General features: G+C 45.2%; 1 protein-coding gene across 1 annotated transcript; it reads left to right on the top strand.

Moving 5' to 3' along the window:
• The first annotated feature begins 28,279 nt into the window (after positions 1 to 28,279).
• On the top strand, positions 28,280 to 134,426 carry ARF1 (ARF GTPase 1). Its single transcript, XM_086941115.1, has 5 exons — positions 28,280 to 28,419; positions 70,555 to 70,737; positions 107,796 to 107,906; positions 124,080 to 124,204; positions 132,790 to 134,426. The coding sequence occupies exons 2-5, from the start codon at positions 70,590 to 70,592 to the stop codon at positions 132,949 to 132,951; spliced, it is 546 nt and encodes a 181-aa protein (XP_086797241.1). The 5' UTR covers positions 28,280 to 28,419; positions 70,555 to 70,589; the 3' UTR covers positions 132,952 to 134,426.
• Positions 134,427 to 144,179: the final 9,753 nt, after the last annotated feature.

Raw genomic sequence — 144,179 nt, 5'->3', positions numbered from 1 at the left:
CACATGACCTAGCCTTACATCATTAGGAAACAAAAAATAAAATGAACCAATGAAAAGTTTTATGAACAAGTCACATGACCTGTTATGCTTACGTTACGCGTCCCGCTACGCACCCGGAGCGCTTCCGGGGTGCTGCGCTTCCCGCTTCGGTTCGCGCTCCGGAGCACTTCCGGGTGCGCTAACGCGGCGTGCCATAAGACGCATTACGCGGCAATGCGATACGTCGCGTTTACGCAACGCGTCACGATGTTGTTTTCTTGCGCGGCAGTTGCGCTAACGGAACGTTTCTCAGTTCGCAGACCGGGTCGCGGCACCAAATTGAGCTAACGAAAGCTACCCGGTGCGCGGACCGGTAGCGAAATAAAAAAAAAATATATAAAAAAATATATACATAAAAAAATTATATTACAAACATATAAAATATATTTCTCCATTAAAATAAGAATACATTTTACAGCTTTTGATATTTGCTATAAAAAAAACATTGAAATTCACTGAAAAAACCATAGGTTATAGACCATATATAGTTAGGAATTAGCATTTACAAAACCTTAAAAATTCACTGAAAAAACCATAGGTTATAGACCATATATAGTTAGGGATTAGCATTTACAAAACCTTATTTTACTCGCACAAAACCATTGAAATTCGCATATATAGTTAGTTGCACTAACTATATATCGCGCACCCGCAATCCACTGCTGATGATGTCACATATTACATCATTCATGACATGGTCAGTGACATCACTGATGACATCTCAAATGACATCACTGATGACATCATCCAGTGACTCACAACAGTTCTCTTTCCAAGTGGCCCCCGTCCTGCCACTCATTATGATAAAATTTCCCTGTTGGGTAAAATGTTCGAAGCGCCCCTGTTGCACGCCTCCAATATCTCCACGTGCGAGGCTCTGTAGGTCCCAAGGAGCGCCGGTGATTTCCTGCACTCAGGATCCGCCTTGCAGCGTCGGACCTCCCCGCGGCCGAGCGAGCCGCTTTCAACATCAAACATCAAGGTTGCCCATGTGGGGAGATACACACCTCAGATTCACACCACAGCGTGGGTGGGAGCATGAACAGCAGATGCTCCGCATTTCTCTTCGCCATACGCGTTTCGAGCAACAGCTCTTGGTCACTGGCACAGAGGGGCAGGGATCAGGTTTGGAAGAACACTTTATTTAAATGATATGAGTCCCGCCCCAGTGGGCGTTGTCAATAAGGCATGTTGGTCATTGTAGTCCATCTTTTTGCCCAGGACTCACAACAGTTCTCTTTCCAAGTGGCCCCCGTCCTGCCACTCATTATGATAAAATTTCCCTGTTGGGTAAAATGTTCGAAGCGCCCCTGTTGCACGCCTCCAATATCTCCACGTGCGAGGCTCTGTAGGTCGCAAGGAGCGCCGGTGATTTCCTGCACTCAGGATCCGCCTTGCAGCGTCGGACCTCCCCGCGGCTGAGCGAGCCGCTTTCAACATCAAACATCAAGGTTGCCCATGTGGGGAGATGCACACCTCAGATTCACACCACAGCGTGGGTGGGAGCATGAACAGCAGACGCTCCGCATTTCTCTTCGCCATATGCGTTTCGAGCAACAGCTCTTGGTCACTGGCACAGTAGGGCAGGGATCAGGTTTGGAAGAACACTTTATTTAAATGATATGAGTCCCGCCCCAGTGGGCGTTGTCAATAAGGCATGTTGGTCATTGTAGTCCATCTTTTTGCCCAGGACTCACAACAGTTCTCTTTCCAAGTGGCCCCCGTCCTGCCACTCATTATGATAAAATTTCCCTGTTGGGTAAAATGTTCGAAGCGCACCTGTTGCACGCCTCCAATATCTCCACGTGCGAGGCTCTGTAGGTCCCAAGGAGCGCCGGTGATTTCCTGCACTCAGGATCCGCCTTGCAGCGTCGGACCTCCCCGCGGCCGAGCGAGCCACTTTCAACATCAAACATCAAGGTTGCCCATGTGGGGAGATACACACCTCAGATTCACACCACAGCGTGGGTGGGAGCATGAACAGCAGACGCTCCGCATTTCTCTTCGCCATACGCGTTTCGAGCAACAGCTCTTAGTCACTGGCACAGAGGGGCAGGGATCAGGTTTGGAAGAACACTTTATTTAAATGATATGAGTCCCGCCCCAGTGGGCGTTGTCAATAAGGCATGTTGGTCATTGTAGTCCATCTTTTTGCCCAGGACTCACAACAGTTCTCTTTCCAAGTGGCCCCCGTCCTGCCACTCATTATGATAAAAATTTCCCTGTTGGGTAAAATGTTGGAAGCGCCCCTGTTGCACGCCTCCAATATCTCCATGTGCGAGGCTTAAAATTACAATAAATGTGCTTCCGCTACACGCAGCTACTTTGTATTCATTTCTGCCACTGACGAAGAGCGCAAATTGCTTGAAACGCGTATGGCTATCCTTGGCAGCTACGAGTGAAGCTGTGTTTGTTGCTGCCTGCAGCTGTGTGCGCTGATCCCTCCGTGGGCGGCTTCCTCACCAGGGCATTCCTGTTGTTTCATGTTAAGCGGCTGGCCCAGCCGCGAGGAGGCCCCGCCGCCGGACATTGCGGATCCCAAAAGCTCGCAAACGCGGGCTTTACCAGGAACGGAGGGTGCCTAGCTGAGAGGAACTATTGGCAGCAGCACAACATTCCTCTAATTGCCATAAACCCACATGGGGAGAGACATTTATTTGAATACTTCTTAAGACAGTTGCACCCAAACGGGTTTTTACGGAAGCAGAGTCCTGGCAGCCAATTCATGGACTATATCATCCAGGGTGCCTTGCGCCTAATGAGGTGGGACTTAAAATTACAATAAATGTGCTTCCGCTACACGCAGCTACTTTGTATTCATTTCTGCCACTGACGAAGAGCGCGAATTGCTTGAAACGCGTATGGCTATCCTTGGCAGCTACGAGTGAAGCTGTGTTTGTTGCTGCCTGCAGCTGTGTGCGCTGATCCCTCCGTGGGCGGCTTCCTCACCAGGGCATTCCTGTTGTTATATATATATTAGTAAGGGGTCATTAAACACCCTTGGAACCTGCTGATGTCTGGCGATTATTGAGTGCCTGAGAGCGTGGTATAATCTGTTACGAGGTGACTGACATATATATATATATATATATATATATTATTTACAAAACATATACACTATTTTTACAGTAGGATAGCGAAAGGGTATATTTACTGTAACGACTCCAGTGAGTGCAACAGTAGTGAAAGCATTGGATAGCGTAGGGGTAAAAATTACTATTCCCACTCCAGAGAGTGCAACAGTAGTGAAAGCATTGGATAGCGTAGGGATAAGAATTACTATTCCCACTCCAGAGACTGCAACAGTAGGGAAAGCGTTGGATAGCGTAAGGGTAAAAATTACTATTCCCACTCCAGAGAGTGCAACAGTAGGGAAAGCGTTGGATAGCGTAGGGGTAAAAATTACTATTCCCACCCCAGAGAGTGCAACAGTAGGTAAAGTGTTGGATAGCGTAGGTGTAAAAATTACTATTCCCCCTCCAGAGAGTGCAACAGTAGGGAAAGCGTTGGATAGCATAGGGGTTAAAATTACTATTCCAACTCCAGTGAGTGCAACAGTAGGGAAAGTGTTGGCTAGCGTAGGGGGAAAAATTACTATTCCAACTCCAGAGAGTGCAACAGTAGGGAACGTGTTGGATAGCATAGGTGTAAAAATTTGTATTACCACTCCAGAGAGTGCAACAGTAGGGAAAGCGTTGTATGGCGTAGGGGTAAAAATTACTATTCCCACTCCAGTGAGTGCAACAGTAGGGAAAGCGATGGATAGCGTAGGGGTAAAATTTACTATTCCCACTCCAGTGAGTGCAACAGTAGGGAAAGCGTTGGATAGCGTAGGGGTAAAAATTACTATTCCCACTCCAGTGAGTCCAACAGTAGGGAAAGCGTTGGACAGCGTAGGGGTAAAAATTACTATTCCCACTCCAGTGAGTGCAACTGTAGGGAAAGCGTTGGATAGTGTAGGGGTAAAAATTACTATTCCCACTCCAGTGAGTGCAACAGTAGGGAAAACGTTGGATAGCGTAGGGATAAAATTACTATTCCAACTACAGTGAGTGCAATAGTAGGGCAAGTAAATACTTCTTATTTAAATATAAATAATATAAATAGTAACAGCAATTACAATGTATTTAAAATATTTTATAATTGTGTAAAATATATTAAATAATCAATTTAAAATACAACTAAAAATTATTTAATAATAAAAATTACCTACTAATAGTAAATATTTACCTATTAAAAATAAAATAATTAACAATTTAAAAGTATTTTTAAAAATTAACTCCATAACTTTTTTATTAAAAAATGTAATTATTTGCAATTAAATTACTTCACAAGCTATTCCCCTAAAAACACACAACCCACTACAGAAATTAATTTAATAAAAGTAACATAATTATCAATGAATCAATTACAATAAATTACAAAATATATTTTAATTAATTACAAATTAATAATTAACGATTAAGTCTAAATAAATACCAATAATTAAAATAACATATTTAAATAATTATAATTAAATTACTTACCACCCTATTCCCCTATAAACCCACAACCTGCTACAGAAAAAAATTTACTAAAATTAACATATTTATAAATTAATTAAATACATTTAAATACCAATTATATTTTAATTAATGTCCAATTATTTTTTAATTAACAATTCTAAATAAATACCCAAAAATTAAATTACATATTTAATTATAATAAAATTACTTCCCACCCTATTCCCCTATAAACCCAGAACACGCTACATAAATAAAATAATAACATTAACATATTTATCAATTAAAATTAATTACCAATTATATTTTAATTAATTGCCAATTTTCAATTAATTAACAAATAATTCTAAATAAATACCAATAACTAAAATAACATATTTAATTAACTATAATTCAATTACTTCCCACCCTATTCCCCTATAAACCCACAACCCACTACAGAAAATAAATTACAAAAAATAAAATATTACTCAATTAATCAATTAAAATAAATTAGCAATTATATTTTTATTAATTACCAATTAATAATAATTTAACAATTAATTCTAACTAAATACCAATAAATAAAATAACATATTTAATTAAGTATAATTGAATTACTTCCCACCCTAGTCCCCTATAAACCCACAACCTGCTATAGAATTATATTACACAAAAATTAAACATTAATATTAACTTACCTTAAATTCGATATTTTTGTTGTCTATATTCTGTCTAGTCAATATTATGTCCATTCTATATTTTTGATTCGATATTATTGCTATTCTAGTCCATAATAATTTTTTCTAGTTGATATTTTTGTAGTCTATATTATGTCTAGTCGATATTATGTCTATTCTATATTTTCGACTCGATATTATGTCTAGTCGAAATTAAAAACTCGATATTTTGACTAGTTACCCCATAAACACCGGAAAAACACTTTTTCTGTTGTTTTTAGTGGCGCGAAAATGTGTAACCACTGATAACAACTGTTTTTTAAGATATTGAAAACACTGAAAAAACGCCACCAGAATTTAACAAAAAGAGAAACTGAAAACAGGAAAGCCTAAGTACACTGTATCTGCCCCTCTGCGCCCAGCAGATATACTATCGCTGTTTATCCCTGCCTCTGTAGTTGTTCCAGAAGGTGTGCAATGAAAATGACTGCAAGAAATGGAAAAAAGAGGGATTGTAGCCAGACGTCAGAGTGAACTATAAAAACTAAGAAATATATTGAAATACAAATATACTACAGAAGTAGCGAATTGTGTGGAAATAGTTTTGTGAAAACACACAGACCTATTTGAGTTTCAATGTAACAAAACTTCCCACCCTGTGAAAAAAACATGTATCACATCGGCCTCCCAAAGATTTATTCATTTGTGGATTTTTTGTCTTTTGAAAGCCCTATTGTATTAATATTTTACATTTTTTAGAAGCCAGCTTCTGCGCAAGTGAGGGCCAATACCTCATCTCTGTTAGCTCAATGCAAACTGTGACAGGTCTCTTTAAAGACTACATTTTAGGAGTATCCTTTTCTCCATGACGGCCCCTTCTATGTCTCACGGCAGCTGCCAAGTTGTAACTAAACTTAAAGGCTAGGGAAAGTACTTAACTGTGGCTGATTTCCACACACTGACACTATTGTAAGATCATATTCGTTTGTATTAAAATCTGAATATAAATTGTGGTAGTACTGAGCTGTTGATAGCCTTAAATAAATGTGGAAAAATACTAGCTGCAGCGTCGTCTTTTGATTACAGAAAAAATAAATGCAGATATATACAGAACAAATTCCCAAAAAATAAATACAGATAAATACTGACGAAAATGACAAAAAAATAAACACCCTAAAACTGGGAGCCCTAATTATGATTAATGACCGTTCATCTCCACAGCTCCCAGAGACTGACATCAACAACATTTGGCATTCAAATGACAACGTTCTGTAACCAAGGGAATGACATTATAATAAAGGACATCATGGTTTAAATGCGGTCTTCTACAATGTCACCTTCATTTCTATTGAAGAATAAAAACGTAGACAAAAACGTCAAGGGAGGGGTAAGAAAGAGGCATGAGAATAATGTACAAAGAAAGAAAAATAAATTGCAATGGAAAATAACTAGAAAATAATGCAAGGAACAGAAACAAAACGAATCACAAGAAGCATTACATGGGAAAAATGGTATACATAACACTGTACACAAGATGTGAGAACTACAAGTCCAAACGTGGTGGATTTACTTTCCTACCACTCCTACGTGACTTACATCGCTGAGGATAATCATTTTCCTCATCACATGTTGACATTGTATTAGTAAACCCCATCTGATGTTGTTCTGACTGTGTTGGTCCATGCTTCGCCATCTGCCTAAATTCATCCTTACCAGAACCACCTTCAAGGTTCATCTTAAGCACAACATGTCTGAGAACCTTGTAGACCCTGGATATGTTCCACCAATTTCTCCCATTGACTCTCACAGCATAGCGAGACGCAGCATCCACTTTATGAGGCAAACCAAATTTTGACTAGCCCTTTGACACTCTGTGAGGTATTTTGATCCTCAGCCAATCCCCCAGTTGGACCTTAGACTCCATCTCAGAACACTGGTTAGGATTTCCATCTATGCCTTTAGACGCCTCACTAAATCCACTCTTAGCTTCCTCCCCAGATCCAGTCTTCATTTGCAAGCCAATTTCCTCATCCAAGCCGGGCACATATCAAAAGTTGCAGCTCTCTCTCGTAACAGTTCAAAAGGACTTCTATTAAAAGCACAATTAAGTGTTGTGCGATGTGCCCCCAGCATGCTTTGCACTGCCTCCTTCACCTCTAGCCTGTTGCTTACTGCCCATTGTATGTACTCAACCAGCACACTTTTCATGCGTTCAATATTACCATTGGCTTGTGGGTGATACAAAGTCACTCAGTGATGTAGTATGCCAGATTGAATTAGAAAACTGAACATTTCCTTGGAGGTGAACTGGACACTATTATCTGACACAATTTCTTTGGGAAAACCCTCCCTAGCAAACAAGCTTTGAAAAAACTTGATGACTTCTTGAGGGTTAGGATCTAACATGAAATGGACCTCCCACTACTTACTGTAATAGTCAGCGACCACCAGGGCATACTAACATTTGTTTGTATGAATATGGAATGGCGCCACGAAATCAACAGCAAGTTTCATCCAAGGACCAATAGGAAGTTCAACCATCTGAATGGGAGCGGTAACCGTATTGATGACCTTGTCACAGGTACAGCAAGTCACACATCCCTTGACAATCTCTTAAATCTGACAATCCATTGACGGTCACCAGTAAACCCCACAAATCCTTCTTTTGTTACCCGTTTGTCCAAGATGCCCTACATGACCAGACTCAATTATACAAGCCCTCTGACTGTAAGGGGGAATACATTTCTCACCCTACATAATCATCTCACCATCTTCCACCATGAGTTGATTTGTAATCTTGACATAAGACTGCAGCTCACGATCTAGATGCTTCTCTTTTGGCCAACCTTGAACAATGTGTTCCCTTACCTTCTTGAGCACTCAGTTGGACTGAATGGGCTCCAACCATTCTTCTTCAGAAAACCCACCAGCACTACACACATCCAATGCAGCAATTAAACACTCCTCATCTTCATCACTCCCAAACTGCTCTTCCTTATCCAAAGTTAGAGGTGATCTAGAGAGGAAATCTGCCCTAGTATTCTTCCCACCAGGAAAATGTTATACTTCAAAATTGTACTGTAACAACATAGAGCTTAATCTCACAATTCTTGGGGTATGTGCTTTCACAATCCAACCATTCAATATAGGAATGAAGGGATTATGGTCTGTCAACAACTTGAAAGTCCTCCCCCACAAGAAACACTCAAACCTCTCAGCAGTCCAGCAACAGGCAAATAGTTCTCTTTCGATGACAGAATATTTTTTTTCACTCTGGCATAATGCATATCAAGCAAACCCCATGGTATGCCCCCCCAGACCACTCAGACTTGTATCCACTGAAACAATACACTTGCTAAGAGGATCTAAAGGTATGAGAATTTTACACTCAATAAGTTCCTGTTTGATGCAATCAAATTCTTTCTGACATGCCTCACTTCACACAAATGTGACTTTCCTCTTCAGCAACTCTCTCAAGTGAACTGTCTTGGCAGCGAAATTGTGAATAAACTTGGTGTAGAACTCAAACACACCTAAAAATAAAGATATCTGATCTTTGGCCTCGGGACAAGGAGCGCTCACAACACCCTCAATCAATCCCTCTCTGGGTTCAATACCTTCACCGAGCTGCAATGCCTCAAGTATTCAATGGACTCAACCCCAAATACACACATTTGCTTGTCAGTCACTATACCCTTCTCCTGAAGCCTATTCAGAACCTCCGTCAAGTGTCTGTTGTGCGACAACTTGCACTTGCCCACTATCAGAATGTCGTCTTTAAAGAGTACAGTGTCCTCTACACCCTCCAACACTGTTTCCAGAATGCATTGAAAGACTGAGGCTGTCGAGGCGAGCCCAAGTAGCATCGTCCTAAACTCCCTACCAGAGACACAAACTCTGTGATGTGCTTACAACCATTGTCTAACTCCACCTGATGGTAAGCAGAAGATAGATGTTATGTTATGTTAAGCTGATTTGTAAAGCGCACGGCGGCCCCAGCAAAGGGGCGTCCCAGCGCTGAAACCAGATTTGTGCCGCTGGTAGAAACAGAACAACTTATAACGAAGGGAACAAAAACTTTTTAATAGGTTTACGGAGGGTAAATAAAGCTGTAGACTGCGAGTGGAAATGGGTAGGGAAATTCCAGAGTCTAGAAGCTAGCACTTGATGGAGCGAGTTTCAGAAATGATTTTATTCTGGCTCGTGATGTTAAACTCCCATAACTTGATTTAATATATTAATGGGTTTTTGCATGTTTTGTATTATTAGATCAACTTAGAGTCAAATTCCATACACCATTACATGGGACTAACGTTATGTGCTTTGTGTTGCATTTGCAAGTATGTTTTATAATACATAACTAACATTGTTTTGTTTATCCTATTGTCTTTGTCAACATTAATGCGGCTGATTAATTAATGGCATGTGCTTATTTTATATGTGCTTTCGTCTATGTTGTGTCTGTTTATCTTTTTCAGATATATGAAGAATCCTGCTGGACATTATGAAGAATGGTAGATATTTTTAAAAATGCCGCTTTCTTTGTGCTTTTGCTAGGTGACATATACTAATGGGTTAACATTAGCAATGGTGAGTGGGTAACAGAATGACTTTCATAACCTGAAATTAATTATTCTTTTGTGTTTGTTTAAATACTAGCCCGAGTGAAAGGCTTGAGGCCTGTGATTTATGGAGAATGTTGGTTAGCCTGTCAGAGATGAGCCAAGCACAGCCATAATGGAAAGCTTTTCCATAAATACACTTCTTTGAATGAACTGAAGTCTAAACAAGAAGTATTGTGCAAGATGTGCTCTGAAAAGTTATTTTTCCAAGGCTAAGGAAGCGACAAGTGGCGGATCGGCCGAGCTATGTAGGAAACTGTGAACTGTTTTCAGTAAAATGTTAAAAAACCTCGGAAGCTGGTGTCGCTTCACGTGAAAGGACAGTGGCAATGGCGTTTTGGTGTTTTGAAAAAGTGGCCTCACGATGGTCTGATGACTAGCAACCAATCAGGTTGCTGAAAGACATTAAATAATAACATTTTAGTTAGATTAGTGAGCTAGAAAGGTATAAAGACTTAGCCCATTGAGGGAAGCGGGCCTGACTGTTCCTGAGGGCGAAGTGCTGTCCGATTTCTTGGGACACGTAAGATTGATTAATGCAATTAAATGTTTTTCCTTTACAGGTCAGAAAGCTTAACTTAGGGCATTAGGTTTATGTTTGCTTTAATTCATGATTTTGAGCAATTTTGAAATGCCAGACTTTTGTGTTTTAAGCTGAATAAAAAGATACTGATTTAATTAAATGTTTGCAAATAATAAAATGAGCAAATTAAGTGATTTGAAATAAAAAGCTTTAACTTTTAAAAATAAAAGACTTTAAACGTCAAGCTGGACTTGATTAATTTAGTCGTTACCATCAGTTGATTCATTGGCCAAAAGTGGCTTAATTTATTGCTTTCATTGTTACCAATGGTTAGAATGTTATACTGCAGTTGTATATTATGTACATATAAAGTTTAGACAGTTAAAATAATTAGGCCACATGATTCAGTTGCTCAATTTCTGTCTCAGTCATATGGGCCTCATGTGATATTATAGTATGGTGAGTATTAGGTAGTGAATAGTGTAGTTGAGACAGAATTTCTATAGGGGCGCTGGATCAATTTCTCTGGTAGCAGAGTTCTGTTACTATGGTAACTGACATGTTACATGTTAATTACATAGGATACATGTCTAAAACATGTTGTTAAGTTTGTTCACTTGTTGTATGTAGTCGAAAGGATTTTTCCTGCAGTGTGAAAAATTCCTGGTTATTGCCGGCAAAAGAGTAGTGTGACAGGTGAAGTTACACAGTGCATTTGATCTGTTTTAAAATTGTGGTATAGAATATATCACAAGTGTTGCGGACGTACAACACAAGTTTAGGGACCTTAGATGTGACTGGTTAAATGTATAGTGAGGATTGTCTATGAAATTGTAGCATTAAGTATAGGGACCTGGTGAGCCAGTTTTAAAACTTTCTGTGAAAAGAGTAATAGAACTATTCAAGCTTGAGCGAAGGGTAAGGAGGCGTCGTCTATTCTTACTAGCGTCTGTGGATTTCTGTGGTTGGTTAAAGTCCTGCCAAGATTTCACGTATGCGTGATTAGGTTTTCCGTTTTGAATGCGTGAATGATTTTGTGAAAATAGCGTTTTCTATTTCATGCGAGAGGAATTCTGAATGTCTGTAAAAACTATTACTTTACTTAGCGAAACAGACAAGTGGTTTGTTTATTTGTAGTTACTAACTGAAGTTCATTGAAAAGAATTGTTTAAAATGGCGCCGTGAAAAGTTTTTTGTGAAGGAGGGGTGAGTTTACAGAGTAACACACAGCGAAGCTGCAGCAGCAGTGTACGTCATTCGGTTCGCACTGTGATTGGCTAACATACGTCACAGCAAGCGTACTGATTGGTTCACGTGACAGTGACGAGCTGATAGCTGATTGGTCTGTTCTGAATACAGTATTTCTATTGGTTGAGCAAGGTGGTGACGTAGCTTAAACTGACTGGCTTGTTGGTGTCTTTCGCACAATGATTGGCTGAAGTAGCGGAACATCAAGAAAACATTACGATCTTTTAAGAATAAACAATTTTGCTTTAAAGACATGAGTTATTGGTACGATAGAGAGAAAACGAAGCCTTCGTGGTTTCAGAAAATGAAAAATTTATTTACACCTGACAAGAAAATTGAAACGCGTGGTGGAAAATTACTTCATAAGTACAAAACACCCGCAGCCTATATGGAAGGCGAATATGGTTATCATACTGTAATTTGGTTTGAAAATTGGATGCATTATACAAAAAATGACGGCGTATTAGCATGGCCTGGAAGATGGGTCATTTAATATGAACATTTTGAGAAACCTGAGAGAAAAAATTATGGCTCTTATGCCAAAACCTAGACCTACACAATTTGAAGCTTTAGTTGAATGGGAAGTTGAGATGATGGAACTCGAACGAGAAAGCAAATGTTCAGCATCTAGAAACTCAAAATATATTGTAAATAGAGAAACACATGAAGATAAAGTGAGACGCTGGAGAAAGCAGACATGTATGATGGTCTGTATCCAGTGAGAATAATGATTACTGAAGATCCAGGTCAAAAGAAAATTCAAAAGAAAAGTAGACTTGATGAGGAATAAGATGATGCAGTCTTAGAAGACATTTATTCTACTAAACGCAAACCGCCACCTTATCAGGCAGATTCTCAATCCACCCCGAGAGTTTCTACAGGAACTTCTCCAAGTGCACCTCCTAGGAAAGCTGATGAAGGTCCATCCAGATTTTTAATATTACCTGAAAGAGTAGGGTCAGTAAATAATTCTAGGACACCCAGAGAAAACAGAATTCCAGAACAGAGAAATGATTTTCCGAGAAATGCAGAAAGACTTGCTGATATGCCAGAGATTTCAAATTATAATAGAGCAAAAGAAGATTTAATTCAACAATTAACAAAAGGCATGGAAGCAGTGACAGTACCAGCAACGATTGGTCCTGTTGTACCAATTTTTGATCAAGGAGAGAATAGACATTCAGCTTTGACAATTCCATTAAATGCAGAAATTTAAAAGGTGGCTGAGAAATTTTATTCGGAACTTTCAGAAATTCATAGGGAAAAATCTATGATGCCAAATTTAACTTTTAATCAAAGCTTAACAGGTTGTCAGACACCATCTGTTGCAGAATCTGATTCAGCTCCTTCAGAAAGAAGCCTAAATAAAATAGATTTAACGTAAAATGCATTATCCCCAGAAGCTCCTGAATTTAAAAAGCTTGATGTTGCAAAATTAAAAGCTGATTTGGAGGAATTAATAATTGGCACAATTGGTGCTGACAGTTTGAGATTGTATCAGGATGATGAATTTCTTTTTATTTGCAAAAGCATTCAGTGGAAAACGAAAAACAGGTATGAACAACTGGAAGAAATGGCTGCTGAATTAGAAATTGATTTAAGCAAACAGAAACATTTGCAGAAACATTACAGAGTGGATTTTTCTGAGAAACATATTGATAACCTCAATACTTCTGGAAGAATAACCCATATTAGAGAATTGATAGCTTTTCTCAAAAGATTAGGTGAGTTAGGCAAATGGAGAATAAAATGGTCAAAGATTAAAGAACAGGACAAAAGGGTCAGAGGTGAAACAGTTTCTGAATTTCCAATGAGGGAAATAGCAGGTGGAGGATATGTGCATGTCCCTTGGTCAAGACAGGATATTCTGTTATTTACTAATGATTTTCCTTGGCTGAGAGAAAAGCCTGTGGAATGGTATCGTCAGATAGACAGATTTATTAAAGTGTCAAAAGTTCTGTGGATTGATCTGTTGGGATTCTTTGACATTGTTGTCCCATCAGATCTTTGGACAGAATGCAACATTTCTGTGAGTTGGCACAAAGAAGAACCTGCTTGAGACACAATTACAGGTGCCCCGTCAAAGGGTGTCATGGAAATATACAATAAAGTAATTTATTGGCTGAAACAAAAAATTCCCCCGAAAGAAGTAGATTGGGTTAAAATTGACAGAACAAACCAAGAGCCAAAAGAGTCAGTACATTCATTTTATGAAAGGTTACTGTTAGTCTTTAAACAATACAGTGGCTATGAAAAATTAAGTGAAAAGACATGAGCCATTTTATTTACAGATTTGTCTTTGGTTTGAGACCTGAAATAAGTGAAATGATTAAACATGGAATCGTGGGATGGCAATCACTTTCAGTTGATGATATCCTGAGAAAAGCAAAATATTGTAGTGATGAGAAATTACTGTAAAACAAGGAATAGATTTCCCGATTGTTCCTCAGTATAAAATGAAAGCTGAAACAATTGAAGGAGTCATTCCAGTGATTGAGAAATTTATAAGTCAATGTGTTCTAAAAGAGATTGAGAGCAGCCCATGTAATTCACCGATTATGGGTATCAAAAAGCCAAACGGAACTTACTGTCACGTCCCATGGAGGAGGGCAGTCTCGAACACTGCCTTAAGACGCTTCTAATGCCGTAAAGACTACATTTCCCATGATTCCAGGGACGCGTGCGACGCCTCTGCCCGATGACGTCACACGCGGAAAACCTCAAGACGGAGCCGAGAAGGAGAGACAATGCCGTTTATTCTGGTATCGGAGAGAAGACGCGGTAGGATTGTTTCATCAAGCATCCAGCATATCCTTTGTGGTGATCTTCTTTGTGTCTATTTTCCTTGTGTGTGCTCGGTTCGAGCATTACCGATCCTGGCCACGGTTCTGGTTAGAACTCAGGGAGTCCTCGGCTGAGGCTCCGTTTACTTGTCTCCACTGAGGCGTTTTGCTGAGACTGTATTCTGTTTCTGGCAGCTGCGGTGCACTCTCGTCGTGGGTGCACACTCATCTAGGTTTTGGTTCCTGCCTGGATTACATGCGGGACTTGATTTAAGCGCATGTTGTGCTGCACGTATTTCTTTGAGACTGCTGCTAACAACCTCCCATTTAGAGGGGGCTTTTGACACTATAAAACTGTTTTGGATATCGATCTCATGGTTATTGGTTTCGGAGGAACCTTGGATTAAGGGTTGCTCACAGTCTGGATTTTGGTGTCATTCCAGTTATACTGAAGAAGTATTCAGCAGTCTACTTTGTTGGGCTAAATTATTTAATACAGAAGTCGTCCTAGGGTGAAGTTCAACCTAAAGGCTACGGGTGGTTAATTAAGAATAACTATTGTTTTCTATTTCTTTTGTGACATTACAACAGGGGCTATGAGCTTCGCCTGGCTGGCTATTTACCATTTGCCCTCTGTTGAAGCCTAATCAGTAACATCTTTTGGTACGTGTATATCCTACGAATGTTTATTAAGCAAATGTGATTTTGATTCAAGAAGTTAACTTCCAGGTTCTTGTATTATAGATCAGAGATACATGTTCTACACTTTGATTGCCAGGCAAAGCCACACCTTTTCTCCGTTCCAGGTAAAAGACCAATTAGTATATAATAGACTGTTCCTTATCTACTAAGCTTGCATGTATCCTCAGTTTAGGAGTGTGCTTGACTCATAGTGCCTTGTTCTCATTTCAGCTTCCTCTCCCCGCTGCTCCCTTCCTACCCTTCCTGATATCCCACGCTTGACCTCTTCTGTGAGTCTGTTCTCATTCAGACCCAGGGGCTGTCGAGAGGTGGAACCCTTCATAGCATCGCTCGATCCTGAGGACACTGGGACCTGACACTTACAGAATTGTTCAGGATTTAAGAAAAATTAACCAGATTGTTGTTCCATGTTGCCCAATTGTTCCAAATCCTGCGGTAATTCTTTATCAGATTCCGCACGATGCAGAATGGTATACGGTCATAGACCTATGTAATGCCTTCTTTACAGTTCTTTACAGTTTCACTGCATCCAGAAAGCCAACAAATTTTTGCGTTCAGGTTCCAAAACCGCATTTTAGCATGGTGTCGTATCCCACAGGGGTATGCTGAGAGTCCATCTATCTTTAATCAGTTATTAAAGAAATCCCTGGAAGATCTGATTTTACCTGGAAATTCAACATTGGTCCAGTATATTGATGACTTACTTGTAGCTGCAAAGACACGAGAAAATTGTGTAACTGACACCATTACCCTTTTAAATCGATTGGTAGATGAAGGACATAATGTGTCACCTGCAAACAAGAGGTAAAATATCTTGGTCACATGATTGCAAAAGGAATTAGACAAGTGACTATAGAAAGAATTAAAATGATTCGAGCAATACAGCCCCCGACAACACAAAGACAGGTTAGAATGTTTCTGGGAATGGTTGGTTACTGTCGTCAGTGGATCAGTGGATTTTCGGTAATTGGAAAACCACTGCAAAGACTGACAAAGGCAGACATAAAGGATCCGATTAGATTGACAAAAACTCAATTAGAGGCTTTTGAACAGTTAAAAAGAAGTTTGTGTGAAGCTCCAGCCTTGGGTATGCCAGACTATGAAAAGGAATTTGAGTTGTACTGCAGTGAAAGGGAAGGTTGTGCACTGTCAGTTCTGATCCAGAGACATGGAAAACTGAGAAAGCCAATTGCCTATTTCTCAGCTGTTTTGGACCCTTTGCAAAAGCTTTGCCAGGTTGCTTAAAAGCAGTGGCTGCAACAAGTGTAAGCCTTGAGCAGAGTGAGGGAATCATTATGGGATTTCCTATAAAAGTATATGTACCTCATTCAGTTGAAATTCTTCTTACCAGAAGCAAAAATCAGCATTTAACTAGTAACAGACTGACTAAATACGAGAAAACAATTCTGGGATCAGATAATGTTTCTATTGCAAGATGTGTGAATTTAAATCCTTCCACATTATTGCCGGATGGTGTTATTACTGAGGTTAATAATGAAATTGACATTGATCATGAGTGCTTGGATGTTGTAGATTACTGCACCAAACCCCGGCAGGATATAAAAGATGTTCCTTTGCCTGAATCTAATTTGGTTTACTTTGTTGATGGTTCCTGTCAAAGAACAGACAAGGGCATTCCGAGGGCAGCATACTCAGTATGTACAGTCTCAGATGTTGAAGAGGGTTCACCTCTTGATGGAATTTGGTCAGCCTAAATTGCAGAATTGGTTGGTCTAATTCGAGCTTGCGAAAGAGCAAAAGGCAAAAAAGTTACCATAGTGACTGATAGTCAATATGGGTATGGCGTAGTTCATGACTATGGTCAGCTCTGGTCTCAAAGGGGTTATTTGACTTCTGCGGGAACGCCAATCAGAAATGCAAAATTGATCAAAAGATTGATCGATGGCATTCAGTTACCAGAAAAAATTGCTGTCGTGAAATGTGCAGCTCATAAAAAGGGTGAGGACTATATTACCAAAGGTAATGCTTATGCAGATGAGATTGCAAGGTATTGTGCAAAGAATAATTATTCAATCAATCGGGAAAAAGACAAAAGTCACATTTTGAATTCTCTCATGCTAATATCTGTGGTTGAAACATGGCAGGGAGTAAAATAATAACAAGATGAGGCAGATGAAGAAGAGAAAAACACATGGTTAAAAGCAGAGTGCAGACAGCGAAAGGAAGATGGAGTTTGGGTTTACAAAGATGACAGACCAGTAATGCCAAATTGCATGATTGCTGACATGGCACGGATGTACCATGGTCCAGGGCATTTAGGAAGAGATTCCATGATCAGATTATTCAAAGAGACATGGTTTAGTCCAAAATTCAGAATTATTGCAGAATCACTTTGCCAAAGATGCTTGACCTGCCAACAAATGAATCCAAACAGGAAGACGGTTGTAAGTCTGGGAACCATAGGACAGGAGGGTGGTCCTTTTACCAGGTTACAGATGGATTTCATTGACATGCCACAGCACAATAAGCTCAAGTATGTGCTTGTGTTTGTTTGTCTGTTTTCAAGATGGGTGGAAGCTTTCCCAACGCGTCACATTGACTCAGTCACTGTGGCAAAATTACTCTTGAGGGAGATCATACCTAGATATGGTTTTCCGGTAACTATTGAAAGTGATCGTGGAACGCATTTTGAAAACAGATTGTTACAATTGATTTGTGAAGCTTTAGGCATTAAGCAGAAGCTACACTGTGCATACAGACCAGAAGCATCAGGTGTTGTAGAGCAGATAAATGGAACAATCAAAAATAGAATTTCAAAAATGTGTCTAGCTACAGGAGTAAAGTGGACAGATGCTCTTCCACTTGTTTTGATGTCTTTGAGAAGTACTCCAGAGAAAAAGACAGGCCTTAGTCCCCATGAAATCTTAATGGGCAGAGTGATGAGGCAAGCATTTGTTCCAGTTGGCAAGCTTTTGAGTATTAATGATAGTGCAATTATTGAGTACTGTCAGAATCTCTCTGATGTAGTTAATTCTGTATTTCACCAGGTGGGAACAGATGTGATTACAAAAGAGAAAGAACAAGCTCATGATCTGTTACCTGGAAATTGGGTCAGAACAAAGGTGCATCGAATGAGAAACTGTTTAGTACCTAGATGGCGGAGGCAAGACAAGTAATTCTTCTTACAACAAATGCTATAAAGTGTAGGGGTTTGAAAAGGTGGGTGCATTCAAGTCACACCATTCGTGTACCACCTCCTGATAATTCTGATGAAGAAAGTGACACAACAACTGATTCAGATTCAGAAGGAGATCCTGAAGGTCCAGAAGCTGATGATCAGCAAGAAAATCGAGATCTAGAAAATTTAGATGCGAATCAGGCATTCGATGAAAAAGATCTGGAAATTGTGACTCTTGATCAAGAAAATGGTGAAAATCTGTTAGAAAAAGAATCTCAAGCAGAGAAAGAAGATTCTGAAGCGGAAAAGGATTCAGAAGCAGAAAATTCTGAGCAAGACGATAATCTAGTCCAGGAGAGTATTGAAAAGCAGAAGAGTAGCTCTGAATGTGGGAACAGGAGTTCTGAAACTGGGAAGCTAAAGGTGATCCCTGAAGAAGAGGAAGAATTACCAAGTACCAGCTATAAGGATGATGTTCCTAATGGAGTGAAGCTGCCGAGTAAAGAAGTTCCTAGGTACAGATTTGAAGACTCAGAAACAGATACAGACGGGAGTGACGAAGAGTCTGAAATAAGAAAATTCAGAAAAAGAGCTTGGAAAGCTGAATGCAACGAAACTGTGCCAAAGACGAAAATCTTGAGAAAAGGAGATGTTTGGCCGAAAGAAAATCTGAAATTCAAATTGGTAAAGAAATCAAAAGAACAAATCAACGAGATTTCTAGTCAGGGAGGTGACTCTGAAAAGAAAAACGAGAAAGGTAGGAAAATTGAAGTAATTAGTGGTAAAGCAAAAATAGTGATTAAGCCTAATCAAAAATACAAGTCCCCAGAGTGGACATACATTATCATTCCGCCAATTGTTGATGTTGGAAGTAGCAGTCAAGAAAATTTGGAAGAAGCTAGTGACAATGATTGAAGTTGTTTTCTTTTAGATTAGGGTTTTAATTCTTGGCATAAGGCTGAAGAAAATGTGTTAGGTGACACAAGGTCGAAGAAATTGTGTTAGCTGGAAAGACACGTTCATGTGACGCAAGGTCGAAGAAAAGCTGTTATAGGGTTACTTTAAAAAAAAAATTTTTTTAAAGGGGAGATAGTTTAATTACTTACATTACTTACATTATTCATAAATTTTAAATTTTTTGTTTTTGATTTTTGTTTGCTCATTTTAAAATGCCTAGTTCTGATACTTCAAGGTGTTCCATTTTGAGAAGGTGTTGCAAAATTTCTTCAATTTGTGTGGTTCTTTTAATACTGCTTTGGTTAATTTTAGCTGTTGTTTACCCTTTTTGTATTGATAAGCAGAAATTTAAGGCTAATATGACAAGTAAGGCAGAGACTAAACAGAAAAAACATGCTGGCAAATCTAACAGAGTTATTGAGCATAATCCAGAGATCCATCAAGATAGATCTGTTGGAGATTTTTCTAGCAATTCATTTTCTAGGCTTTTATCTGAGTATGTTAAAGTGATGAATGTAAAGGACTGCTATGTCTGTGTGAAGCTTCCTGCTTCTGTCTCAGAGGGGGTTACCTATAACATGTTACCCCTCACATATGGCATCACTTGCAGTGTGATTGCTAGTTTGTTTTATCAAACAGGTCGATTGGAGTATTATTACTCAGACTTTGAAGTAGTGTGAAGTAGTGTGGCTCACTGGTTAGAGGCGGCAGACCCGAGAGCCGAGGACGGCCCGGGACCAGGGTTCGATTCCTGGCGCGGCAGGTTTCTGGACCAGGGTCAGCGGACTCGATAATTCTCTCGCCTCGGTGCCCACTCTGATCAGCGATCACACTCGGCAACTCTGGGCATTAGCTTGCCTCATCTTCACTAACGGCCCCACAAGACCGCCGGGGATGCCTGGTCTCACCCTGGAGATACCCATTAAGGGACCATCTCTCAGGGAAGCCAAGAAGGGTTTCGCAGCGGTCGAAGCGCCTTGGGACCCTCCGGGTAAGTAGTGCGCTATATAAATGCCTACACATTTACATTTACAGACTTTGATGAGGTTTTTGCAAACCTCAAAGTTGTAAATAGCTTAAACAAAGTTAAGCCTGCGAAGCAGATGAGGGAATTCTTTTTGGTAACTAATGAGCTTAATTACGAATATGCTTATAGAAATAATTTAACATGCAAGATGAAAGCAAAAGAAAAGACTTTCCTGAATATGGTTGAGGAGAGAAGGGCAATTTACAAAAGAAATGAGGTGCTTAAACATGCTAAGTCAAAGTTCTGGCAAATAGAGAATGCTAAGCTTAATGGTGTTAATACAAATGCAGATATTCACATTGATTAACCAGTTAGTGGTAAATTTTGCATTAGAAGAGATAACACACTTTATGATAACTTTTTCGTTGGTGCCAGTCAATGTGAGGATACATATCGTATCATAGGGGGATGGGGATTTAAAGGTGGAAAAGATCCTATTTTTCTGAAATGTATTTTATCTGTGGTAACAAGGCGTATTTTAGCCTCCCTGACCATTGGTATGGGACGTGCTACCTTGGATTCGTTTTTCCAAAGATTTTTCATGTTGACAGAAATGAGAAGGGTACCTTTAAATTTGGTGAACACCTGAACAGGTTTAAGAGGAAAAGTTTTACAGAAGTCATGGGAGACATTTTTGATGCAATCATTCCCATGGTAGGGATAACCATGAATTCAATTAAAATTAGAAAGGTTTCCACGATTGTAGACAGATTGTCAACAGATACTGCAAGTGGTTTCCAATTAGTCAATACAGAACTTGTTGCTACTAGAAGCATGGTTATGCAGAATCGTCTTGCATTAGACATTCTGCTTGCAAAAGAGGGAGGAGTCGGTGGGGTTTTACATGTCCAGCATTGTTGTACATATATTCCTGACAAGAGTCGGAATATTGAGACACTTATTAAAGACATCACTGAATTTCATGCAGAAATAGAACCCCTGGAAGAAGAAAATTTCACCGAACGATTAGGCAAAAGGATTGAGGTAATTAAAGATTGGTTTTCAGAGATTGGTAGTTCAATCATTGGCAAAGTGCTCTGTCCAGTAATTGTCATCATTATGGTGATACTTCTGTTAAAAATTAGTTGTATGATCCACAAGAGGAAAAAGCATCAGAAGGAAAAGAGGAGGATTTATAAACTTAGAAAGGAACAAGAGAAGGAAATTGAATTGGAGGAGATGCGGAGGGTTCAATATGAAAGTAACGAACAAACTGCTGAGAGAGACTAATACTGAAAGAAGTCAAAATGTGACGTCTCTAAATTAGGCTCAAAATTTTCCACATTTTGGGTGTTGTTTGGTGATTTTGAAATCACCAGATGAGGGAGTTGATGGAGCGAGTTTCAGAAATGATTTTGTTCTGGCTCGTGATGTTAAACTCCCTTAACTTGATTTAATATATTAATGGGTTTTTGCATGTTTTGTATTATTAAATCAACTTAGAGTAACATTCCATATACCATTACATGGGACTAACGTTATGTGCTTTATGTCGCATTTGCAAGTATGTTTTATAATACATAACTAACGTTGTTTCGTTTATCCTATTGTCTTTGTCAGCATTAATGCAGCTGATTAATTAATGGCATGCGCTTATTTTATATGTGCTTTCGTCTATGTTGTGTCTGTTTATCTTTTTCAGATATATGAAGAATCCTGCTGGATATTATGAAGAATGGTAGATATTTTTAAAAATGCCGCTTTCTTTGTGCTTTTGCTAGGTGACATATACTAATGGGTTAACATTAGCAATGGTGGGTGGGTAACAGAATGACTTTCATAACCTGAAATTAATTATTCTTTTGTGTTTGTTTGAATACTAGCCCGAGTGAAAGGCGTGAGGCCTGTGATTTATGGAGAATGTTGGTTAGCCTGACAGAGATGAGCCAAGCACAGCCATAATGGAAAGCTTTTCCATAAAGACATTTCTTTGAATGAACTGAAGTCTAAACAAGAACTATTGTGCGAGATGTGCTCTGAAAAGTTATTTTTCCAAGGCTAAGGAAGTGACAAGTGGCGGATCGGTCGAGCTATGGAGGAAACTGTGAACTGTTTTCAGTAAAATGTTACAAACCTCGGAAGCTGGTGTCGCTTCATGTGAAATGACAATGGCAATGACGTTTTGGTGTTTTGAAAAAGTGGCCTCACGATGGTCTGTGGACTAGCAACCCATCAGGCTGCTGAAAGACATTAAATAATAACATTTTAGTTAGATTAGTGAGCTAGAAAGGTATAAAGACTTAGCCCATTGAGGGGAGCGGGCCTGACTGTTCCTGAGGGCGAAGTGTTGTCCGATTTCTTGGGACACGTAAGATTGATTAATGCAATTAAATGTTTTTCCTTTACAGGTCAGAAAGCTTAACTTAGGGAATTAGGTTTATGTTTGCTTTAATTCATGATTTTAAGCAATTTTGAAATGCCAGACTTTTGTGCCTTTAAGCTGAATAAAAAGATACTGATTTATTTCAAATGTTTGCAAATATTAAAATGAGCTAATAAAGTGATTTGAAATAAAAAGCTTTAACTTTTAAAAATAAAAGACTTTAAACGTCAAGCTGGACTTGATTAATTTAGTCGTTACCATCAGTTGATTCATTGGCCAAAAGTGGCTTAATTTATTGCTTTCATTGTTACCAATGGTTAGAATGTTATACTGCAGTTGTATATTATGTACATATAAAGTTTAGACAGTTAAAATAATTAGGCCACATGATTCAGTTGCTCAATTTCTGTCTCAGTCATATGGGCCTCATGTGATATTATAGTATGGTGAGTATTAGGTAGTGAATAGTGTAGTTGAGACAGAATTTCTATAGGGGCGCTGGATCACACTCAAAAAGAGCGGCCACCAGCATGAGCTCTCCTCACCTTAGGGACAACCGCCAAGTTATGTCCCATGGAGCGGAGTTGGCGGGAGAGGGTATAAAAAGAGTGCAGGTCTAACAAAATGCTGGGCGATGAGGAGTTGAGGATTTTAAAGGTGATACAGAGGGTCTTGAATTCAATACTCCTAGCAACAGGCAGTCAATGAAGGCGGTGAATAGCATTTGAGATGGAACAACGCCCCTGCAAGCCAAGGAGCGCTAGGGCTGCTGCGTTCTGGACCCTTTGAAGTCTGACAATCTAAGTCTGATTAGCCCCGATGTAAAGGGAGCTAGCATAGTCCAGTCGGGACAAAATCAAAGCCTGGACGACAACCTGCCTGACTGAGGGATCAAAGAAGCCCAGAAGGGGTTTAAGCCCCCGCAGCATTCCAAAGCACGTCCCAGCCACCTTTTTAGTTTGAGTTCTAAAGTTAAGGGCAGTGTCCAGCCAGACCCCCAGGTTCTTTACCACCTGTTTAGGGGTGGGTGCCACCCCCAATGAAGCGGGCCACCAATGTTCGCACCACAACTCTTGGTCTCAGTTTTTGCATAATACTTAGCACCCACAAATCTCAATAAAACGTCATTGATGAGTCGAAGGTGATGCAAATCCACCCATATTTCGATGCACACCGTCAAACTCCGATTTTTCTTGTGAGGAACGACAAGCAGAGATAACCATAAAGATGATTCAATGGGTTCAATGACCCCTGACTCACACATCTTCCTGAGTTCTTTAGACAGATCATCTCTAACACTGTACGACACATTGCGCAACTTGTGTTTGACTGGCAATGCCTGATCCTTCACCTTGATAAGGTGCTTGAACCCTTTGATGCACCTCAACTTATCAGAAAAAAAACCTTTGTACTTGTTGGCCCACACAGGCAGACCCTCACACTGATAGTAGTCATCCACCACCGATGCTTGTTCTTTGTTTCCTGTCCTAGGAGTCATGCCAAAAAGGCCCTGGTGATACCAGCCCAATATATTGAGTCCCTTCTTAGCTTCATAGACTTTCCCTTGTATACACCTATCCTTAAAAATCAAACTGGTCTCAAAATTCTTTTAACTCAGTCTTCCTCCCCTCATAAGATACAGGACTTCTGTCTGGCGCTTCCAATGATTTGTCAACCCAAATATAATCCAACAGTTCTTCCGTGATCATGGTCATACGTGCCCAAGAATCCACAAACAACTGAAGAGATTTCCCATCTACAACATTATCGACCATGGGGTCCAAACATTTGTCTGACTCATCCTTCACCACCAGGATCAAATCATTCATGGAACTCACCATATCAGCAGACACATCCCCGTTATCATCATCTTGTAGACCAAGTTGACTTTAACCCTGGAACCACAAACTTTGGCAAAATGCCCCCGTTTATCACACTTGCGACAGGATGCATTCCTTGCTGGACAAATGGGACTATTGGGATAATGCGATGGGAACCCACACTTTGTGCATACATTTTTTTGTTGGCTAAATCTTTTTACTGTCCTAACAGCCGTGCTCTTATTGCCTTTCTGTTCACTTTGTTGCTTTTCCCCCCGATCCCTTTGTTCATTTACCGCTCCCTCAAAAGACTTATCTGATTTCACTAACTCCCTTGATGCCTTTTTTGTCTCTACATCGTATTACAACCTGGTCTCTAATCAACTGTGTGGTGAAATGTTCAAACTCGCATTTTGACACCAAAATAAGTTGCACCGCAATATACAACACAATACTCTCATCAGCTTCATGTTCCCTTGTGAAATCTTGTATATAGCTACATCTAAACTGCCTTCCACATCAAATTGTTCTTCTAGCATTGCTACTGCCTTCTCAAATTCATCAAGAGCCTCTTGACCCTCAGTAACCTCAAGAGGCGGTAGCTGTTTTAGGACAGCCTGCCCTTCAAATCCCAAATTGTGCTCTAGAACAAATCTCTTGCGTTCTGCACTGAACCTTGTCCCCCACCCCACTGTTCCTAAATATTTAGTGAAAGCTCTAAACGATAATTTCCACCTCACTGGTGGGTCTCCTGTAAGCTGTAAAAAGGAGGAGGAGCCTTTACATTTTACATGTTGTCCATAAATATGCACCAAATTAGTGCTACCAACCAAAAGTGGTTAGTAAAAGAAAAGAAAACAAATAATGGAGTAGTGCACAATAGTAAATTGAAAGAAACCCACAGACGAACTTCCGTAGACACACAGGATGACCTATGTCCTGCAAATTTTTTCCACAGCTCAGAATATTCATGAACATGGAGTCAACCAAGCAACTGTCTGAAAAGAGAAGGCCAGAGTAAAAATTAGTCAAATACCATCCACTGTAAGGATCAAAAATCCGGCTGACCATGCTTGCTGTGGCAGAGAAGGACGCTCCTCACTTCACAAACGACACGTTGACGAACGTAGACGTTCTGATAACTCTTCACACAGATGGGCGATATGAGGTGAAAGCACAGTCGATCTGCGCATGAGCCAGGAGAGAAGCAGTACATACATGCCATGCATGTGCCAGAAGATGAACAGTAGGAACTGTATGGACCTCCGTGGTCTAAACTGCATTTGCCTCCACTTATAACACAGCAATCACTGCTCACGACCAGCACAATGCCTCACTGGGCTCTCACAGGTAATGCGCGGCTCCTTTGAGCCTCGTAATGTAAGCTGACCTCATCCTCACCAACGATATCCAGTAGCCACCATCCGCTCGTAGAGCTTGTAAAAACAAGATCTGCCCTTCAGTCTAACTCCGACTGTAAGTGTGCGAATCAGGCAAGAATAGGCAGAGCACATCAGTCCTCACGGTGACTGTAGACCCGGGATGCAGTCAATGAGGCACACTTGCCGACACACAGGGCTATGTATCAAGTGACCTGGTTCTGCAGCTGAAACGACTCATCAATGGTATACACAGAGGTAACAGTCCAGCACTCGAAATGAAGTACATTGCACATGTGAATGGAGATGCAGAACGATTAGTAAGTGTAAGAGCACTATGTTTAATGACCGTTCATCTCCAGAGCTTCCAGAGACTGACATCAACAACCCTTGGCATTCAAATGACAAAGTTCGGTAACCAGGGGAATTACTTCATAATAAAGAACATCATGGTTTACAGGCTGTCTAATACAGTAAGTGCTAGGGCATATCAGGAATTTTATTTCATTTTCCTGTACAAGTGGATCTAGCGATTACTGTCTTGGGTTTGACAACTTTTAGAAATGGAAATACTAAAACATAATTATATTTGCAGCACAGTGGCCCCCACTAATACATTCATAACATAAACTATAGAATCCTTGATTCTCACCCGCTCGGCTAAGAGTTCTCAACTATTTCAATAAGGCATATGGGAGGGTTTATAAAATAGTGAATCTTCAGCTGGCTTGCACTAAAGTTCTTGTATGATAATGACAACAGGAGGTCCCACCACATCTGCCTAATACCATGAATCCTCTATACCTTTTCTTATGGTTCACTCAGCGAATGGTTGCGTCCCAACTGTATCTCTTGAATGGGGAGGAGTGAGGGAAGGAATGGGATCATTTATTGCTTCTAAAGTTTCTGATGGGTAAATAGTTTTGGAGTGATTTTCATTTCATGTTGGATTATATAGTTAATATTAGAACCAATAAAAGGAATATATTTACCAAAAAATTAACATTTTATGTGTTTAGCAAGTTGTATTGAATAAAATGTAATCTTTAGATTTATTGAGAAGAGTGTAATAATTTAAGTCATAAAATAATTTAACATAAATCAGATCTTTATGGCCCAGGCCCAGCTCTTTCGTGCAGCTGCACTGCTCTACTTCCTCCCTGTTTTCTGAGTGCTTTGTCCTACTTTGCCTTGTTTTTTACCATTTACTGCTTTCTCCCTCCTTTGCCCCTGTTTTTTTCTGAGTGTTCTCATGCTTTTTTCTCGTATTTTACTGCTTTCTCTGCAAACCAGATACCAACTCCAACGTCTTGAGACCCTTACAAGTGATTTGCTGCACTTTATAACTCCTGACTGATTTACCTTTTGTGGCTGAAATCATGCACAATGCACAAATCATGCACAATGTGTAACAGGGAGCCTGATTCCAATTCTAGCTTCTCTGCTTGACCAAATTGTGTGATTCTGTGCAAATCACGTTACTTCATGGTGCCCTATTTTCACTAAGTGTCAACTCTGGGAGTACCTTGAGCCAGTCCAGGTTGTGCGCTATATTAGCACTTCAATTGTGTATGGTTTAATAAAGGGGTGTAATTTCACTCCACATAAAATAAAAATGCTGGGCATTTATACAGAGCCTGTGTCAAACTGACACTCATATACTGCAGTCAGAACATAGCAAACGGGAAGGAGTTTTTGTTTAAATGCAATTGTTTGTAACTGATGACATTGCAGTGGCAAGGTAGCGTACTGAAGAGAAACACGAGTGTTCACGAACTAACTCATTTATAATGTGAAATAGTTTTGTTGTATTTTACATAAGGTTAGTTAAGTTATCCACATACCAAATGAAATCTTTTGATGCCTTGGCTCATAATCTGGCTCTTAGTGTAAAGCGAAAATCCTTGGCCCAGCTCCGGCTTGGGTCACACTATAGGTTCGACAAGCTCTAGTGGCACTGAACTTCAGTTAACAGTAAAATGCTAGTGTACGTTCCATTGAGACACATGCGACTCAGGTAAATAATATCACTAGGATCAGGCTGGGGCATGCAGTGAAGTCACAGCGCAATAGAGCAATGTGGAAAACCCTGTGTAAGAGTGTTTCACTGATGAACGAGAGTTCAGAATAGAAGAGGACTGCAACGAATACGATAGCATCAATGCGGAAATAAAGCGGCCATATTTGAAATGACATCGCTACATACGGAAGTCAGCAAAATATAAACCCAGCATTCAATTTCACATTGGAACCTTAATAAATACTATTATGCACTTTTAATTTAGAACGCTTGTGGTTTTCTAAAATAAAATAGAAATTGGTATAATGTAAGCATACAATCACATTTACTCAGAAAATGTTAAAGTTAATTGAGCTTAATATTACATTTTATTTTATTTATTGATTTTAGACGTTTATTCCTTTTCCTTGAGATTTTCTGTTACTATTCCTGCTCTTAAATGTCACCCTTACAACGTGGCCGCCTCTTGCGAGGCTGCAGAGCCTGCAACTGAGCCCGCGGGGGTGGCAGTAGAGCGTTGTTTCTACCCAGAGTCCATCGCGCGAGACTGACACTGACGTGGCCGGGGGGACACCGGGATCCGCCATCTTGTTTGAAGGGAACCAACGCCTCGGAGGAGAAGCAGAGGCAACGCCGACTGCGGGCGTGGGAGAGAGCCAGGGACGGGCAGAATAGGGTGAGGAGCTTGGTCGGGCACTGCAGGCTGGGTAGGGGAGGGAGCGGAATTAAACGAACTTGGCTGAATATAATGGTAAAAGAAAGGCCCGGGAGGGTAAGGAAAGGCCTTAGTAATAGGAAAAGGGTAGGAGGAGGGTTAAGAGACGAGAAGCCCCCGTGGGGGAGGGTGAAGTCGGTTCAATGGTGTATCCCTCACTGAGTACAGCAGAGGGAGATCAGCAGAAAGGAGGGCTGCAGAAGAAATGGGCGGGTAACAATTACACGGATGGGCTGGGGGTGGCGAGAGCAGAGAGAGGTGATGGTTGCTGACTGCTCACCACTGGGAGATCGGTGGTTCCTGAGTCTTGGTCGGTCACTTGGGGTGAACTCTGGGATATAGGTGATGGGGAGTGGACCACTGGTATCTCATGAGGCATGAACGTTGGTATCTATCTGGTGTAATGTTGTAGGTGCTGACAGCAAAGCACACTTGTTATGTGGAGGGAGCTTGATCACTGGATGAGTAAGTGGGCTGACATGGTGGTGTAAAGCTGGAGCACTTGGGAGTTGGTGGAAGTAGTAGTAAAAATAGGTAATCGGATATTTAGTGCACACTGGACAAAAGCTGTTAAACGTTGGGGTGAAACACTAGCTTAGAATGAGACCAACATTCATTGTAATATCAGATGATTTAATTTCAAATGTTTTAAATCCTCCATTTCCAAAATCACACCATATCTGTCGTACATACATTTGATGTATATTGCCAGAAATTGAGTGCTTGGTTGGGTCCTTCCAATTTTTCGTAGATTAACCTTGAGAGCAGTCCTAAACGCACAATGAAGTGCAATCGTCAGTTGATCGGACAGCACAATGAAGTGCTCGTCAGTTGATCGGACCAAGTTTTGCTAAACACTGATCGTTAGTATAGCTTTACTTTTGAACAAGCCAAGGAGCTCTTATGTCTAACGTGCAGAACATTGTTGTTAAGAACAAACAGGATATAGCCTTAATTCTAAGATTGTCGGTCAAAAAATGAGAAGACCGAAAATTGAAATCATCTATGAAGTAATTAATAATAAATCGTGCGCTCTGCCGTTCCCACAATAACGTCTGTAGGCCATTCTTAAGTTTGCATCCATTTTAATCGTGGTAATTCGGCTTTAGAACTATAGCTGTTTACACCTTGGTTTGTGCGTATTTTTTCTGATACACAGTGAAATGGCATTCGCGGAACTTTTTTAATCAATGGAAGAAGAGCGTCTGAAGCCTGTAACACTAACTAGTAGGTGTTGGCAGTAACTCCAGAATACTGAAAGGTGGTGGCTAGGTCTATCACGATAGCGGTAGAAGGGAGTATAGTGTTTTCGTGAATACTGGGAGGTGGTGGCTGGTCTTTCTGACGTGGTGCCCGATGGAAGGAACACTTGGAAGTGTGTGATGGTATGAGCCAATATAATTCCCCTTGCCATGCTTTATGGCTGCCACTATTGGTGTTGCCAATTGGTGGTCCTTTATAATTAATTCACCAGCATTGGGAAAGCTAGTGACGGCCACCGGCCATACTCGAGGTACTGAAAACATTGGGGCCTGTGTACAAGCCCCTATCGCTACCTCAGTGTCACTTTTTACGACGTTGTGGTGGCAATAGGGGCAATGTCTTATTTACAAGGCAGCTTTAAGCCACTTAACGTGGCTAAATGCTGCCCTGTAAATAAGGCCCCCTTTCACACTATGCTTATCGTGAAAGGGATGGGCGTTCCACCGCAACACCCATTGATTTTTGACACTGCCCCCTATTTACAAGGGCAGCGTAAATAGCCAAATTTTGGCATCTGCAAAGTTAAGACCAGGGAAAACCTGGTCTTAATTTGGCGAATTGAGGAGAACTGCATTATTTCTCCTCATTTATGCTTTTCTATATGTGCTTCCTTGTGCAGCACACATGGAAAAAGCAAAATACCTTGGATTGTTTATGTACAGGAAGGTCCTCCTATGCATTAAGCAGCACACATAGAAGCGACAAAATGGCATTTAAATTGTTGTTTATGTAAAGGAAGGTTCCCCTTCCTGTACATAAACAATCTTTCCCCTGTGCGCACACACCCATACATTGTGGTGCAATGGTGCCTACGTTGGAGCTACACTGCTAAGTGTAGCGCCAGCGCAGGGGGAAACGCAAGTCTGCACCATATCATTGTAAATATGGTGTAGCCTTGCTTTTCTGAAGTGGCGGAGTGAGGCGTTAAGCTATGATGGCTAACGCTTAACTCCTCCACTTCCTTGAACATATGCTTAATTGTTTTCTATATTGTCTAGATGGTCGCCTCATACCATCCCATAATGTGAAGAGGCAATGCTGCTGGTCTCTGGAAAGAGTAGAAAACATTAAGACAATTATAGGTACGCCAAGCAGGGAGGGACAGGGGAGCAACGAAATAGATAGGTGGGAGGGACGGGTAGTGTCTGATATTAATATTAAAAGCTGAGCGTGATGAGCTGTGGAGGAATGGAAGTGGGGAGAGCAACTAAAATTTCTAAAGAGCACCATCAGTGAGCTATGAATTGCGAGAGAGCAACAGAAGGGATAGAGGTGTTAATAAAAGATGGATAAACAGTGGAGGAAGCAACCAATGAGCTTTTGTTGGGAGACCAACACAGTGTATGAGTCAGTATTGCGAAGCGGAAGGAGTATGCAAGGGGCAGAAGAAAGGAGTAAGAGGAAAAATGCACTCCCATGGAGTACTAAAAGCAAAAAGAAATAAGCATTGACAAAGCTAGTAGGTCTTACCTTTAGACCCTCTGGGACTTTGCCAAAGTTTTCTGGTGATGTTGTGCAGCACCAGCAAATAAAAAGCATTACAGCGTGTGTATACCACTACTGTAGCTTGCATCCTTCAGTACCATGGATATGGACCATACCAAAAGCATACAACGGGCTCTGAGCCATCCTGTTGCTTACAATTGGTTGGCTATCTTGTCACTCATTTGCTTGCTTCTTATTTGATGGCTTTCCATTCTTTATCTGGTATTTGTCCCTCTCTTGGAGCATTATTTCTATATCATTATTTTGTTTGGATGCCTTCTATCCTTCCACTGCTCGCATTCAGAGAACTACTTTTATTCTTTCTCTTTCAGCTCTGGGAGGGCTTGTGTTTTATCCCTCTCCCTCGAGTGCAGCTTCTCCCTCAAATACATGCCCGACCCCATATGCTCAGTTGCTCACATCCACTGCTTGTCCATTGCTTCCCCTCCCCACCTTTTTCTTTTTCTTTTTATTTCAAACGTTCACCCTTTCCTCACAACCCTAAGCCTCAAGCTAGTCTAGTGTTCCCCTGTGCTCATCTACCTTTGCTTCTACCACTTCGATTTCTCCTTGCACATGATTTTCCACTGCCTCCCACTCCTCGCTCTATTCTGTTGCCATACCGCTGTGCTTGTGCCGTCCTTTAAACATTTTTTTATTTTATTTACTGCTCTAAGTGGAGCGCCCCATCTTAGAGCAGTACACAAAAAAGTTTTAAAAAATGGTGGCAGCATCATCCTGCGCCATAGCATTGGGTACATGGATGTGTTCATGTCACACATCACCTCTTATTGGGGGGGATCTTTGTTGATTGGTCAAAAGGGGATTTACCTCTGCTTAGTGTTTCTTTTAACCACTTTTAGTTTTGATATTCAGCTCTCCTCAATTTTTTCATTATTCTAGGTGGTGGTTAGAGCTTTGTTGTAAAACGCTTCTACAGTCAATTTTGATGTGTGTACAAATTACCACCATTATGAAGTTCACTTTTAGTTTTGATACGTGGCTTGGGGACCATACATCAGAAATACGGCCCACAGCTATACTGTGTTGTGGCAGCTTCCACAAATGGCAGAGGAAAACTGTGTCTTGTTCGCTCTTTTGCAGTTCAGCTATGGGTCTTTGCTGTTTCTCTCTTCAATGAATTTTGAAAAACATTCTCTTTCAACATGTATCTTATCGGCAACCAAATCCGGTTAATGCCCTTTTATTAGGTCTCGCCTATGCAGCGCGCAAACGCTGCTCAGAAGGGGGGATCTTTTAGAATTGCTCGGGACTTATGTTTAAACTTGTGCATGTTTTGCACTGTTGTCTATTGGCACTTGTGCAAGTTTGGTGTTTCCCTTGTGAGAGCGAGCAGCGGTGCAATCTGTTAGTAATTATCGTGCCCGCCGCTGCTCGCTCCCGCAAGGTAAACGCTCTGCATGCACAAGTACTCTTTCCTTGTCTTTCAGCGCTTGTTCCCGTTGACTCAGTCTAACATTGGCCCACTAACACATCCGAGAACACAAACTAGCTAATCAATGGAAAAACACTTTCACGTATAAAATAAATTCCATACTTATTGTCTCCGATAGGTCTTTAGAACATGGTCATTACAATGTCACTACTTCAATTTTCCATGAAGTTCTGATGTTGTAATATGGCTGCAAGGCTCACTTGGCATGAAGGTGCATGTTGCAGTTGTCTATTTCTACATAAGTCTCATTACAAATGGATGTACTGCTGAGATGAGGGAAGAGCCCTGCACTCCCAATCAGCTTGCATCCATTGGAGGGCGAGTCTACATATGAACTTGTACTATTAGCCTATGGTAATTTTCCCCTCTCCATCATGCAGCAGCTCAGCCGTGCTTTCACCAGGCGGCTCTTCCATTGCAGAAAGCGTGCGTTTCTCTGCGGCAGGCACTCGGCTGCGCTCATGTCTACCCTATTTATGAACAAGCTGCAGTATTCCTGGCTGAAGGAATTGGGTCTGTCTGAGGAAAGGCATGGGGTGTATAACTGAGCATGGGGAGGGAGAGGTGAGTGTGCTTCAGTGAGTGGATTCTCTATATTTAGAAAAGCATGCTGTGCTACGGGTCGCTAGCTTAACTCGTCCTCTGCATGTTCAGTGAGACACACGTTCAACGCTTTCGCATTACCTGAATACAGTCTACGCCTTTCTTTAAACAATATACTGTTTGTAGTTGTGTGCTGTGCATGGAGAGAACTTTGAGAACATCTCCACGTGTCTGGCGTCAACCAGTTGTAGTATAGTTTTTTCTCGTTGTATTTGTTGTGTTGCTTTACCTTTCAAAAGCCACGAGGAGGATGAGACTGTAAATGTAGGACTAAAGGAGCTTTTGCATGTGTTAAATGTGAAAAACTAAAATTTAATACACAGGCGTTCTTTAATGACTGGCCACCTATTCCTCCTTTTTGTTACTTATGGTCCTGTGTTGTGCCTACCCTTGTGAAGGGCAATTTTGAAGCAAATGTAAATTATTTTAAACTGCTACTGTGAACCTCTTTGAAAACACACCCCTCCTCGCTCTACACACCCCTCCTCGCTCTACACACCCCTCGCTCTCAACTACACACCTCTCTGTCACATCACTCAGGGGCACCACACCATCAATCCGTGCAACCATTCAACAACTGGTTCAAATATGTTCTCTCAATGTTTTAAGCTTCATTACAAATGTCACAAAAATATGTTAATATTTCACTTCTGTACTTCTGTACTTGGATTTTCGTCACAATAAAATACACTGAACATAATCTTCACAAAAGTTATTTACAAAAGTTAATTAAAGCTATTGCCATTATAAATTACAATAACTTTTATTTAATTATTAAAAAAAATAAAAGCCATTGTTATTTGTAATATCAATACATCTACGTCACGTAAATACAACTTATATTGCATTACAAATGCTTTGTGTCACATTTGCGAAAGTTAAAACTATTGTAATTGTAAATGACAAAGCTATTAATTTAGCTATTTTCAATACCAACACATAAATACAAAATTTGTCATTTACAATACCAATAGCTCAAACTTGCCTAACGCGAGACCTATTTAATTGCAAATGCTTGTTTCCCTTTGGTACAGCATAGCAAGATGGGTGAAGGAGTTAAATGCTCTGAGTGGGGATGTAGTACGTTTTGACAACCCTCCTGATTGGCTGCACAGAGATCCCCTGTCCTATACTGGCCCCTTTGTGATTGTTACCTTCAAAGCTTTGCCGTTCAAGCCACTTTAGTATAACCGGGTAAGTGGCAAGACATTTGGGAAGGTGATTTATCATTAGAGCTTCTTGTGTTGCACTGCTGCAATATATAGGTGGATGTTCATCTACAAACATTCTTGAATGGATGGTCAAGGTGTGTGAAATCCCAGCCAATGACGAATTGGGAATTCTCTGTAAAAACAGAACTGTACAGCACCACATCAAACATCTTTGCGGTAACCTGCTTACTAGCCAGGCTATCTTGCATGCCCAAGTTCCTCCTGGACTAAAGATTGCTACCAGGATTGTTACAAAAAGTCTCCTGCAGCTTGACTTCAGTTCCAGGAACAGTATGGCTTCCTGCCTTTAACTGGAAACATACTATTCCCGTGCTGTGGAGGTCCTGAGTTACTAGTCTTTAAGCCATATGGAAGCTGAGCTCAGTGTCTCTTGAAGAGACCAGTTAGAGATCCCTAAAGGGGGGATCTATTACCTCTTAGGGCTGTGCTAAATGGTATCTTAGTATATTGACACTGTATGTGTTGATGCCAGGTGGGCAATTGCTCTGCACCGGGAAAATACATTACACATGCTAAGACACCTACCTCCCAGCAGTACCACACTCTGTTAGAACAAGCATTGGCATAGCCAATCGGTCTCACCTTTAGGACCATATAAGTGTTTAGCCATGCAACAGTTGATGTTGTTGCACCAAGGATATTGTGCTGGATAACTAAACACTTATAAGGTCTCAAAGGCGAGACCTATTGGCTAGACCAATGCTTGTGTTTGCCATTTGGAACTATTAAAATTGATTAAGGTAAACTTAGTTCTTAATATGTTCAGATGTTTCCCACGGTCTTTCAGCTGAAAGTAGTTCTATAGCTTCACTTTTTATCCCCAAGTGGCTTGAAAACTGTCTTCTATTTATGGTCATGTCGAGTTTTTATCCTGTGGGTAAGTCTGAGGTGACTAACAATGTATATTTTGCGTAGTCCGAGACATGTGATGGCAGCAATTTGAACAGTTGGGGGCACTTGAATTGAAAGTGAATTTCAGGATTTTGAAGCTGGGAACATTTTAAGAACTTTGTTTAATGAATTTCCATGCATGCTATAGTTTTCCATCACAGTTAATTTTTTTTGTAATTTGTAAAAACATTTTAGCCATAGACTACCTTGGTAATTAAATAAGTTTTCTTTTTGACAGGTGTTTTTTTTCTCTTCGGATTTATACGGGCTTTCTTACAGTGTAAGTGAAAGTTACCAGTAGAGATTATATGGTTGGCCTCTTTTCATCCATTTATTTGTTTCATTGAAATGAAACAATTCAGTTCACATAAGAATTTCTGTGCAAAGGCGTGATATGCTTTTGGGGACTGAGAAGGGGGGGCAGGATCTGTCCCTCAGTGTAGTGGGTGGTACCAGGCGAGCACCTTTGGTAGGAGACCCCTAATGATCCCCAGGACCTTTCAAACACTAACAATGCTCTGAATGCCTCTACCTCGCACCTACATTGAGAGTCTTGCTGTTGTCTCCGATAACATGTCACTATATGGTCCTTTTACAAGGCTAGTCTCTATAACGTACGTCCCATCTTTACTCAGCCTTGCTGCATGTCTGCTAGCTGGGTAGATTCTGGTGCTGGTCACTTTTGATTGCCTGCTTGTTGCATTTTGCAAGGCTTATGTCATTCTTTCTTGATTCACGTGGCTTGGTGTTTTTTAAACCTCACGAATTATAGGAGACTGCTCTCGTCTTGTAGATATAATGCACATCTTGTCACTGTTGTAGGTTATAATATTTACCCAACTGGGTCAGAGCGTTCTGTCACATCGTAGTCTCCACATAGTTGCACCGACAACATCTCAATTGACATTGCAGTTAGCATAGTCATAGGCATACATCATGACCATCTTAAGTACTCGCTCATCTCAGAGGTAAAGCTCACTCCTACCAAAGACTGATAACACTTTAAAGAAGCCAGAAACAAAAAGCATTTGCAATGCAATAGGTCTCGCAATTGCGAGATTTAAATCTATTGGCATTGTCAATGATAAAGCCTTTTATTTAAGTTTTAAAAACATAAATAAAAGTAATTGTCATTTACAATGCCAATAGCTCAAACTCGCGTAAATGCGAGACCTTTTGCATCGCAAATGCTTGTTTAATTTATCTGCTGATTTCTAGAACCAGAAGGCAATCTTTGGTGGCAGTTGACACTTCACAATGAACATAATGAAGATATTCATTAAATCACTATTTGTAGCCAATTCATCCTAAGAAATGAATTGGCAGATGTCTTGTGTACCATGCAAACTATCCATGTTATGACACCTGTAAAACAACTTTGCACGCAACTTTTAAAATCGGCTTTTGTGAATACACCGTGCAGAAAGTACACAACCACTTGTATATATTAAACAATGAATCGGAATTTCTTTAGGAGATTAAAAGCTCCTCACTGACATATTGGGGACCTCATCTTAGCCGAGGGAAGTGTGCAAGTTTTGTTTAATGATGTTATCTAGTCAGTTTCAGTTTCATCAACTTTTATTCGATTATCAGTTTGTATAATCATAAAAAGTACATACAAAAAAAGTTATCAGCACATGAATAAATTTAAAAATAAGTCAAGATAAAAAAGAATTTTAGTAAAAGATAAAGTTGCGGTTCTGTATGGTTCTAGAATAACTTGGAACATTACGACGTATTGTTAAGACTGCTTTAAGAAAAGTCACTATAAGTTTAGCTTCATGTAGCGAGTTCAAAGATTGCAAATAGAGAAATGCAGAATAGCATTGTCTATGGCCACTGGATCGAAGAAGTGGAATAATCCACTTTTTTCGTGGAAGTTTATTGTATTTGCAAAATAAAACAACATGAATCGTAGACTGTGGGGAGATTACATCGCAGGGACAGTTCATCAGGTTGCGGGACCAATTATGAGTTTCCGGAAATGAAACTAAACGGAAAAAGATGTTAAAGCGAAGTCTTGTTAGTAAAAACTTTTCATGATTTGATAAAAAGTACGTCAAATAGGCTTGTATGCCTTTGCCAGATTGTTGGGCACAGATTTTTTCATTTGATGGTTTTGTGATCTCTGCCTGGTTCCGTAGCTCCCTCAAGTGACCCAGACACATTGATTTTAACTGTTTCCTGGAAACGTCTTCTACTGAAGCAGGATCTTCAAAGTAGGACTCGTGGTCCAGGTCTTTAAAGAAGTTCCATATGTAAGTTAGCCAAGGAATTTTTCGCCAGTTTGTCAGGGCTAAACAGTCTGTGATGAGGGAGCGAGTTAAGTGACATTCAGGGTTGGTCCATATTCGATGCCACAGTAAAATTGTCTGGCAGCGGATGGTGTCAATGATATATTCCATGCCAAGCTCACAATGTGAAGCTAGTATCGGGGAACTTTGAGGGAGAGCTAAAATGTATTTTATAAAAGCGTTTTCAGTTACCTGAAGCTGATCTATACGTCCATGACCCCAAACTCCAGCTCCATAGGTAGCCACACTATGGCATTTTGCATAGTATATAGTCAGGAGTTCGGGTGGTGCTGGTTTCCCCAATTTCCTCGAAAAAGAGATCAATGCCGATGTTGCACGACGGAAGTGAAGATTTCTGGCGTCAATTGCCTTTCGCCAGTTCATTGCTTCGCCCACTAAGATTCCTAGGTATGGGTAGACTGAGGTTCTTTCCAGTTTTGTTTTGTCGACCATTATCGATTTGGGGTTTTTGACCCTGGAACCGATGTGCATTGTTAAGGTTTTCTTTATGTTTATTTTGAGGCCAAGTGAGTCCATGAATGTTGCATATTTATTGATTTGTATCTGAAGTTGGTTCAGGGTCCGTGCTAAAATGACTGAATCGTCAGGATACAGCAATGTGGGTATCGGACGATGGTTTATCTGGGGTAAGTCCTGGCTCCCTTCCAGCATAGCCTGTTCAAGCCCGTTTGTATAAAGATTGAACAGGAAGGGAGCCAGTACACATCCCTGTCTTACTCCCTTTATTTGAAATGAACGGGACAGCTCACCACTGGTACCAAATCTTACTCGCCCTACGGCGTTAGAATAGAGTTCTCGTAGGAAGGTTATTATTGGGGGGTCCACTCCAAGGTCGCTGAGTATTTGCCAGAGTTTTGCGTGTTGGACGCAGTCAAATGCCGCACTTAGGTCGACATAGACAAGGAAGATGTTACCTCTTTTAGCGTGAACATATTTCCCGGCCAGGAGGACGAGGTTGAGGGCCTGTTCCACGGTCCCAAGCCCCTTCTGGAATCCATATTGCAGGTCGGTTATGATGTTATTCTCCCGGGCCCAAGATTGTAGACGGTCCAGGAGTACTCGACCCGCGATCTTACCCATGGAGTCCAGAAGGGAGATTGGTCTGTAGCAAGCAGGATCGTTACGGTCGCCTTTTTTAAAGATGGGTAAAAGGATTGATGTTGACCATGACTGGAAAAGGCCGACCGAAGTTACAGCTGACATGACCCGGGTGATTATCTGCGACCAAAAGTCAACGTTATGGAGAAACAGGTCCATTGGAACGCCGTCAGGGCCAGGAGCCTTACCAGATTTGGATGCCCTGATTGCTTTTATGATTTCGCTGAGGTGGAAATGTATCTTTATCGGGTAGGTGTTATTTCCCGCTGGATGGTCCTCGTTTGTTACTGGGCCATTGTCTAGTACGGCATCCGGAGTTGATCCAAAGATTTTTGAAAAATGGGAGACCCAGTCTTCTTCGGTTACTGCCACATCAAGATGTTGGATTTCTGTACTATTGGCCAAGAAAGGAGATCTTAAGACTTGCCAAAATGAAGTGCTGTCTTTTCTTCGGGCGCTGTCGTGTAGTTGTGACCAAAGGTCTTGTTTGATTTGTTTTTTACGGTCTTGCCTAGCAGAGTTATATGCTTTTCTTAGGCTGGAGATTTCCTGGGCATCTCTCGTGGGTCTGTGTAGGGCTTCTTTGAGAGATGAAAGTGCCTTCCGACAAGCAGTGTCGAACCATCTCGTGGTAGGGGCGTTATTGTTCTGTTTTAATTTAACAAATAGTTCATCCCTTATTGTTTCCTGAATGCTTTGGAAACTGCTGACGATTTTATGAGGTGGTGTCTCCAAGGACATGCATTCAGATAGCCAGTGTTTGTTTTTTTCAAGGACCCTCTGCGTCGTCTCTTCTGGGTCGATCTTAGTCCATTTAACTGTGTAACCATTCAGTTTGTTCATGGAAAGTGTTTGCTGGTTAAGAGAGCTCGGTTTTACAGGGTGTCCGTTTACCATTTTGATGGTGATAATAATACTAAGTGGGTAGTGGTCACTTGTTGGGTTAGATCCAGTTTCAAAATTTCCTAGTTGCCCTTTAAGTGAGTGGGAGGCTATTATGTAGTCTATGGTTGTTGAGTAGCCTCTTCCATGAAAAGTTGGTAGGAAATCCTGCTGCGGGTCAACCAATTCGTTTACATAGTCCAAGTCTAAGGAAAATAAGATGTCATTCAGTTTGTTTCCACATGTCGAGTGCACAAAGTGGGGTATGGGGTTGCCAAGTTCGTTTTGCAATCCACAGATACCTTTTTTGTGGTTTGGGCACAGAGGGAAATTGAAATCGCCACCCCAAATTAGATGAGTTGTAATTGTATTGTTATCGCTTCGCAGTAAAGAATGTAGCAATCTCTCCTAAGTTTGTCCAACAGTCCGAGGTACCAGAGTTGTTATAGTAATTAATGAGTACGTAATTATTGTCTTTGGAAGTTATCTGCATAATTTGGAATGTTGGAGACTCCTTTAATAGTTTCACTCTGAAGGGGAGAGTATTAGCAACGTAGATCGTGAGCCCCCCTTTGGTCTGCCCATGTTTCCCTGCACTGCTGGGGTGAAGAGTTTTGTATCCCGCAAGATGTAACGGGGTTGTACACCATGTTTCTTGAAGGCAGAGTATCTGGTGTTCCCTGGTTGTGTCAAGCCATAGCTCCAGTGTTATTTTTGAGGACAGACCTGCGACGTTCCAATATGCAATGGAAAGGCTCAGGTTTGCGGATTCAGGGGAGGCGTGAAGGAGAGTTATTTCTATCGGGGTGCTCACATCCAGAGTGTCTGTCAGGAAGTTTGTCTGGGTCTGTAAAAGGTTAATAGGATCTTTAGCGATTTTGGTTTGGTGATAGTATGAATCGGGGGTAGTTCCAAGGGAGTCGGTGGAAATGGTATGGATAACGTTGGTGGAATTGCAAGAGAAAACAGTGGTGCTCTCCGAGTTTAGGTTTTTGTGAATATAGGGAGTAGGCTTCGGTGACACTCGCTGCTGGCTTTGATTTACTAGTTGGTATGTGGTATTGAGGTTTTTACTCTTAGATTCAACCCTGAATGGTCAATCGACCATCTCAAGGCAGTCGAAGCGATTTTGTGTTGGAAAGCCCTGCCAGCCTTCGTATGACTGGAAGGGTCTATCTTGCCAGTATTGCCTTGGCCAGTCTCTCGAAGCATTTCTGCTTCCGTGGTCATAGGTATACTCCATCTGTTTCCACTGATCATTTTGGGGCTGGTGCCAATTCCAGGATGGAGTGTAGTGATGTTGTCTCGTTGGGGGATAGAAGAAAGAGAGATGTCGAGCATCAATTCCCCCTTTTTTCTCCAGCGAGGGCCAAGCACAGATATAGTCCACAGTGGAGGGGTCTCTGCATGTTACTATGATGCAGTCCCCTCGGGTCGATTTTGGTGTTTTACCTACCCATACTACCCTACGGACTGTAGAGATCCCTCCCGAGTGATGGGATTCTAGTGGCCTGTTGATGCTTAGCCATTGCATGACCTTATTTTTAAGTGACCAGGCGGTTTCTGGTGTATCGTCAGTTAATTCTGGTACGCCAGTGAGTACTATTGTATATGGGGTGGCTTCTGGGGGCAAGTGGGCTGGACGTCTGGGTCCTGGTATTTTTTTAGGTATCTTTTTTGGAGATAACTGAGGGACCGTTGGTTTAGATGGAAGAGGTGTTAACTCAAACAAAACTCATCCCACAAAAAAGTTATCTGTTGCAAGCCCTGTAATGACTGGAGTTGCCGAGCCTGTGTTGGGTGTTTGTTGGTTCGACACCGCATTAATTTTACCCTGTTGCGGTCGAGGCGTGGCATTTTGTGGGTTTTGGTTCAAAACATTTTGTTTTGGATTTTTTGAGGGTAGAATAGTTAGGATTGGTTGTTTTGTTACTTTGGTTGGTTGTGGTTGGAGAGGTGTTTTGGCGGACTGAGGGAGGTTTCGCGGCCCCTTTTTCACTAGATGTGTATTGGTATCAAGAAGTGTGGCTGAAAGAATTGCCAGTTGGGCTTCAAGGTTCCTGATGCTTAATTGGATAGGTTTCAAATGCTGTACCAAAAGGTCTTTTGTTGCAATTAATACTTGTGAGGTGGCTTTGCATGTTCTACAGGGATTGTCAATAGCCTCATTTAGGATTGTAGGATGCAAGAGGTTAGTTTCTAAAGGGAATGATGAAGTTGGTTGCAGTGTTTGTGTTGTAAGATTTAACGGCTCCATGACTTGACCTGAACAAGGAGCCGTAGCTACTACATTGGCAGTGAGGTTTGTACTGCCTAGTTTTGGAATGGCTCCTTCTCTTTCTCCTCGGAGGTACATTTCTATATTGATCTGGGATCCTTCCTGTGTTTGACAGGCTGCTAAGTCGGGGGATGCCTCTAGGTTATCTGAAGTTGATGATAGATCAGACTCGAATTGCGTTACTGATAAGTCTACTATAGACGGGACTGTGTTGATGTCAGGAGCAGTCACAGTGACAGGAAGGGAACAGTTTGGGGAGGTTAGGTGAATGGGGGAAGTAGCAGTTGCTAGGGTGCCCAGGGACGATCGTTTATCGTTCATGAGGTCCAGTGACACTCTTTTTTTCGAGAAGGGAGATACTCTGGTTGATTACCTCATGTGTCCGTGAAATGAATAGATCGATTGGTCCGGTTATTTGTGCTACCTCTTGGGCGTTCTTAGATTTGATCTTTATATTACTTCTGGTTTTGGGAGGCATAATTGAGGTCTGATGGCTGTAGTACCCAGAGCCGAAAGGCGGGGTGGCCCGGTCCGGTTTCTACTGGTCACTAACGGGCAGCAACGGGCCTGCCCTTGGCCCGGGCTTCGCCCCGTGCTCCGCCCCGCGCGCGTCCCGCGTCATGGGAGGGATGATGGTGTTTATATATGTATCGGTGGTGGGCGTGGCGCCTGGGGGAAGAGGAACCAGCTGGTCAGCGTGGGGGTTGCTGGTCCTCGCAGTCCCCCGGGTTGCTGATGGAGTTTTGCCCACGCCTCTTACCCTGAGGACTCCAGCTGGGAGCGCTACACTAGGCCTGCCGACTGCAGGTCTCGCTCACACCAGCGAGTCCTCGGGGAGGCGACAGCCAGGAAACAAGTAAGGAGAGTTGCGCTGACCTTTGCTCCGTCCTGTACGCAACAGCAGGCAGCAGGGATCAGCTACGGCAAGTGAGTATATTAAACAATGAATCGGAATTTCTTTAGGAGATTAAAAGCTCCTCCCTGAAATATTGGGGACCTCATCTTAGCCGAGGGAAGTGTGCAAGTTTTGTTTAATGATGTTATCTAGTCTTCTCTCCGTGGTAGGTCCATCTTCAAAAGGTTCACCATTGCCTTAAAAATATTAATAGAAAGAAGGCTAAAGCTGCAAATCCAACAATCGGTTTACATCAGATTTGTGAGATATTGATATAGTAGCAGTGTTGAAAAACCCATTGTAAATTTGTCAATTTACAGAATCTGTAGACCTGCAAAAATACATCTAGCGAACATGCTTAATTTTTAAGCTTTTAGATCTCTGGCCATGGCCCCAAGCAAAGAATACATTTATGCGTATTTAGATGTTTGCACTGAATTGTAAATCTCTGCACCTTAAACCTGTTCTTACAGGTGATCATCAATCTGCCTAGGGTTCTACCTATTTCCAGGAAGTGAACTGACCATGTTCACTAGCCTTAATCTGCCTCTATTTAATCATCACAATTTGTTGTGTACCACAGTGTTTCTTTGTGTGGTAGGCAATTACCATTCTACAGATTGGTTTCATTACCATACTGTAGTCTTGCACTTAATCAGTATTGCTGCTCATTATGGTACTAGGAATTTTAACCAATTTCACAACACTATTAGTAATTTAATTCTGTTGTCTAGAGTGTTATGAAACCAAGCCCAGGTACTGGGATTACCAACTCCTAGAACACATTATCTGCTGTGTACACTCTGTGTTATATATCTCTAACATTAGGAGCCTCTCTAAGTCTAAAATCCAACACGTTTACTGTATGCCAGTTTGAGATTATTATTTTCCCTCTTAGTCTACTCTATTCAGCTTACGTTAATGGAAAACGTTTGTTTGTTGGGGGACTGACTGTGATGTATTTAAAAAGCCCATCTCACAATATTAGTTGGCAGACATATGTATAGTTCTTATGTTTTTATCTTTATTGGTGGTGAGCCAGTTCATAACCGATTTCATGAGAAGAGAACTGTGAAAGCGTGTTTCTTCCATAGGACTTTTTCAAATATATATAGAGCGAGGTAGTATATGTCGAAGTGTTGTAATGGGAATGTTTTGGCTCAGGAGACTGTTGTAGAAGTGTATCATGTACAGTGTATGAACTAATCTCTACTGGTTACTTCAGGCTGGTTGTTTATAGGAGTTTTGCAGATCTTCAAAACTCATAGCCCATCAAATAAACTCACTGAGGCACATTGTCTCACTTTGATAAAGTGATCTTTTTCTTTGACCTCAACTAACTCGTGGATGTGCGGCATCTGTTGGTCCATGACTTTATTTTTGAACAGGGAAGTTCTCAATATTGGTTCGAGACATTGTATTGCTCCATGAAGGACATTGTGGTTGTAATTTATTGCCCCACCTTCTTGCTTTATTTCCATACTAGCAGCCCGTCCCGACCTTGTCTGGGAGCAACAGGCTTCCCCGACCCCCACCCGCCCCGACATTGTCCAGCAGCCCGGGCCCCCTCCAGGCCCGTCCCCCGCCTGACCCGACATGGGTCCCCTTACCTCAGCCGCCACTCCTCCCGCCTGTCCGCTGCTCGCACCGTCGCTGGCCTGTCCGCTGCTCCTCACGTCACCGCTCCTCCCCCGTGCCATGTCCGCCGCTCCCTTACCTCAGCCGCTGCTCCTCCAGCCTGTCCGCTGCTCGCACCGCCGCTGGCCTGTCCGCTGCTCTTCACGTCACCGCTCCCCCCCCCCCCTATAACCATCTACACACCCTGGCGATTCCAACGGTGTATCGGGTGTGTGGATTGGCGCTGTAGTTCCCGAGTTTACACGCCTCAAAGTCTGAAAGTTCTTCCTTTATTATAGTAGTATAGATATTTAGAAGATGCAACATATCTTGGGGTTGATTATAAACGTTTCAAGTAGGCAGTGTATTTCACCCAGAGAAATTGTTACTCATTATGTTGACTGTTGAATGATCATAGACTCCAGCCGCAGATCAAATTATCTTTTTTGAAACGAGTATGACATATCCTTCCTTAAACAGTAAAATAGCAGTGCTCTGCTCCAATCTTTCATTATAAATTTGATCTGCTCTGTAAATAGAAGTAATATTCATCGTTAGTTGTTTAGACAGGGATAACGTTTTGTGGTGCACATTTACAGCTTACCCTAAAGAATCTCCACAGTTTGCCTTGTCGCTACCATGTCCTATTTGCTTTTACTTCATGCTTTATCTCTTGGAAGGTGAGGTTTTTTTCAGAAACTATTGCTTCGCATAGTTGAAGCACACATTGTGAGGATTGCTTTCCTGGTTACAGGCCAAAGAGCATTAAAAAAAATGTTCATCTGCACAGAAATTCTCTTCAATATTGAATGCATATTCAAGAAAGAGGTTTAAGGTCTGCCGGTGCCTATCGGAAGCATAGATATTTTAAGATCATTCCACTGTTCTGTCCTTGCTGGAAGCGGACAAAAAAAATATTAACCATATCATGCTCATGAAAAGCCAAAAGGTCTTGCCTATAGGACATATTGGCTTTGACTGTGCTTTTCGCACTGCTGCTGTGCAGCAGCAGTTTTTTAAAAAAAAGCACTATGACACGTACACGTCTTTCAGGAGGCATGTTCATGCTTTGTCATGTGCACATGGTAAGATTAATTTACACGCATACAGAATGATACAGGTGACATCTTTTTTTTTTTTTCTTTTACTCAATCTAAGATTGCGGACACAAACCAGTTAGATTGGTAAATGATTTAAAAAAAGACATTTTAAGTTTGCAAAAGCCCTCCAAAAACGCTATTATAAGGTTTTATGTACGTTTCATTTTTTCTTCTTAATGGACCCCCAAAGAATGGTACAGCAAGGATCGGTGGAGACGGATTAAAGTATATTAAAAAAGCCTGTGGGTTAGTAGGAAAGGCAAAGTAGCATATGGGGGAGCAAATGCGTGCTGGGGTGTAGATATTTGGTTGGGAGACGCACTTGGGGGAGAGAGGCTAGAAAACACATACTCATTGATTGCTTAATGAAAAAGAGAAAAGTTGTTATTTAAAAGTGAGCAATGGCAGGACACCTCAGCAAGCCAAAACAAGCATTTACAATTTAACGGCCTCGCCTTTGCAAAAGTTAGAGCTATTGGCATTGTAAATAACAACATTTTTATTTATGTGTTGGTTTTTTAAACAGATAAATAAATGGCATTGTCATTTACAATGCCAATAGCTTAATCTCTCGCAAATGCCACACACAAACACACAGACCCACACAGAGCTACACACACAGAGCCACACACACACATAGAGAGACACACACACACATAGCCGCACACACACACAGAGCCACACACAGAGCATAATTCCAAGAGCCAATGTAGTTAAAAAATTACTTGGGAAGAAGCATCCCGGGCACCGTGGAGGCGCTGACAGCTCATATTAATACGCTCCGCCTAGTCCAACCAGTCATGGCCAACAGCCACTTTCTATCTCAGTCTACTCCAAACAGTCATGGCCTACAGCCACTATCTATCATAAAGTTTGCGCAGACAGACTTGAACAGGGAATGTGCGATCGAGCTACAGACGGGTATTGTACATTCTTGGGTGGATCTTGTGCACTGGCACACAGGCGGGAGCAGGGACCCCGCGTAGACATGAAGAGGGAACGTGTGCTCTCCAGACAACTACTCATAGACACACCAAGTGATACAAACACACAGTAGCTAGTGACGCACAAACAGACATCTACTCACAGACACATCAAGTAACTTGACACCAATGATGTAATATACTTTTCAGTATTGTGCACTTTTCAGATGTCTTGTGCATCCCAATGGAAGCACTTTCTAGAGTGAAATGAAGCACTACACAGCCAATGGCATGTGGTGAGAAAAACACTTGTAGATGGATACAAAGCTACGTATATTTTAACAATATGGCTTTGCAGCCAGTATCACTAACAATATTTAATCAATACCACTAATTCATGCATCTTTTCCAACAGCACAGGGGAGCCATTTGCTCCCGATATGTGAAGTGCACTTATCATAGGCTCCAAGTTCAGAAACAGCAGGGCTCGACAAATCATAAAAAATGCTCTAGACCTGCAGGTCTAGTAAACTACAAAATCTCCTCGACCTAACTTAAATGAGCTTGACCTCAAACTCTGACAACTGAGCAAATGTGACAAGTTAACAAGATTTAAAAGCATTTTTATTGCTCATTTACTTTGTGTGCAATAAAAATGCATTTAAATCTTCCTATCTTGTTTTCCAACCTGCCAAAGTCAATCAGCCCAGTGAATGAAGTATCAAGAACAATGCCATGTTGGTGTGATCAGCCCCTGACTGCACTCATGCCTAGTCTTCAGAGGCACGATCGCGCAAGTGCAACTCTACAAATATACGAGCGCCTTTTCTTTTTTTAATTTACCAATCCGAAAATGGTCTTAAAATTAAAACAAAAATAAATAGTAAGCACGCGATTGGCTTGGTTACGGATACAAAAAAGTAAAACATACTTACACACACATATTTATATATAGAAATAATTATAAAATAGGACCTCGGGGCGCCGTGTAATGGATGTCATTAAGGATAGGTCACAATCGGTAGTACAGGGAGCACTGAAGCACACGCGCGAGGAGGAGCAACACGGAGCACAATGGAGAGCAACACAAGGCTCAGGGGAAAGAAGTACAAGCGACAGAGCAACAGCATGGCATGATGGGTGCACACAGATGGGAGAGCAAAATACAGAGCCCAGAGAGAGCTGCACGAGTGAGAACTAAAAAACATGCGCTATCCCGGGGTTCTTAATAAAATATATTTTTTAATGTAGCTCCCTCAAAGCTAGCAGTGAAGGACACGCAAAAGTTACGCTTGGGGGAAACTACAAGGCAAGTTATTGAATAAAAGGCAAACGAGTGTGAAAATAAAGTCAACCGGTGATAGGCAATGGGTGGGCTTCAAAGTTCTTGGTAATCTGACAATAGGTCTTTTTCAGCTGGTGCTGTTTGGTAGGCTCGACTGAAGATAATGTGCGGTGTTAAGACAGCTGCTTGCAGCTTACAATGCAGCATAGAAAATGAACTCTAGCCACAAGGTAGGGAGGACTATAGCCTTCAAGAAAATAGTATTTTAGCAAGTTGCACCCCCTATTAAAGTGCTGCATGCACTTACGCCGCTCTACATTTTAGCCAGAGATGTGGGGGAAAGCAAATTTATCTCCTGCTCTCGATTCCCACACATAGGATCACTTACCAGGAATAAGCACAACAAGCACACCATCGTGGATCACGGACCATGGGGATACAGCCTGCAGCTGTCCCACCAATCGGTAGATTATATTTCACTAGGCGGCAGGTGCTGATCTGCAGGTAGCCTGTCCAGGTACACTCCAATGATGACTATCCGTTTCGCTCTCTTGTCACTGAGGACTGGAGCTCGCTGTCCTCGTGAGGCTCCGGCCTGAAATGAATTACTAATCGCTGTACTTAATAGGCAGGCCAAACCATTTTATGTATGCCATGAAGGATTGCGAAGTTCCCCATCCAATTCTTCTGTGTTATAACAGGCAGGTCCTCAAAATATGAACAGTAAAGGTGGGGTCCGGCAGCCAGATTAGTCACAGTCCAGTAGGTCTAGGGGAGGCATTTCCCAGGTGGATCACTTACCGTTAATGAATCCTTCCTGTTAAGAGCTGTGTGGTATTTAATTAGAAAGGTGATCACTTACCATCAGATGATGTCATGCGTGGCATTTCTAGAAAGTGGGCACATTATGGGCTCACCCAGGAGTCACTCACCATCAGGTAGGTCCTCCATAGACTCGAAAGTTATCTCTCACTGGAAAGGGTTGGCGAAAGGACACGGGTTGTCCAGCACCACTATGTTTTGGATCTGTACCTTGGCCATGACCGGAAAACGAACAAGTGTTCTAGCTCGGGAAACTCCTACTGATGCCCGCGCAGCGCTAAGTAACTGAACCAAGGTCACATATATATTTTGACCCGGTATAAATCTGCCGGGAACAACACAGTATTCTGGGTGCGCTAATCTATCACCAGCAAGGCAATCAACAACTAGGATACAAGAACAGAGAAAGAATCTTCACCGCGCGCCAAAACCCCGAATACAAATAACAGAAAAACCACGCAGGCAGCTACAAAGACCACTTCCGCTCTCACCGCCCCACTGTCAACGCCAGCCAATCGCATCACCCTCTGCTCTAACGTAACCAGGCCCTTAGCGAGATGCGAGTCTTGTTATTGGGGAAGGTGGGTGTGACGTTGTGCCTCTTTCTTCTGCACGGAAGTTTCCGCCTCTTTTGGAGTAGCTTGAGTCATTGATTGAAGGCGAGGCTCGAAACGCATATAGTGAATCAAGCCTCAATGCTATCACATGGAAAACACACTTTGTCATTTTAGGCAGTGTTGAGTTTTTATTTGTACTAAAGTGCCCTCACAGGGCAGCGCAGAACCTGATTGGCTGACAGACCGCTATTTCTCATTGGTTGCTTCTGAAAATGTGACCTTCCAAAACATTTTCCTCTGCTCGCTAAACAAGCGTAACATCTGCAGAGCTCCTATAACCAGCAGCAATCGGTGAGTGTTACTGTTAGGAAGTCAGACAGGTCACTCAGTCGGAGCCAGCAGTCACTGCACCACCCTCTCCGCTCGCAGGCCAGAAATGGATCTCCAAAATGCCCCATGATTTTCAGACTGGGGGGCATGTTTCTTTCTCTCCTCTTCCCATTGGCTGGAATGTAAAATTCCAGCCAATGGGAAGAGGAGAGAAAGAACCTAAAAAACACACACCAAATCCAAAAAAGACTGGGCTTAAATGGACAGACAAACTTATTCTCCAATGGCTGGCCAGCTTTTAGGAGGCCAGCCAATGGAGAAGAGGGGCAGGTTTAAGCCCCATACTCTAGAAACATAAACTCTCGCCAGCGAGACTGCGCAAGCACAGCCTACGCAGGCCGAGACCTAAAAAGGACGGTCTCCAAGAGATGGACAAACAGAAGGGGACGGAAAAACTAAGAAGAAGCGAACAAATGATACAGTAAAGCCAGCCAATGAAAGCTGTGAGTGGGGGTCTAAGCCGATTAAAAGTTCTTGTTAAAGTCTACAAAAGGTCTTTCGCAACCAGGCAGCTGTCCCCCCTCTGAAAAATAAAAGTTAAGTGGTAAAGTTTTGATATTTATTTTTTCATTTTATTCTCCCCTCGCACTCAAACGTTTGAAAATTCCTCCCCAATAGCAAGTTAGTGTATTTGCCTTCGCAGAATTTCTGGTTTGTGCACTTTTGAAGCGTTTTCTAGGTGCGAATAGAAAGAGCCAGCAGAAGTAATTTTGACATGTAAGCTTGCAGTGGTGTATGGCCTGTTGTGAAATGGGATGTCACTGGAGTTGCAACAAAGTCATACAGTGGCTTTAAGGAAGCATTTTGACTCAGTAGTCCATGGATTACTTACGTACGTATGCCTACTACCCTTCCTCGGGTATAGGCTAATCACAAGGACTCCTCACCCATCTCGGTCCTGTACCTTCTTTCAATCTGACTCCAGGTGTAACCCATCTCCTTGCAGTCGGGTATAGGCTAATCACAAGGACTCCTCACCCATCTCGGTTCTGTACCTTCTTTCAATCCGACTCCAGGTGTAACCCATCTCCTTGCAGTCAGCCTCAAGGCCTCGATGCCAGGTGTCCATCGATTGGCAGTTTATAATTCGGCTGTCTTGCTTCTCTTTTGTTTAACTCCATGTTGCTTATGGAAGAGGAAGTGGAAGGATGGCCTGACCGTGAGTTTGAGGCCTGTGGGTAGTGAATTGAGAGCACCAGTCACTCACTCTGCTATTCTAGCTCAGCTCCCTCAAAGGCATTTTCCCCTTAATTCCTAGGCCACTCCCTAGCTTCTACAAGAGCATAGCCGGGTCTGCGCTCAACACATTTCTTCATTTATCTCCCTGCCCTTGTCAGTTATTCCAGCTACCACACCCTTCTAACCACAAAGAAGCTGTCCCATCTCAGGTTTGTACTTGCAGATTTGAAGAGGTGGGCCTAGTTCTTGAAAGTAGGTATTTTACTGCAGAAACGAGATTTGTCATCTTGAGGATTCTAGTCAAACAGATAGTTGAAGTGATCAGAAAGTCGGTTTGTTCTAGGGCAGTATTACCATTTCTGTATAGAGACTAACATCTAAGTGATGAATCTGAGAGGAACAACGACCTATAGAACTTGAAGAAATGCTTGCAAATACCTGGGTCATCCTTAAATGTGCAACCTTAGTCACTTTCCTGGATTGGAAATTATAGGATTGTCTTTTTCCTTAATTGTGCTTGCTTGCTTATCCTGGACACGCTGCAAAAATCCTTAAAAATACTGTAAAATCCACGACAAATTTGGGAAGCAGTGTATGCCTTTTGGAAGTTGGAAATTCATAGTTTTAAATACAGTTTTGGTGAGGGAACCTATACTTACCTCTGACATTTATGACAAAAAGCAACATCCAAATGCGAATAAAGAACATTACTCAAGAAACCAATCAGTTAAAAGCCCAAACGACTCACTGGACAAGCTTTGCTAATGCAAATATGTTTTGCTTTAATAGGCTTGAATGTGCAAACCAGAAATGGACAAATGTGTATTCATTCATTCCCAGTTTTTACTGTTTGCCCTAGTTTTAGGTAGGTATCGGCAAAATTCCATTATACTTGTGTAATCTGGTAATTACGTGAAATTCCTAATATTATACCAAATTTAGAACCGCAAATAATGCAAACAACCGAATGCAATAGGTTGTGTTTACTACATGGGGGGAGGGGGTATAAATACGAAATGCGTCCACTTGTCTAAAAGGGAAGCAAGGGGATACATTTGGCACTAAAATGTAGCACTAAATGCTATTTTGCATTATTCTTGTGGAATTTCACATAATTACGCAAAACTAGATTGTGTGAATTTCACACATCTCTAGTTTTTAGCACTTTAAATTAAAATTAATGCGCATTCTCACTATATAGGCCTCGCACCTGCGACGCATCGCGAAGCGATGTCGCAGCGATACCTCTAGTCGGCGAGTCTGATTTCAAGGAGTCAGGAGATGGGCTCGCGCAGCATGCCCGAATCTGATCCGGTAGCGCGCGCGTACACCATCTCCTGTCGACACCCTTGAAAGCCTCGTGCACTTCTCGCATACACACAGCCAAACCCCCCTGCTTTCGTTTCGCACGCGTGCACACACACACACACAAGCGCACACATACAGAGGCGCCCACCACAGCCTCCCCCAGTACAACTAAGCCCCACTCACCGCATCGGCGCCACTGCGGACTTCTGCAGCATCCGCGGGGCTCTCCCTTGGGCATGGGAGCCCCCGTCACCACTGCTCCTCTGGGTCAGCCACTCCGTGGGCGCGGGCTTCAAAAGACGGAAGTCCCGCCCCACGACAGGTTTCAGCAGTGCACGCTAACGTCTTGTTTTTCATGCTTGAGCTCTTTTAAAAAAACAGCAAGGCGCGTTTGATATTGGTTAAGCATTCGCTAGGGTATTCTGTACTCTACTACTTACTGTGTTGTGGGTGCTAATGCAATAGGTCTTGCATATGCACGTGATGAAGCTATTGGCAATGTAAATGACAATGCCATTTATTTATGAGTTAAAAAAAAAAATTAAATGAGCAATGCCAATAGCTCTACCTTTAATGCTGCCGAGACCATTGTATTGTAAATGCTTGTTATTTTTTGTATTTGTATTTCTTAGTACATCTTCTCTAAGTAGTACTTGTGTGCTTTGCATGGCAACCAACTGACAGCTAAACTGAAAACAGTCCGAGAAAATTGGGTATTATCATGGGCCTGAGATTATGTTTTTGTTTTAAGGGGGTTCAGTGTATTGGGCATGAAGTTCTTTAGCAACATGCATTTGTGGAGGGGAGGTAGGCTCAGCAGTTGCGTCAGTCTAGTTAAGTGTATGTTAAAAATGTGTTCTCTCTCTACTCCTGAGCACACCTGAGAAGCACGTTGATGCTTGTGCACAGAGAAAAGCAGAATGAGTGTTCCAGTCAGTTCTGCAGATGGAGGCAGTATCTTCTTGTAATTCTGTTCTTCTCCAAATAGTGCTGGCAGGCCATAGAAATAATAGTACTTCAGCAGTAGTTAGTGGAGGGCACATGCACCTACCCTACCTACACAGCCCTTCCTCTGAATTGTTTTAAAAGCATCCCAGACGGTACTATTCATCCAGACTTCCAAAATGGGAAAACCCAAAGGAGTCTGTGCAGGTTATATTCTGAGGTAATGTGTGCCAGCCTGGCTGTGGGGAAATGCACCTTCAAAGCCAAAGTCATAACAAAGCGCTGTTTATTATAAACCTACCAATTATCAGGGTCCCTGCTTGTTCTTTGTAAGTCACGTGCTCCATTATTGTTCCTTGATTACTTGAAGGGAATGTTCATGTAATTAAACTCCCCCTCCTTTCCTGACTAGTTTTCCAGGAGAGCAGTATGCTTGCAAAGATCCCTTTGTTACCCCTTGAGAGCCTCTTCACACCTCCATCAGTGCTGGGGAAATCAAATTACTTTCCAGGCTTAAGGCAGGGATGAACACCTTTTCTACAGTTCACTTTCGGCGTATTTACCATATATCCGTGTTCACGTTTGAATTTTTTGTAACGTATTAGGAGGGCGCAAAGACTATTGTTTTGGTCCTTTCTTAAGTCAGTTTATGGCATTGTGATTTATAATCTTAACCTCATGCGCGCTAGCGGAATTCCGCTCGCACGCTGAGATTTTTAAAAACGCACTTTACGTGACGAGCTGGGCTCGTCATCAGCGTGCGAGGAGGGTACGCCATGAAGAGCCCAGCTCGTCATTAGCGTGGAAGGGGTTAAAGCAGGCCTAGGTAAAATGGAATGGCCGCTTCAGCAATATCAAACATTTTAAAATCTCATTACTGCAGCAACAAACCAGTTCTATGTTGGCATGGCTGATTTGTGTACACGTAACTAGGGCTTGAAGGCACACATTTTGGATGGCTTGGCTAATGTTAGATGCAGGTTTTGTAACATGATGGAAACTGTTTATTTTGGCATGCTGATTGCAGCGTTTGGCTAAAGCTTTTGAGTGCTTCGATGCCAGTTCTCAAGCCCAGATTTTATAGTCAACTGTGGGTGGTGTAATGCCTCACTGCAGGTCTCATGTATCTTACTGTTGCAGTTTCTGAGCCAATGAACTACAGCTTAACCTAAAGGTTTGAGTTTCCAGTTGCATATAACTATTTATTCGATGAATAAGGGCGAGAGCATAAGCACTGAGAGGTGTTAGCAGACTCACAGTGCACAGAGTCCAAAAATACCAGCAAATCAAGTCCCATAAAAGCAAAATGTTTAGGGAGAGCCTAGGTACCTAGAGTATTGGTCGGGTTGGAGGGAAGCAGTTGTCTTATGATGTACAAATGATCAAAGCTGGTGCCCTGGTCGAATTTAAACTCCCTATTAATGAAACTTTTTAGAAGGTTGGCGCTCTTAGGCCCAGTTGTCCTGCAGGCTGACACGGGTTCTGGCCTACAGACAGCATACTGCCTGCCTTGGGAGGAGTGTGAACGATTCTGAGGCTTAGAATCCATAGCAAATTGTCAATAAAGTTTCCCCTATGGGTGAACTTATGAGCTAACCATAGTTAGACCATGCACATGCACACTAAATTCAGTACCACACTTTAGGAGCAGCAAATGATGTACATAATATAGTCATACAACAAATGTACATTTTATTTTGGCATATTAAAAACAATATTAAAAACAATCATAATAAATAGACAATAAGGAACATTGATACACAGTAAATTCATCACATATAATGGGACAATACACAAGGAAAATGGTTCCAATTAAAAAGGGGCGAAATACACTAGTCCGAACACAAAACTAAATCACACTCCAAACTGTACACTAGTTTCTATTTGGAGGAGTTCCTTTGTTCAATAACTTAGCGTGTTTCCACCCAGCATTGCATCGACGCGTTTCGGTATGGCAAATATTATTCAAACCCAAAACCTTCCTCCGGATTAAAATAATATCCCACTTTAACAATGTATCAATTACGTAGCAGTGTATATAGCATCCAATATAGTAACTCCCATGTTCAATCTAGCTACAACTTATCCTCGTGGTCGAAATATAAACCTCCGGCTGCTCCAACTGAATGGATCAGAAGAAATCACTGAGGAATGATGGAGGCCCGAGGAAACCTGCAGCTCTCCCTTTCATTGGAACACTTTTCCAGCTGTTGTTAGCATTCTGACCGCTGCCCCACCCAATGGCAGAGACCATTCAGTTGCCACAAGGTTGTTTGACCCACCGAGCCAAGCAGTGTAAACTGAATTCTCTTAATGTGCAAAACACGTGTATGGTGGTTCTCTTTGTTACGGATATACAGCAGTGTACTGTAGTCGGCATTTTATTGTTTGGAATATTTTGTTAACACTTAGACCTATATATGTAGTCGGGTAGTCAGGCCATTTGTATTGTGTAACTTTTGTTTTTAGAGCATAATTCTGCAGAAATTTTTTATATTAGTGCTGAGCCATCTCTTTCATTTTGGGTGGTACAGCCCTAGGCACAGCTTTTGTTTACTTATGATACAAGTGCAACAACTCGACTTTAAAGATTTTGCATGTTTAGTATTATTTTACACACTAAAATTGAAAGCAGCTCAACCATCACTTTATTGTAACAGATATGAGGATCGGTTAGTGGGGTGTAGCTCAGTGATAGAGCACATGATTCAGAGGTCTGAGGCCCCGGGTTCAATCCCCCGCATTGCCAGGCTACACCAGGTTTTAAAATTATTGTACAGCAGGAGATAGAGGTGGGGGAGTTGTATGCGCACAATAATTTTTTATTTTATTTTTAAAAAGCACGGTAGTGGTGGCAGGGAGAGAGGCGGGGGAGTTGTGTGTTTGCACCCGCGAAGCTAAAAAAAATTTGTTTAGGGCTCGCCTAGTGGTGCAGCGCATTCGCTGCTCTCTTTGCGAGGCATGCAGTATACACTATAGGTGAGGGAAGCCCTGCCCACTCCCCCACCCACTTTTTCATTGTCTTGTGGCTTTGTCCTTTCTAAATGCTGCCTTCTGATTGGTTCAAGTGCTGCTAGTCCCGCCTTATGACAGCCATGTCTCATTCCACGGCTATTCGCCCCTTTACTGAGTGTTTGTTGAGCACTACTTTGTCCCCGTGCCACCCTTCCTGCTGTCCGAGCCTTCTGTCCCGCCCCCTCATCTGTGCTTGTGACTGTGTGTTATCACTGCGGGCTGGTGTTCACGCCATTTAAACTTGCCCCGAGATCAACGCCGCGGCTACAAGCTAAAGCGATACTCTAATCGCCCATGGGATCACTGCCGCCAGCTCAGGAACCTCGGGAACCCTGTGCCTGCACCGCTGACTTTAGGGAATTGCCACGCTGGGATTTCGCCCATGGGATCACTGCCGCCAGCTCAGGAGCCACGGGAACCCTGTGCCTGCACCGCTGACTTTAGGGAATTGCCACGCTGGGATTGGTGCTCGGCAACAAGGGGCTTGTCCCGAATTGGAGCTGCGGTGAATTCCAGGAAGTCCAGGGATCGGCAGTGTGTGATCGCCTGGGGTGGGGGCAAGAGTGTGGGTGAGTCGGCTCTCTGACATTGGCCATGAGAGCCGGCTCGTAGGAGCTTGCTTTTAGAGGATTATCTTAGCTCGAGGCCGCAGTGGTGATCTCGGGGGGCATTGCCAATGCTTGTTTTTTTTAACTGCTTTTGAGAGCCACGTCTGGGTGCTCAACTTAGCCTGCTGTGACACCAGGCACCCGAAGCGCGTACAACACTGTCTACAGCAATAGCTAATGGTGCGCAATAAGGGCGGCTAGACCTCGTTTTGTGACATTGGACGTCTTCAGTCCCTTCCTCCCGTTAGCACAGTAGCCGGTGTTCTACTTCTGTGGGGCGCCGCCTTACCCCGGTAACCACACCCTTGGGCTGGCAACGCCCCTGCCATTCTTCCATGGCCGGGGACTTCTAGTCAAACTAGTGAGTGCAGCGTCTGGGATGGTGTTATGTGCTTCGCAAGAAGGTAGGGTGTTATTTTCTGTGTATATATTTGTGTGTTATGCTCCTTTCAGTAAGGTGTGAGTTGTATTTTCTCATCTCCTTGTTTTTTTCGGGAGCTTCTTTTACGATTCGAACGATGGGCCCAGATAATTCTTCTTGTTCTCACTAAATCTAAAAGTGTAATTCCCCATTGCCCTCTTGCAGCGAACTGTAAGGGAAAATTGCATATGCTGATAACAGATAACTTATCGCTATTCTTCCTGCTCATGTTTTTATTGAATACAGGAAACAGTTCATGCTGCGAATACACAATCTAATAAAGAAGTGGGGATATGAGAACTCTGATATCAAAACCGAACACTTTGCCGCTGATTAAGCAAGGCAACGCGTACAGACCTGTCCACCAATAGTATTACTGAATATCACTTTGCATGGGCCAGGTTTTCAAGTCATCTACACACCTCGCTAGGATGAGAAAAAAAAAGTGTTAAATGGATGTGTGGTGCAAGCAAATAGCAAACTTGAACATTGTACTCGGCGCCACTTCAGCCTGTACCTGTGTGTGCCCCTGCTCACGAGTTCCACATGCAAAGAACAGCTCAGAAATATACAATTTGTCACCACTTTAGCCAATACAAAATGTAATGATCCTCAAAATGTATTGTGCGACCCAAACGTGAAGGACACTGCAAATGGCCAGTGACAGAAAGGGCCTAAAACCCAGAAGGCAATGGCTAAAGGGTACTGTATGGTATGTGTTGTGCTTTCATTAGGTGTTGTCAGACACCTGAAGCTGTCTGTGGTAAACTTACAAAGGGCTTTCAACTAACGTGGCAATGGTAGAGGCAAGTTTCAGAGGGCCCAGTTAAAAGATGTATGGAGTGACCAGAACGCTGCGGAGGGTCATGTCATGTGTGCTGTAATGTTTCCATACTTCGTTGACTATGATATTACTCTAATGTAATTGACTTACTTAAATAAATAACAAGTTCACTGTTGCCACATGCTAATTTAGTGAGGACTTGGAAACAGCGTAGTTTTGTAAATAAATGAAACAACTTACACAATATTGTTTTTGAAGTTGGATTAAAATGGCATGACTAATTAAGCTAATAAGATTTGTTGACAGGTTGTTTCGCGATGAATATCGTTTGTCAACACCAATGATCGAGAGAACATCACACCACACCATTGCATCTGCTTCTATTTCAAAAACTAGCTAATGATATCAGTAAGTCAAAAGGTCTTTTTTCGGTCAATTTATGAACATTAAAGCACATAAAAAATATATACTTTCGATCAACAAATTCATTACATCCTAGTTAAAGGTACAAGGAAAAACAATTAAAAACGTAATCGAAAATATCGCCATAATGGCCACAGAATGGACATTTTGAATATTTTTTTAAAAAGCGAAAGACTACATGATTCAAGTGGCAAGATATTTCTTGACTGATAAACATAAGTGAACCTTCCAATAGAATGATAAAGATAGTATCATATTTATTGACATCTAAACATTACACCCAACTATACAGCAAATCTTAATTATAATAATCTTACATATTTCTTTCTCAGTTTCAATGCCAAAGAAATATAATTTACAACCGCAAAGCATAATGTATGTGAGATTAAACGCTGTATGGACTGCAGCCCATCTTGATGCGCACTAAAATTCACTTCTAGTAAAAAAAATATATAAAACTATGTCTTAAGGTGCGGTAGAAAGTGCAGAAAAGCATAGAGTACTTTGTCGTTTGAATGGACACTCCATAACAAGGGCAAGGGGGAGACAAGTAAACCATTTACCTGTCCGATGAAAAGCTACTGAATAATGAATTGTACTCAATCTTAACCTAGTCAGATAAAATCTAAATTCTGGATTTTCTATCCATGTCAGATATGGTTCCATGTCTGAAACAGAACACAGAGGTACATAACTGTAAATGGAAATCACGTCAGGAGATATTATAAATCTTTCTCCCCCTTCGTATAAGGAATCTACGTTTTACTAACTCTTTATCTTGGGTACTGCTATTACACGGGGAATCAAAAAGTTGGCTTAGACACAGATTACAAATAGAATGTTTAACGTATGCCAACCGCAGATTAGCTGCCATATTACTTAATTTAAAACAATCCTCCACTACTTTACTTGAGAAACTCAACTCAGGAGTGACCCATATTTTGAGCCATAATAAAATGGATGCCAAACTTGACACATCCTCTAAAAATCTTGAGACAAGTTCACTGTGAGAGATAAAACTAGGGGTTGAATTGAAAACACCAAATGTCATACTGAAATGTATTTTCTGCTACTTGTAAAGGACCTAGTCTCCAATACCTACAAACCTCTTCCCAATTTGTACCAACTGCAAGACATGTTCTCCTATATAGCATGAGCATCTCGTTAATTGGCTTATGGCCTACCTTTTTTGCAAAGCTATAAATTGGTTCACAAGAGGCCGTCATCTTCTGGGATCTTTTGATAATTTAACAACAATGGAGGAGTACCCCCTATGGGCGAGCAAAATACAAAGAAGAGAATCCTTCTGTATCAAGAGCTTAAGGCTCTGGTTAGCAAAAACTTGCCCCAACCTTTATATAGGACAGTAGTAGTCCTTAGAGAAGACCCCTCACTCACGAGTGCCCATAGGGTGTGCTGCGACACCTGGTTACAGTGGAGCGGGTTTCTCCACTGTAACCAGGTGTCGCAGCACACCCTATGGGCACTCGGCCTATGGGGTGGGACCCCAATGATGAAGCATGTCACCAACCAGGTTGGTGAGTGAGGGGTCTTCTCTAAGGACTACTACTGTCCTATATAAAGGTTGGGGCAAGTTTTTGCTAACCAGAGCCTTAAGCTCTTGATACAGAAGGATTCTCTTCTTTGTATTTTGCTCAACCATAGGGGGTACTCCTCCATTGTTGTTAAATTATACCTTAGGGGACCAGGAGTTCCCACCACACATAGACTGTGCAAACCTCCCTTACTCTCTCCTTTGTTATACACATCTTTTGATAATTAGCTGGTCTCAACTCAGATTAGTGTCAAATAGGATACTCGAATAACTGAATGTTAAAACCCCCCTAATATAAAAAAAAAATTGAACAGGTATTTTTGGGCCCACTAGTCAAAACAAAAGATTTCTTGTGGTTTACCTGCAGATTTAAGATTTGTCCTAAAAGCATTAAAACCTTTAAAAAGAGCCTGTAATAAGTGTGCTGTATATGTCAAAAGGGTCACGTCACCCACATACAAAAGTATGGGGACAAGGGCGGATGCTGTTTTTGGAACGTCTATGGGTTGAGCAGTCAAAAAATAATCTAAGGCATTGATATAAAATAAGAATAAAAAGGGTGCTGATATACAGCCCTGCTTGACCCCTCATGTAACCCTAATGGATTGAGTACCGTGGCCAGATTGGGTGTAACAAACATTCATAAATGTATCCCAAATAAGTTGTTTTAATAAGTCCAGCAGAGGAGTATCCAAACCTGTTGCCTGCATCGTCTCCCATAATTTCCTCTATCCACTAGGTCGAAGGCACAGTAGAGGTCCATAAAAGCCATATGAATGGCACCTGCCTGGCCTTGACATTTTCCTAAAATTAAAGACAAATTGAGCAATTGTTTAACCGTGCCACGATGCAGCCTGAATCCAAATTGTACCTCTGAAACAAAGGAGTTGGTCTCGGCTTACTCAGACAATTTTCCCAGAATCACTCACCCAAGTAATTTGACAGTGGAATCTCATAATGATATGGGGCGGTAATTAACTGGAAAATTTCCAACACCTTTCTTTAAAGTTGGAACTGTTATCGCCTTAATGAATCTGAGACCATTTCTAATATTGGGTCCAAAACATTAGTTAAACAAGCATTTGCAATGCAATAGGTCTCACATTATTTAAGTTTGTTATTGGCATTGCTAAATAATGCAACACCAATAGGTCAAACTTAAATAATGCGAGACATATTGCATTGCAAATGCTTGTTTTAGTTTGGTAAAATAAAATAATGTTCTGAGCAAAAATGTTAAGAGTTGAGATTGAAATTTTGGGAAAGAAAGGGTAACAGCAGATTTTTCCATAAGTTGCGATTCACTTACCATCCTCGTCCCCATTTGTATCTGAAAATGTGGCAACCCTTTGTACATCTATATGCCCACTTTATATTGACCTCTCCCCTACATTCTCAGCAAAAGCCTGTAGGCATGTGGGCGTTTTCCTTTTATTTGCAAGATACCCTGTTATTCGTTCCTGGTCGGGGAGGGCTGGCTTTACTTCACACACCTTGAACCCTTTTAACTTTGCCAATTTCGCCGCTGTTGTCATGCGGATACAGCGATTAAGCAATGAAAGGACCATGCAGGGGATTCTACTAAAGGAAAGAAAGAGGAGAAAAAGATAAACACAGAGGAAAACTGTGAACGCCAGTGCTCTAGGAAGGAAGAACCTTAATTACTGCCTGGCAGCCTCACACCATGTCACAACACCTGACTGGGGGATGGGGGGGGGGGGGGGGCTGGAGCTGGAGCTGCATCACTCTACATCCGTCACAAGAAAGCCTGCACTCTCAGTAGAACAGTGAACGAGTCGAAAAATACAGTACCAAATGGACCCCAGGCTCCTCCTGGTGGTGATTGTGACAGCAGTGTGGTGCACTAATATGTGCAGTCACTGATTTGAGAACAGCAACGCGGACTAGCGGGGTAACCTGTTCGAAGCCGGGAGTTTTAACTGTTTCACTGTTAGTGCAAGAGCGGAACACTCTCCAGGTGTGGTGCCGGTTTCAGGGCACCAGGGATCAGAATTGTTCTTTTCCGTAAAAAAAGGCTTGTGTAGTTTAGGGGCCAGGGTTTTGCTGCCCTTATATATAATACCTTCTTTTCACATTTATCAGTGATCTCCTGAACACTAATTTCACAGGGATGACGCAGTTTATAAAATTCTGAAATGGGGGGGAAAAAAGCTCACACATTCAGTAATTCTACAACTATGTTTACTTCATACAGTGTTCTACTGTCTCATTGTAATGTTTTGGGAAAATTTGTTGGTGAAGCATCCAAGACGGCTCTCTCCAATTCAACATTATTATAGGACAAAAATCTCTGCAATACACTTTTTCCCTGTTGCCAATAACGTGAAAGTGTGTGTTTGGAGGTGTTATAGGCGCAGAAGGGCAGAGTGGTATATGTTATTTATTGCTGATGATGAGTGCGGGAGGGGCCCTTACTCAGGAGCCTGGACATTTGGATAGATAAAGACACTCCTCCCCTTTATCTGGAGTGGTAATAATAGCGTATTCATTTCTGTAATAATGACATCTTCCTCTCTGTAATCATGATGTCTTACTCTTTGCGCGTCTGTATATATAGTGGAAACTTGGGTAGATAAAAACACCCCTCCCCTTTCACTGCAGTGGAAATAAGAGAGAGTGTGTGTGTGTTTGTTTTTCATAACAGAAACACGTCTTCCAAATGGGACGTAAAGCTTGTTTCTCATCGCACTCCACAGTGTTCCCCCAGAATGCCCTTTGGTTTCATTTACATGGTGTTCAAGCATACATTGAAGGGGAAGTACAATAGCCTTCATTCCGCCTTGTAAACAACTGTGAAAGTGTGGGAGAGCGCGAGAAGAGACGCGCATTTTCACAGCGTGTGTCTCCTAAAGCGCTCGCATTCACAGCGCGTGTCTCTATAAGCACGCAATCACAGCCATTGTCTGCAATGAGTTGATTAAGCTCGTGCACCTCTCCTGTCCCACTTTGCTCCCTACACAGCGACAATAAGTATTGCTGGCGACAACTCTTCTTGCTGCGACGCCAGCGAGACCTAAAAAGGGGCTGAATAACAAAGTTGTCTTTAAACAAGTCAACATGGTCTCCATCCGAGACAGGTGCCTTCCCGGCTGCAGACCTAGCTTTTGACTCATCTACCACCGAAATAGACTCAGAAATGAATATTTTTAGGTCTCGACTATTCTATCCCGTTAGGGATTGCACCCCCTCGCACCCCCTCACCCCCTCGCACCCCCTCACGCTTGCACCCCCTCACGCTCGCACCCCCTCACACCCCCTCACCCTCGCACCCCCTCACCCTCGCACCCCCTCACCCTCGCACCCCCTCACCCTCGCACCCCCTCACCCTCGCACCCCCACACCCTCGCACCCCCTCACCCTCGCACCCCCTCACCCTCGCACCTCCTCACGCACCCCCTCACCCTCGCACCCCCTCACCCTCGCACTCACCCTCGCACCCCCTCACCCCCTCGCACACACACTCACCCTCGCACCCCCTCGCACACACACTCACCCTCGCACCCACACTCACCCTCGCACCCCCTCGCACACACTCACCCTCGCACCCCCTCGCACACACACCCACTCCCTCGCACACACACCCACTCCCTCGCACCCACCCTAACCCTCGCACCCCCTCACACACACCCTCACCCTCGCACCCCCTCGCACACACCCTCACCCTCGCACCCCCTCACACCCCCTCACACACACCCTCACCCTCGCAACCCCTCACACACACCCTCACCCTCGCACCCCCTCACACACACCCTCGCACCCCCTCACACACACCCTCACCCTCGCACCCCCTCACACACCCCCTCACCCTCGCACCCCCTCACACACACCCTCACCCTCGCACCCCCTCACACACACCCACCCCCTCGCACACACCCACCCCCTCACACACCCACCCCCTCGCACCCCCTCACACACACCCTCACCCTCGCACCCCCTCGCACACACCCTCACCCTCGCACCCCCTCACACACACCCTCGCACCCCCTCACACACACCCTCACCCTCACGCACCCCCTCACCCTCACGCACCCCCCCACCCTCACGCACCCCCTCACCCTCGCACCCCCTCACCCTCGCACCCCCTCACCCTCGCACCCCCTCACCCTCGCACCCCCTCACCCTCGCACCCCCTCACCCTCGCACCTCCTCACACACCCCCTCACCCTCGCACCTCCTCACGCACCCCCTCACCCTCGCACCCCCTCAGCCCCTCACACACACCCTCACCCTCGCACCCCCTCACACTCACCCTCGCACCCTCTCACCCTCGCACCCCCTCACACCCCCTCACCCCCTCACACACACCCTCACCCTCGCACCTCCTCGCACACACCCTCACCCTCGCACACACACCCTCACACACACACCCTCACCCTCACACCCCCTCGCACACACCCTCACCCTCGCACACACACCCTCACACACACACCCTCGCACCCCCTCGCACACACCCTCACCCTCACACACACACCCTCACCCTCGCACCCCCTCGCACACACCCTCACCCCCTCACACACACCCTCACCCTCGCACCCCCTCACCCTCGCACCCCCTCACGCACACCCTCGCACCCCCTCACACACACCCTCACACCCCCTCACACACACCCTCACACCCCCTCACACACACCCTCACACACCCTCACACCCCCTCACACACACCCTCACACACACCCTCACACACACCCTCACACACACCCTCACACACCCCCTCACACACACCCTCACACCCCCTCACACACACCCTCACACCCCCTCACACACACCCTCACACCCCCTCGCACCCCCTCACCCTCGCACCCCCTCACCCTCGCACCCCCTCACCCTCGCACCCCCTCACCCTCGCACCCCCTCACCCTCGCACCCCCTCACCCTCGCACCCCCTCACCCTCGCACCCCCTCACCCTCGCACCCCCTCACCCTCGCACCCCCTCACCCTCGCACCCCCTCACCCTCGCACCCCCCTCACACGCGCACCCCCTCACACTCGCACCCCCTCACACACACCCTCGCACCCCCCTCACCTTCACCCTCGCACCCCCTCACCCTCGCACCCCCTCACCCTCGCACCCCCTCACCCTCGCACCCCCTCACCCTCGCACCCCCTCGCCCTCGCACCCCCTCGCCCTCGCACCCCCCTCACCCTCGCACCCCCCTCACCCTCGCACCACCCTCACACTCGCACCACCCTCACACTCGCACCCCCCTCACCCTCGCACCCCCCTCACCCTCGCACCCCCTCACCCTTGCACCCCCTCACCCTCGCACCCCCTCACGCCCCCCCTCACCCTCGCACCCCCTCACCCTCGCACCCCCTCACCCTCGCACCCCCTCACCCTCGCACCCCCTCACCCTCGCACCCCCTCACCCTCGCACCCCCTCACACTCACCCTCGCACACTCACCCTTACCCTCGCACCCCCTCGCACTCACCCTCGCACACTCACCCTTACCCTCGCACCCCCTCGCACACACCCTCACCCCCCCTCGCACACACCCTCACCCTCGCACCCCCTCGCACACACCCTCACCCTCGCACCCCCTCGCACACACACCCTCACCCTCGCACCCCCTCGCACACACACCCTCACCCTCGCACCCCCTCACGCACACACCCTCACCCTCGCACCCCCTCACACACACCCTCACCCTCGCACCCCCTCACACACACCCTCGCACACACCCTCACCCTCGCACCCCCTCACACACACCCTCACCCTCGCACACACCCTCACACACACCCTCACCCTCGCACACACCCTCACACACCCTCACCCTCGCACCCCCTCACCCTCGCACCCCCTCACCCTCGCACCCCCTCACCCTCGCACCCCCTCACCCTCGCACCCCCTCACCCTCGCACCCCCTCACCCTCGCACACACCCTCACCCTCGCACACACCCTCATCCTCGCACACACCCTCGCTCCCCCTCACCCTCGCAACCCCTCACCCTCGCAACCCCTCACCCTCGCAACCCCTCACCCTCGCAACCCCTCACCCTCGCAACCCCTCACCCTCGCAACCCCTCACCCTCGCACCCCCTCACCCTCGCACCCCCTCACCCTCGCACCCCCTCACCCTCGCACCCCCTCACCCTCGCACCCCCTCACCCTCGCACCCCCTCACCGTCGCACCCCCTCACCATCGCACCCCCTCACCCTCGCACCCCCCCACGCACACCCTCACCCTCGCACCCACTCACCCTCGCACCCACTCACGCACACCCTCGCACCCACTCACGCACACCCTCACCCCCCCTCACACACACCCTCACCCCCCCTCACACACACCCTCAAACCCCCCTCACACCCCCTCACACACACCCTCACACCCCCTCACACACCCCCTCACACACACCCTCACACCCCCTCACACACACCCTCACCCTCACACCCCCTCACACACACCCTCACCCTCGCGCCCCCTCACCCTCGCACCCCCTCACCCTCGCACACCCTCACCCTCGCACACCCTCACCCTCGCACACCCTCACCCTCGCACACCCTCACACACCCTCACACCCCCTCACCCTCGCACCCCCTCACACACACCCTCACCCTCGCACCCCCTCACACACACCCTCACCCTCGCACCCCCTCACACACACCCTCACCCTCGCACCCCCTCACACACACCCTCACCCTTGCACCCCCTCACACACACCCTCACCCTTGCACCCTCTCGCACACACCCTCACCCTCGCACCCCCTCGCACACACCCACACCCTCACCCTCGCACCCCCTCACACACACCCACACCCTCACCCTCGCACCCCCTCACACACACCCTCACCCACACCCTCACCCTCGCACCCCCTCACACACACCCTCACCCTCGCACCCCCTCACCCTCGCACCCCCGCACCCCCTCACCCTCGCACCCCCCTACCCTCGCACCCCCCTACCCTCGCACCCCCTCACCCTCGCACCCCCTCACCCTCGCACCCCCTCACCCTCGCACCCCCTCACCCTCGCACCCCCTCACCCTCGCACCCCCTCACCCTCGCACCCCCTCACCCTCGCACCCCCTCACCCTCGCACCCCCTCACCCTCGCACCCCCTCACCCTCGCACCCTCGCACCCCCTCACCCTCGCACCCCCTCACCCTCGCACCCCCTCACCCTCGCACCCCCTCACCCTCGCACCCCCTCACCCTCGCACCCCCTCACGCACCCCCTCACGCACCCCCTCACGCACCCCCTCACCCCCTCACACTCACCCTTGCACACTCACCCTTACCCTCGCAACCCCTCGCACACACCCTCGCACACTCACCCCCTCGCACACACCCTCGCACACTCACCCCCTCGCACACCCCCTCGCACCCCCTCACACACACCCTCACCCTCGCACCCCCTCACACACACCCTCACCCTCGCACCCCCTCACACACACCCTCACCCTCGCACCCCCTCACACACACCCTCACCCTCGCACCCCCTCACACACACCCTCGCACACACCCTCACCCTCGTACACACCCTCACCCTCGCACACACCCTCACCCTCGCACCCCCTCACACACACCCTCACCCTCGCACACACCCTCGCACCCCCTCACAAACACCCTCACCCTCGCACACACCCTCGCACCCCCTCACACACACCCTCACCCTCGCACACACCCTCGCACCCCCTCACACACACCCTCACCCTCGCACACACCCTCGCACCCCCTCACACACACCCTCACCCTCGCACACACCCTCACCCTCGCACCCCCTCACCCTCGCACCCCCTCACACACACCCTCACCCTCGCACCCCCTCACACACACCCTCACCCTCGCACCCCCTCACACACACCCTCGCACACACCCTCACCCTCGTACACACCCTCACCCTCGCACACACCCTCACCCTCGCACCCCCTCTCACACACCCTCACCCTCGCACACACCCTCGCACCCCCTCACACACACCCTCACCCTCGCACACACCCTCGCACACACCCTCACACACACCCTCACACACACCCTCACCCTCGCACACACCCTCACCCTGGCACCCCCTCACCCTCGCACCCCCTCACCCTCGCACCCCCTCACCCTCGCACCCTCGCACCCCCTCACCCTCGCACCCCCTCACCCTCGCACCCCCTCACCCTCGCACCCCCTCACCCGCGCACCCCCTCACCCTCGCACCCCCTCACCCTCGCACACACCCTCACCCTCGCGCACACCCTCACCCTCGCAAACACCCTCACCCTCGCACACCCTCACACACCCTCACACACCCTCACCCTCGCACACCCTCACCCTCGCACACCCTCACCCTCGCACACCCTCACCCTCGCACACCCTCACCCTCGCACACCCTCACACACACCCTCGCACCCCCTCACACACACCCTCACCCTCGCACCCCCTCACACACACCCTCACCCTCGCACACACCCTCACACCCCCTCACACACCCACACCCTCACCCTCGCACCCCCTCACACACACCCTCACCCACACCCTCGCACCCCCTCACACACACCCTCACCCACACCCCCACCCTCGCACCCCCTCACACACACCCTCACCCACGCACCCCCTCGCACCCCCTCACCGTCGCACCCTCGCACCCCCTCACACTCACCCTCACACACACACCCTTACCCTCGCACCCCCTCGCACACACCCTCACCCTCGCACCCCCTCGCACACACCCTCACCCTCGCACCCCCTCGCACACACCCTCACCCTCGCACCCCCTCGCACACACCCTCACCCTCGCACCCCCTCGCACACACCCTCACCCTCGCACCCCCTCGCACACACCCTCACCCTCGCACCCCCTCGCACACCCTCACCCTCGCACCCCCTCACCCTCGCACCCCCTCGCATACCCTCACCCTCGCACCCCCTCACCCTCGCACCCCCTCACACTCACCCTCGCACAGACACCCTTACCCTCCCACCCCCTCCGACACCCTCACCCTCGCACCCCCTCCGACACCCTCACCCTCGCACCCCCTCGCACACACCGTCACCCTCGCACCCCCTCGCACACACCCTCACCCTCGCACCCACTCGCACACACCCTCACCCACACCCTCGCAACCCCTCACACACACTCGCACCCCCTCACACACACCCTCACCTTCGCACCCCCTCGCACCCCCTCACACACACCCTCACCCTCGCACCCCCTCGCACCCCCTCACCCTCGCACCCCCTCACACACACCCTCACCCTCACACACACCCTCACCCTCACCCTCGCACCCCCTCACACACACCCTCACCCTCGCACCCCCTCGCACACCCTCACCCTCGCACCCCCTCGCACACCCTCACCCTCGCACCCCCTCGCACCCCCCCACCCTCGCACCCCCTCACCCTCGCACCCCCTCACACTCACCCTCGCACACACACCCTTACCCTTGCACACCCTCACCCTCACCCTCGCACACCCTCACCCTCGCACCCCCACACACTCACCCTCACCCTCGCACCCCCTCGCACACACCCTCACCCTCACACCCCCTCGCACACACCCTCACCCTCGCACCCCCTCGCACACACCCTCACCCTCGCACCCCCTCGCACACACCCTCACCCTCGCACCCCCTCGCACACACCCTCACCCTCGCACCCACTCGCACACACCCTCACCCTCGCACACACCCTCACCCTCCCTTGCACACACCCTCACACCCCCTCGCACACACCCTCACCCTCGCACCCCCTCACACACACCCTCACCCTCGCACCCCCTCACACACACCCTCGCACCCCCTCGCACCCCCTCACACACACCCTCACACACACACCCTCACACACACCCTCACCCTTGCACCCCAAAATATGAACCTGCTTTTGAAATAAAACTTTGTTTAATGAATGTATACAAATACAGTTGATTAACATATGTATTCTGTGACTCTTTTATATAAATTGTGGTGTCATGTGAAAATGCTTTGTTTACCTGCATGGAAATCCAATGTATTTTTTTAGGTAGAGTATTCAAGACCTCTTGTATATACTTTAGTATATACTTATATATTCGTATATACTTACATGTGTATGTACTTCATTGGCTCTGGAGATCAGCCCCAGGACTCGTTTAAAAAGCACGCGAGTGGTGGCAGGAAAAAGTGAAAATTATCACGCTGGAAGGGAGGCGGATGGCAGTTGTGCGCGGGCGTAACTGCAAGCTTGAGACCAGCAAACGCCTCTGGGGTAGAATTTTGAAAACCCCAATACTAAATGTCTCGCAGAGCAGCGCCATAAAAAGTGCTATGACACAGCTGCGTCATAGTACTTTTTTCTCATCCACACCAGACCTCTGTTTCCTCCCCGCCCTCCAGCTATTAAATGCCATAGCGCTTTTTTAAGCTTTCAGCCATGCTGCACAGCTGCTGTACAACATGGCAAAAATAATTGACAAAGCCAATACCTTGTGTAGGCAATACTAATTGGCTTTACAATTGCTTGTTAACTGTCTTTTAACACCTTGGCTGCGGCTGGAATTCCACGCCGGTGCTGAACATTCCTATCACTGGCGTCTGGTCATGACGGCTCTTGGCCATCATCAGCACACGCCCACCGTGACTCATGATGGCTGGGAGCCGTCATGAGCACCGAAGGGGTTAAATGTTCAAAACTGTATTTATTTATTTTTTACCTTTTATCTGGTACCTCCAAATTATGTAAATATTAATGATCTGGTGTAAGTGTGCAGTGTTAGAAGCTAGTATCCGTTTTCAAATGCCTGATGCAAAAAAATAACGGTCTTGCTTTCTTCTTTTCTAGTTTCATCTCTGTGTTGACTACATCAAATTTCCACCATGGGGAATATGTTTGCTAATCTTTTTAAGGGCCTCTTCGGCAAGAAAGAAATGCGTATTCTTATGGTTGGTCTTGATGCTGCTGGAAAAACAACTATTTTGTACAAGCTTAAACTTGGTGAAATTGTAACTACTATTCCTACTATAGGTAAGTTTTTCCAAATAATGCTGCACCATCTTGTTAAAGCAAAAGGCAACCTTTAGTAAGTATTGGAGAGGGTGAAATTTGTGTCATTTGCTTTAGCATAACTAGGTGAAATTTTGGCGAAGTTATGCATAATTACTTGACATGCAAATCCGTCATTTAGCTCTAGAGTAGCGCAAAATGCGCCCTTCTGTCAATTTTTCACACAGGTACACATTTTGTGGGAAACAAATAGTGTGTTTTCCAAGTTAGTGGGTGATGGACATCAGTGATATTTATCGTGATGTGACTTTTACATTCGACTTCAAGAAATGGATTTGATTTGATCATTTAACGCAATTGCTACTTGAGTCAATGCTACCATTTTTTTTACCTCTAGATTATTTTTAGCCCCTGTTAGTGGTTTTTGATATAGTTTACTGTGCATTGTATTGAGGGAGGCCAGGTTAAAACTTGCTAATACATCTTCAGCTATGTTTTGGTTTAGATTAGATGAGTTTGTGTAGGTTTTAACAGAATATATATACGCCTAACACTCCAGATGAGCACAAGGCGTGCATGTGGATCAGTCAAGATATACCGAACTCAGAAAAACATTACTCCATTTGAAAGTAGCCCCCATATTCTGAGTTCAGGCTACTGCTTTAAATTGGTTTTAAATTTCCCACCAGTTGCGTATGTTTTTTTTTGTTTTTTGTCTCCTTTAAACTTTCAGGTCCATTGCCTTATTTTCTCCAGCAGCCTTCCTGAGAGATTTTATAACATCCTATTGGTGTATCTATAAATATGCATACTTTGATGCAGGGCTCAAGTGACTTGTTCTTTTACTTATTTGTTGACTTCCATGGATATCCCAGTAATTAAAGTGGAAGACATTTCAATCTGTTAAAACGTGCCCCTTCATTAGTGATACTTAGTTGCTTCTTAAACCATTTCGGTACTTTCAACACTTATAATAACTATATAATAACTCCTTAATTAAATCGGTTCCCCTTTAGTACTCTTTCTCTCTTTGTCTACCTCCCTAGCTCCTATCCACTCTTCCCTGAATTTCTCACCTTTCCTGCTAGTCTGCCTTGCCTCCTATCCTTTGTGCCCTTTGACTAAGCATTCCTTCTCCCCTTGTTGGGGAAAGATCCAATATTTATACTCCGGAGTCTCAGCGTACCCGCTGAGAGAGTCAACTGCGCCAAGGGAGCCACTCGCAGCTGAGGTATGGTATGGCACCCCTTGCCAAATCACTCCCTATCCCCTTTTTGGGGAAGGATCCAGTATGTAGGCCGTGGAGTCTGAGACCCATCTGAGAGAGTCCACTGCATAAAGGGAGCCTCCCGCAACAGAGATAGGGAAGTGATACCACTTCCCCTGGGATCACTGCTTACTGGACTTTGGATGTTGCTTTGTCACGTCTACCAGTTTGTGTCCCAGTCGCCCTTCCCCTCCTCTTTCCATGCGGTTTCCTTCACCCTCCCCTCCTCTTTCCTGCCTTCATTACCTGTCTACTTCGCCAGCTCCTTCCCCCCTCCCCTGAATCTTTCCCCTTGCCTGCTTTTCACCTTAGTATTTGTGCTTATTGTTGATCTTGACCTTACAAGTAACTGTTGCCATGCTCTAATAACTGTGTAACCTTTGTAACGATGTAACCTGTAACTATGATCTGATGCTCATGTAAAGCGCTCTGATACCTGGTCTAGCCAGCGCTATATAAAACCTTTAAAAAAACATTTTTTTTGATTGTAGCTTCTCTCTACTTTCCAGGTATCCTAAGCTTTTCTTCCTTAAATACCAGTTGACTGATTTAAAGTATTCTCCTTCCTTGAATTGGGCTGCAAGCCAATGTCTGCAAATGGTGGTCTGGTCAATTTCTGGACAACAATTCCATAAGGTTGCAACTGTCCTGGAGATATAATTATGCTATTAGTGGTACTGCAACATATGGCAGATTCTGTCAGATATGACAAAATTGTGGCGATAAGATCGTGTTTGTCTACCAAAACTTTTTCCATAGTTTAAAAAAAAGAAAAATGTATCTGTCCTCCGGGTGGGATTGTGGCTCAGTACAATGAATATGTATGTCGTTTTTGTTTCTCCATAACTGGATCTTTCATAGATTCACATGCTTGAATCAGCTTAGTTGTCAAGCTGGGAGTCCTAACAGAAACATCAGAATAGCAGTTCAAAATAGAGCCATAAGACATTAACCTACTTTTAAGTACCCGATTCACATAATTAAAAGAAGAACCCAACTTCAACCAATCAGTTTGAAGCCAACACCCGGAAAGGCAACCATCCTTTAATTTCTATAACATGTAAAATGTAAAGGGTGTCCCCCAGAGCCATAGAATTCTTGTAAAGGGCGCTAGGGGTCACAGCTGCGACGGCTGGCGTGCACCTTGTGTTCCCTGGCCTCAGAGGTAGGGAAATTGGTGCCAAGAACAAAGGGGCAGCTCTTCTTTGTGAGTGTCTGTTGGGGCTCCATTTTCCGTGTTTTATGACTTGAAATAAATGAATATTTAATGTGGTCAATTCCTTAGGGCGGTCAATTTTTATTGGCTTGGCACACTATGCAAGAATTTGAATGATTGTTCTTTCAGAGCCTATGTCTTTTTTAGCAAATGTTTGGGAAGGTAGCGCATAAAAGAATGCAAAAGTTCAACATTTGCTGTCGGGCAGGACTACCTAATATCTGCCCCCCACTTTTTTTTTTTTTTTTTTAAGCTTGGCCTACTTCTCTTAGAAAAGTCCTCTATTTCTCGTGTGAAGTGCTGACAAACACAACATCAACTTTGAAAACATTATCAATAATGCTATATATACGACGACTAACTCTTCAAACACTATCTCGACGGCAGTACCGCAGTTTCCGACAGCATTAATAATGCCATTGATGACACCACTGTTGACTAAATAATCAGCAGGGAAAAACACATCCTCTTAAGCCCACCAGCAAAACCACTCAATTCATTCTCATATCTGAAAGGGGTACTTCGACTCCTTTTATACTTAACCTACTAAGATGTCACCAAATTCTTTGCAACACCTTTTTGATTCTGAAGACTCTGATAAAGAATGATTATTTGGGCCAGCATTTGACTTCCTCAGTTCGAAGTTAAACACCAAGACACAATTGATGATGGCTATTAGAGGCTCAACCACACTATCACTATAAAAGAGAATCTGAACCTAATTCGTCCAAAGTGCCTTCTTTGTCATACCAGGAACTAGAGTGGCAATAATTCAACCACAAGCTTCACTCCCAGCTGTGGAACTACAAGCCCAGCCCACCATTCCACACAACTTCGGGTGTTCCACTCATATTAATTACACCTATACAATCTCCAGCAGCATCTTGTGTAGTAGTCAGAACTTCCTGAATATACCTATACTGAAGACCAACAAGAAGAGCTACCACTCTTTCTTTCCAGGTGACATTGGTCCTGAATGGGACAATTATAGTGCTCCGCTTTAAAGGGAATACAACTCCAGCTCCATCATACTCTCCCCTTAGAATATTGGTGGCTTCAGTAGCCTGATTGAAGATCTTTTAAAAGGTCTTACCTCCCAGTCCTGCTGAAACAAGTTGTTTTTTGCATGATTTTATAGAGCCAACCAGAAATACGCATTGAGCAATACCAATTGTAGATCATACGTTGTCGGAAGGTGTTAATGAAAAATCTAGCAACAGTATCAGCTGTTATATCAAAGCTTAGCAAAAAATATAAAGCCCCAGTTGATGCATGTGTGCCTTATTGGGCACCTTGAACAGACTGTGGTAATGCAAGGTGCTCAAAGGATATCTTTCACATCAAAATCACCTGTTGGGTTCCACTGAACAGAGAAGGAAGAAGCCTGTATAATACCGGCAAGAGGTTTTCGATAATGATTGCGCCTTTTAAAGTTGCTTTAAAAACTTCGCAATTTTAGGCAACTACGACAGAGAAATCTTATCTGATGTTGCACCATATTTAGATTTGATACCGGAAAATAAAAGATCTGAGATAAAGGCCATTTTGCCGGTGGGGGAAGGAACATTTTCCACCATCATTTATACTCCCATGGCTATCTGATAATCTTCTAGCTGCAGATTATTTACCTTTTGAATTTCCCATATGTCAGACTGGATCGGAAGATTTTTCTTTGAGCAGTACCCCTGGTTGCCGGTAGGTGGCATCTGTCAGCTTAGTGCCTCTGGGGATGAGTCTGCATCACCTATATAAGTGCCACCTCAGCGTCCGAATATAGGTTCTTTCCGCGACAGCTAGCACTTCTCCGAGAGAGGAGCTTCCCCCTGTCCACTTTTGTCGAACTTTTTTGAGGGTGCAGGTCGGCTGAGGTCCTCTACCTTCGGTTGCACACAGTGGCAGTCAAGACCAACATCTTTACCAAGGTGCTGAAACCGGGAGTCTCCTCCTCTGAACCTCTACTCCCTTTCAACAAAGCCCACACCGTCTTTCTGGGGACCTGTTCCAAACCCAAATTTCCTCACCCAACACCCTACCCAAGAGAGCTTGGTGGTCCAAGCCTTCATTTTCCATGGTGCGTTTCCTGCCGCTTCCCCAGGCATGGAATCCAAGAGACTGTACAGTTTGGGAAAGGAAATGTTTTCTTTCACCAGCCTTGCATTACGGTCAGTAAACACTGCATGCTTATTGAGCGCTATTCTCACATGCTGTGGGACACGGTTGCGCAAGTGCTGCCACATTCTCTCCGTCAGTTCCAGGCAGGAGAAACACAGCATAGTTCACTGTGAATTAGACATGACCGACTTGCTGGGCAGAGCGGGTTCATCAACAGTGGCCCTCAGACGCCATGCCTGACAAAGAATGTCTTGCTTTTTGAGGGATGGCCAAGATTCTCTCATGGACATGCCCTTCGATGGCACCTGTTTCTTCGGAGCCAAGGCAGACTCTGCACTGCTTGAAGGACTCTTGGGCTACTGCCAATACCTTGGGCCTCTCAGCTGCTTCCGTAAGCCCTGTTCTGCATTTCGCTATTTTGATGCTATGAAAGGGGCTTCCAACTTTGCCAATACCTTCCCAGCCACTGAGCCACGCATGCTCCATAGCCTCTGAGTGGACAAGCGTGCAGTACTCTGACCCAGTGGGTCAGATAACCCCTAGCACCTGCAGCCTCCAAACCTTCCTAATCTCGCCCTTTCACGGCTCCACTCATCTGGTGTGGATGGTTGTAAAAAGTAACTGACGTTGGAGCACCGAGGTGACGCCTATATAGTTGACAGATGTCACTCCCAGTGCGGACGATGCTCCATGAAGCTGACTAACGGCACCTACTGGAACGCAGGGGTGCTGCTGATGCAAAAATCTTCTGGATTCAGTCTGACACCTGGGAAAATTCAAAGGTAAGGAATCTGCGCTAGATATGGTCTCTACCAGATAAGGCGTTATCGTAGGTAAGTAACTTGTTCTTCGCAGCCACTGGGTTCTGTCATTTGGCTGGTAAAACCGTACTACTACAGCAAGAGTGGTTGATGGCAGCATCTTGTTAACCAAAGATAAAAAGTCAATACTGGACATGCCACATGGCACACAATCTTTATTTGGTAAACCTCATGATGAGGCAAACCAGTCCATAAAAATAGATTGATATGGTCCTTAATATCAGTGCAATAAAGTCACACTTATCTCCTTGATAGGGTATAGATACCAACCATCCCAACCTCGCAATAGACCTATCGTCCACAATATGTCTCGCAATGCAGATCACCACCAGCCGCTCCTTTTTTACGGACCGCCTGTTTATCAAAGAGTCATCAGTCGGGCAAAAAGTCACTATGCATCCAGGGTACAGTGACCGCTTTCTGGCAGCTGCAGCACCATATTGGGCAGCACCTGTTGGTGGAAAGATCTTGTCCTTCTACATTCATTGTCAGCTTACAACCTGGTATCAATGGGTCCTAGACCTCATAAATCTGCAGCATACATTGGAATTCGTATAAAAACCTTCTACAAGGTTACCATCCAGAAAAACCACATTATCGTAAACAGATGTTTCAAGCAGAGATTCCCACATTGTTAAAGAAAGAACTAGTTTCAGTATTAGAGAAATTTGAACTTCTTCTGTAGTTTCTTTTTGATATTGAGAAAAATCGGGCTAATGTAGGACTATTTTTAGATGTTGGTGTAACAGGTTTCTCAACAAGCAGACCTTTTTGCATGGTTAGGCCACAAGAAATATTTAAGTTATTAGAGTGTGGAGATTTTATGTCAACCCTAGACCCATATTTACATATTCCCCATCCTTTCCAAACACAGAAAATATCTGATTCAATGAGCTTGGCCGCCAGTACCAATTCAAAGTTTCTCCCTTCTGACTCAAGTCGGCTCTAAAAATCTTCACTTTTTTGGAAAGCACAAGAACATCGAAAGAAACAAGGGTACCAAGTTTTATCCTAGCTTGAGGACTGGTGAATTAAGGGAAGATTGTTCAAGGTCACCGAGTACTCTGTGAAGGCTATTCTTCAGCTTTAAAAAAGTTATTTTAGCATTAAAACAGGACAAGTCACTGTTAATACCCTACAAAAAGATGCAATACTTTTGGGGGATTTTTGAACACTGACATTGACAAAACCTTCCCATTCAAAAAACAAGTAACCAATTTAACCAACTTAATACAGAAACTGAAGAATGAAAAGATCACCTAGAGACTATGTCCCTATAGGGATTTCATGTATTCATTTAACACCAAACTTCTGCCTGGGTGTGCAACCATTCCAAGAGGAGTTATACAAGTAGAGATGCCAAGCTAAAGTTTGTTTGGTGGTCTTTTCTCCATAGCACCCACAATTAGACCATGCTTACCTTGCTGACCCCAGCACAAGTCTACTATAGCAGTAAGATTAATCAACCTTCAGCAAAAATCCTGCTTTGTGGTGACAATGGATGCCTCTCTAGACAGCTGAGGAGCACATTTACGGGAGCTGGCAGTAAGCAGTCTATGGACAAAACTTTCCTTTGTATCAGTATTCTGGAGATGAGCCTTCGCCCTAGGTTTGCACTCTTTGCTTCCAAGAATAAAACTGAGTTCTCTTCCAGGGGATACTCATTAATAGTCATAAGCACTGAATAATCTCCGCCCATGAGCGGGAACCTGGAACACATAACCAAATACATAATATGTGTAAATATGTAAATAGAGTACATAGTACTAAACAAATTATGCACATATACATGTTTAAACTAATAATATGCAGCCCAACCATAACCTATAGGCTAATAAGGCTATAATTACATACTTTCTGCAGAATGAAAATAAACTATAGAAAACAATGCAAGAAAAAGGCATGAGCCTAAAATGCATTCCATAGACAGAAAAATCTTTTATATTCATCAAAGAACCTGTAATAAAAGGCAATTAGCCTAAGTAGGCTGCATAAAGAAATAATATCCGTGTACAGAAAATCAGACTGACACCTCGCCTTTAAGGCCTCCAGGGGACCCTGCTCTCATCATGCCCCACAGGTGACCGTAAGGTCAGTTCTTTTTTCCGGCTTGTTCTGTGAGGAACCTGGAACTTGAGCTCTGCTGAATTTGATTGTTTTTCAGTCAGAATTTGGTTTTTTCCTGTCTTATTCAACAGTATTTTCTGCTGGTGGTATTGTTTAATCTTTTCTGACTAATTCCTCAAGAATTCTTTAGTCAGTTATGCCACCTTTATTCTACAACTGTCCTTCCTGTGGGAAGATTTCCAAAACAGATCCCCATTCTGTTTGTGTGGTTTGTCTCCCTTTCACACACGATGTGGAAAAATGTTATCATTGCCTCAAACTTTCCAGAAGAACTTTAAAGGAAAGAGAGAAGATTCGGCTTTTGGGGCTTCTGGAGAGAGAGAGAAATCATGAAAAGGGGGCAAGAAGTGAGTTTTCTCATAGAAGGCCCTCTTCTCTGGCAAAACGTCGAAGATCTGCTTCTCCTGAAGGTAAAAGTAAGAAAAAACGACATCATGAAGAGTCGACTTCGAAAGGGAGTTCGGCGTCACAATCTAGATCGCCGTCGGGTATGTCGACGTCGAGACCAGTAGAAAGTATGTCGACGTCGAAGACATCACCGTTAAGGCACAAGTCGAAGTCGCCGTCGAGAAGCCTGTCTAGGTTGAGGCATTTGGCGTCGGTTGCAGTGAAGACGACGTCGATAGTGATAAGATCGACGCCAAGAGAGTGATATCGATGTCGAGGGAGAGAGTGAGATCGATGTCTAGAGAGAGAGTGAGAGCGACGTCGGGACCTGAGAAAAGAAGATCGAGGTCGCTGTCAAGACATGGGTCGACGTTGAGGCATGCCTCGGCTCGAGGCTTGAAAAGGGTCATCCGATGTCAAAAAGGCAACAGACGTCGAAAGTAGACGTCAAGGTCTCCGCCACCTACTTCACGGTCGGCGTCGAGCCATTAAAGATCGGCTTCTCTGACCTCTCATAGGTCTTTGTTGAGGTCTGAACCGACGTAGAGGACATTGGCTGACCATCCAGTGTCGAACGTTGAAGGACCTGGCGTCAAGGGCATCGTTGGACAGGTCTTCATTGGTCAGAGCCTCTCCTCATAAGTAATCTTCTATTGTTGCACATTCTGGCTCGACGTCAAGAAATTAAACGTCAAGGGACGTCAATTGGTTCCCAGAGAGGAGTCTAGACCGGCGTCTAGATCTCCGCAGTCTGTTCTGAGCTCATCTTCTTCGTCAATGGGAAAACAAATTGTGCATGTTACCCCGGATGGCTCTCCGGTGCGTAAATCACCTCCTGTGAACATGTCTCCTAGATGGTTGGAGAGCATCCGCCATTGGAAAATGCAGCCCAGGCCCGATGGCAGTCCGCTTACCTTGGAAGCTTCAAGACCACCGGCTGGTGGGTCTCCAAGATCTAGGTCTCCGGTAAGGAGGCATTCATGCTCCAGGGATCGCAGTAGGTCTCATCGGTCTCCTACTCCTAAGGGGAGACACAGATCTCCTGCTTCGTCTACTTCAACGAGGTAGTCTTACAGAGATTATTCCCCCACGAACTCCTAAACACCACTGTTGGACAGGCCCCAGAAACGGGCTCGCTCCCTCCCCGCACGACAGAGCCAGAGCACCGACCCTCCCGCAGCTACCCACAGAAGTCACCCGTGACCCGTCCCACACGGGACACCTGCCCCCGAACATCTCGGTATCACTGGCCCGGGCCACCGCCAGTACCCTTGCCCGGGCCCAGCCGCCATCTTGGACACTGCGCCACGAGGCCGCGTGGCCTCAGCTCGACCCTAACCCTGGGCCTGGCCAGGCCCCGACATCCCGGCACCACCATCCACCCAGGAGGTGAGCGGACCACTTGGCAGGTCAATGGGAGAGAGGAGCGTTGATGGCTCTCCCCCGCCAGGTGCCGATCGCCCCCAGCCTCCCCGGGCGCTGGCTCCACCCCCCTACTGGGTGTCTGGACTCCCTCATCCCGGACCTCCTGACCTCCAAGTGCGGGGGTCCGGACATCAAAGGGCGCCAGACCTATAACTGGGGCAGATCCAGAGCAGGAAGGCAGTTGTATCCTGGAGTTAAGAGACACCTAGAAGAACTCATCCTTGACGGACTGTTGGCGCTGCCGCAGCCCTGCCTTGCGAACTGTCGTCCTGCCTGCTGGCGCTGCCGCGGCCTTCTGCAACCTTCATCCTCGTCGGGACCTGCTGGCGCTGCCGCGGCCCGTTACCATCTACGACCTCCTCGGGACCTGCTGGCGCTGCCGCGGCCCGGTACCACCTACGATCTCCTCGGGACCTGCTGGCGCTGCCGCGGCCCGACCTCCTAGAACGCCGAGCTCGAGGATTGAGAGCTACCATCATTTCAGCCACTACCAGTTGGTAACAAGACTGTCCCGCTACCCCCTTTTCCTTCCAAGAGACTAAGAACCGAAGGGACCCCTGTGTCCAGACCTCCTTGTACCACACTACCGTACTTCAAGATTTGCTTATAAAGAACGTTAAACCTTATCTTTGTGTGGTGTCCATCTGTGGGGGGGGGGAAATTACTTGTCTGTACGATCGCTGGAGACGGCTCTCCCCGGAGACCTCTCCCCCTGTCCTCGGCCGACCCTCCAGGTCCCGTCTAACAACCACCTTCCAGGATTTCTCCTGTGGATGATTAGGGGACTTTCAGTGACGTATTGTGCCGTGGGGTAGCAAATTCAATACAACTATGGCAGTGCCTCCTGTGAAATCTTCAGTAATATTTGGAACCCTACACCATAAATCGTCTGCTAGACCTCTTCTTTCGTTAGTGCCAGGTTTGTTGGAACCGGCGATGAAGACTTTTTTGACTCCAGCTATATTGGGCTCAGGGCCCTCAAGAATTGCAGAAAAGTATAAGGAACCGGATCAGGATCCCCTGTTCCAGCGCACTGATCCACCACTAGATTCTCTTATGGTGGCGGCGGCCAGAAAACCCCATTCAGCTAAGTCGGTCTCATCTGCTCCTCTGAAGAAAGACAGTAAAAACATGGACTCCTTAGGGAGGAGGATGTGTAACACAGCTGGGTCCGTGATGAGAGTGGCTAGTGCTGCGGCTCTGCTGGGTCGCTATGACCGCCTCCTAAGGGACTCTATGTCTAGGTTAGCTGAGAAGTTGCCTAAGGAAGATCAGAAAGATTTCCTTGAGATTGTGGAAGAAGGTGGATTAGTTGCAAACCAAAGTATTAGTGTTGCGGCTGATTCTGCGGATCTTGCAGTGCATGGTTATGCCCACGGCATATGCTCCAGTAAGTCGGCATGGCTTCGCCTCACGGGCCTTAAGCCTGATGCCCAAAGGAAAATAGTCAGTCTGCCATTCAACGGGACAACATTATTCGGATCTCATGCGGACGAAGAGATGGCCAAAATGAAAGCTGAGCTTGATACTCTGAAAGTGGTTGGCTTTGAAAACAAGCATTTTGTTAGACGGGACCTGGAGGGTCGGCCGAGGACAAGGGGAGAGGTCTCCGGGGAGAGCCGTCTCCAGCGATCGTACAGACAAGTAACTTCCCCCCCACAGAATAGGCACCACACAAGGATAAGATTTAACGTTCTTTATAAGCAATCTTGAAGTACGGTAGAATGGTACAAGGAGGTCTGGACTCAGGGGTCCCCTCGATTCTAGTCTCTTGGAAGGGAAAGGGGTAGCGGGACAGTCTTGTTACCAATTTGGTAGTTACGATGAGATGATGGGTAGCTCACAATCCTCGAGCTCGGCGTTCCTGAAGGACGGGTTGCGGCAGCGCCAGCAGATCCCGGAGTGGTCGAAGGTGGCAACGGTCCGCGGCAGCGCCAGCAGGTCCCGACGAAGATGGTAGTTACAACGGATCGCGGCAGCGTCAGCAGGTCCCAACGAAGATGGTAGTTACAACGGATCGCAGCAGCGCCAGCAGGTCCCAACGAAGATGGTAGATTGCAGAGGGCCGCGGCAGCGCCAGCGGCAGGACGACAGTTCACAAGGCAGGGCTGCGGCAGCGCCAGCAGTCCGTCAAGGATGAGTTCTTCTCGGTGTCTCTCGACTCCAGGATACAACTGCCTTCCTGCTCTGGAGCTGCCCTAGTTATAGGTCTGGCGCCCTTTGATGTCCGGACCCTCGCACTTGGAGGTCGGGAGGTCCGGGATGAGGGAGTCCAGACACCCAGCAGGGGGGTGGAGCCAGCGCCCGGGGAGGCTGGGGGCGATCGGCACCTGGCGGGGGAGAGCCATCGACACTTCTTCCTCCCATTGACCTGCCAAGTGGTCCGCTCACCTCCTGGTGGATGGTGGTGCCGGGCTGTCTGGGCCTGGCCAGGCCCAGGGTTGGGGTCGAGTTGAGGCCACGCGGCCTCGTGGTGCAGTGTCCAAGATGGCGGCCGGGCCGGGCAATGGTGCTGACGGTGGCCCGGGCCAGTAATAGAGATGTCCGGGAGCAGGAGTCCCGTAGGGGACGGTTTGCGAGTTGCTTCTGTGGGTAGCACCTGGAGAGCTGGTGCCCGGGCATTGTCGGGCGGGGAGGGAGCGAGCCCTTCATGTGGCCTGTCCAACACATTTACAATGCAATGATTTCGCCTTTGGAAAAGTTTGAGCTATTGGCATTGTAAATGACAAAATTTGTATTTATGTGTTGGTTTTGAAGATAAATAAATGGCATTGTCATTTACATTGCCATTAGCTTAATCTCTCGCAAATGTGAGACCTATTGTACCCTACGGAGGAGCTCAGCAGACAGCAATTACTACCACACACACACACACACAGAGCCACACACACACACACACACACACACACACACACCCAGAGCCAGCCACACACACACACACACAGAGCCAGCCACACACACACACACACACCCAGAGCCACACACACACACACACACACACACCCACACACCCAGAGCCACACACACACACCCAGAGCCATTGGTGTATTTTCTGCACCACCTACCATGATCTTATCCGAAAGTTAAATACACAATGGGGTGAAAGCAATTTTGACCGTACCATTTTAGAACCAGAGAACGCACACAGTGGCACTGAACAGTGTCACAAAATGGACACAGTGAATATATCAGCACCCATAGGAGCACGATAAAGGTGAAAAATCTGGGGTGACCGCACAGAAAAGGCAGACTCAACAGCAAATGTCCTACCATTGCCTGGCGGCCTGTTTACACTTATTGTACCCGAGTAGAAAAAGCATCATAGCAACTGATTCACCGTGTTTCAGAGGAGTTTCCCCACACTGACGAACCCCTGCACATCCAGGGATATCAGAATATGTTGTGAAATCCTGCACAGGCCAGTCAACCCCCCCACCCCACTGCCTTCCAACCACATGGAAGTATATCCCATGAGGGAACAAACCGGAAATAAAAAACACGAAGGTAAATAAGCTTCCAGGCAGAGGGATTGGTGGTGGAGTCTCTCACACACAATGTGGCACTACTCCTGAGAACTGTTTCATCACATCAGGAGCACTGAGCAGGTTCAACATTGAAGCAGAGTGGGGACGCCATCTTAAAAAAAAAAAGCCAAACCATGCTTAAATAAGCAAATAAAAGCCAAACCATGCTTAAATAAGCATAAATCTATTGTTTGCGTGTTTTACTCAATTATTAGATGCTATACACAGACAGGTTTGCTCCTGGGCGACCTGTAGGTAGCACAGGCCTCTCACATCTAATTATGCAGCAATGGATGGTACACAAAGGGGAAAATCCACCATCATATGGGGACCTATGTTATACCACTTTTTTTTTAACCTGCAAAACATTTTCCTTGCGTGGAAATCCCTTCACGTGGGCCCTCTGAAAACACAGGTGGGTTCTGGCACTTTCCCACATTCATTAAAGAATTTACAACTACATGAAGTGGCAGCAATAAGTGTGACAAAGTCTTCGAGAGTTTGTAAACACACACACACCCAGCTATGGCTTTGTGAGGGTCCGCCACATTCTCAGAGGAGCAGCACACCCCTCGTAGTGCTCCCAGATGTGTGAGGCGCTGTGGATCTCAGGAGCCTGAGCACAGCTCTGGTGCATGGCGTGACTTCCAGCCCAGTGCATGGAGCATAAAAACACAAAAACCCACCAGCAATGAACAGAGTATAATGGAAAAAAAGTCCTGGTTCTCCGGGACAGATCACTAAACCATGAAGTAAATAAATAAAGCCTGATCCCAGCCTAACACTGTAGATAACAGTGAAACGTCGTTTGCTATTATCTGGCATTAACCTCGAACGACCTTCACACAGTTATTACACCACATGGAGCAATAAGCCCATTTCGTTCTACAGTAAGATGTGGGGAAGTATACTACCCATAAAATGCCAGTAGTTCAGGAAATTGGAATGACAATTAGTAAAGTATTAAAGGTCGGTGATCCGGTATTATGGGGGAAAATAAAGTGGGTCCCAAGTTCGTATAGTGGTCTCAAGTGTTAGACTTATTTTAAAGGGTCAACTAAAGGCCAGGAAAAAAAGCCTAAACAACGCTATATTTATGGTGAGACTTTATTGCGGTATGAAAACTTTTACCAATCAAGAGTGAATGATCGCTCCTACATTGCCGTAACTTAATATGGGGAGCTGAGGTGAAGGAGTTAATAATTCGTGCTAAGCAATGCCTACTTATAATCACTTACACAATTTAGCCTTTAAAAATCAAATGACATGCATGACTTGAATGATCGAATCCACTGTGTGTAGTAAACGTCACACGATAAACTACCATTGTGAGATGTGCAAATTGTATATTATAAACATGGCCACTGGAATTATGGGATTGTGCAGAGATTATGGCATAACTATATAAATCTGCCGCATTTGACACATAATCATCTGCTGCATAAACTCTTTTTGTTAAAACCTGCAGGTTTGTTTCTAGGGCAAACTGTTCAAAAGTTACTAAAAAAATCAGAAACAAGTTTTGCTGCAGGCTGGATGCTCTTTGCAAAACTAGACACATTTCAGTTGCTTACTGCTTGTTATGTGTGTGTTCAACTGGTTCTAATGAGGTGCAACCAGTGCCCAGACACATACAAGTTTACAGTATGACAAAATGAGGTAATGCCATTAAAAAACGTGCCGCCTTATTTGCCTTTTCTTGCTGCATAGTTTACTCAAACCTGCATAATTCCAATGGTCCGATCATAAACAATGGTCTACCCTGCCCCACCTCTGACAGAACCACCCCACCACTCCCCCTTCAAAAGTACGTTGCCGCTCACAAGTGGTGTGGCCTACGTATTTGGGCTGAGTTGTCACGGTCAGGTTTCGCGTTGGACAGTGGTGTCCTATTCACCGAGCCAAAAAAAAAACACGACGGGAGTATACAGCTAAATAGTAAACAATGACATTGTAGGACGCTTCGTTGATGCACGATTATTAAAAACTTCCCCAAAGAATAGCAGTTTTAGAGTTCCCGACACCACTTAATGTAATTGCAACTCACTTCCACTAAATAAGAACTCGCGAACTAACTTTTGTACGGCAGAACAAAAACACCCCGAATCAGATAAACTGCCACTGCGTGTGTGGGGGAGAGAGCGTGTGTTTAGGAGGCTACAGGTACACGTGTAACGCAACCGCCTCCCCCAGCGACAGTGGTATGCATGATAGCACAGCCTGAGGAGGCTGTGCAGGCCGCAGGTAAGGCGTGCTGTGGGGGCTGTGTAACTACAAGACCCCACAGCAACCTTCCTCCCTTTCACCAGTGACCCGGAAAACAAGTTGATGTGCAGGATTAAATTCAATATTTCCAGTATGGTGTCCTGCAGTGTATTAATGTTCAGTATGTGTTTTCATACTCATTACAGTTGTTCCTTCTTCGACTACTAGATGGCTAGTCCACAACAAATAAATGTAACTTTTTGTCCCCCCGAGCATGCTCCAAGAAACAACAAAACACGAAGAATGACACGTCGGCCGTTGTGTTGCGTTGTGTGTGAGGGAAAGAGTGCAGGGGCACGGCGGACTTGTCCGTCTCGAATTGTAGCCAGGATTCAGTGTATTGAGGGAAGAAGTGACTCTTGCATGGTAGTGCAGGTGTTGCTGCCGCTGATAACGGAAGGCAGAGGACAACAGTTAAAGGACTGTCAGAACTGACTCTGGAGCATCCCTGAGGGCCATCCACTCAAACAGATGGGGCACGGTCATAATCTGCCGATCGTATCGCGAGAACCCTGGCAGGGCTGACAGACCTCCAAAGTGACTTGTTTGGTTCATTTTGATATCCACATATGAAAAGCAGAAGGAAGCCCTGAGGAAATAGGTCGAGTTTGCGAAACCAACGAACGCCGTGTCCGTTGTGCATTAGACAAAAACAGCCCTCAGCTGCCGGGCACACACTGCAGGGAGCCGAGCTGTGCACTGCAGGAACACACCACTAAACCCTCTCAAATATCGCCTGGAAACGACCACAGACAATGAACAATAAGCACGGGCACACGGGGGGGGGGGCAGCGGGGGGGGGCAGGAACGGACAGCGGGAAGGGGGCTGGAAAGGGCACAAGGACCGGGGGGGGGGGGGCGGGAGGGCAAGAAAAACAAAGCACTCACCTGTACTTCTTCCGGCGGCCGTGGTCGGCATGGAATGACGAAAACAAACACATAAAAAAACTCCGCCCACCGCCGCGATGACAATCGGAGAGGGAAGAAATCACCGGGAACGCCCACAAATCTGGTCCGGCCATGACGGACAGATCTCTGTTCCAATGGCTAGCCTCCATTTATGGAGCTAGCCAATGGAACAGAGGGGCAGATTCCAAGCCACACTCTTTCTAACATTAGATTTCGCCTGCGCCGAAAAGCTGCGCAGAGCGCAGCCTTCGGCGAGGCGAAACCTAAAAAGGACATCGAAACGGATCCCTCTCGGGCCCTGTATTCATGTACTTAACTTTACAGGCATAAACGTGCATTGATTTCTGAAAAATGTGTAGAAAACGGTAATTTAATTCATGTCTTTCCTGTTTATATTTCACATGATTTACCTAATCTTGCATTCCTTAAGAGTGTGCCCTTTCTCCAGGAAATTGTGTTCCAGTATTATAATTTTTTAATAGGCAGCATATTACTTAGTGAATGTCAGGGGTCCAGAAAAAGTGTTAATACATGACCATCCAATGCTTGGCCTCTCTGCAAAGAGCACAAAACAATGGGCATGTATGCCAGTTGCAGTTGTGATTCTGTGCAAACGTATAGGTATAGTGCAAGTCTAAGAGAATTTTAATTTACATGTTTATGCCCCACACTATTTATATTGGGCACACCCCTTTCATGGAGCCCCACCTTTTCCATTCCACTTAAGGCCCTGGAGACCATAACTTATTTTTCGTCATCAAACTCTGAAATGGAACAGGAAAGCAAAAGGCATGGAAGGGAGAAATGTAGAGAAAGATAGGAAATCAGAGGACATGGGAGAAAGGTAGATATGAAGAAGAATCTGCCAAGAATGTGATGGACACAAGAAATGAAGGAAGTTGGAAGAGTGAGTCGTGGGATGCAATCAAGAAGAGATTGCCTTGGCATTTGACAACCCTGGAATTCGGCAGCACCAGTGCTAGCTTCTAGATAACATTTGGGACCGTGCGCATTTTGTATCCAGCAATTAAGCACTACACCACACTTGACAATCGTTGCAATAAAGTTCATCTGCCACACAACTCCGTTTTCAATGAAGTGGTACAGAAACCATACATTTCTATGACGCAACTAGTGACCTATATGCAATATAGTGCAAAAACACTGTTCTGCAGCGTGTTCAATTATGACAAACTTGAATTGTGCGGAAGTTAAAGCACCAACATCAAAGTGACTCACAGCAAGAGGTGGGCGGGATTTTTTAGATAGCCGGTAATCAACTGTGTACTTCGTGAATGTTTCGTGATGATGGTGTTGGCCCTAGTTATAATGAGAAGGGTACGTGTTGTGAGGGGTGTGTTCTGCTTACTCCACAGCATTCTAGGCTCCTCCCCACTTGGAGCAGCGACTAGAAAGCAAGATAGAAATTAGCACCAGTTCTCCCTCGAGGACTCGGCGTCCAAAGATCACATGGAAAAACGCCAGAGAGAGAAGCGAGCCAGCCCACCCACTCCCCGTGCAGCATATACCTGGCGGCCTCCTACACCAGACTCCCCTTAGGGCTCCATAGTCCAGCTACATGTGAGAGGGTGTTTCGGAACTTCACCTGTCTGCCGAAGTGGATGCCTCGTCTACAACCTGCAGCTCTAGCAACCTTTCGGGTCTCCACCACGAATGTTATCAAGACCTCTGAGAGGCTGTCTCCTCTTCTCGCGTCTGACAATTAAGATATCTTGTGTAAATTCAGCAGTCAGTTTGTCTAAAAAAAAATTCAAGGCCCCCAAAAGTTTTTCTAGGTGCCCAACACCAACTTTGCAGAACAGAAGGCAGTATAGTTCTTCTGATTCCACGTCATGCCTTTTTCTTCACCACCCTTTAGTTCCGTCTCTTGATCTTTTTCATACCGATTTTTTCTCCATTCACCGTTGCCAATATTTCTCATCCTCCCTTTATAAACTTCCTTGTGCGGTCAGAGCCTAATGAGAAACATGTCCCGTCCCCCGCTAACTGCAACCGCCCGCACACGAACACCGACTACACCCAAATCAGCTGCAGCCAGGTACACTCGGCCAGAGGACTACAATCCATCCGAGCCTCCCTGTGTGTTCTCACAAGCTCCTGCACACCTTTCTTGCAGATAACTTAGTTGTCTGGGTTAAAGTTATAAGCGGCCCCACTCTTGGAGACCGACTTAACGAAGGGGCGGTGGGGGCACAGTACAGCGGACTCATGAACATCATCTTCGGTGGTACGGGTGGAGAGACTAGAGCGGGCACATGCAGGCTAACAAACACCATATACAACCAAGTTTCCACCTGCTCCAATGCTGGCCACACCTAACAAGCTTCTATACGCCATCTGTAAATATCACACTTAGTCCACAGGGATCTCAGTCCTGGGGTGACAGCCAGCCTCCATCACACCTACTTGGACATCGCGGACCCAATTGCATTGGGTCTGGCTTCATGGGCAGTACCTGCTACTAGTTCTTTTGGGCGGAGGGGTCCCACCTAACAAGGAAGTGGGTGACATTGTATTCTTGGCTTTAGAATAGCCCTTGCCTCGCCCGTTGCAATGAGTGCAACAGCAGGTGCTGCCTCAATGCCCTAGACCAGTTTCACCACCCTTAGAGCCACATTCGGAATGCACTTGGAAATTGCAAAAAGTAATGCAGCCATAACTAGTGGAACAAAGCTCATGTTCGTTTCAGGCAAAGTGGCAAGGGTTTGGCATGAATCATGTCGGATATAGCTGCGGGCAGGGCCCTGTCCCTCGGTGATGCTGTGAGTAGGGTCCGAATGCGGGGATTTCGGGGGAGGATGTCATTCCAAGGTTGCACCATAGACTAGAAGTGTGCGTTTTAAGGATGTGGCACATCTGCAGCGGAGGTGCTGCGATCCTGACTTACCCACTGTGGCCAGCGTGTCCAGGTCTTCCAGCCGGTACCGCGGTGGCTCCTCTGTAAGCGGCGGAGGCGGCTCCTGCAGAGAGGTAGGTGGGCACCAACCTGCCTCCTCTCCGTGCTCTTTTCCCGTGCTGCTCGCCGGGCCGCCTGGCGCTCTAGGCGCCCCAGCCTCCATCGGCGGGGATCCCCACTCACAGCCGCTGTCCTGGCCACGGAGTCCCCCGTCGGACGCCGCCCGCAGGCCGGAACACAGCACTAGGAGCCCGGGGCTTCCGCGCCACATTGCCTCGGCTCACAGGGAAAGCATGTGGAAGAAGCACGGGCACACGGACAGCGGGGGGGGGGAACGGACAGCGGGAGGGGGGGCAGGAACGGACAGCGGGAGGGGTGCGGGAACGGGCACAAGGAGAGGGGGGGCGGGAAGGCAAGAAAAACAAAGCACTCACCTGTACTTCTTCCGGCGGCCGTGGTCGGCATGGAATGACGAAAACAAACACATTAAAAAAAACGAAACTCCGCCCACCGCCGCGATGACGATCGAAGAGGGAAGAAATCACGGGAACGCCCACGAATCTGGTCCGGCCATGACGGACAGATCTCTGTTCCAATGGCTAGCCTCCATTTATGGAGCTAGCCAATGGAACAGAGGGCGTATTCCAAAGCCACATATTATTCTCATTAGGTTTTCACCTGCGTGAAAATCAGAACAATGCGATGGACCTTCCTCTGCAGCTGTGGTCCACTCTGGCAGGAGGAAGCATTGCTCTGTACTTAGACGAGTGAAGAAGGTTGACAAGACAGGTGGGTCATCGGCATCATCCAGAATGGATATCTCCTCAAATTCAAAAAGCCTCCACCTGTCATAAGTCCAAAGAGAGTCATTCAACAAAGTCACAAGCTTCTGCAAAATGAAGTAAACATCCTTTTATGCGAAAAAGCCATAGAGAAAGTTCCTCTTCCGCAGAGAAACCAAGGTCTGTACTCCCACTTCTTCTTGGTGAGAAAGAAAGGTCTCACTGCAGATAAAAGACCTATACTGGATTTGAGATTGCTGAACAGATTCATTCGAAGGGAGAAATTTCAGATGTTAGCGCTCCATCAAATATTTCCCCATCTCCGTCAGGGGGAATGGATGTGTTCCATCGATCTGAAGGACGCATACTTTCATGTTCCAATCTCAAAGAAGCATCACAAATTTCTCAGATTTCAAGTGTCTGTTCATCACTACCAGTATGCAGTACTTCCGTTCGGACTGAAGTCAGCTCTTCGAACGTTCTCCAAGTGTATGGCGGTGGTAGCTGCCTTCCTTCGGAGGCAGAGGATTTTCATCTATCCTTACTTGGACGACTGGCTCCTAAAAAGTTCGTCTCCATCTCTCCTGGAAGATCATCTTAAGATATGCCTTCGTCTCATGCACAAGTTGGGTCTTCAGGTCAACTTCAAGAAATCAATAATGAACCCAACCCAGCAGATCCACTATCGAGCCCTCTTGGACACAGAAAAAGTAAACGTGTGTTCTTTCGGAGGAGAGGTGGTTATCAATCCGAACAAAATGTCCCCTTCTTCTTCAGTCTACTTGCCCAACAGTTCGCCAGGTGTCCTCTCTTTCATGGGGTCGATGGCGTTGTGCATCTTCATAGTTCCAAACGCAAGATTGCACATGTGCCCTCTGCAACAGTGTTTAGAGGATCAATGGAGACAGGACGGGGTGCTGGGAGGATCGAATACTCCCATCAGTCCACCAAAGATTCCATCCGATGGTGGATGAAGAGGTCACACTTAATGCAAGGAGTGCCATTTCATTAGGATCCTCCTACTCAAACTCTGAGCACGGACGCCTCTCTCCAGGGTCAGGGTGCTCATATGTGCCCTCTGTAGATACAAGGGCTATGGTCAGACTCCGAAAAAGGCAATCACATCAACCTGATAGAACTAAGTGCGGTTAATCTGGCTCTCAAGTCTCTGTTTCCATCGTTCCAATCTCGGTCCCTTCGGGTGCAAACTGACAATACAACCACGATTTATTATTTAAACAAGCAGGGGGGTTCCAGGACTCTTTCCATGGAAGCCCAGACCATTTGGAACTGGTTACTAGCGAGAGACTTGTCGATAACAGCTGTACATCTGCCGGGGACCCTCAACTCTCAGGCGGATTTCCTCAGCAGGGACTTCGTCGAGGCTCACGATTGGATTCTCAACGAGGAAGTCGCAAACCGTATCTTTCAAGCATGGGGAACCCCAGATGACGACCTGTTCGCAGACGCGGGAAACGCAAAATCTTCGCGTCCAGGTTTCTCCAGGTCGGATTTCAAGGGAATGCCCTTTTGATAGATTGGTGTCGGACTATACTGTATACTTTTCCACCGACCCCATTGATGCCAACAGTAATCAACAGGATGTACAAAACCAATTCCAGGCTGATTCTGATTGCTCCCGAGTGGCCACGCCAATGGTGGTATTCCAGATCTCCCTCAGTTGTCGGAAGTGCCACACAGGAGGTTACCATGTCACCCGGATCTTCTGTCCAAGCAGAGGGGGAAAGTGTTACACCCCAACTTGTCCTCCCTACGCCTGGCAGCATGGCTCCTGAAGTCATCCTATATGGACACTTGCAGTTGAACCCAGACTGTATGCATATCCTTAAAGAAACCAAACGTCCTTCTACAAGGTCATAAGGTTATAAATGGAAACGACGTTTTTAGGTCGAGGTAATATCCGGTCTGCCGAATGCAGAAACGGAAGTACCAAGATTTAATGTTTCTTAGTGTGGACTATTTGTTCCGCCTCTGTTTTTGCCTCTCTCCCATTGGCTGGCTTCCTAAACGGAGGCCAGCCATTGGAGGAGAGAGCTGTCCCTCCGAATAGGCTCCGTCCTTTTCGGATTTGGAGGTGTGTTCAGTGTTCTTCTTTCCACTTTTAGGCCACACCCATTCTGAGAACACCGAACACGCCCCCAATCCGAAAAATTTGGAACATTGTGTCAGCCATTATTTGTTTTGTCTTCCCATGAGGATCGTCTCGCTTTCTCTGTGATGCAAGGACATGCAGGTAAGCCATATTGTTTTTTTTGCTTACATTCTCTTTTTTTTTGTTTGCTTTCTGTGTTTCCCTGTGTCCTGTGAGCTGTTTGTCCCGTCCGATGTGTCCTGTTTGTCCCGTCCGATCTTTTTATGTTTGCTTTCTGTTTTTCCCTGTGTCCTGTGAGCTGTTTGTCCCGTCCGGCTGAGCCCTGGCTCTCCTTAGTCTGTTTTCTATGAAAACACACGTGTGTTGTTGTTTTGCGTTTCATGCCTCGGTTTGGATACTGTTTCATCTAGTTCAGGAAGTATGCAGAATCCGGCTCTATGGTTGTCGTCGGGTCCAGTCTGCATAATAGCCGGTGGAAATGGCCTTGCTTCGTGTGCTCTGCTTGCAAGGCTACCGGCAAAACGAGCGCACCTTCAGGGAGCGGGCGGGGGAGCTGCGCAAGGTGCTGCGAAACCGGGCCGAGTTGATCGGGTCAGCGCCCCGCTGCGGTTATCTGACACTGGTGAGATTACAACACTCGTGGCCACTTTTGCTAACACTCAACAGCTTTGAGAATAGATAACGGGGCGATACGTTAATTTACATTCAAATAGGGTTGAGCTTTAACCCCTTCCAGGCTCATGACGAGCTGGGCTCGTCATGGTGTAGCCTCCTCGCACACTGATGACGAGCCCAGCTCGTCATGGAGCATGGGTTTTTTAAAATCTCAGCACAGAAGGAGAATTCAACTAGCGCGGATGTGGTTAAGGTGGAGTGTTCTAAAGTAGCACCACATTTGGTTTGATCACTTTCCTCTTGCACACAAATCCGGAAACGGGAGGAAGTCGATTTAAAGTTGTTGCTGCACGCATTTGATCCAGGAAAGAACGCTTTTTCGGAGATAGTTTATTTGAGCTGCCCAAATGATCTAAGTTTATCATTTGCCTCTGGTGGGCTGTTGGGAAAAAGTGTCCAGTGTGAGCCAGGAGCGTGCAATTCATGTTTGAGGTCTCAAGTTTTCTATGGTCATTCGTAAGCAGCCCAACAATTCCACGTCTAAGTTTGCATTTTGGAACTTGTAGTTTTGATTCCATAATTTTACTAAAGTAGCACAAACATCACAAAATGCAAAGCTATCATTTACGCCTGTATGTGTGAAACTTGGGAGCTTTCTGCATAGTACCTGAATTCAAATGCTAAATGTGTCTAAGGCAGAGGTCTTCAAGCGTTGTTCTTTAATTTCACTGGAAGTGGGAGGCCGGTGGGTGGGGGGTTGGGGGGGGGGAGGGGGGGGGCCAGAATGATGAATACGTTTACACACTTATTTAACAAAATGCTAAATACTGCAAGCAAATTAAATAGTTAATTGGTCAGCAGCACACACTTTCTAGCAAATCCAGATAAATCTGATTTGCAGTAGGGCTTTCAACTTCGCACACTGTATATTTGGAGGCTAAAACAAAGTAAGCCATTCCAGTGAGGATTCTTCTTGATTAGTACAAATTCTGTATGTCATTGAAAAATATCAAAGGCCAAAATGTGTAAGGGACCGAAGAAAGCATCAAATATATTTAGCAAAAGAAGATGCTATTGTTTACCTTTTTATTCAGTCACGTTATCACGCCTTCCAGTTAATTGGTTGCATGTAATTTGTGACACATCTAGCTAGTTTTTACTTTTTAGTGAAATACACTTGCAAGCTGTTTTCTTTAAATCCAAAAATGCAGTGTGTTGTTGGCTAAAATACATGAATTGGCCCAAGATGTTTAGTTAGAAATGGGTCCATAGGCATCACTTACATATTTACCAATTAGAGCATTGCTTCTACGCTCAATTACCTCCATTAAAGGTTGGTTTAAACAGGACTGCCAACCTCAGCGGTGCAACTAGACTCAAGCTTCTTGGGGGTTAACACTTAAAGTAGGTATTCAGAGGTGCATTCAAATTATTTGCTTGTGGGGTCTCTTTCTCTCCTGGCACAATACCATGACGTGTGGTGTCACTATTCTCATAGCTGTTCATTCAATAATGCAAAATATGTTTAGTTCATAGAAAAAGTCTTCACATTTTCAATGTTGCTTATTTATTTGTATATAATTTATTGATTTTAGTGCTTGCTTCCAGCCCTCCGTTGCTTGCGCTCGCTGTCCTACCCCCGCTGCTTGTGCTTGCTGTCCTCTCCCCCCCCCCTGTTGCTTGTGCTTGCTGTCCTGCCCCCTCGTTTCTTGTGCTTGCTCTCCTGCCCTGCTATTGGCATTGTAAATGACAATGCCATTTATTTTTGTTTAAAAAAAAAAGTCATGAGCAATGCCAATAGCTCTACCTTTAAAAATGCTGAGACCATTGCATTGTAAATGCTTGTTTTCTATGGTGCACAAACAATGGTCTTGACCCTATCCATGGTCAGGAGCAGGTGATTCTGCCTTATTTGGTACATTTGGCGAGGTCTGGCCTTCAGTTTAACTCTATTAAGGTTCACCTTGCAGCAATCACGGCCTAAAGGAAATCACCTACTCAGACCTCCCTTTTTAGGACGCCAGTAGTGAAAGATTTTCTGGAAGGTTTAAGAAAGGTGTATCTGCCAGTCAGATCACCTTCTCCACCATGGGAGCTTAATGTGGTATTAACAAAGTTAATGGGTGCTCCACAAAGCCTCCTTGCAGCACTTCACTTGTAAGGTAGCGTTCCTTGTAGCCATTACTTCTGCTCTTATAGTGAGCGAGATCCAGGCTCTGTGTTGTAAGGAACCTTTCATTGTGTTCCATGCTAATAGAGTGGTTCTCAGAACGCACCCTGCCTTTTTGCCCAAGGTAGTGTCAGATTTTCACATTAATCAGACTATAACATTGCCGATTTTCTTTCCAAATACTGCGATTCCTCCTGGAAGAGCTCTCCACTCGTTAGACCTTAAGAGGGTTCTTAAGTTTTATTTGGATAGAACAAAGACATTGAGAACCTCAGACCGTTTGTTCATTAATTATGGTCCTATTAATACGGGCTCTGCGGCATCCAAATGGTCCATATCTAGATGGATTGTTTCTTGCATTGTTCTGGCTTATCATTTGGCTAACAGGTCTTTGTCATGAAGACCAAAGACTCATTCTACGAAAGGGAAAGCTTCCACTACAGCTCTCCTTAGAAATGTTTCTATGGCAGAAATCTGTAAGGCAGCTACATGGCGTTCAGTCCATACATTTACTCGCCATTACTGTATTGATTCAGACACGCAGGCAGATGCTCAGGTTGGGCAGGCATCGCTCAGAAATGTATTTGCTAATACTAGCTAAGATATGTGTGTCTACTTGTTATCTCTATTTTCTGCTCGCTCGCTTTGAAGTGGGTATGAGCTTGTTACTCTAGTGCTTATGACTATTGAGTATCCCCTGGAAGAGAAGGATTAGTTACTTACCTGTAATCCTAGTTCTCTTCCAGGGGTATACTCATTAGTTATAAGCACCCTCCCGCCTCCCCGGGCGAGCAGTAGTATATATGGTTTAGTACGTTATTATTGCAATTCTATATGCAGATACCTGCAAGGTGTCCTGTACTGTACAAAAGAACTGACCTAACTGTCACCTGTGAGGCATGATTGGAGCAGTGTCCCCCTGGAGGCCTTAAAGGCTAAGTGTTCAGATTCCCTGAGGCCTTAAAGGCGAGGTGTCAGTCTGATTTTATGTACTGGGATATTATTTCTTTATGCAGCCTACTTAGGCTAATTCCCTTTTATTACAGGTTCTTTGATGAAAATAAAAGATTTTTGTGTCTATGGAATGCATTTTAGGCTCATGCCTTTTTCTTGCATTGTTTTCTATAGTTTATTTTAATTCTGGAGAAAGTATGTAATTATGGCCTTATTAGCCTATAGGTTATGGCTGGGCTGCATATTATAAGTTTATACATGTATATGTGTAAAATTTGTTTAGTATTATGTACTCTATTTATATATTTACACATATATATGTATTTGGTTATGTGTTACGGGTTCCCACTCATGGGCGGAGATTATTCAGTGCTTATGACTTTAATGAGTATACCCCTGGAAGAGAACTAGGATTACAGGTAAGTAACGAATCCTTGTGTATTAAGCCGCACAGACAAAACTTCAATGTACTTCATAAACAAACAGTAGGCACTTGCTCTCTTTCCCTGTCCCAAAAAGATGTGAATTTGAGCCATCAACCACCATATTCAGTTAACAGCTGAACATGTTCTTGGAATAGACAGTGTATGGGCAGAGGCTTTAGGCAGTACATACAAGTAATGCCACAAGTGGGAACTTTATCAGACTCCCCTAACCAAGATTTTCTTCTTTAGGGCTAGCGGAAATTGGACTTATTTGCAACAAATTGAACAAGCAATGCTGCTACTGTGCTAGCAGACATATCCCACTGTGGTTTTGGCGAATGCATTTTGTTTAACTTGATCAGAGACCTTTGCCTTCGATTTTCCCCCTTCCCCCTGATCCCAAAAGTCATAAATGAGATGAGGAGAATCGTGTCGACTAATACGCATATGGTGAGCAAGACATTACTCGTTAGCGGAGCTACTCCTATCAGATAAGCGGCACCTACGATTGCCACCTCTACTGAACCTGCTTACTTCCAACAATATCCAAATACTGCACCTGGAATAAGTATTTCTGAGTGTAGAGGCTTGGCTCCTGAATAGAATGAGTTTCACTGCTTACAAATTCCAGATGAATGCAGAGAAATTCCTTCACAGGTCTGGCTCTGTTAATAATGGAACAGTATTTTATTCCAAAATGTAAATTAACTATTGCACACTGTTAAGGTGAAAAGTATTTCTGGTTGAGACATACCTTAATTATGGTTTCCAAAGTACTCTAAAGGTCTGTAATATAAGTTTATTGATTCCCTGTACTGTATGTAAGATTTATTTTTTATAGAGTGCCCAAATACCCATAGGTGTCCTGGCAATAAAAGGGGTAAAAACAGTGAAACTAGTTCAAATCAATAGGTCTTCATTAATGTGCGAGACGTGGACCGATTTGGTTGAGAGCAAAGTGTAAAAGGGAGGCTTTTCCAAGTATAGTCAGGAGCAATGGAAAACGCTATGACAAGCCCATACGAGATTTCTTACAACTGGGAATGATCTGCAAAGTAGAATGTGAGGACCTAAGAGTGCAGCTTGGATGCTAGAAAGAATAAAATTACAGACAGAAGTTTTAGTTTTAAAAGGGAACATTGCCTAAACAAAATGATTTTAAAATTACATGTTTTGAATTTGGAAGCCAGTTTCGAGACTGAAGCAGCGAGTAGCCTTTGAAATTTTATGGTTCTACCAGTATAAAGCGGGCTGCTGCATTTTGAATTAGTTGGACGTTTGTGGATGGAAGAAGATGGAGGACCAGTATAGAGTTAAAATAGTGCCTCCCTCATCAAGAAAGGGGGGGGGGGGGGGGGGTATTTTTCTTTAGAATTTTAAGAATAAAGTAACATGAAGAAGCATGTTAAGGAATGAACTCTAAAGGAGAGGCTAGAATAGAAAAATACCCCAAAATGATGAGCAGATTCCACTGAAATGAGACAAATGGCAAAAGGTTTGGTGCTGACCGTGCGTGCAAACTGAATTTATTACCAGTACATGGCTGTGACACAACCTTATTACTGATGTCGAGCACTTTGGATTATTGATGGATTGTCTAAGACTTTTAACCACATACTTTTAACACAGTACACCACTATCATTGAACCTTAATATACATTTTGGGCACTGCTAAACAGCACCTTTTTTTATTGTTTTCCTGAATTCTTCTAGTGGCAAATTGTGTATTTTAACAACTTTTGTATACTTACATTTTTAGCAACATTGGCATTTGTTCTTTGATGCCCCTAATATTATATTGCATTTATTTCTGCTTTTACGAAGATCAACTCTGCATGTCAAAGGACATTAGCTGTTAGCGCCCACAGAGATCATGCTTGAATAATTGACTAATCTTTTGCATTCAATTGTCATGTCTTCTTGACTTGTTCAACAATAGCGATTTTTTTGTTTTTGTTTAATTGCACCCTTTGGCGAAATACGAAGGTTTAAGATATATCTGAACAACATAGTCCTTTGAATACTTTATTCAGGGGCCTGAATGAAGTGAATTTTGATTATCCGAGAGGATATAGTGTAACATATAAATGCCAAAAGAAGTAGGCCACCAAATAGGACCAGACGTCTTCTTTATCAAAGACTAGTACTTCAATTTTATCAGTTAGAGAATTTCCCTGTTATCCGTGTAGCCAAAGTTTATGAACCAGTTAAGCACTGTCTGCATTGCGTAAAAAAAGGCTGTTCACTTTAAAAATAATTTGGGTATCTTCGAATTCGGCAAAGACCAAATGATCCTACTTGGTCCATAAAAGGGTTAAAATTAAGAGACAGGCGAATGACATAGCGAATAGCATAACCAGGAGTAATGGTCAAGGCAAAATTAGGGAAAGAGTAATCTTCTAGGTTACTACTACAATATCTGGTTTGCTGTAGAATTAACAGCTGTCTGAAATATTTGTCATGTTTAGCCAGGGATCTGACATTAATCACCAAACAAAATAAAATAATTGAGTTTTCACTTAATCGAGGGATAGTGTGCATTGATATTGATTTCATCTGTGTGATCATTGCCAGAAGCAGTTAGCTTGATTTGTTACAGACGGACCAAACTTTATATGGAGTGTGGAGTTCCTAATAGAAATATCCAGTATTTGGTGAAGAAGATTGAGACTGGATGAACACAAAACAACGTAATGGGCCATAGCATAGCACAATTATGCGTTTGCAGCTTACCTCAAAGGTATTTCGGGCAGGATCTCTGGCCTTACACATGGCATAGGCACAGACGGGCGTGCTTGAAGTTCCGATAGGCTTAATTTTGGCGGACCGTTGACGTGCTTGTTATGCATGTCATTTGTGCAGCCACCTCTAGGTAATGGACAGGGAGTTTTGCATATGACGTGGTTTGCAGAGAGCTTGAGTGTGAGATGTCCAATGTGGCCCCCTAAACACTGCAACCCGAAAGTGAGAGGAAAGGCTGCTATCTTCGCTAGAGCACGGACCAGTGAGGAAAATAAAATGCAATCACAAATTAACGCATATTCATCCTCTTATAGAAATTGATTGATCCGCTTCTAAACCAGTCCATTTATGTTTTAAAGAAGTATACCTAGTATAGCATAATGTGCAGTATGCACATGGGCATGATTGAAAAGTAGAAATTGAGAAGATCGGGAAAAAAAGATTGCAGTTTATTTCTTACTAAGTGGTGTTCCTCGAGGGAGATACTGTTTTCTGTAGACCTTATCCGTAACCTGGTATTTGTTAACACTGTTTGAGCTTACCTTTGTGAGAGCATCTATGGGTGACGTGTATTTCATGTAGGGTTCATTTTTCATGTTAAATTACTAAATTGATAGGTGAGAAAGTGTCACTAGTTGGTGAGGTGGAAGGAGAGTAGGGTTTCTTTCAAAAACACTGTTTTACCATGGCAGTTTGGTCTAAATGATTGTAGGATATTTGCTTGTTCGGAATGCCAAGTTTGAGAGTGATTCGGTGGAAGATGGCAAATATCTCTTGCTCAGAAATTTAGCAGCCTGTCTGCTGCCATTTTCTTAGTTAGTCTGAACATTAAGGCCGTAACTGATGTACTTAAAGAATTTGCTTGTTTCCTCATTCTATTCTCAAAACGTCCAGTATGGGTAGGCCCAAACACTCCATAATGACCAACCATGATACTGGGAGGTTAGGATTGAGGGGGCACCATATTTAAAGCAAACCCGGGTATATAATATACATCCGTTTTATGGGGAAAACCTCTTTTCTAACCTACTTGCGTCGTCTGGCAAAACAATGGGTTTACTTCTCGAAAATGCTTCTAAAATGGATGCTCTGTAAAAATCTGTTTGCAGGTGAAGAGGAATACATGAGGTTCCTTATGTACCTATAAGCTAACTGACAAAAAAAGTAAAAATAAAAAAAAGAGGCTGAGCAACCGTGAGAGACCCTTACTGGGTGGCCTAAAGCACATAGCTTTGAGCCCAATCCTTGTTTGCTTTGGTAAAGTTATTTGCTCTAAAAATGAAATGTCTCGTAATTTGATGTTTTAGCGAGTTAGCTTATTTTGTTTTGCCTTATTATGATGAACAAGTGGAACACACTTTGATGTTGAAGTACCGGTTTTAACCTCCTCAGTTCTAAGGATGTGTTTGTTGGTCAGGGGAAATATGTTTGCTTAACAATTTGATGTGATTGGATTTCTAGTGCTCAGTGTTTGTTCAGGTTCTATATAGTTTGTATGAACTTTTAATCTAAAACACAAATGTCAGGATATGGACTGCAAATGTTGTGTTCCAATATCTGCATGAAATCTCTATCTTCTATTTGCCTGCCTAAGTATTGTCTGCTATTGCATGTTCAGCGCAAATACCTTGGATAAGACCAGCATTGGAAAACATATATCTCTCTAATTTGCCAGCTTATATAAACCTAGGCATTCACAAATGCTGGTTCGTTGTGTAGAACACACCAATGCCACTTGACACCTTAATGCATGATAATTGACTTTGTCAGTGCTGAGGAACAATGTAACAAAGGACTGCTTACTGGAACTAAGAACTGATTTATAGAATGAAATGCAACAAAGTGTGATCGAAATTTGCCTGGCTAATGTAACGGTAAGTTTCAATTCAATTAAGGACTCAGAGGCGAGGATTATGCTAATTCTCTCTTCGCTTTATTCCATAACATATTCCATAGCAAACAAAAGAGAAACGCTTTGGAACAAAAAAAAACCAACTCCCGTCAACCATAGGGAAAAGTCTAAGCAATAATCCTTTCTCCATGTCCAGTGAAAGCACGTAATCCTCTCCTCACGCCAACTCCTCTTTTTTTCTTCCCCCGGAGTACGCCACAATTATCTTTCCTGGTCCTGTTTTGACCCGTCTTTTCCTAACAAAAAATGGACAGCGTAAGGCACTGAGCAGAAACTGATGCAACAGTCAGAACATTTTCTTCTAAGACCACTAGTAGTCCCATAAATGACTTACCACCATATGGAGAGGGGGCACCAAAGGTTCCTAGGGTGGGATAATCCTCTCCTCCGAGTCCGTAATCGAATTGAAACTTGCCGTTGCGTTAGCTAGGCGAATTTCGATTCTATGGCCGGACCGGAAGCTTCGGATTGTGCTAGTTTAAAGCTTACTCACCACCAAATGTGCAACCTCTATTACCGGTTTAAAATAAAGCCTTTTGAAGGTGGAGTCTGAGAAACAATCCGCTGCTCGCATCAAGTCCTCCAGACGAGCCCTCAACGAGAAAGCCTTTGAGGCCATGGCCCCAGGTGCTGAATGAGCTCCAAACTAATTTGTGTCAATACCCGCCTACTGCATGACCCAACGCAGCCACCTAGCTATAGTGGGGGAGGAGACCGCTTTAGGAGGCTTCCTTATGGAAATAAGTAATTGACGTTCGCCCAGAGGACGAAAATCCTGCGTGAGAGCTTCATATGCCTTGAGGCACCGCACAACACAGTTTGGGTGCGTCTGGAAATGCTGGATAAGAAACTGTGCTGGAAAATTACTTGGTACGACACCCAATTGTAAAGGTAACCCCCTCTGGGAAGAAAAAACTCTAGCGAACACGTCCAAGGCCCTGATATCCGAAGGCACAGAAGCATGGCCAGCTTGCCGGGTGCTCCTTCTGAGACACATACTTATTCGACGGCCAGGAAAGGAACAAATTCAAAACCAAATTATCGTCCCACAGGACAGAATAACGTGGCTCTTGGGGTAAAGATTCTAATACCACGCAGCAATCTGTAGATGAAAAGATGTCGTGTCACACACACACACACACACACACTCACTCACTCACTCTCTCTCTCTCTCCACCGGAGCATGGCCTGCCGAAATAGCGGATCTCATGGCGTTAACTGAACGGTAGGCCAGACCATCGACAATCAGCTCCGCCAAAAAATTCAGGATGTGAATGACGTCTGCTGCCGCTGGATCCAAGTACCTTCGAAGACCCTATCGAGGCCATCTTGCCCAAGAGTATCGGTAACATCTAGTAGTATTGTCAGCCCACACTTTGGACAAAAAATGCTCAGCCGTTTGTGATAAGCCTGGGAGCGACCAGCGTTGCCGTAAAGACGCCAAGTCATTGACTGGAGGGAACCCTGAGCCGTGAGGTAATGCAGCATCTGATCCGTATTCAGAAGAAGAGGAAATCGGAGGAGTCTGATTGGAGAATCCCAAGAAAGTTCCAGAAGAACCGGAAAAGAGACTTGAGACCTCCAGAAAGGAGTCACCATCACCACCTCCACCCCCTGTCGACAGATTTGGGCCGCCGCTCTTGTGGTTATTGAAAACCGGGGAAAAGCACACCCGATCTCCCCAATCCAATCCTGAAGGAAAGCGTCGGTAGCCAGCGGGTCCGGCCTCCAACTGAAGAAGCACGGTACCTGATGGTTGAGACGCAAAGAAATCCGATGTAAAGTGACCACAAAGACTCGCCAACCCCTGAAAGACTTGAAGGTCTAACTTCCAGAGACTGGAGTTGTGTAGATGCCTTGAGTGCCAATCTGCCCCTTGATTGGCTTGACCTGGGAGATTTTCTGCCATTACTGAGACCTGGTTGGCCAAGCAAAAATCCCAGAAATCCTTTCCTAGATTTGCCAGAGCTCTGGTCCAATGGCCCCCCAGGTGATTGACATAGCGGGCCCCGGACATATTATCTATCTAGAGGAGCACACACGCCTGGGCTCTGTCCTTGGTCCAGCAACAGACAGCGAACGACCCCGCCAAGAGCTCCAGGCAATTGATATGCAGGTCTTAGTCTAACGACCAGACGCCGCCAGTGTAGAATTCCCCACACCGAGCACCCCAGCCAACCTGCTGGCATCCGACTCGATGACTAGGTCTGGAACAGTGCCGAAAATCCCTCGCCCATTCCACGTCTTCATGTGAGTCAGCCACCACGCTATGTCCTCCCTCGCTTCTGAGGTAAGCGGAACAGCCTGCGCGTAAGATCGTCCTTGGCGCAGGTGGTACACCTTTAAACGCTGCAGCGCCCGCACTGCAGGGGTCCCGGGAAGATTGCTTGGATGGAAGAGGACAAGAGTCCCCCCAACCGGGCAATCTGCCGCAGGGACGTGGGCACTGAGCCATGAGGAGAATGTCATCTAGGTAGACAATCGTTCGAATGCCCCGTCTACTGCCGGGTGGAGCACCACTAAATACGCATCCTTTAAAATCTGAAGGCAAAAAAACATCCCGCAAGAGATGGATCCAATCCATCTTGAAGTGGCGGTACACCACCTAACCGTTGAACTCCTTCAAGTTGATAACAGGGCGCTGACCTCCATCGGGCTTGTCCACTAGAAAAAAATTGCTTATGAAACCCACGCGATGCAGAACTGACCGGCAGATGGCCTCTTTGAGCAAAAGCGCCACCCCCTCCTCGTCTATCAGATTTGCGTCTCAGGCCGAAAAACAAATGGCCGGGGACGCATCTCTTGCTGAGGTTGGCTGCAGAACTCTATATGGAACCCTTGGACGGTTTGAAGGACCCAAGCGTCTGATGTTATCGCCCGCCAAACGTCCAGAAAACCTGCCAAACGACCCCCAAGATGAACCGAAGACGAAGGGATAACACTTACCCGTAGAATTTCCACCTCTGGAATTATTGTGGAAGCCTTCATGGCCACGGAAACACTGACCTCTGGTTGGATAGAATTTATTGTAGTTTGCGGAAGTGACCTACTGTCTGCGCACGGGACGTTGTCCTTTCGGAGAATTCTGCTGAAACCCACGGCCGGCCGAGCTTCCCCTGCCTCAACCGCCCCCTTGGAAAACACGCTGGTTAAACACACACTTTATGTTGGACTACGCCTTGTCAAGCGAGGCGAAGGTCGCTACGAACTTGCCTAGTGACTTAACGAAAGGATCTCCAAAGAGACCTTCCTCGGCCACTGCCTCCGAGGAGGCCAAATCCCCCAGCTTTTGGTCCAACTTTATCAACAAAGAGCGGCGACACTCAGACAGCACGCAATTTGCATTGCCCACGAAAATTATGGCACGCTGCGCCCAGCCGGAAAGCGTCTCAGGAGAAATTGCCGAACCAGATACCTTAGCCTCTTCGGCCATGTCTAAAATCTTAGTCATTGGCCCGATGGCATCCAGAAGTTAATCTTGACAAGAATGCCACGATCTATCTATGCCTTTGCGTGGGTACTTTATATACTTGGCCAGGAACGTGGCCATGTTAGAATCAAGTTCCAGTGTCAGCGCAATCTTGTTCTCTAACGTGGGTCGTGGGCACTCCGCTCTAATCCAGCCCCTAGCCTCCTTCTCGAGGGGTTTGCGAAGGCGCCCTGACTAATTTCCCCACCTTCTCACCTGGTGCCCAAGCGGCAGACTGGGAGTGCACAATATCAACCGGATTCAACATACCGGAGTCCTCCACTGTCGAAGAGGAGGGAACACTTACAGGCCGCCACGGTCTCGAAGTCCCTGCCTCATCATCCGGGGACTCCCCATCCGTATCGGGGGACACCGGATCCGGAGTCGCCGGGGATTCCAAAAGGCTACCTTAAGACACGCAGACGCGTCCGTGTCAACCCCATCGGTGCGCTTCTTCTTAGGTGGAGGAGCTTCAATGCCCTCAGGAGGGGAAGGAAGGGTAGGGGGCACTGGGTTGCCAGAGTGCGCATGGCTAGTCTTGCACACTCCACGATAATTATATCTGACAGATGCTGCTCCATGCCACCTCCTGCACCACCCTATAAATGGAGGACTACACAGCCTCAAAACATTTCATCACGTTGGAAGTAGGACTGAGACTCCTCTTCCTCCTACAGACTGTCCTGTGCAGCCATTATGACAGTAAAATCAAGCAGGTCACAAGACGAGCAAGCTCGAAGCCCCACCAAGGGTTAATTAATCTCAAGGATTTCAAAGAAAAGGACTGGGAGTTCCAGCACAGAAATGCGGCAGACCGAAGGACTGCGATAGGCGCTTTGACCACCCTGCGCACAGCGAGTAATTCACACTACTCTGCCCCCAGAACTAACTGCAAGGGCTCCGCTGTCCCACTGTGCGCTATTAACGACTGCAGCTGTGAACCAATTAGCGCGCTAGCACCATCCGCAACAATAAAGCATGTGCAACACAATACGCCACCAGGCGTCAACGCGGTAATCACCGCAAAACAGACCCCTGCCAGGAGGGTGAGAAATGATGCCAAGCTGGAGAATACAGACCCGACAGAACGGGCGTTCAGGTACAGCGGTTGGACAAGGCTCCGGTCTCGCGAACTGCCACACCGCGGTCTCCTCTTTTGAGGAGACACGCTGTGGGAGCAGCGAAACGAGTCCGTTCGGGCTGAGTCTAGCACCGCAACCTCAGGGGCGTGGCCGCTTAAGGAACTGAGAAACGTTCCCACAGCCAGTGGATTTAAGGAAGGAAGAACACCTAATGTGTGCAAAAAAATAGAGAACAGATCCCCGGGAGGGCGCCCATTAAACCCCGCGACCCCTGGGGACACAAACATCAATAAAATAACGCAATGTAATAAATCTCCACAAGCGGAGAAGAGCACTTAACTGGCTGCGAAGCAAGAGGAGGAGTTGACGTGAGGAAAGAATTACATGCTTTTTACTGGATATGGAGAAAGGACTACTGCATAGACTTTTCCCTATAGTTGATGGGAGTTGTTTTTTGGTTCCAAAGCGTTTATCTTTTGGTTGCTGTGGAATATGTTATGGAAAAAAGCGAAGAGAGAATTAGCATAATCTGAAGCCTCTGGTCCTGCCATAGAATTGAGTGTACTTTTCAAATGTGAATTTGTCCCTCGTGCCATCAAATGGAGCACTTCCTAGAAAGAGGAATATTGCACCAAACACCCTGTAGCATGAGATGAGCGAAATACTGATCTGGGTAGAGCTAAAGCTCACAATGTATATTTTAATGACTTAATAACGATGAGCCTCGCAGACAGCTGTGCTTTCAAGCTATGCCTAAAAAGGTCTTGTGGTCCGTAAGCATCCTCAAAAAGATGAGTAGCCTCGGTATCCTCGAGAATACCAACCTAACAAATCAACTAGTTCACTTGCGCCACCAAGCGAAGTGCTAGGCCGGATCTAGGTCTTCTGCAGGGCCGGACTGGCCATAGCGGGCACCGCACAGGTGGGGGGCCAGTTTTGGGTCCCAGGGGGCCGTTTTTGTTACAGGGCCGTTTTTGCAGCATAGCTGCAAAATCGGCCCTGTACCAAAATCGTCCGAAAACCGGCCCTGGCAAAGAGCTCGGCGGCATTTCCATCCTCCCGAGTGTGGGGGTGGGGGGGGCGGCGGCCGAGCACTTTGCCAGGGCCGGTTGTGGTTCCCAGTCCTGCCTTGGTCTTCTGTTCTAAGATTCTGAGAGAACCCATTTAGCAGGTACAGTTCTCTAAAGAATTTTGTTATCAGTTCCATACCAAATAATGCTCAAATGTGTAATTGTCAATTTACGGGCTTTCCACAGATTAGATGCTGTTCTTTTAAATTCAAGAAAATGTTAATTGTTTGAGTGTATCTGCAGCGCTAAACTGTCGTTACAATACTGCTGCATGAGAAAACTATAATTCTGTCAGGATAGGACCACACATGTAACCCCCTCCTTGCCTTGAAATCGCACCAGTCGAACCTTGTACGACTGTTCATACTGTAGTGTTTGGAACTCAATGCCCTATCATATTGCCATTTTTTTGACAAGCATCAGTGTCTCCACCTTTTCACCTGTAGCATGACTCGCCAATATAAATTGTATATAGCACTTCTAATGCAGTAGTGTCTGTTTTAGTCAGTGTGCTTTTTTGTGTTTTTTTTTATCCAGAGTCGTGTGCAGGGCGAAACGCATCTGCTTTAATTCGAAATTCAAATAACCGTTCCTGGAGTGTACATTTTCCCAGAGTGTAAAATGTTAAATCTACCTTGTAAATATAATTACTATTAATCTAACTTCGTACACATCTCTTGAAGTAATTTTTTTGGTGTATATACAATCACGTTCACCTTTGTGTTCCTAAAAGTGCAAACATTGGTCTTACTTGTCAATTTTTTTGTTCTTTTAGGTTTCAACGTAGAAACTGTAGAGTACAAGAACATCAGTTTTACAGTATGGGATGTAGGTGGCCAGGATAAAATTCGCCCCCTCTGGCGCCACTATTTCCAGAACACTCAAGGTCAGTCTGCCTTAATTACATTGTAAAGAATGTTCTAATGTTTTCAGCAATAACGTGGCTCCTTACCTTGCCTCTCACTCAGTAAATGACAATGGCAATGTATGGCTTTCTTTAAAGAAGAGCAAAAGCTTCATGTGTTCATCCCTTTTGCCCTTCTAAACTTCATTTTTAAATTTAGGTAAGTAGTTTATAAAAAAACAAGGTAATATACCTGCAGCAGGGTAATGGTTTAAAAGAAAAAGAAAAAAAGGAATTTGAAAGATCTGCAGTGTCTAAATCCTGGTTGTTTCTCTTTTGCTTCTCAAGTATTTACTGCCCAGTTTGAATTTGAGATACTAAAGGTATCTCCTAATAATTATCCACGAGGATAACTCTCCCAGAGGGAGAGGACCAAGGAAGAAAGAACTGAGTGTGCAAGGTCTAATAACAATGACTATGAAAGAAATTAAGGAACTGTACAATCACCATAGTTGTGCATACTGGAGTGAGAGTACACACAAAATGCTAGAATTTGTGGAAGTCTTGTAACATCTGTGCATGCTTGAAAATTCACCACATGAGATTTTTTTTAATGTATTGGGATTGCTGCTCATTTGTTGCAGAACGTGCTAGTGGCTGTTGCTTTCCTGTTCAAGGTACTTTTTCTTTAATCATTAAAAATCTTGATTGTGACATTGAGAGTACACTTAATGTTTCACTGACATGGAAATTGTGGCCATCAATATTAAATCTTCGCAAATTCACTGAAATGTTTCTCATCCTAAATATTTGAAAGGATGTCCATATAGTGAGGTCAAATCACAACTTGACCCATACATTTGAGTTGCTCAGAGTTCATGGTGCTTTTCGCACCAGCTGCAATAGTGTTGGTTTCACTGAGGCCCATTAAGGCACTTGTGGTGAATTTTTAAAATCTGCAGAGACTTTAGACAGATAACATCTTTCATCTTGAAACTTAGCAGGTGGTAAAAAGGTTTTATACAAAATCATGTGGCAACTGAATTCTGTTGCGCCTAATATGCAAATAGAACTGAATTTTTAATTGCACATTAAAAAAGTGATCACAGAATGAAGAGAAGCAAGATGAGATTAATCATGAACTTCAGCAAGAAAGTTACTTAGTATAGTGCTTTCTTAAAAGTAGACTTGGCTGCAGTTTGGTCATGGGACCAGTGATATAAGCGTTGTGATCCAGTACACTGACTCGGAAATGAGGCACAAGTAGTGGGATTATACTACCATGATCCTACCCATCCCAAACTTCCTGTATTCCCAGATTCCCTAGAGGCGACAACCACTTGCACACTTCTGTTGCCTACATGTAGAGATTGAATTAAAATGTAGGTTGTTGCCTATGCTTTGCAGTACACTTAGCGCAAGGGACTAGACAAGACTGTCTCCTCTTCACACCTACTTTTTCTTTGCTATCGAACCTCTTCTGGTTGCCATTAGATTCAACACACTTATTAAGGGTATATCTATTGGGAACACTCCCTACAAAGTAGCCTCCTATGCGGACGATGCACTAATTGTCTTGCAAAAGGCAGAAACGGCCATCCATGCAATCCTCAACGAAATTTACTCCTACTTGCAGGTCTCAGGCTACCTAATCTTATCGTCCATTGTAAACAACACTAAACTTCACAGCAGTCCTCGCAGATCAAATACTTCGGCATATATTTGAAAGTAATCTAGTAGAAACAAGGAAAATAACCAAAGATGGCATAATTAAAATCACTCTTTCAGCCTGGTCGCCAAAATTCAGAACATGGTGGGGTCGCGTGGAATGCACCAAATGATTACTTCACAAATAAACTTTCACTCCCATGCAACTAACTATCAACTTCAATAATATAGACTTCGTAATCTCCAAATTCCTCTGGAGAAGGGAAAAGAGGTAGAATTGGTCTTCAAAAATGTAAACTTAATAAACTTTCTGGAGGCAAACTTTTACAAATACCAACTTGCCATTCCTAATAAAACAAGCCACGGAGCTCTATAACCAGTCCCAGGATACACTGCTATGGGTACTTATTGAAAAATCCGAAGCTGAACCTTACTCCTTAATCTTAACTATGAAAAGCTTTTCACTGTACCACTATCATACCATCATTAAGGATGCCATCGCATCCCTTAAAACACTCAAATAAATGCTACAACACAGAATCCGACATTTAGACCATGTATCTGTGTGGAAGAACCCTAAAATTAACTTTGAAGGCACTTCCCCATCATGGACATCTTCGTCATCAAACAATCTAATTTCTCAAATACCATGGCCTATCAAGTTACACAAAAACATTTGCAGAACTCCTACAACTTAGGAAACATCAAATTCTACAACCTCCTTCAACTCGAGGTTGTGATCAAAAAGAATTTTACCCCACACAAGTCTGAACTTATTCCCCATCTCTCTAAATTATCCAGTCTGCCTCATGCAGCAGCCCCAATATACAAGACTAATAATTTTCAATAGCAACAAGAAAATCACTTCTGAAATCCAGAACAAATGGATAGAATCCACCCCTAATTCCACACACTCAACCCTAAACGATGAAACTTGGAAAAAGATTTGGACTTGTGCCCTCAAATAAAATCTTTCCTACCCTCTCAAAATGCAACCATGGATACTACATAAATGTACTGTATCCCTGGGAAAGTCTCCAAATTAGGGATCTTGCATTCAGACAAATGCTGGATTTGCCAATACTCAGCAGGTACCCTCATCTGCATGCGATTCCACTGAAAAAAGCTTCACTCTTTCGGGAACGAGATTCAAAATGTAATTAACACTATTTTCAATATTGAGATTTCCCTGAATTTCCACACAGTGATCTTAGGTCCTTGGTCCCATACGCCTGCCCTGAAACTAAACCCAACAGACAAGAGTCTCAAGCACCTCCTACTAACAATAGGATTAAAAAAAATTTAAGCAAATTGAAATCGTTCCAAACCTATCACACCACACTTGGTGGGCGTGGGTCTGCTGTACAAGATGCACAGACAATACACTTTCTAACAACTTTAACAGCCAGATGTCACAGAACATATGGAATGGAATAAACTATACATACAAAAAAGTGAGCCTACATAGGTTTGAACACTTTTTCCCACTCCCGGCGTTTGGGCTAATCCACCTTTTTCGAGTAATGGTGATGATATCTACCACATCATTATTGCACTAGTCTTGACATCACTCCTCTACTATCCCTCTCTCCTATTCCTCTTTCTGGGGCTTCCTTATGTCTTCTTCCTCCCCTCCTCCTTCCCTTTTCTGGGGTCTTTAATCATTATTTGCCTCATAACCCACATCTGTGCTATAGATTTGATTATATTTTGCTCTACTTATCGATGTAGTCATACACTCCAAGCATTTTCCTTATTATGAATGTTTATTACCTCTTAATCACGTCGGGGGCGCATTAGCTTCAGGACACACACCAGACAGTGCTTAATTTGTAAAATATGAAGTGCAGGTGCTCAAATGTTTGTCGGTGGCCACACCTACTTTTCTTTGGCTCCAAACACTTCATCCGCTGGCTCCACCCACTTACTATATTAGCTCCACCCACCTTTTCAACTGGGACTGCTAAAAGTCAGAGGTAATATATATCTGGCTGATCCGAATTTCAGCATTGTGAACTAACTCTCTGACAAATGCAATAGGAAGTGTTTTTTACATTGTGAGCCATCCACAAGAAAGGACTTTACATATTTTATCACTTACACACTTTCTTGCACAGATCTCTACTTCAGAAGGGCTAAAAATGTCTGGTTTTCTTTGTGTTCATTTGCAATTTTAAGTTTTGTATTTACTCATGCATGAATTAAAGCATGTTTTCTTTTAAAAAATAAAACACATTATTTTTTGATTTATTCAGCATCAGTGTTTGCTTGGTGGAGTTCTGAATTTGTAACACGCTCTAGTTCTCTGAATAAGTCTTGCACAGCAATGACGCGCTACCCGAAAAGTCCAGTGCTAAACGGGAGGAGATAGTGCTCGGTCTGGATCCAATAGTAATGTTGCCACAGGATACGAGAGATGAAAAAAATCAAACTGTCAAAAGCAGAGCCCAGTAACCCCGCGTTACACTGGCTGGGACCACCCAAACAATTACCAACATTTGAATCTGAACTGCAATATAGATGCAGTGTTAGCTCCCTCTGCTGTGGAATCACACACTTCAATGGCTGCAGTGCTTTTCAGTGCTGAGAAAAACAGCTGTAGCATTGCAGTGCATGAGTGCCAGCAGCAGGGCTTGTGTTCATGAGAAGTTGAAGTTCCTCCATCTTTTGACTTCCAACGGGCAGATCTGTGGGACAGGGACTTGCTTGTTATTTTCTGCTTGCTGTTTGGGTAGCAAAAGCAGTGTGGTCTGTTGGCTTAGCAGATGAATAGGTCCACTGTATGGGTCTGTGTTCGACCTCATGGTCACAGGTTCAAATCCTGATAGGTCCACTCTGCCTTTCATCCTTCTGAGGTCGATAAAATGAGTACCATTGAGTTGGGCAACAATAAACATCTGTTAGTCAGTGGCAAGAAGCCTACGAGTGAACGTGGGCTTTACAAATACACTTTATGTGTGGTACAAAGTTGACATAGAAAGCAGCAGTTACCAATGACCTGGAAGAAAATAAGAGACAATGGCGGGCCTGTGATATGATAATAAAAGGTGGGTCTCAGTGTGAGTTGTGGTTCTACTGCAGTTACTACAGGATTTGTATTGTATCAAAAAAGTAATCTTCTCATGGCACTCTTAAGACCTTGAATTAGTGTTAACATTGGCTAGGAGAAATTCTATACCCGACAGCAATATATTTACCATGCCTGGCACAGGAGCAGGAGAAAAGCTGCCCTTTTCAGATTTATTTGTCACTGCAGCATGGAAACATTAAATCTGGCAGTGGACGACAAGTAAAATGTCAGGTACCACTGATGGGTTTACATTAAATGAGCAAATCCCAATTAATTTTCCAGCATCCATCTATATGATGCTGTAGCTGGGATATTCAGACAACCGTGCAGGACAGGCAACAGATTATTTTTATGAGGCTGCGTGCCACGGCCCGCGTGCGTGCCCTCCCTGCCCTGAAAAAAAACGAAACCGAATCTGATCTCCACTGCCCTGCAAAAACGAAACCGAATCTCCTGATCGGTCCAGCAGCCAGGGAGTCTCCAGTTCTGAAGGCGCATGGCCAGTCGGTCTGCATAAAACAGTTAAAATTTGAATAGAAAGAAAAGACAAGGGACACGAAAGGGAGTCGGGGTGAAAAAGAAAAATTGAATTATTGGAAGAGGTCGGAGGATGAATATAAGGAGATAGGAGCTTGGTAAAAAAAAAGACAAGAAACAAGACAAGAAACAGAGAAGTCAGAAGAGAAATGAGTAGGTGACTGTAGACGATGAAGATACAACACTGAGGTTGGAAAGGGTGACGTGACAAGTGGAAATGCGGCAGGCAGGGGAGGGGGACAGGGGCGGGGAAGGGCAGAGGGTACGGGCGTGAAGGGAAGAAAGGAAATGATCAAGAAAGCTAGGGATGGGGAAAGAAGAAACAAATTAGTGGGAGAAGAAGGGTCAGATCGATGGCTGCGTGTACTGTGGCGTCATAACCAACAAAAACCCCATATAGGGTAAGACCTGGTGCCCTAAAGAGGAAGCATGATGAAACCAGCTTTATGCAAAACCCATAAACATTCCCATATCATTCTTCTTGTATCCACCAGCCCTGCCGCAACTGCGCATTAATAAATAGCCACTTCTTGGGCACTACTGCCCACTGCAGTGCACTGGCATTCTGGCAACAACATGATCGCGTTGATGACGATGACGTCAATGATCAAACCAGGCGGGGATCAAAAACATTAACCAGTGACTGACACCGTAGGCCTCAACTGCGCAACTTTTTTTTTAATGGCACCGGCCGGGCCGGCCTACTACTACAGTCTGTCCCACCGTAGGTCGGCCTCAACTGCGCAACTTTTTTTTTATGGCACCGGCCGGGCCGACCTACTACTACACCGCCTATCGTATCGGTCCTAAGTTAACGTCAGTGTCACCACCAGTCTCAGTCACTGACCACCAGTGACCACCCACCAGCACCAGTAATGCTGCACTGGCTACCAGTACCACCAGCCAGCCAGGGCCCCCGGCCCCGGCCAGGCCCTGCCTGCCTCGCCCTCACCTGCTGAGGAGCACTGGTCCAGAGAGTGACTGAGCTCCCAACTGCTGCTACGTCACCACCACACTGGTCTCGTCTCAGGCAGGAGCAGGACTGGTCTCAGGGATGGCTGCCGGCCCTCACGCTGCTGCTGGTGAGGAGGTGCGGGCGGGTATGCTGGGGTGGGGCGGGTAGCCAGCGAAAATGAGTGTGCATTGGCATCTGCGCATGCGTGGCTGCCTCTGCTGCGCACAGCTCCCACCCCCGCAGCAAAGCCCTGCCCTGGCCTCCAACCAGCACAAGAACAGACTCCCACCCACACTGGGGCCCTGGCATGGCGACTCGACCCTGTGGCGGCCTGACCCGCTGCTGCCTGCAACTGGCAGGTGAAGTCGAGTTTTGATGAAGTTGAACAGTCAGAGACAGTAAGGTAGGACTAGACTACCTACTACTCACGTGATGCTGACAAGAATCCTGGAGAGTCGAAACAACAAGTGCAGTGGACTGGCTCACGTCACGTCACCCCCTCCCCCACACACACACACACACACACACACACACACACACAAAGACCATCTGTCAGTGTCAACGAGCCCAGCGGCCGGCCCCGCAGTAACTAACACTCTGAGTCGGAATGCAGTATTTAACGTACGAGTAGTCACGACTAGAGACTTTAATTTACACAGTCACAGGTGCACTTAATCAATGCTGCGGCCGACACCGGCCCTCATAATTAGGTGCCAGTGCTAAGCACCGGCAAGCCCCGGCTCAAATTAAGCCCTGACACCAAAACCTCCTATCTGAACAAATTGCATCAAGGAAGGGCCAAGGGAAGACCCGTTTTGCAGGCAAGAGGACTTTGTCCACAGCACCAAAACTAAAGGAGGATACTCTGTGCCTGTGGCAACAGATTTGGAAGAAACTGGGTGAATGACCCTCGTCCTTGGCTAAATCTCCATGATTCAGAATAGAGAGACCTCTGTGGAAGCCAGAAGCAGCCTCACATCTCCCCTGGACTAGTGACACTAGTCCACTGTAAACTGCTGGTAAAAACACTTGCTGGATACAATATATCGTTAGCCGTCTGGCCCTATGTGGGATTTGCTAAATCGAGACAGTCCAGTGCATTGTTGAAGTTGTAGTCTCGACCTGCCAAGAAAGTTTAAGGCCACTACTTCACTCCACTGGACCCATTGAAGTTCCAGTACCTTTTCACTGTGCTTACTGCTGCCAAGGCTTGTTGGTTAGTAATCGGGTAACCAGCCCCCTCACTCGGCACTGTATCTACAGGGAACACTGTGCAACCATCATCCGACATCATCAGCTGTGTAGCTGTTGTATTCTGTTTCTTGAAGTCTGCACTAGCACGATTCCCGTTAAGCACCAAGGACAGCCAGGACAACTGTTGTTGGTCCTCTGAAATGCTTAACCCTTGTTCCTCTAGTAAAGCCTGACTGCTCTTTGTCACTCTACGAGGACTGAGCTAAGAATTTATTAGTGTAAATCCAAGGGCCATCTTTGGAGTATTGTGATATTACATGTTAAGGCTACCCAGCCATGCCACATAATTCACTTTTCCTACATTCTCCTTCAAGGGAAATTCCACTTCCATACGTTCTCAGTCAGGGGTAGGTTGATGCAAGTGCTCACATATAATGCGACTGCCAAGTGATATTGCAGCAATCCAAGAGGGGTAGGGTGGACCCTATGGTAGAAGGCTCTGTGCCTCTGGAAATGGTTGTGCCATCAAAGTATCTTCCTGGTTATTAACCAACTGGTGAGAACTTTGGACACCAGAGCAGGCACTCTGCTGTCGCTGACCAGCAGGTCACGAATGGCTGTTAAACTCTTGAGTGGTGCAAGGTCTCTGCCATGCATGGGTAAAATCTTGGCTTGATCTCTTAGCCACAGCTGCTGACAATGTGCAATGTCCGCAATTAAGCGTGTTGTATTCCAACGCCTTTCTCTCTCTCTCTGTCTGTCTGAGACTTGTTCCACCTGCATTTGGACTCTGGACTCCTTTATGCCTTCTGGGCAATGCCTCGCATGCCTGGTGTTCTGAAAAAGGTCAGGAGGGACTGGGCAATTTAATCCTAGTGCCCCCTTATTGAACATGGAGCGTATGGTATCCAGAGCTACTGAGCATTAGCATCTGTCCCCCGATCAAGCTGCCACTCAAGAAGAATCTGCTGTCGCATCAGCAGGGAAGGGTCTTACACCTGGCCCCCCGCAGTTTCCACCTTCTTGCTTGTAGATTGAGCAGCGAAAGCCTTTGACATTCCTCTGGAGGTGGTTGATGTCATCTTGGCAACCAGGTGTCCCTCAACAAAAACTGTATACACCAGTTTGGACACATTTGTTGTCTGGGTGCGGAACGGAACTGCTGGACCCCTCCCAGCGAATTAGTCTGAGTGTTTGTTTGTTCTTTCCCTCACCCTGCAAGGTTTTGCTTTGGTCATAGTCGAAGGGTACCTTTCGGCATTTTTTTTATATAGTTGCCGGACTAGATCTCTTTATTTAATTCACCTGTATTAATGCTGTTTTCTAAAGGACTCAAACATTATTTTCTTCCTTCTCCCTTTGTAACCTGGTCCTCACATATTTGATGTGTGCTCCCTTTGAGCCTTCACACTCCTGTTCTATGCGACTTCTTATCCTCAAGACAGTGTTCCTGGTCATAACATCGGTGTGGCTAGTGAGTGCGATGCTCGTTGTCAACCTTTCTTATACCACCACCTTCCCAGACAAATTGGTTCTGCCAACAAGGGCACCCTTAATTCCCAAAGTACTTACTCTGTTCCAAGTCTATACAACTAGCACCTTGTTGGCGTTCTATGCCCTGCCTCACCCTTTGAGGTGGAGAGACTACATAGACTAGAACCCAGAAGAGCACTGAGCTTTTAAATTGCTCGTACCAGAGAACACTGAGTGGTCAAACAGCCCTTTGTTGGGTTTGCGGGAGAGAAATGCTGTACAGAAAAGGACTGTCTCGCGCTGAATTGGGCCCGCATAAAGATATGCTATGCACTGGCCAAAAAAGTTGCCCCAAGAAGGGTTATGGGGGTCATTCTTCCATACTCAAGGCTGTTACCACTCCATTGACACATGGAGCACCTGCCCTGGACATTTACCATGCTGCTATGTGAGCGTCCCCTCACATGTACATAAAACACTAGTGATGGGCAGCTAGGTTCACCGAGAGGGGCATTTCGCCTGCTCAGTCCTACTGGACTGTTTGGTTTGTCTATTCACAGACCCACCTCCTAATAGATATTGCTCTGGAATAGATTCAAAAGGTGAGATCCCTATGAGTGTTCCCCAACCCACACCACCACCCACCCAAAAATCTTAGTAGCTCACTCCACATGAGCCAAAGCTGGAACCATTGTGTCAGCATGTTCCTGCCTTAGACATTTTCCATGCTTCAACGGCGTCCCTGGATACGTTAACAAAGCACTATTGTCTGGCTAGTCCAGTCTGTCAAGAGGCATTGCTTCTCGGTTTTGCAGAATTTTTGCTTTTGGTTTGTCAGTTCAGAGACCCTTAACCCAGAAGTTACTGCTTTAACATTGTTATCTCTGGCATCTTTTGACATGGTGTCCCTGTCTTTTTTTCTTCTGGCCTCCTGTTTTTGTTTGTGTGCTGGACTTTGTATTTGCTGGCGTTTGGACTCTGGGCACTTTACCACTGCTGACCAGTGCTAAAGTGCATGTGCTCTGTGTCTAAAATGTAATTGTATTTGGTTTCTACATGATTAGCATATTTGATTTACTAGTAAGTCTGAAGTACAATGCACTACATGTGCCCAGAGCCTGTAAATCCAATGTACTAGTGGGCCTGTAAAAGAGACACAGATGATTGATGGAATGCAGAGCAAATCAAACATTCACCCCCAGTCAATAGATCTGGGTTAAATCCATCGTTCTCTTGCTCACCATGCCAATCCCAGTTTAGACCCAACAATATGCAAATCAGTCTTGATTGACCCTGTGCCTCATGATTAACAGTCCAGCCCGAACTGCCAAGTAGAATCCTCCCTGTACCGGAAACTAGCATCCTGGGACCGGTTTCGGGGCATCAACCTTCATACGCTAGGCTAGCTTGAATCCAGTGGCATAGTGAGCACGGAACCCACGTCTGGGCATATCTGGCGCACCTAGGGCAAGAAAGCACCTACTGGGGTGAATGTATGACCTTGTTGTGCATTCTGTCCATCAATTGTTCTTATTGCATTTGTCACCCTGGGTGGAACAGGTATGCCCAGACGTGGGTCCTGTGCTCTCCATGCCACTGGAGTCAAGCTATCCTGGCTGATGGGTGAAACCCCGAAACCAGTCTTAGGATGCTTGTTTCAGTCCAGGGAGGACTGTGCCTTGACTCACTCATCACACTTTGTGCATGCTCTGTATTCCCATCTCACCCCTCAACCCACACAAAGCCCTACCCATATCCCGCTGGCATAAATGTTGAAAATGTTTGAGTAGCCATGTCCTATACAATCCTGCAGTACTGTGGCCTTTACTTACAGTTCAAGGTGGACCTGGAACATTGTCAGCTTACTGGCATACCCACAATCCTTACCTTGGCACCTCAGATTTTCATGAAAAGATGGAAGTGGTGGATGCCCATCTTTTGGAGGTTGGGATTACAATTGAGCCTGTGTCTCGACAACTGGCTACTAAAGACTGGCTTGCCAGTGTCACCCATAGACCACCACTGGACGACGGCAGAACTCCTGACATAAACAAGTCCAGGTCCCACCTGATCCCCTTCCAGAACTTTGCATTCATTGGCGCAATTCTTGACATCCTGGAGTCAAAGCTTTTACTCAGCCACGGCGAGTCCAGGATATGATGCCGATGTTTCATGGTCAGTCATGGTTTTTGGTGAGGACGTCTCTGAGGCTTCTTGTTCGCCTGTCTAAATGCATAGTTCTCCTCCCAAATTTCATGTGGCACAGGCTGTCCCTGCAGTGTAGTTTCTTATTTTGGTGAGCCCAGCATCACAGATGCTTCTCCAACTCCATCCGAATATCAAGGGAAGCATCACAGTATCTGCATTTGTAGATGACCTGTGGAAGGCCACTCACTCCCCATAGAGGTCATGGTGGTTTCAAGTGTCACTGCATGGTTGGAAGTTCTACCTGGGAGAAGGGGAGATATTAGTCCTTTACTCTTCAGTGGAGGGTCATCTTCCTTCTGGAGTTTTGGGTGATCCACTTAGCCCTTAAAGCAACAATGGGTGGAGTCCTGGATTCTGTGTCAACAGATGCAACACCTCCGAATGTCAGGACAAAAAGAACATCTTAGTCACGACCAGCTAGTTGGTAAAAATTGTATTGCGTAACCTGATTAGTGAAGCCACTACTTGATAATCAATGAAAGTTAAAAAAAAAAATTTTAATTCATCATTTTTACTATTCACTGAAGTTGGGTTCATATTGAACTGAATAGAAGAGGCATGTGCGATGTAGGCCCAGAATGGCTATCAATCAATCAATCAAAGACATTTATAGAGCGCACTACTTACCCGGAGGGTCTCAAGGCGCTTGGGGGGGGGGGGTGCTGCTACTGCTCGAACAGCCAGGTCTTGAGCTTCTTCCTGAAGGAGAGGTGGTCTTGGGTCAGGCGCAGGTCGGACGGGAGGGAGTTCCAGGTCTTGGCGGCCAGGTAGAAGAACCTTCCTCCTGTTGTCGTTCGGATGCGGGGGACGGCGGCGAGGGCGTGACTGGCTGATCGTAGATGGCGTTTGGGAGCGTAGAAGTTGATGCGGTTGTTGAGGTAGCTCGGGCCTTGATCGTGTAGGGCTTTGTGTGCGTGGGTGAGGAGACGGAAGGTGATTCTTTTGTTGACGGGGAGCCAATGCAAGTCTCTCAGATGTCCGGAGATGTGGCTGTGTCGTGGGATGTCGAGGATGAGTCTGGCTGAGGTGTTCTGGATCCGCTGGAGTCTCTTCTGGAGCTTGGCGGTGGTTCCGGCGTAGAGGGCGTTGCCGTAGTCCAGTCGGCTGGTGACGAGGGCCTGGGTGACCGTCTTACTGGTCTCGGTGGGGATCCACCGAAAGATCTTCCGTAGCATGCACAGGATGTTGAAGCATGACGAGGAGACGGCGTTGACTTGTCTGGTCATGGAGAGGGAGGAGTCCAGGATGAAGCCCAGGTTGCGTGCGTGGTCTGTCGGTTTGGGTGCGGTGCCCAGGGCGGGGGGCCACCAGGAGTCGTCCCAGGCGGAGGGCGAGGAGCCCAGGATGAGGACTTCCGTCTTGTCTGAGTTCAGTTTCAGGCGGCTGGCCGTCATCCACTCGGCTACGTCTTTCATCACTTCGTGAAGGTTGGCTCTGGCGGCGGCGGGGTCGTTGGTATGGGAAAGGATCAGCTGGGTGTCGTCAGCGTAGGAGATGATGTTGAGGTTGTGTTGGCGTGCGATGGCCGCTAGGGGGCTCATGTAGACGTTAAAGAGGGTGGGGCTCAGCGAGGATCCTTGAGGGACGCCGCAGATGACTTCGGTGGCCTCTGACTTGCACGGTGGTAGACGGACTCTCTGTGTTCTTCCGTCGAGGAAGGAGATGATCCATTCCAGTGCCTTCTCCTGGATTCCGACGTTGCTGAGGCGCTGCACTAGGGTGCGGTGGCAGACAGTGTCGAATGCCGCGAAGAGGTCTAGAAGGATGAGGGCCGCTGTTTCTCCGTTGTCCATCAGGGCTCGGATGTCATCGGTGGCAGCGATGAGGGCGGTCTCAGTGCTGTTGTTGGCTCGGAAGCCAGACTGTGAAGGGTCGAGGGAACCATTCGTCTCGAGGAAGGCGGCCATCTGCTTGTTGGCGGTCTTCTCGATGACTTTGGCTGGAAACGGGAGGAGCGAGATGGGGCGGTAATTCTTGAGTTCGGTGGGGTCCGCTGTTGGTTTCTTTAGTAGGGCGCTGAGTTTGGCGTGCTTCCAGCTCTCCGGGAAGGTGGCGGTGTCGAAGGAGGTGTTGATGATGTCCTGCAGGTGGGGTGCGATGGCAGCGTCGGCCTTGTTGAAGACGTGGTGAGGGCAGGGGTCGGTCGGAGATCCGGAGTGGATGGAGTTCATCATGCGGACGGTGTCTTCGGTGCTGATCGGAGTCTAGGCGCGGAAGGTGGTGGTGGGGGTGGTCGTTCGGTAGTGGCGTGCGTCGGTTCAGGGCTGAAGCTGTTGTGTATGTCCGCGATCTTGTTGTGGAAGTAGGAGGCGAGGGAGTTGCAGAGGTCTTGCGATGGGGTGATGTTGTTGTTTTCGGCGGTGGGGTTGGAGAGCTCTTTCACGATGTTGAAGAGTTCCTTGCAGTTGTGTGCGTTGTTGTCCAGCCGGTCTTTGAATGCAGTTTTCTTGGTGGCGCGGATCAGTTGGTGGTGCTTCCGGGTGGCAAGCTTGAGGGTGGTCATGTTGTCCGGTGTTGGCTCCCTTCTCCAGGCTTTCTCGAGGGCTCGGCAGTTTTTCTTGGAGCTCTTGAGTTCGTCGGTGAACCATGGGGCCTTCTTGCTGCCGGGTCTGCTGGGCGGGGTCCTCAGTGGGGCGAGTTCGTCCGCGCAGTTGCTGATCCACTTAGTGAGGTTGTCGGCGGCCTGGCTGGGGTTCGCTGAGCTGGCGGGAGGGTGCTGGCTCAGGGAAGCGGCGAGCTGGTCGGCTGTGATCTTGTTCCAGCTTCTTCGAGCAACCTGTTGCTGGTGGTGGTGGATCGTCTTTCTTCTGAAGGTGAAGTGGACGCAGCTGTGGTCTGTCCAGTGTAGTCCAGTGGCGTGGCTGAAGTTGATGTCTTTGCTGGATGAGAAGACGGCGTCGAGTGTGTGTCTGGCGAGGTGGGTGGGGGTGGACACCAGCTGCTTGAGTCAGAGGTTGGCGAGGTTGTCGAGCAGGGTGATGGTGTTGCGGTCGTTGTTGTTCTCCAGGTGGAAGTTGATATCCCCCAGGAGGATGTAGTCAGCGGAGGTGAGGGCATGCGGGCTGACTAAGTCGGCGATGTCCTCGCTGAATTGTGTGCGTGGTCCCGGGGGTCGGTAGATCAGGGTGCCTCTGAAGGTGGTCTTCGGGTCGGTGCGGATCTGGAAGTGTAGGTGTTCGGCGGTAGTCAGGGTGTCGTCGGTGTTGGTCGTGATGTGGATTGTGTCCCTGTGGATGATGGCGATGCCTCCTCCAGTATGGATGTCGCGATCTCTCCGGATGATCTTGTATCCCTCTGGGATGGCGATGGCGATGTTGGGCGCTGAGGAGTTGTTCATCCAGGTTTCCGTGAGGAATGAGACGTCGGGAGCTGTGGTGTCGAGGAGGTTCCAGAGTTCGATGGCGTGTCTGTGGACGGAGCGGGTGTTGAGCAGGATGCACTTGAGGTGGTTGCTGCTGGTGTTAGGCTTGGCGGGTGCTGGTGCGAGGCAGGTCCGGATGCAGGTGAACTTGCAGGCGTGGCAGCTGAAGGGTCCGTGGGTTCGTCTCGGGGTGGCTCGGTAGCATCCCGGGATTCGGCCGGTGTTGAGTGCGTTGAGGGTGGCGGCGTCGTAGGTCCGGCGGGTGGGCTGGTGTCTGCGGTGCCCAGGGGTCCTGGCCCTGGGCGCGGTCCAGGCGCGGTCGGGCGCAGACGGGCTTACCTTTGGCGCACCTTCGGCGCGCTTAGGGCGCGCCCGCTGCGCGTGCACGCTGCGCGTTGGCCACTCTGCCATATGAGGAGAGTGGGGGGCGGAGCAAGGGAGGGCTAGCGGGGTGGCGAATGGGGATGGCGAGCGAGGGAAGGGGGCGGGGCCGCAGGGGGGCAGCGGCGAGGAGGTGGCGGGAAACGTGGCCCGGGCTGGGCGAGGAGGGGGGAGCAATGGGGGCTAGTGAAAAAACGGCGGGGAAATCAGCGCGGCAAGGCGAGCAGGAGGCAGGGGGCACAAGAGATCGTCAGAGGGCACAGCTCAGGGCAGAGGTGGCACCAGGGACGGGCTCACTCACGGGGGAGTGTGCTCGGGGGTGACCTTCCCGGAGGGACTGGCAGCACCCTTATCAGATTTGCATGATATCTGCTGACTCTGGATAATTCCCATTTAGTTTCAGGGTAATGACATTTATCCGTAGTAGCACGCTACTCGCTAAAAAAAACGCTTCAACACCCATCAGGGGTAATAAGCGCTATATAAATACAAACTTTTTTTTCCTCTTCTATACTTCCGCTATCCTTCTGAATCCAAATAATTGACTAACCTATCCACCACTTAAATCACTTTCATATTTCACAATACTAATTGCGCACTAATCCTTTATAGGTTTTGGAGTAGCGTGCTATTTGCCGAAAAAGCGATTTGACGCCTCGTCGGGGGTAGTAAGCGCTATATAAATGCAATTACAATACAATCTAGTGAGTGGAGAAAAAATCTGCTACAGGCCAAGCATTCTTTAACATATATTGGTCTCCTCTTTTATCGATGGAAATACTTAACAAATTAGGCTTAGCAAAGGTGTCCAGCACTAATACAGGTGGTATGTTAACCATTTGTATAACCTCTAGTTAAAGTGAAGAATTGAATATAGTAAGCTACTAATATATTAGTAGGAAACATTATCTACCTATAAATAGTTAAAAATTGCCATCCATTTTATTGGCTTTTTCGAGTCGGAAGACAAAATACACTTTATTCTGATTTCCTTCATCACTGCAGTGCCAATGGACTTGTGTGTTTTATGGTCTCATGCAGTTCCGCTTGCTCACCATGCCTTCCTTTCCATATCTTTTTCTGTAGAATGAAGAAAAATACCTGTCTGCCCTGCGTATCATTTCAGTATTCTAGACCTAATTTCAGGGACTCATGTGGTCCTTGTGCACATACGTCCTAAAACACTGACTACTGTTGACCACGCTATGCTCTTTAACCGATGTTTCTTGGGAAGTTTGCTAGTAAGGTTCATGAAGAACTGTTTTTGTTCCATTCATACTTGTACCTTATGCTGTCACTAAGTTCTGTTTAGTACATGTTCTAGTGTGTATTAATTGTAACTATTTTTAATGTATTTTTCCCCAACAGGTTTGATTTTTGTAGTGGACAGTAACGACAGAGAACGAGTAAATGAAGCCCGGGAGGAGTTGATGAGAATGCTGGCAGAAGATGAGCTTAGAGATGCAGTCTTATTAGTATTTGCTAACAAACAGGTAAGCTAAATCCTTCATTTGGCAGCATTTTTAATAGTGGGACAATCCTCCAACCAGATCTTGTGAGGTAATGGGCCTTTATTTAGGCCAGGGATTTTTAACCTGTGGTCCGACGACCCTGGGGGTTCGTGACACCTACCCGCGATCCTTACCTGCTTAGAAAATTAAGTACTATCAGATTAATGAAGTCTTTATAACTAAAGTCGCAAAATGTAAAACTGAATTTTAAGACTTTACATAAATGTGAAGGAAGTTTAACCTCGAGGATAAAATTTGTTACTGTCCTCAGATTGATTTGTGGGAGCAGAGCAAATGCTCAAACCAGATATTGCATGGATGATTGGTGGCTTCGGTTTAATTTAGAAAGCCCCAACCTTTCCATGAAAATGGTGAATTTTTAAAAATGTATTTACAAATTATATAAAATTTCATTATTTGTGCATTTGAATGTTTTTTCTGTATTTTGAGATTCAAATCATTGGAATCGCTTAAGCTGGGGTCCACCGCTTCCAGTAACGACTCAGTAGGGGTCCTTGGATTCCAATAATGATCAAGTAGAGGGTCACCAGAGGCTAATTGTTAAGGTCCATTGATCTTGACTAACCAGCAGCTCAACAACTGTATTTTGCTTACTTATAATCTATTTGTCCAGCTAATCAGTCCTGGTGGTTGGGGCATGATTCTCATATTTACTAACTTATTTGCTTACTTGTAAGTAAGCAGATTTGTAAAAGTTTTCCTTCCATTTGTCCACTTATAATATTTTGCCCTACATGGACCTTCGAGTTTCCTCAACATGCACAACCATGTTACTTGTCACGCTTAGTCCTCGCAACAGAGCCATCAGTTTTTTAGCAAGGACGGTCTGGTTTCCGCTTGCTTCTATGTTCATTACTTCAGTTTGGCACTCTGATTCTTAGCTCAATTCATCAGTTGTAAGATTTTATTTATACCTCATGAAGCCTTGTTCTATTTTTTTGAGAAAGGAGAGCATTGCTGTTTTTCTGAACATTCCTGCATTGTGCCACATGCTGTTGGACTGAACATTCCTGCAATATTCCACGTTTTATTGAGTCCTTTTTCCTTGCAAATGCTCTGGTTTTTCCTTAATGTGCTTGACCATTTTAGAATAAATGGTGGGGTACTGAATGTTCCCAAGCATTACATCTTAATGTACTCGCTTAGGTTTAATCAAACATCCACATATTATGCCTTTAAGAAGAAGTCCAATGCATTGGATCCATTCTAAAGTCAATTCAGCTCAGCTCAAATGTATACATCCATATCTCCCAGGCTTTTGTGGCAAGGAGCGGTCTCTGACCAGGAAGACAATAACGAGGGCTGCCAGATTGAAGCTTGCTTGAAGGCTGTCCTGATGGTGTTAGACACAGTGGGTGGGGGGGGTGGGAGTCAAGACAGAAATACTGCAGCTCATCTGGCCTAAAACGAATGCTCTCAGCTTTGGAAAACAGACAGCAAGAGGAGATGCTACATGACCGCAAGTGTCAGGCCCACCGTACTACTTCATCCCAATCCCTGGCTTTGTCAGACAACACCTCTTCTGCCATTTTAAAGCAGACTGAGGTTGTGGTCCAGAGATCAAAGCTGGTCACCCAGATTGCAGTCGTTTAAACTCTCTCCTATTAATACCTGTCATTTCAAGCATATCTCTGACTTGACTGAAACCCTATGGTAAATCCATGTTTTCCAGTTGCGATTTGGAATGTTTGTGTGTCCACTGGTTGTACCTACCTAACACCAGAAATGTTTGACTGTCCTTTCACAAGCCACTAGCTGCTAAAGTTTGATATTCCAGAAACCACATCAGTTGTGCTAATCAGCTGTGTGCAGTACCATCTTGCCAGTTATTACCCTAGCCACCATTAGCGTGCTTCTGGAATGGGGACTCAGTTCCCAGTCCTAAAGAAGAAAAAAAGTCAAAAAAGAGACGTAAGTCTGCCGGGTAGAGATACCCTATCTTCCAAGGCCTGGTGTTTTTTCTTATTAAAAGCAAGGGCTTCCATGCAGTTAAAGTAATTTTAAAAGCCCGGATTTGTGGAAAGGTACTTTAGGGGAAGTGGGCACATGGACCCCCTCGCCCAGCTTCGAAGAGTCCCGTGTGACTCCATTCACCTGGCCAACCTGTTTCTAAAGGATAAGGGAGGTCAAACAAGCCTCTCAGAAGCCCTGAGAACCCTTTCCCCTGGGACCAATATTTTAGTGAAGGGGGGTGTCCGGCCCCCCACCCTGGACCTATAAGGCCCTTGGGTCCATACCACAGGGCTGACTCAATTACGTATGTCTGCTCCCAGCCGCAGTAAGATTTGAACATGCTCCTACTGGGAGATTTGAAATTGCTTCCTCGAGGTGGGAGCAGACTTCGGTTTCCCTGCCTGCACTCCTATAGGCAGACAAACAGAACAATGAAGGGAGTAAAAATCAGCTGCTCTTTCCAGGGGGAGCAATGCCGGCCCGCCGGGCATGTTAGAGATGGCCGGTTCTCCTCCCTATAGCCCCATATTGCTGCTTGGTTGGTGCCTTGGGTGGGCACTGGGGCACCCACCTATAATTAAGGCAAACCCCAGTGGATGAGTCCCCATGGCCACTAATTGCATTGGATAGAATTTGGCACTGGAGCCCAACCATTAAAAATAAAAGGGGACAGGGTCGCCAGTAGGTAGTTATAGTTAGGACCTTGTTTCTATTCAAAAAGAGTTTTTTCTTTTGCCAATACCTTTGGCGAATCTTTGCGAAATTTTCAAAACAAATGGCCCACTCACTTTAGCTGCTTTCTTGAAAATTTCGGGGTGATCTGTCAAGCGGGAAATGAGAACAAGCATTTGCAATGCAATAGGTCTCGCTTTACGCCAGTTTGAGCTATTGACATTGCAAATAATGCCTTTTAGTTTTGTTTTAAAAACATAAATAAGACATTATTTACAATGCCAAAAGCTGAAACTCTTGTAACTGCGAGACCTATTGCATTGCAAACGCTTGTTGTAAACTTTCTTGTCTGGATTCCAGTGGAGCACAACTGTGGCAGACTCCAGAAGTGTAATGCACTGGACAATTGTACTTATCGAACAGGGATTGATGTGCTGAACATAGGGTCAGCCGCAGAGCTTGGAGTTTGGTACTACCAGAATGCTGTCTAATCCCTAGTGAAAGCTGTTGTCGTCCCTGTAACTTCTGCCCAAGCACCTCAGACGTCACCAAGCTGGGCCGGCCCCCTGGGCACATCTGGAGCATCCCAGGAATCCGTGGAAGCGGGGGGGGGGGGGGGCAACGTCAGCGACCTGGAGCCCTGCCAGTTGGGGCCGAGATACGACCCTGGGGCTTCCGAACCTGCAAACCTTACGTCTATGCTTGGTAAGGTATTCGGCTGTGCGCGGTCGGCGGAATTAATGCACATCTAGATGAAAAAACAGGTTATCTGATGCGAAGAGAAGGGCAACAAAAGCAGCAGATTAATGGGGGTGGGGGGGGGCTGGGCGGGGGGGCAGGGGCAAAACGTTTTTTCTCCATGTTCTTTTCCATAGGGAACTGTTGACGCAGCTATAGCCCGAACTGCTGAATGGAATTACACCAAATTTTGCAATAAGGTAGCTCTTTCTCCAGAGTGCACTCTTTTTGTTAAATGATGTAAATCCGTTCAGTAGTACCTGAGAAATGTAAATGGTTCTCCAATATACCGCTGTGGCCGCAAAGGATCCGCAAACCCTCCTGATCTTGAACTCGCGATCTGATTGGTTGCCAACAGTTCCAACCAACCGAGTCACAAGAAAAAAGGTCCAAAAATTGTAAAAATTAAGAAAAGGGGGCAGGGTAAAAACAGCCGGGCCTCCTAGACCTGCTTCAGGGACCTGCAGGGCCAAAAAGCATTACTTTTTTTTATCAGCGGGATTCACGTTGGATCCGCAAATTGGCTGGGAAAAGAAAAAAAATGCAGCGCGGGCTTGTCAATTAATTTTTACCTTTTTGAACCTTGAGCGGAACCTACCTATTTATATTCAAAATAGACATCCTTTCTGTCTAAAAAAACACATTCTTTTAGACATTACTTAGAATTAGTTTGAAATACACTATTACAAACATAATAAAATCCCTGCATAATTGGTTTGATTAACCCCTTCGGGGCTGATGACGAGCTGGGCTCGTCATGGCGTAGCCTCCTCGCACGCTGATGACGAGCCCAGCTCGTCATGAATAATGGGATTTAGAAAATCTGAGCGTGCGAGCGGAATTCCGCTCGCACGCATGTGGTTAATACATCGACGCTTATCGATAGCCCGAAATAAAAGGACATTCAATATAAAATGTTAAATTTCTTCACATTAAAAACTCAGTAAAGGAACATTTAAGATATCCTTAATAACACAAGGTCTGTAATTCATTAAACAGGTGGAACATTCTAAAGTGCAAAGTGCATGGCCATACTTTCTTGGAAGGGTTAAAAATATTTATTTAGACCAGCAGATCATTTCACCAACTAGAGCAATATAAACTGTAGCTACCTGGCAATAGCCTGAAGCATGTATTCTTATTTATCTAACCAACATTATAAAGTACAGTATGGAGAACAACTACTTATTTATACTGTTTTCTCCAAACAATTTTTTTGTCATCAGTTAGTGTTTGCAGGTGTCCTCTGTGTAACCTTTTAAAACAAGGGTAGCCTCTCCTGCCTCACCAGCTAGTGAGCCTGCTTTGTTTTGATAAGTTTCCACTACTGTGATGGAAACATTTTGCAGGGGCAAACCCAGTTTGTGTAATCTGCCTTGGAGATTCCCGATCCATTTAGACCACTATTTTGGTAGGCTTGCAAATATGTAATTTGGTACAGATAGAAATACCTGGTAAATGTTCAGATGGAATCTTCTAACTTCAGATTACTCACCTTGTGAATATTTCCCCAGGCGTAAGACAGGATCTGGAAACTCAAAAGCAATACTCCATTCTGGTAGGAGGCATCCTGCTGCTCCGCACCAACGTCATTCCGCCCCAGAAGAGAACGGGGCTGAATTTATGTGAAACCCAAGCGTGCTGATGTCTGTTCCCTCCTTTCCACAACTTCACATGCAGATCTGGAGATTTATTCCTCTCGTCTCAAACAAGGGAATTATCCCGCCTCACAAAGCTGTAGGGTATCGGCCATGTAGGGACGGTTGCAAACAGATGTCTGATACACACTTTCACAAAGTATGCATGTGTTGCCTGGGTTCCCGATCAGGACTCCATGTTGCCTGGGTTCCGACAGGACTCCGTGTTGCCTGGGTTCCGACAGGACTCCGTGTTGCCTGGGTTCCGAACAGGACTCCGTGTTGCCTGGGTTCCGAACAGGACTCCGTGTTGCCTGGGTTCCGAACAGGACTCCGTGTTGCCTGGGCTCCGGACAGGACTCTGTGTTGCCTGGGCTCCGGACAGGACTCTGTGTTGCCTGGGCTCCGGACAGGACTCTGTGTTGCCTGGGCTCCGGACAGGACTCTGTGTTGCCTGGGCTCCGGACAGGACTCTGTGTTGCCTGGGCTCCGGACAGGACTCTGTGTTGCCTGGGCTCCGGACTGGACTCTGTGTTGCCTGGGCTCCGGACTGGACTCTGTGTTGCCTGGGCTCCGGACTGGACTCCGTGTTGCCTGGGCTCCGGGCAGGACACCGTGTTGCCTGGGCTCCGGGCAGGACACCGTGTTGCCTAGGCCTCTTCCCAACAGTCTACAATTACAGAGAACTGGGTGTCAACGTGCCACTCTGTATCACTCCTGGAGAGCAGATTCTGCATCTGGTCCTGATGAAACTTGAATATTTCAGTTCTACCACTGGCATCGCAGCAGGTCAAGTCCGTTAGGGTGGCACATATTTGACATGCTTCCAGTTTCCCCTAGCACATGTTTGGGCCTCAGGGATTCGCAGTGACCTCTATTCATGGTAACACTGCTGTGTTCACTCTCTCCCCTTTCTGTGCCTCTTGAACACTCCCTGTTGAATTTGAGACATCCAAAATAGGCAATAGTCTTCCAGGGCTTTGCAAGAAAACATGTAAACTTGAGGGACGATGTGCTGCTCAGACCTTTGAGAAACATGTCACTGTTAAGCTACTGTTCTATCAACACACTGCAAATTGGTGCACGCAGAGTCATAAAGACACCCTGCAGTTCATAATGACAAATAATCAGAGTCCATTAAGTGTCCAAATATAGGTCAATTTTTTCCGTTCAATCCATCGGAATTACAGGAGCCAATATATATTTATCAAATTTTAATCTTCAAAAATGATTTCTCAGCCTGTTGGTCTAGTATACTTCATCTTAGACAAGTAAAGGACATGGAGACCACCAAGGCGGATGGGTGCTCTCTGGAACTCAGCACCCAAGTTTGCTTCCCGGAAGCAGCAGGTGAGTGGCGGTCCTAACACGTCATCTCTTGATGCAAGGGTATATCCAGCAACAGTCCTTTCAGGACACACTGGGACCCAGGTCTTACAGCAGGGGTGGATACTGTGGCAGTAGCAGAGGCAAGTGTAGTGATGACTCCAACAGGGGCACCTCTGTTTTTAAGTAGTGAATCTATTGCCATGCCACCTGGAGTAAAGACAAGCAATTGGGGAAGACTGCTTCCTCTAAGGGAGGATTGAACGTTTTGACATATGCTTACAGTGGTGGTACAGCCTGAAGTATCACCGCAACAAACATTCCTCCACATCCTTAGTCACGACTTAATACATCTGCTAAAGGAGGAAGGGCAGGTGCTCATAGCTAAAGAGGGCATCAGGGCAATGCCCCCAAACCAGCAATGCAAACGTATATTAGTTGATTTTCGAAAGGAGGGACTGCCGTTAATCCTAAATGTCCACCATTAAACTATCACATCCTGTCAAGGGCATTCCCATGACTATCCTGCTGCTCTGAAGAGGGGACTACATGATGGTTTTCAACCTCAAGGGCACCCATTTTCACATCTCCATGCATCCAGCTCCACCGCTGCTGCCGGTGCTATGTGGTAAGTGGAAAGAATTGCCTGGCCTTCTGGTCACTATAACCCCAAGAATGCCTATTGGTAGGGACTACTCACTTGCACAGAACCTTTGTTAGGTCCTCCCTTATTTAGACTTATAAAGAGCAGAAGCAAAGGCCAAAACGTAGGACACACTTGGGAACCGGTGACCTTGTTATACATGCTATGCGTCCCCATCAGTGCCCAAAATAAATGCCATCCTTAAATCCTACAGGTTCAACATTTTTAGGACTTTTTCTAAATGCTAACACAGGAAAAGACTAACAGAACCAAGAGAGTCTGGTGGTGGTGTGAAATTGGGTTGTTAGTTGACAGGGGTGTTAACCCTGTACAAGCCACAGCCAAAATCCCCGTCCAGGTGAACCACAAAAATCACTGAATTAATCTGTGCCTAATCCTCTGGTAGCTTGGCACAAAAGCAGTCCGACATAATTTAGATGCATTGTTTGAAGAATTTATGCAGCGCTCACAGTAACAAAGTAATAACAAGGAAAATCCCACACCAATTTAGAATAATAGAGTACATTGTAATAAATTATTTGGCACAAAGCGAAGTGCCTTCAAAGGACCTGTCACCATTTTTCTGTTATTCAGATAAATCTTGTACTTTTGGAAAGTTAACAAAAGAATTTTGCTTGGATATCTGTAAAAGGCTGCATATTATAGAGGACCAAATTAATTTACTGACCAAATCCTGTTTCTACTTACTCCTGGTTTGCAAACTACGTTCTTTTTGAAAATAGCTGTACTATACCTAGGGGTGCCGTTTAAAAAGATTCTGGGCTGCCTGCCGAAGTTGAAAATGATGCTGCGCCAATGTGAGCTGGACCGGACCGCTGCAAGCACATCCTCCATTCTATGGAGACTTGGCTTCTAATCACCTACAGAGTCCAAATACATACCCTACCATGATTTTCAGAACTAGCCATTACACATTTCGGGCACATTGGAAAACCAGATTGAATCCTTGCACACGAGGTAGGTAGTTTTGTTAGCTGCAAGGCCAAATGCCTGAACGGTCCTAGGACAAAGCCTACTATCTTGCGAGGCAAATTTCTCCAGGCTCTGCAAAATAGTACCAGCTTATCCCAATTTTAGCTGACTGAAAACTTTCCTCTTGTATTCATCTTTTGCTGTGGATTTGTCTAATCTCTCTGTAGTTAGTGCTGATGCTGTGAAGGTTTTTAGTGTCTTGAAGTTGCGTGTCACATGATGGAATGTAGTTATTGATGTACATCACAGTACTGCCAAATATGAGTGGTAACGTAATTACTACTGAGCATTCCCATCTATGGTATTTCTTCAACATTGTGTTGAGGGATTTTCCTCGCCCGGGAAGCTTGGTGGATATCAGGAGAACCGCTGACGGTGATTAGGGAATCCGGCAATATAGCAGAAATGGAGAAGGTTTATGAATGTTTGTACCATTTTTTATCAAACTGCTTTCTTAGAAAATGTTTAGTTGGTTGAAATATTTCTGAATTATCGGTTTTTGTCAAATCATTGCAGGGTTAATATGCACGTGAGAACCTTTTTTGAGGATCCTGTCTGATTTTCCCATTTATTCTTGCCACCAGGATCTGCCTAATGCAATGAATGCAGCAGAAATCACAGATAAGCTTGGCCTGCATTCCCTTCGCCACAGGAACTGGTACATCCAGGCGACTTGTGCCACCAGTGGAGATGGTCTCTATGAAGGACTGGACTGGCTGTCCAATCAACTCCGAAACCAGAAATGAAACCTAGTTTCTTCCCTACCTCTCTGTCCTCTTACTTCCTCCCCAGCCCTCCGCTTTTATCTTTTGTGGCAAGCTGTGCTACTTTGTGGTATTGAGTGCCGGAATCCGTTTTCATTTCATTTGTCACAGTACGTATTGTACCATGCTGTAAAATGTGGCAAAGACGAGCCTGAAAACATTTAGGTGTCTTATTTAATGTAAATAGTTGGTTTCCAATTGAGGCAGTTTCTGGTAATCCTATGCAATATTACTCGGCTATTTTTTTGTAAGGAATCAGAGCTCAACATCAAGTATACCTGGAAGAGATTTAAACACATGGGTTGCTAGTAGTTCATGCGCAGTAGAGCCTCCAACCACTTTATTGGCTTGTCAAATCTATGTTGAGATTCATTTTGGTTGCTGGTTTTTAACCCTGAACAGTGTACTTTCTTAAATTGTTAAAGTGACACACTTGAAACATACAAGGGACAAATGTGACTTATGTAGGTTTTTCAGTGACAGCTTGAATGCCTATGATTTTTAACAATCTCTCTTGCTAAAATGAAGTGGTTAGAATGTGACTTAATCTCTAAAAATAAAATGATCCGTTTTTGCATGGGTAAGATATAGATCCTTTTTAATGCTATGCCTTTGGATCTTTCTGTATTTCGTAGCGTTTGTGCTTGTACTTGTGCTCACATCGAGACTTAAGACTTATTTGAGCAAGCATTATTTGAAAAAGATTTTAGAACAGACTGCAAGTTGAGAATGGTTGAATTTTCAAAACACTTGGGCATTTTCTTTGCTTCAGTCGGTCAACTCGGGTAAGGTTAATATCTGTATGTATCGAAACACTTGAAAAATTCTTGCCAGTAATACACAGGCTATCTTTTGGGTTTAAAATAGTGTATTTTGCCTTGAAAGTGAATTGTACTTTTGCCAACCACTCCAGAACTAACCTCTCAACAGAAAGCACAGCCTGCATTAAACGTGCACCCTATTTAATCTGACAGTACTGTACTCTTGATTTAAAAAAAAAAACTACAAATAAAAACACACATACCCAACATCTTTTATGTATTGTCAAGCATGTTGGCGAGTCATTCCATTATAAAACTTTCTTCCTCATTTTGGGATAAATCCTTTTATCTGTATATGTGTGCAACTATGCCCCTTGGCATTCATCTAGCTTCAAGGGTCAAGTTTGCCATCTGAAAAAAAGTACCTTTTTGTTTTTGTTTATCTTTTTATATACTTTTGATCAACACACTGAAGAAGTTGGAGCTTTTGGAACATTTAAACTTGAGGATATATCTGAACTGGTTTGTTTAGTGACGTAATTGCTTTCAGTACATGACTAGTAATCAACTGTTTTGTATACTTGTTTTCAGTTTTCATTTTGACAAAGAAGCACTGTAATTAAAGCTATTAGAATAAAATCATATCTATTTTATGTGGGTTCTTTTAAAAAAAATAAAAATCTGCGTGCCTTTTCATTTTTTTGGTCTGACTGCAGATAGGAATGCATACTCTAGTGCATGTGTATAATCTACAGCTAAGTTAACACATTAACTCCTCATTTCAGTTATTAGCTGGTTACTTTAACCTTAAATGTTTCACTAGCTCACATTTTGAAAGGAAAACCGATTCATTAATATTCATGCATGGCTATAAAATCATAATCTTGCATTAGCACGAAATACACACACCGTTCGACTTAATCTGAAAATAGCACATTTTTTCTCAAATGCATTTGATCAGAAGCCATCTTTGTATTTACATGAATTTGTTACAATCTTGTATCCGGACATTGGCACTCGCCAAACAGCCTTCACCCAATTCTTACTATGGTGTAAACTGTCTCATTAATTAATTGTTAAAATGTCTTTATTCAATTCTGCCTTGCAATCAATGCATGGCTTTGTCCTGAAAGTTTCTATATTTTAAGTGTTAAGCTAAAGTGCAATTTGAGGCTTAGAGAAATAAAGTTGTTTATCCATTGGCAAAACAGTTTGTTAAAGTGGGGATAACGGAGATTATAACTCAAGTATCCTCATTGAACAGATTTCCAGCTTCATGTGTACCGGTCGTTTTGTCTTTTTGATGTAGAGTATATGTGCATCAAGTCTTCCAGAGATAATTATACACAAGGCAAGGCGTAAGAGAAATAATAGCAACAGCTTAAAAGCACAAGGTGGTTTTAGGAGTACTGGCTTGGTGGTGGGACACAAGCTCAGTCCCATCCCTCTGAATACAGATCTACAACACGTAGGACTTATAGCACAATTTTACCACATCTTTAGCTCTGAGGGCTTTCACTCTGTGATTTGAGGTCCCTGCTACTTTCACCCGAATGCGTCTGTCTTCTTTGCTGTTAATGTTTCTGTGGTAATTAATCTGTTCCAATAGACTTAAGTTTTAGGTTGCAGTTCCTATTTGTTTCTAATTTGGGACGTCCGTACAGCACTGGTCTGCTCATCCTCAGTCCAGGATGATTGCCTTAATCCAAAGATCATAATGCTTTCATTCTATCATCTTATGTCTTGAATGCCATCTGATGGGTTATTCCAAGATGCAAGGCAAAACTATTTTCATCACCCATTCAACAGGCTCATCCAGACCGTGACTTGCAACGTGTGTGCAGCCTCAAACAGAACACGTGAACACAGATTAAGAGAATAGTCAGACCCCAATCCTGAAGAAGAACCAGTAAACTAAAGCACACAATAGTTTTTCGTCCTTGCCAAAATAATCAAAGCTTGCACACTTTCCCTCAAAGGTGAATTCCAACTTCGTTTTTCCGCCTTAGTGGCTTTTCAATTTAGCAATGACACCTGTCCTGGTTTCCTGCTCTTCACAAACGTCTGTGCCTCTTGTATGCATGGAAAAGGCACTTTTTTATGTGGATGGTTACCAAACCTTCCAGCTAATGAAAGACAAATCTCAGGATGCTCCTTTAGTTGACAAAAGACTGCAGCCTTGACCAGAAATCTGCACTGTAGAGTAAGTTCTTTTAGGGAGACTGGGTTAGGATATCTCATACTCTGCATATTTAAGTTTAAAAAAATAATCTATTTAATTATTAAAGGCCTGAACCTTGGTGCAGCGCGGCTCCAAAAATTCTTCATAAACCATCACCTTAACCTTACGGAGCTATTCACTAATTTCTCACAAATGGGCCCAGAACTTGTACTATTCATTCATTCACACATTTATTCTGCTTCGAGGATTCAGTGAAGACCAAAAGTAGGGCCGCAGGCTATAGCGGAGTGCCTAAACTTAAAATGTATAAATTATTTACATCTGCAGTTTTTAAGTCTCATGGTTAAATTGAATGAAAGATTTAGAACACCCCACTATTCATTTTCGATGGATCAGCTAGTAAAAGTTGACTAAAGGACAACAAGACCTGCTTCATTAATTTAATTTTGATTTAGAGATTTGATCCCCTAGCATGACCTGTTTTACTTGAAGAAAATGATTCAGTTATGCATTAATAATCCTGGAAAAGTTCAATTCAAAACATTTATTTGCACCAGTATTGGAACTTTCATAGATTCCCATGCTTTTACCATAGCAGTAGGTACAAAAGAGAAAGAAAAAGGCCTAGGCCTCATTCCCTTTTATAGCATATCACCCTCTTTTTGTAAAAGAGAGCTAACTTAGGCATCAGCCAATCAGAAGTGCCTCACCCCATAGAACCCTCCTGAAGGAACCTCAGAGCCTCAGATTTTCTACCACGCAGGGAGTCTCCTTTGAGCTCTGCTCATTTCCTCTCTATTCAAAGGATTTTCTTCAAATTTTCTTCAGAATTTCTCTTCAGGATTGTTTAAGGATGGCTGACAAGGAAAAGAAGGCCCTTTTCAAGCCGTGATCCACCTGTGGCAAGAAAAGGTTGTTTGTGGAGATGGGCATAAGGATTGTATCTATTGCCTTTATCCGGATCATAAAGCGGAGGACTGTAAAATCTGCCGCACTTTCTCTACCAAGACCCTCCGGGATCGTGCTGGTAGACTTTTGACCTGGCTTCAGAAACAGGAGAGGAAACATGGAGTTTCCAGTGACAGTGAGGAGTCCTCATCAGCTGTGTCATCTAGAGGTCCGTCAAAAGGGATAGGTGTTCCCCTTCTCCTTCTGTGGAACATCCCTCTAAGGCCTCAAAAAAGACCCCGAGAGAGTCTGAGAGCCTGGGTCCAAGCGAATCTCCTCACCACGGTGGAAAGGAGAGGGTAGGACCATCTACGCTTCCAAGGGTGCAAAGACTGACCCAGCCTTCAAGAAACCCTCTTCCCAATCTTATGAGAGGAGTTCCAAGTCCTCAACGACTAAGGAGTCGACGGCGGAGTTTCCGTCGATGTAGAAATTGATGACTAAATTGAAATTGATTCCGTCGACTAGCTCGCTGACTAAGGGATCGTCGTCGAAAAAGGAAGCGTCGACGGCAGGTTTTTCAGCATCGACGAGAACCACAGCATCGACGACGAGAGTGACAGAGTCGACGACAATGGTGACGAAGACAGTGTCGTCGACGAGAGCATAGACTACGACAACTTTAACGACAACGACAGCTGGAACGTCGACACTTTCACCGTCGGCGACACCAATCTCGTCGACTAGTGTGCAACCATCGTCGACGGAACAGTCTACGATATTGTCATCTGAAAAAAGGATTACAATTTCAGTCACAAGAATAAAGCCAGAGATGACATCTCCAAGGAGAGTGACCCCCTTGCCACCAGCTTTGCTCTTTGAGGACGGGGAGTCGGATGAGGATGACCAGGACTCATGGCTATGCCAACAGTCCCTCTCAACTTCTGGTCAAGAGACGGACTCTGAAGGGGGATATTACCAGGAGGATGGTGAACATCATCAGGCGGCCCAGTCATAACATTATTCTGGGCAGGATATGGTTACTGTACCATCTTCATTCCTACAGGACCTGCATAAGATGCTGCGGGACTACAAATCTAAGGCTACTAGGCCAGTACTGGTTCCTGCAGCGCTTGCCTTGACTTCTGCCTCAACGGCTACTCCTGGATTACTGCGGGACTACAAATCTAAGGCTACTAGGCCAGTACTGGTTCCTGCAGCGCTTGCCTTGACTTCTGCCTCAACGGCTACTCCTGGATTACTGCGGGACTACAAACCTAAGGCTACAAGGCCAGTACTGGTTCCTGCAGCGCTTGCCTTGACTTCTGCCTCAACGGCTACTCCTGGATTACCTGCTCAGGCGTCCCCTCGGCCTCAAGCATCCTTTCCGCAAGAACCTTCCAGGCCGGCAGACGCCCATGATGATTCCTCGAATGAGGATCTAAATTCGGATCATGGAACTGATCATACGACTGAATGGAATGAATACATCATTCCGGACCCATTCATCTCCAGTTCCGGATCCAGTAGATTCCCCGCCAGCTGACGTAGGAGGTTTTCCATCAGCTGATGGAGAGAGCAGCTGACCGGTTCAATTTGGCTATGCCTGCGGTGGCCACGGATTGTTTATTATACGACTTCAAGGAACCCTATCGGAAGACGACCAGGTCCATGCCTATAGTAGATCATCTGTGGAAAGCAGGCCTTAAGGCTATGAAGAACCCGTGCTACCGCATCTGGATAAGAAATATAGAGCACCTGATGGGCCAGCGGCCTTAACGGACCATCCCAAACCAGACTCAGTTATTTCGCAAGCAGCGCAGAGAAAATCCCGTAACCCCTCTGCTCCCTTAACAACTCCTCCGGACAAAGAACGGCGGGGATTGGATAGTGCCTGGAAACGATTCTCGTCTATGGCGAGTCTTCTGGTGCGAGCTGCTAATGCCCTGGCGATATTGGGCAGATACGACCGCCAACTTTGGTGTGATGTTTCTCCGTTCCTGGACCAGCTACCTCCAGAATCAACATCAGAGGCAAAAAAGATCTTGCAGGAGGGAGAGGCGACGTCAATGGAGATCATTGACTGTGCCATGGACATTGCAACAACAGCGTTTCGTTCCCTGGCTGGGGCTGCAGTCCTCCTTCGCCAGGGGTGGCTGAAGGCTACCTGGTTTCGACCGGAGATTCAAAACAAAGTCCTGGATCTTCCCTTTGATGGGGAAGCACTATTTGGAAAGCTAATTGATGACACTCTTCAGGAGATCAAAAAAGACACGGAAACCGCCAGATGCTTGGGTACCCTTCAATACTGCAAGTCTCCTTTCAAAGGTTCCAGAGGCAGAGGTAATAACTACAGGGTATCCTATCAACAGCAGCGTTATTCATCCTATGGCTCAGGTTCCCCAGCAGTACCGCCAGCCTTATCAACAGAGACAAGGCAAATCTTCTAACTACTCCAGGCCTTACAATAAGGGAAAACAGGCTAGCCGAGGACGGGATGCGTCCAAGCGCCAGTAGCGGCCTCCTGGCTCTTCCTACTGGACCCTCCAAGAACTCATCAGTTGGAGGCAGGGTAACCAAATACCTTCAGAATTGGTCCAACATAACATCGGACCGTTGAGAGCTCAACATCATTCGGAAAGGACATACCATGGAATTTACGCAAGTCCCTCCACCCAAGCCCACGGCAGCCATTCCATCAACACCTGCGTCTCCTGTGGCTCGAAGACCCAACAGATGCTCCGTAAGGGACCGATAGAGCCGGTCCCCTCCAATCAAAAGGGACAAGGATTCTATTCCAGGTTCTTCCTGGTAAAGAAGACGCTGGAGAAATGGCGCCTCATTTTAGATATCAGCCCGGGGGATTTCATGGCCATGCTCTATCTCGAGGACGAGTACTTCCATGTCCCGATTCACCCAGCACACAGAAGGTTTCTACGATTCACAATAGCCAAGAGCCACTTTCAATTCAGGGTTTTACCCTTTGGACTCCGCTCAGCCCCGAGGATTTTTACAAAGGTGCTGGCGCCAGTAGCAGCATTTCTGCGAAGAAACCATTTTCAAGTCTTCCCCTACCTGGACGACTGGTTGTTGAAGGCCCTGTCCAGGGAAGCAGCGCTGGATGTTGTTCAGGCTGTACAAATTTGTTTCAGAATCTGGGACTCACTCTAAACAAAGAAAAGTCATCCCTGGTCCCGTCCAGAAAGTCTCGTTTCCTGGGAGCCATCCTGGATTCAAAGCTCTCTAAAGCCTTCCCGACTCTGGAAAGGAGGGAGAAACTACAGACCTTGGCTCGGAACCTACGAGAAAGAAGGTATCTTTTAGTACCCCGCTACAAATCTCTGCTGGGAGTAATTTCATTGTGTATCCCTCTGAATCTTCACTGTAGACTGAGGATGCGTCCTCTGCAGGAACAACTAGACATCCAATGGAAACAGGTTCACAGATCATTCGAGGACAAGGTGACCGTCACTCCAATGATGAAGGAAGCGGCCTTATGGTGGACAGATCAGAACAACTTGTCCCAAGGTCTATCCTTCGTAAACAATCAGTCTCCTCAAGTAGTAACAGCGGACGCATCATTGGAGGGTTGGGGAGCAGTGTTGCAAGACCTGCATGTCAGCGGCCATTGGTCTCCTCACCATCAACGGCTCCACATCAATCTTTTGGAGCGAAGAGCAATAAGACTGGCTCTGCAAGCCTTTCTTCCCTGCTTAGGAGGTTCACAAGTGCTCATCAGGACGGACAACACCACGGCTATGCACTACGTAAACAAAGAAGGAGGAACCAGGTCTCTTCCGTTTTCGCAGGAAGCTCAACAGATCTGGGAATGGGCGATACTTCACGGAATATCGCTAAAGGCGTAACACTTGCCAGGAGTTCTAAACGAGAACGCCGACAGGCTGAGCAGGTCATCCTCAGTCAGCCACGAGTGAGAGTTGAACCAGCGTGTTCTGGAAGAGGTCTTCAGCCAGTGGGGCAGACCGGAGGTGGATCTCTTTGCCACACCGACCAACAAGAAATGCCGGTCTTATGCAAGCAGACTTCACCACCAAGGGTCATTGAGGAATGCACTTTCTATAGCCTGGTCAAGGACATTTGTCTACGCCTTTCCCCCCATCCCTCTGATCCCGCGGCTCATCGGGATGATCAAAGTGGAACCATGCAGGATGATCTTGATAGCCCCTGCTTGCCCAAGACAGTTCTGGTACACAGAACTCCATCTGTAGTCGCAAGCTCTTCCTCTTCCCTTGAGGTCTATTCCAGATCTCACAATGTCCGAAGGACAGGTTTGGCACCAAGATCCACAGTCATTACACCTGACAGCATGGCTCCTGAGCAGCAAGAGTTTATGAATCTCCCCATCTCGAGCGGGATTAAGGAGGTCCTCTCCCAGGCGAGGGCTCCTTCAAAGAACAGGGCCTACCGGATAAAATGGAAAAGGTTTTGTATCTGGTGTAGGAGAGAAAAAATTGACCCCTTTGCTTCAAAGCCTCATCAGATTCTGCCTTATCTGCTATCCCTGGCTAAGTCGGGACTAGCCCATTCGTCAAGAAAAGTTCATTTGGCGGCCATTTTGAGGTACACAAGATCTGGGTCTGGACCTTCGTTGTGGTCTTCCAGGATTGTCAAACAATTTCTAAAGGGCTTGTTCAGAGTCTATTCACCAGTGAGGCCTCTGCCTTCTACTTGGCACTTAAATCTAGTCCTCTCTCAGCTCATGAAAAGCCCATTTGAACCAATTCATCGTACTGACATGAAGTTCCTTTCATGGACATTGGCTCTACTCCTCGCCCTCACATCGGCTAGATGGATTGGAGAGTTGCAGGCCCTTACTATCCAGGAACCTTATTTACAATTTAAAAGAAACACTGTAATCTTGAGAACTAACCCTACGTTCATACCCAAGGTACCCTCGGACTTCCACTTGAATGAGCCAGTTATTCTGAAAGCTTTCTTTCCTCAACCGGCTACACCAGCGGAAAAGACGCTACATTCTTTGGATGTACAGCAGTGTTTAAAATTCTACTTGGAACGTACTAAGGGATTTCGGAAATCCTCTCAATTGTTTGTTGCCTTTGGTGGTCCAAGGAAAGGTCTCCCGCTGTCCAAGCAGGGGGTAGCAAGATGGATTACAAGTGCCATTCTGCATTGCCATACTGCGGCAGGGAAACCTCTGACTGGCAGGAATCGTGCACATTCCACAAGATCAGTGGCATCTTCAACGGCTCTCTTTGCGGGGGTACAGATTAAAGACATTTGCAGAGCTGCTACCTGGAGCAGCGTCCACACCTTTACCAAGCATTACTGCTTGGAGTCCTTACAGCGAGATGATGCGGCAGTGGGACAGGCTGTCCTGAGGAACCTCTTCCAATAATTGGTGAGCTTTCCTTTCTATCCCACCTTCTGTTGTTTGCACATTTTGTATCTTTGTCATGTTGGCTATTGCAATGTATTTATTACACAAAATGTGTTTTTATTGCTAACTGCTTGCTACTCTGATACAGAAGCATGGGAATTTATGAAAGTTCCAATTCTGGGGCAAGAAAACAAGTTACTTACCTGTGACTTTGGTTCCCTAGTATTGGTAACTTTCATAGATTCCCATGCGCCCACCCACCTCCCCGAGGAAAGCTCAGCCTACAACAGATATGGTGACTGATACACAACGGCTACGAAAATCTGAGGCTCAGGTTCCTTCAGGAGGGTTCTATGGGGTGAGGCACTTCTGATTGGCTGATGCCTTTCTGATTGGCTGATGCCTACGTTTGGTCTCTTACAAAAAGGTGATGTGCTACAAAAGGGAATGAGGTCTAGGCCTTTTTCTTACTCTTTTGTACCTACTGCTATGGTATTTTTGTTACAGAGGCTCCCATTCAGATGACTGGGAATGATAAAAAAGCATGGGAATCTATGAAAGTTACCAATACTGGGGAACCAAAGTTACAGGTAAGTAACTTGTTTTCTTATTAGTATAACAGTTTAGGAAAATAAGTTAAAAGTATATTACCCAGATGTAGAGACGCAGACTTCAGCACAAAACAAAATAGTTCCCAAAGAAACACCTCTCTATCTCTCTCGATGTTTCCTTCTCATAGAACTTCGCACCCATTCAAAAGTTACATTTCAGAAAAATGTCAAAGTCCCTGCGCCATAAGAAAAATGGCGCAGACCGACAACATCTCGGGGTGTAAATATTAAGTCAAAAAGCAAGCTCTTTTCAAAGTCCAGAATGTCCTCTTTTATACCCTTTTTCACTAACTTAGCTATCTAAATTCGTAACTCTTATGTCCTAGAATGTCCTTGATTGGTCAATTTATAGTTGGATGAGCATCACCTCAACGCTTTACTGTTCAATTTATGCAAAATCTTCATTATGACTAAAAAATAGTGGTGCTATTGTTAAAATTTTACTTCCTTCGAAGTGTCCTTTAAATTGTTGTTCGGTGTCTCATTCCCACGAGTTAACTTTCTGACTTCAACAAACTTGGCATGTATTCCATGTAGCAGGGCACGCTGTCCTTGACCCATACTGCTCAGGCACAGGCAGCTCGCGCTTCCAGTTGGCGCATGCGCACTTAGACCGCCACTTCGGAATCAGTCGGCTTCCATTTTGTTTTGGTCACACAGGCCTCAATTTAGGAACCATTACACAAACCGATACAAATAAACGTACATTTACGAAATAAAGCCTTTCTATTTACCTACCCGCTTCTAATAATCTCCCAGTTCTCCAGTATTAGGGGTGTCTTTCATGGATTCACATGCTTGAATAATTCCCCGTCGTCGAAGTGGGAGTCCCACGGTACATAACAGTAGTAAGAATCATATATACATAAATATATACATAAAATAAAATTCCATAATATGTATATTCTTTTCAAAAAATAGTCTTGAAGTACCATAGAACAAAATAGGTCTATAGAAAGCATAGAGGGAGAGCTCATGTTAGTAACATTTCCAAGTCATTATAATAGTCCACTTTCCAGCCAATCAGGTTGTAGCACCCTCTAGAACCTTCTCCTCAGAAGCTCAAGCCCTCAGATTTTCTACCGCACGTCGTGTGAAGGGAGTCTCCCTGAGCTCTGCTCAGTTTTTCTTCATCTTCAAACTTCAAGCTTTCAAATATGTCTACAACGAAGAAGTCTTTATTTAGACTCTGTTCATCATGTCGAAAACTTCGTCTTTTCTCTGAGGACCCTCATAAAAAGTGCATTTATTGCTTATACCTGGACCATGAGGTGAGGAGTTGTAAATTTTACTGGACCTTTTCAAAGAAGACTTTAAAGGATAGAGAGGCCCGTCTTTTTCTGTGGCTACAGAAATTGAAGACTTCGGACAACACTTTGATATAGAGAGTGTTTCTTCTTGCTAAACTG

This window comes from Lissotriton vulgaris, chromosome 10, assembly GCF_964263255.1.
Source record: "Lissotriton vulgaris chromosome 10, aLisVul1.2, whole genome shotgun sequence".
NCBI classification, from domain to species: domain Eukaryota; kingdom Metazoa; phylum Chordata; class Amphibia; order Caudata; family Salamandridae; genus Lissotriton; species Lissotriton vulgaris.
This window is presented reverse-complemented; position numbering and strand designations above follow the sequence as displayed.

Coding starts and splice junctions, on each gene's coding strand:
- ARF1 (XM_086941115.1), top strand. CDS start 70,590: ATGGGGAATATGTTTGCTAATCTTTTTAAGGGCCTCTTCGGCAAGAAA. Junction 107,907..124,079: donor CTATTTCCAGAACACTCAAG/GTCAGTCTGCCT, acceptor TTTCCCCAACAG/GTTTGATTTTTGTAGTGGAC. Junction 124,205..132,789: donor TAGTATTTGCTAACAAACAG/GTAAGCTAAATC, acceptor TCTTGCCACCAG/GATCTGCCTAATGCAATGAA.